Below are 123,381 nucleotides of genomic sequence, written 5' to 3' on the forward strand. Positions count from 1 at the left end.
ACAGGGATTTTATAACCTTTGATATATAGCTTTCATTATTAGCAATAATTTCTGTAACTGCATCCGGATTCACAGGAACACATATTGAATAATAATTCTACTGGGTTTGATTTGCTCCTGGTCCCCCTGGGTCCCTGCCCCTGCAGAGCCTTCACCCGGGCAGCTCCTTCCTCCTCCTCGCCTGCCTCTTAACCAAACCAGGCTCTTTTTTGTCCCCCTGCTTTTGGGGTTTTTTGGCCAACCCCCACTTCTTCCTGCCCTTTTCTTACCATGCGATTAAAACCTAATTACCCAGACAACTCTCTTCACCCAAGCCATCACCAGGCCCAATTACTCCTGCATCGTGCACAGCCCCGTGTGCGTGCACTCACGGGCGCACGCAGCCAGCAAGGAACAATCAAAAGGCGTTCGCTAACCTCCGCCTTTTTTCACAGTCAGGCTTCAAGTTCACATGTGAATTTATGCCAGTTTTGACATTAGCAGGCAAAATTAACAGTTCTCACACACAAAAAGAGAAGAGGAGGGAAAAAAACTTGCACAAAGGAGGTTTTGTGTTTCGAGCAGAATAAATTATAGTGTGATGTTATTAAAACACTTAGTTGTTAAGTTGCCAAGAAAATTCAGTATATTCACACGGACTCGAGGACCTGTCTCCATGCAAAGTAATTAAATTAGATTTATGGGCTGCATTACATCAGTGTTTGATAGTTCATTTTTCCTTTCTTCATATTTTGTCCTGCTTTATTAGAGCATGTGACAGATGGTAAAAATAGTGTGAAGTTTCTTGGCCCTGTGCTAAATCCCCCTTCGGTAGTATATCTCTCTTCTGTCAGTTCTCCCCAGTGATGATAAATTAACCTCTCCTCTTCTATCCCAAGTGAGGCAGTAAAGCACTCTTTGACACAGCGCTATCACTTTATCTTAATCTGTGCTGTTCTAGGGGCGGGTGGGGAAGGAAGCGAAAGGGAGATGATGCAATCCCCACCACTGGTTTCACAACAAAAAGGGAAAGAAAAAGATTTATTGTGTCAAAAGAAGAGGGGGGGGGGAAAGGAAAGCCAGGAATAGTGCTGATTTATGGAATCTGCTTCGTGGGTGTGTGTATAGAGATGTTTGTGTGTGTACATGCACACGTATGCGTTGCCCATTCGCTGCTTCCCCTCTTGCAGCAGGGTGGGGGGATAAGGCTGGGATTTGATTTATGGGCACATGGATCCCTCGGGTTCCGGGTGCCCTTGCCCACTGCTCCCCATCATTTCTCTGGTCGATGGACAGAGGCTCTTCTCCAAAGAGCTGGAGTTATTTATCCCCCAGTTACCTGCTGGCTGCTCTTGTTCTCCGCCCTGGAGCAGGTTGTCCTTCCCATGTTCCTCCCAGCGCTCCAAACAGGGCTCCAATTGGGACTATATTCCTGCTTTCCAGATGGGAGCTTTGCAAAGTGAACCCCAGGAGGCTCCTATGAGCTTTTAGAGCACCAGGGTAGTAAGGAAGTGAAATGATTTCCTTCTAGTGAGACAGAGCAAGAGCCACAAGTATCTGCAGTCAGTCCAGTGGGCAGAGACGATGAGTGGAGGGGAAAACAGGCAATGGGAGGTGTAAGAGGGAGAGAGCCCTTCCCAGGGGAATCCCTAGTGTCCATGGTGCATTAATCATGTCGGATATGGCAATGCTTACATATGGGGATGTAAAGATAGAAATACCCCTAAATTTAAACTACTGGAGCCAGCACCTCTGGGTCCATCCCATCCTGCTGGTGCCCAGCTCATAGGACACAGCCGGGGTCCTGCTGCTATTCCAGGAGTCGGAGACCTCAGCTATCTCCCAAGCTAAGGATGTCCTAATACAGGAAAGATGTGGGGGACTGACCATGTGTGGGTAACTCCTTGCTTGCTGGGGATTAAGGCTGCCTCTCAAAGACACTTGGCATGTTGTGTATGAGCAGACACCTTAGCGATGGCCAATAATAGCTGCATCCCCAGCTATAGGAACTACAGGCTGTTTGGCCTGGGCCATGTGCTTCCCATTCCAGGATGGGATCACCCAGTTTCGTTCCAGGTGTTTTGTTGAATGATTGCTGTGAAGACAAGTCAGTCTGCTTTCCCCTCTGCTGCCACATCCCTCGCTCCCATCATTTAAAAGCCAATTCCTGCCTGTACGGGGACCATTTACTGTGCATCTTCCTTTTGTCCTCAGCCAGATCCCAACTGGAAGGAACTGACTGAGGCATTCAGTCACCTGAATGGTAACTAAAGACCATGTCACATCCCTCATGGTTCTGCCCTGCGCTGCGCAGTCCAGGCTGCTGAGCGGGCCGCTGCCCTGGATCATTATGGTCTGTTAGAGGAAGACCTTAAGGCCCAGCTACAGAACTTTTAATTCTTAGATCAATAACCAGATAATACTAATGATGGTTTCAATGCAGCTTAAACCCCTGAAGAAAAACGGTGGTGTGGGAAATGGGCGAAACTGAACCAGCTTGAGCCTTTGGTTGAAACACACCCCAAGCCCTGAGCCTCTTTTAATACCCTCCATGGCCTGTGGTATCCAGGGTCAGGCTGCCTGTGTCAGTGAGTCTGGAACTTGAGGGCAGAGCTGGAGGCTTTTCTGGTTGAAATAATAATATTAATAGGAATAAATAAGAATAGTAGTTATAGTAATGGTAATAGTAATAGTATTAATAATAATAATAATAATAATATAATAAAATGCTGTAAAAAGTGACCCTTTCCCTTTTGTAAATCAAAGCTGAAGCCCCTGCAGCACTTCTAGACCAATCCCAAACAGGATTGTGCTTAAAAGGAAGACACGGATCAGCACAAATGTATTAATAATAGCAGCTGGCACCCACAGCTTATGTCAAGCTCTGGACTAATAAGGAATGGGGAGACTCTCCCAGAGAGTCTAGGGGGTGAATAGACTATGGGTGGTGATGACAGTGGGATTAACCTCGTCCCCTACTGCAGGCAGGTCAGCACAGCCTGCACCTCCGGCACCAGCACCCAGCCAGGGGGTATTTAGAATGAAAACAGAACCCTGGTCGAAACCAAACCCTCAGCTGTGCCTGCAGCTCTCCCCGGGAGGGACTCGGGGACAGCAAAGGGTGGCATTGACTGCAGCACTGGGGATCACTGCAGTGGGTGGCACTGATTGTGGCATGAGGGGATCACTGCAGTGGGTGGCACTGATTGTGGCATGAGGGGATCACTGCAGTGGGAGGCACTGATTGTGGCATGAGGGGATCACTGCAGTGGGTGGCACTGATTGTGGCATGAGGAGATCACTGCAGTGGGAGGCACTGATTGTGGCATGAGGGGATCACTGTAATGGGTGGCATTGATTGTGGCATGAGGGGATCACTGTAATGGGTGGCATTGATTGTGGCATGAGGAGATCACTGCAGTGGGAGGCAGTGATTGCGGCACAGGGGATCACTGCAATGGGTGGCACTGATTGTGGCATGAGGGGATCACTGTAATGGGTGGCACTGATTGTGGCATGAGGGGATCACTGCAATGGGTGGCACTGATTGTGGCATGAGGGGATCACTGTAATGGGTGGCACTGATTGTGGCATGAGGGGATCACTGTAACGGGTGGCATTGATTGTGGCATGAGGGGATCACTGCAGTGGGAGGCAGTGATTGCGGCACAGGGGATCACTGCAATGGGTGGCACTGATTGTGGCATGAGGGGATCACTGCAGTGGGAGGCAGTGATTGCGGCACAGGGGATCACTGCAATGGGTGGCACTGATTGTGGCATGAGGGGATCACTGCAGTGGGCGGCATTGACTGCAGCTCGGGGGGATCACTGCAGTGGGTGGCGCTGATTGCGGCACAAGGGGATCACTGCAATGGGTGGCCTTGACTGCGGCACAGAGGCGCTCAGGGTGTGACTTCAGGCAAGAATTAACAGTTTGCAGACCTGACCACTGCATCCATCAGCCCCTTGCATGAGCTCACAACCTCATTCTGACAGGCAGAACCATCCCACAAGCTTAGGTGGGGGCTGAGGCAGAGTTTTGGGGTTCAGTGTCCCTCCTGAGCAGAGGCACCCTCTGCCCTCAGCCCCACGCCACTCGGCTCTGCAGGTCTGAGCGCATTAAGTAGCCAGTCACACTGCAGTACGAGCCCAAGTAATGCTTATCATTAAACCTGTAATTTATTTCTTCTGTATTTCATAAAATGTGAAATATTACCACTCATCGGGTGCCCAGAGAGAACGGGGATGCTCCATTAAGTTCGACACTGCTCCTCCATAAGATGCAGTAATTATATGCAGCTTTTTTTACTGCTAAGTTCCTACTTGCAGATGCTAACAAAAGAAATAAGCTTTTAATCCAAACATAATTAATATGAATTACCTCCACAGTACACCCTGGCTCTGCACCATTAAACTTAATTTTTGTTTTGCATGATAATTGTGTTATCATTACCATTTATAGGAGAACTCAGGGACCTTCACTTTGTTTTCAGCTACGACCAAAGGCACTAGAAATGGCTATCGATGGTCTCACTGCCTGCAGCATCCAGGGGCAATTATTCGCCTTGGGTTTGTCTTTATTGGGTCGGTTACATGATGTAAATGCTCCATCCCTGGCAGTGTTGAAGGCCACGTTGGACACAGTCTTGGGTGACAAGGTCTAGTGTGAGATGTCCCTGCCCACGGCAGGGGGTTGGAACTGGATGATCTTAAGGTGCTTCCCAACCCAACCCATTCTATGATTCAGTGATTCCCCACATCCGGAACACATAGTCAGTGACCCCAGAGGGAAAGCAGGGTCTGTTCCCTGCAGTCCCCAAGCCCACCCTGAAGTCCCACCTCTAATGAACATCCCAGTGATGAGTTTGTGCCGTTGCGTTTCAGGAAGGAGGGAGATGAAATGAAGTCCTGTAATTATTTATTGAAATTACAGCCCCTGTCGAGGACTGAATTACTGCAGACTCCATTAGCTGCCTCGCTGTGTATGGGAGAGAGGGAATGAGAAAATGATGGATGAGAAAGACACGGAGAGTTTTTAAAAAGAAAAGGGAAAGAAATGAGAGAAAGAAGGGAAAAGGAGGGGGAGAGAGGACCCTTTCCCAGCCTGCTTTCCATTTGCTCCTACCCCTCATTGCACAGTGGGTACCAGCTTAGTTACTGCAGGGGAGGCTCCAATGGGAAGACACCAGGATAAGGGATGGCTGTCGGGCTGCTGAGGCCTTGGAGGCAATGAGGGTGGTGCTGGAGAATGGTACCAAAGGAGCTGAACAAATGGAGAGCAGTTGCAGTGCTGAGCCCGAGGAAGAGGTGCTGTCACTGTTAGAAGTTTGCTCTGCAGTTGTCTGTAATCAGCACTTGGGATGATAGCATAAATATATTAATTACACTAATTAATTACCCCAGGAAAGACGCTGCAGTAGCTGGAGACAGCAGGTATCTGAAGGAGAGGAGGAGCATCGTTCTGCAGTGCATCCTCGGTAAGTTCCTTAATGAGAGCTGCTCCCAGACGTTGAAGTTTGGGCCAGGGATGAAACCCAGTGCAAAACACTTCAGGAAACACAAAGGGATCTAACAGGAGCTTAACTAATGGGTGCCAGAGCCCACCCAGCATGGGACTGGTGGGGTCCTGCCTGGCCAATGCAACCCTGAAACAATCCCCAGCCTATGGGGATGGTTCAGCCAGGGATGTATATAATACCTGGTGGTCCCCTGATCTCCCCAGGGCTCCTGACCCCAGGGTGGAGGTGCTGGGAGCAGATCCCTATGGATCAGGGAGAGCCCAGCCTCATGCCTTTGGTTCCTGCAGTGTTGCAAAGTCACTGTCACTCTGCTAAACCACCCTGCAGAGTTACTCTGACCCTGACTAAGGGCAAACCCAGATCTCTTATCCCCCCGCCTTGCCCTCCTTTCCTGCCTTGTTTGCTTTCCACTCCCCACCAGCTTTCCAAAGGCCATTTTTAGATGGAGCGAGTGATGCACAAGCCGCTGTGCCCCTCATCCCCTTCCCAACCTGCCTCCTGATAATAATGAGCCCAGACACTTTTATTATCATTATTAATTAGCACTTTCAAGCAATGGAATTAAATCAATATGGTGGACTGAAACTAATTTTAACAAGCCATTGAGATCAATCATCAGGACTTTTATCTACATAAATGCCACTAAACTCAGCTCGTTAGTGTAACATTAGCTGGGAGAGGGTGGGGGGAAGAGAAGGGAGACTGGCGGGGTTTTAATTAGGAAGACATAAACCATGCCACAATTTTTCTTCTTTGATTTGCTTTTAATCTCATCCGTGAGCTCTCCTGGTGCCCCGGCTGATTATCACTCTCTTCACCTCCTCTCAGGAAGCAAAGGCAGCAGGAAGGAGAACAGGGGGAGCGGGAGAGGGCAAACCCAAGGAGAGGTGCTTGGCCGTGGTGTCTGCTGAGATGCTCTTGGTGGGATGCTGCAGGATGCTGTGGGGCTGAGCTGGATGGGGATGCAGGACATTGGGTAAGAGCTTCCCATGGCAATTCACCAGCCTGTTCCTCTCCTATCCCCACATCTCCCCCGGCACCTCTGAAACATGACTTTCACCCTGGACCCAAAGCTGTGTCAACAATGCTCAAAGCTCAGAGTTCAACAGGAATTTTCAGTTCCTTTAGCTCCAAACACACTCCGGGCTTGGTCTAAGGGTAATGTGAACCCTCTGGAATGGCAGGTTTGACTCAGATGCCATATATTTCAGTTTCTTCTACAAAACTGAGAGCTTCAAATGTTTCTTTCTTTCTAGGAAGCCAGATTCCTCCACCACAGGCTGATGGTTGTTTTCCTCTTCCACTTAGCTGTAGGTAGGAAATAAATCCAGGGCCTCTGAGAGGGCCGGTGGTTTTCTGCCTTGTTAAAGCCTCCTTTTGTTCTGTTGTCTGTCTCTCTGGGATGGCCCAACCCTGCCAATCCCTGGTCAAACACACTGCAGCAGGCCTTTAGGTCCCCCTAAGCCCACCTTTGCCTCCCACCTCCCTCTGGCTTTGCTGGAGCCTGGCTGCTTCTGGCACGATCAAAGTCCTCGGCACTCAACAGCCCCTGCTGCAGACATCTGCATGTGTGTGGGCCAGGCTGCAAAACCTCTTCAACTTCTCATTGCCAGAGCTGGAGCCAGCAGCCAGGCTTCAGCGGGGCTGTGCTGCTTTGCACCAAGCGAGGATGGATCCTTCAGCGTCGACTGTCCCCATGTCTCTGCCAAAGCTTCCCATGAAATATGACAGATGCACTAGGAAATATTCCCTTTTTGTTTGCTGGATGGGTAATAACTCGCCTTAGAGACAGCCTTTATAGTCAGCACAAAAGTAATTTACCTACATGCAGCGCATCCACAGTGCAATCAATCCGCCGCTATCCGGCCCTGCCTGTGCTTCCCGGGATCCAGCACAAGCTGCTGCACCCCTCGCCTGTCCCCTCACACCTCCAGCATCCCACCTTTGCAAGCACCGGGAAATAAATAAATGGGATGGAGAGCACCACAATGGCAGCGGGGCGCTAAATCACGGCGCCTTGCCTGTCAGCCCATTTCTCTGCAGAAAGCTCTTAGCAGTTAATTTCTGGCTAATTTATTATCCTTCGGCTTAGCCCTACAGCACCATTAGCAGTACACTGACACAACTGAGTGAAATATTGTCTAATTTATTATCTTATTACTCCTCTGGAACAGGATCAATTAATTACCCATTAAAGTATTTCAGTTGCAGAGATTTATTAGGGGGCTCGGCGTTTTAACAGATGATTAGTTATATATGTTTGTTTGCCTGAGGAGTGCAGACTAGCAAATGACTGGAGGGGAAGGGGAAAGACACCGAGTCGGGAGGTAGCTAATGGATCTTTTCTTGACTCTCTGAAAATGGAGCAGTCAATGACAAGAATTATCGACTCATTCACTTGCGGTTTTGAGATAACCATATGTACAGGGAGAGGGAGAGGGGGCGAAGGGAGAGGGGAGAAAAAAAGCCTCACTCAACTGCTTTTTCCATTCAATAAATTTGCTGCAGAATATATTGGATTGGGGTTTGATGGCTATTTCATGTTTTGCAGAGTGCTGACACTGGTATGATTCAGTAATTATTGTTTCTTTTAAGTTATTGCTGTAATTTTGCTTTCTAAGATCCCAATCAATTCCCGCCTCTCAAGGGCACGCTTGAAAAGCGATATTTGAAAACAGCCCTCTGATAGATTGTGCCGTTAGACAGTGGCTGAGACAAATAGCCTAATCTGGCACAAATTAGCTTGGCTTCCACAGATAGTTTTATACAGCAATGTAAATTATATTGTCAGGGCCAGTCACTTTCCTGCTTAGAGTGCAGCTAACAAGAAGCCATGGAGACATTACTGGTGCTGCCGCTCATTCCCAGGGCTGCTGCAAAGCCGGAGCCTTGCACCGCAGCGGGAGTGATGCCCACGCCATCCCCGTGTGCTTCCAGACCCACCGCCCGGCCTCCCCCCATGGGGATGGGTGCTCCCCACTGCAGCACCGGGGTGCAGGAAGGGAGGTGGGTCTCTGGGGTGCTGGTGGTGGCTGTTGCCTCTCACAGATCAAATCAATACTCTCTCATTTGCTCTCTGCAGTTATTTGGGCTGGGTGGAAACGCTTGTTTACCCCCAAGTGGTAACTGATGGGGTGATAATGTCACCATGATCAGCCCCTTGGGTGTCTGCCCATCCACCTGTGCTGCAGCAGACAACTACAGGGGTGGGACCCCCCCAGACAGCAGCAGAGGAGGCTGGTTCTTGACACACACTGGAAATACCACCTTCACCTTGCTTCCTCCTCACTGGAAGCAGCCCTGGAGCAGATTGCATGGCTCAAGGGCCACATCCAAGCACGTGGAGCATGGAGCACATCCCTGCCCAAGCTGGGACTCTGCACGGTGCTAGAAACCAGCTCAGATGTCTCTTCCCTTTTAAACCCAGTACGAAGGTACCACTTGTAGGTCCTCCACACATGAGCCTGTGAGCAGCAATGGGAGCAGACAAAGCCGAATTTCCCCTCCTGGTATCAGAAACTCATTTTTGATCCTACCGGCTCTTCAGCTTGAGGCTGAATGGAATTAGGATGGGTTTGAGCAAATAGAAATGGAGGGGGAAGGTGAGTAATCTGGAACCGCTGTCACAGCCCAAGAGCCGTGTCAGGTGCAAACAGGCTGAAAAGCATCACAAAAAGATGTATTTTTATGCAACTGTTTGCTAAGCCATGGAATTCATCACTGCGAGGCATCACTGGCGACCTGAGCAGCATGAAAATGGGATGTTTAGACAAGGGAGCGGGTACCTAAGCCACTTAATGAGACAGGTTCCATTTAAATCAAGTTAGAAGGGATGTGAATCTCGGTTTAAGGCACAGGCAGACCGCAAGCAGGTGGAGACAGGAAGGCTCTGCACGCTGCAGGCTCCTCACCTCTCACCCCCAAGGTGGAATCCTGGTGTTTTAGATCCTCACTGGAGAAAAGCAGATGGAAACTCAGCAAGGAAACAGCAGGTGAGGTGGAGGGACCCACTTGGGTGCTTGGTCCTGTCTGAGGAGAGCCTTGGTGTTAGGTCACAGGAGGGTCCGTGGCATGCCTTTAGGATGCCTCATCCCATAATAGAGAGATAGGAGCGAATTGGTGCCTTTAGGGAGAGAAAAAGGCAAGGAATGGCTCTGCAGGAGCAGATGGAGGATGCACTTGGCCGCGTCGAGAGCCCCAGGACCTTCTTAACCTTGCGAATAGCTTCTGTATCAGGAGGGATGGGTTGGTTCAGGCTTGGAGGGCTCCGTCTCCAAAGGAAAAGCTGCTTGATTTTCACTTCACCCTCTTCAGAGCAGCAGCTTAGCCCAGGGAATGGAGGTGGAGCTGACAACTGGAGCAGGGAAGCAGCCACCGTGCCCATCCCGTTAGCAATTATCCAGTGATGCTGGAATGATGCTGATGTGGAAGCACAGCACCGGAGGATGCAGAGGAGTTCGTTAAACGCTAGGAGCAGGGAGGAGAGAGTAGCTTTGGAGACCTTTAGCTCTCTTGAGCTGGGTCCGTATTCACTTGAAACAAGCCATGGGCTCCTTAGTCACCTGCATGACATGAGTTTGTGTGTATTCTCAGCCCACTTCCCACTGGGAGAGGTGCTTGCTGTAGGAGATACCGCAGTATATGTGATGGAATGTTCTGCTTCATGAATCCACAGACTCCTTAAACCTCCTCCCAGTCTCAGAATTGATCCAAGCCCAGCAAAGCAAGAGCAGAAATGGTCTTAGCCTGATGTCTCCTCAAAGCCTGAGGAACCAGTGGTTTAGGAGGACAAATTAACCTGCATGGGAGGGACAGGGGATGTAGGACAGCCCCAACCCACATCACCCTGGAGTCCCCGCTGACTGGAGCACCCCGTTTTTGCTGACTCTGCGTCTCAGCCCGCTCAAATGAGCAGACGAAGCCAGAAATAAGCACAGTTTTAATCTAGCACAGGGTCTGGTTAGTCATAGGCACTCGCTTTCAAGTGCTGCCAGCTTGGTGGTGTGATGGGTGAGCCCCGAGAGCAACCTGGCATTAACTCATGCCCCAAAGGGTGTTCCAGCGGTTTGGGTGCTGCATTCCTCCACCCGTGTTGTCGTGTCGGAGCCTGTCTCAGGAGCAGCACCCCCAGTGAGAACCCTGCTCCACATTGCAGTCAGCTTCACACATCAGCAGTAAACATCTCTGCAGGTAGGGACTTCAGTCAGCAACAGAAGACATCTCCATCTGCGCTGTCACCCCGGGCTCCGTTGAGATGGAGGGAAACAGGCGCTTGCAGGGATTTGTCTGCCCTATTTCAGACACCTCTGATGGGGCTGGGCTGGCTCAGAGCCTACGAGTGTTGCTGTTCTCCATGGGTTACACAGCGGACCTCGAGCACTGAGGGTAGGTCGGCGTTGTAGGTGACCACATCTGATCATGTTCTTGGAGGTGGCTGCAAGGATGTGATGTGAAGCCAGGGCAATGTCCTCTGTGCTTCCAGCTGGGGTGCAGCACAGACGTGGCTGGTTCCCATTCCCTGGCTGGAGGCACAGCTACCCCTGTCCTCTTTAGCTCTGTGTTGCTTGGAGGAGTTCTCTGCAGGTCACCTTCTCCTGTCCTCCTTCCACTCACAAAAATCAATGCTTTAATTTACCAGAGTGCAACAGAACAACTGCGATGACTGGGACAGAAACAGGATCATATTCCTAAAGGCTCTGCGCTAAGAATGGTGCCAGAGCTTCCCTCCAGCAGACCACGATGCTCCCGGGGGGGATCCGGGAGGCACAGACTCCCACTGTGACATGCTCCTGCCCTGGGGTCACCCGCTGCCTGCTCAGAGCAGCTCAGACAAGCAGAAGGGTTCAAACCCACCTCTTAAACCTCAGTCCATGGGCAGCGTGTCCCGTCTGCCCCTTCCCAGCCCATACACTCCATTACTTGACGCTGGTGCAGAGGTTCCTGGCCACACCAGACCTGCAGGAGAGGAGCATCCCCATCTTTAAAACCATCACAAAGGGACGTGCCCAAGGTTGGCCAAGAGAGCCGGGAGCCCACATCCATCCGTGTGCCTTCACCGCTGAGCTGTCCTTCCTTTTTGCTGGTGCAGTTCTCATTCCTCTTCCAGCAGCTGAGTAATGGCTTTGGAAAGATGACTCTGCACTGATTTAGGGGCTTGACCTTGGGGATGCTCCTGAAAAGCTGCGGTTTCCTGAGCACAGCTTCACGTTGCCTTTTATGAACACTTTGCAGGTTACACGTATACTGGGATATCTAGCAAATGGGTAGGGAAAAAAAGAAAGCAACCCATAAGGATGCAAGAAAGAAGAGATGAAAAAACATCCCTTTTATATCTCCAGGCTGCCTTCAGCAGCAGCAGCATTCCTAAATAGGAGAGGTTAAATATATTGCTGCCATTACACTCTACAAGGAACACATTCCATAAAAACGAAGGTGCCGTAAATTATACAAATATGATGCTAACAAGCCAGGAAATGCACTGCTAATGAGGTCAGCTCCAGAACTCCCGCAGTGCTGCAAATCATGTGCCAATCCAGCACAGGAGGTGCAGGAGCAGCCCTGGGTCAGCATTTTCCGAGCACATTTGTAACCCGCTGTTCAGCGAATGGTTCTCCAGGTAGATAAAAATCCTCCTCCTCTCCCTGTTTATGTGTCACAGACGCAGGCACCAGACAACCACGCTCTGCGTTCCTGGTCCTTGCTATTACACCTATTGTTCCGTGGCGCAGAGCGGGCAATTAGTCACTGCGATGTGCAAATATTGGTTACACTTTGGAAGCACGCATGGGTTTGTGTTCCTATCCGACTCGCTCCTAGAGGAATTACACATGCTGGCACCAAGGGGCTTTTTTTCCCCTTCCCCTGTACATACTGTATTTGCTAAAGCTCTTTAAAAAGCCCTCAAATAAACATGTTGGCAGCGGTTGAGTTATTAGCTCATTCAACCTTCTTCCCCTCTTAGGGAGTGGGACAATAAACACGTTGAAATGTAGCATTTAGGAACCGAAACAAGAAACCTGTGAGCTGAAAAACCAAGCTCAACCCCGCCTTGGGGCTGTTTCATCCCAGGATTCGAGGGATTTTGAGCGCTGCCACCTTGCCGAGTGCAGGAATGGGCTGGGATGCTCGTGGTGGCTCTGACCTTGAAGTGGAAGCGATGCTCTCCATCGGAGCAGCACAAGCAGTTGAGATGAACTTGCCTTTTGCTGCTGCTGTGAGCCAGGTAGAGAGCATCTTTGGGGGAGTCTAAAGCCAAGACCTCCCCACTGCCATGGTCCAAGGCCTGTTCTCTGCATCACAGCAAAGTGGAACACCCTAAAGCAGTGGTTGTCCAAGCCTGGGGCTCGGCTGCACACAAGGCATTGCCATAGCAAGCCCTGGCTGTAGGTTTCTCCATTGAAACCCCATTTCTCCTAAGCAGGGGCACCCATTGCAGGAGCAAACTCAGACCAAAGGTGATGTCCCAAAAGTATTTGCTTTTGGTCACGCTTGTGATGGTGCCTGGGCTGGGGAAATCTGGTGCTTCTAATGGTTAAATGCTGATGATCCCCAAGCTGCGGGCCCAGCTTAGGCACAGTATGAAATACGCATCTCTGCCTTTCACGTCCATGTGTTTTGTATGGGTCCTCCATGCAGAAACAAGAGCAAAAGCCTCATTCAGAAGCCTCCCAGCTTGGCAGATTTATTACTAAGTTAAGGAAGGAGGAAGCACATCAACCCTCTGGTCCAGGTAGAGGGGATTATCTCTGCTTGAGAGGAACCAGACCAAGCCTTCAACTCAGAAAGGCTTCCCATCACGTCCAATAAGGACTGTGGAGTTCGGTGTGCCTGTGATGAGCTTTTGGGGGCAAAATGGCCCTTTTTGTGCTGCCACTCGTGAGGTCGCTGTCCTCCCATGCTGTTACCCAGGGCTTCTGGTTGCTCAGCTCATGGTGTTTCTCTCATGCAAATAGCTGTTGGGAGCAGAGATGCATTTCTGTATTTAATAAGCTGGATATTTACGTTAACTAAATAGCAGCTAATTATGAAAACATACTTAAGAGCCTGAGCAATTAAGCAATAATACATTACATAGTTATCAAGCCTCCAATGCACATGTCCTTAATAATCAAAATATTAATATGCAGCTACTCCTCTATTATCCAGCTACTCCGCTGTTACGCAGAGAGCGTCCTATTACTGCCAAATTAAATGCATAGTTAGGCGAATTTAGGACACTTAATTTAATGTGTTCCCAAGAGGTCACTATGGCAGATTCCACAAGGCAGGCCTCTCTCGAGGTAGCAGGAATTCCTGGGATTGCTCTTGACTCCAAAGCTTCATTTGCTCGCTGAGATGCAGTTTAACCCCTTCATGCTGGGGAAACAGCTCGTTGCTCTTGGCTACCTATAGAAGCTGCCATGAGGAAGGCGAGGATGCCCCACAATGTGCTTTTGAGTGGATTGCAGTGGAAATGAGGTGAAGGGATGTCGTAAAGCAGAGCAAGAGCTGAAGGTGAATGGGGAGGAAGCAAGCAGGGACGGCAGTGGGCAGATTGATGCCTACAGTGCTCCAAACACTTGGTTTTCATTTATCCAGTGCCAAGGGGTTGCATTGACAGATTCAACAGTTTTTCCTCCATATAAATAGCATCTGGTTGTATCCAGACACTCACAGCAGGGGAAGAGGGTGGTAAATCCCCACGCTATAGAAACTCATGGTGCATTTTGCCTTGCATACATTGCCCATCCCTGTTTGGGAGCTGCTGCATCCCTGTGCCAGAGCAAAGGTGCTGCCAGGGCAGCTCTGGGTGTGCAGAGCCTAGGGGTACCGCAGCACCCAGGTACTGTAACAGGTCACTGCAAGATGTTGTGCTTTAATTAAAGCCCAACAACAATAGCCCTCATTCTTCATCCCCTTACACGTTTCCTTGAGTGCAGAGCAGGTGTGAAATGCAAACAGGCTGATTTGGTATCAATTTACACCTCGTTCCGCAGTGAAATAAATAAGGATGGGCAGGGCAGGGATGGGAAAAGCCTGGCCCTGGGTGTGTTGTGCTTCCTGTTGTGCTGCAGCAGTGAGGAGAAGAAGGAAACGTGAGTTCCTCTGTTGTGAGGCTCTTTTAATCCAACAATCACTTTGCATTGTGGACTTGGTGCTTCTTCGACCAAAACAGCTGTATTCAGCATGCTTGTAGCTGTTTGGGAGCTACTGGTATGTACTGCCCAACACTTGAATTCCTTAAGGGCTGGGGTGGTAGTAGGGTTGCAATGAGCAGTGGAAGGACAAACTGGGGTCTTCTCTGGTGCTGGGAGCTCTCCTTAGTGCATCTACCTGTTGCCTGGGTGGAAAACTATACATAGTTCATATAACAGTGTATATTGGCCCTGTAGTAAGTAAAGCTGGGTGACCTGAGATGCGCTGGCTTTGGTTTCCCCGTCAGCATGGCTCTTCCTACAGGAGATTTGCTTAAGGAGTGATGGTGTGGGGTCTGCAAGGCTCAAGAGGTGCCACCAAAAAGCACCGGTGCCCCTCTCTCCCTGTGCTGTGTGTTTTTAAGGCCTTTTCTGCCATATGGCTTCCAGTTGGGATGATTTATGGGGTGGGGAAAGCATACTGATAAGTTTTACAGCAGGGCCCCATGCAGATGGGGGGTATCAACAGCCCCATCCAGACAGCCCTAATGGAAAGTGCCGGCTCCGAAGAGCAAAGCCTTATTTATGACTGTCTGTAATGCCATGGCTGGGGATTTATTATCACTTGTGCCGAGCAGAGCTGTGGAGAGGCTGGGAAAGGAAGGGAATGTGGAGGGCAGAGGGCAGAATGGGCTCTTATTGGGGGAAGACCCAGGGAAATGGGAGCAGAGCTTGGCCATGCTTTGCCTTGAGTGCAGGCACCTTCTTGGGTTCCTCTTGTGCTCTGAATGCTTTAGATCCCTGGCCAGCACCAAAACCCTGAGACCCATAGGGAAAAGGAGACTGGAAAACCGAACCCCCGATAGCCATTACCAAGCTGGAAATGCCCGGGATAAATCAGGGAGCAGGGAAGCAGTGCGGAGATGAGATGCTGGTGCCGCATCTTCTCGGCCAGTGCTACATTTACTGGAGGAATGGGGGGAAAAAAAAGTATAAATTTAAAAAAAAATTAAAAGGGAGCAGCTATAAAATCTTGATACTAATAAAATGTTCCAGGAAGATGGATTCTGCCGATATAATGGTGATCCCTGCTACCGAAATGCTCCACAAATACATTTTCATAGCCCCACTCAGTATTATTTGTAGATCTTTTTGCAACCCTTGTCAACAAATTCCTGATAAAAAGGAGACACTTTGCTGTGTGCTAAAGCTATGAATTTAGGAAGTGTCAAGCGGGCCTTATTTATGGCGCAATCTTGGGCTTTCTCATTTTACTGATGTGGTTTGGTGCGGGCTCGCTTCCGCGCTCAGGCGCTCTCCCTCCTCGCTCCCCACTTTGGGATATTAATACTGCAGCTGTCTCGGGCCGAGCACTGACTTTCTCAAGGTGCAGGGAAGTTGTGTGCTGCAGACAAATCTCTCCAAGTAGGGAAATCCATCAAGGAGAAGGGGGGGGAAAACGCTGCCCTGGCAAACATCAGGGTTCTCCCTGTGTTGTTAAGGCAGTGCTGGTGTTTGCTCGTGCTGCTCTGTCTCCCTGGGCAGGGTGATGGTGACCTGGGGACAATGGAGGAGGGAGCGGCTGGATAAATAGAGATGTAATCCCTGGGGAATGGGCTGGAGGGAAGGGGAACGTTGGGAGGGCTCCATTCCTGTCTAAGGCAAGGGGCTGCTTGCACCTTCCCTTCCATGCCTGGGCTGGGAAGGAGTGGAATGGCTCAGAATCCTGCCTGGAGCTATAGGCAGGTGCTCTGGAGTGCCTGGAGGAGGAAGGCACGCTTTAGAGGCCAGCAAAAGGGCAATGGGAGATGTTAAAGCCGTGAATGCCCCCAGAATGAAGTGGAGAGGAACAACGTAACAGGCCTGAAGGAGAAATGGGCATCTCTGACAACACACTGCAGGGGATGGAATGGTCAAACTGGTCTCTTTTGCTGTGTTTGGCCAGAAGTTCGTAGAGTCATAGACTGGTTGGAAGAGACCTTAAAGATCATCTACTTCCAATGTCAAGTTTCCTGCTTTGCCTTGGGAGAGCCTCCTTGCCTGGCTGTAACTCACGCCAGGGGCCTAAACTTCCCTTAGAAGCTCTAGCTGAGGTTGATTTAGGTTCCTCTGATGAGGCCCTGGCATTGAGCAATGGTCCTGTGACTCACTGCTTAGCCCCAGGCTCAGCCTCCTGCAAGCTTCCATCCAGGACTAATAAAGGAGGCTGTGTAAAGCTGGGGGTCTTGGGAAAAATCTCTTTTCCGGTACAAATCCATGTACAAATCAACAACAGATTATTCAGGGGTTGTGCTTGGAGGGGTGGTGACAGTCCTGACCGAAGGCACTGCTCATGGGGAGCTGTGCTTGCTGGGTTTGCTTGCAGAAGGCTGCGGCATGGAGGAGAGGATGAATGGAGCTGGGTGAAGGTCTGGATCTCCCACCTCCTCCGGAGACACTTCCAGGCTCCCAGTTCTGTACTGGAGCCCTCCAGCAGTGCCCATAGCTCCTGTTCCTGCTGGCACAACCAGGAAGTCCAGCCTGGAGCAGTGGCTTGAGGGGGGTGTTCAGCTGGGGCTGGAGGAGGGATGCTGCAGCACTGAAAGGCATCACTTGGGTGCTGGAAGGGAAGCTCAGCTCTAATTGTGGTCTGAGGCCAACTGTGAAGCTCAAATCAGGAGCCAGCTGTGGGGATGAGCAAAGGGCCCCCAAGCAATGAAACTGGCTCGGGGAGGAGTTTTCTACATGGAAACTTGAGCCAGAAAGACACTTTCTAGGTCCCCATGTCCCTTGCTCTCGCAAACAGCTGGTCTTCCATGCACCTCGTACCCTTCCCCAAAAGGGAAGGAGGCTCCAAGCATCCTAGGGCGCATGGAGCCAGGGCATTGCCCTCCCCAGCTGCATTGCAGCAAAGCTCTTTCCACTCCTACAAATGAACTGGGAGCACTGGGATTCCCAGTGAGCATGGCCTGATTTATCCCGTGCTGGCAGAGATGCTTGGGCTCCTCGGGGACAATTAGCTCCCAGTTTGCAGACTCTGTTTTAACTGTGGCACATGTTCATAATTGAAGCTCTTTACAATGGGGCTTGGTTAACACCGGAGCCTGCTCCCTGCTGCCCATACCTTTTGTTTGGGTGATTTACTGTTCCTCTGTGCCCCTCTGCCCACTGAAATTCATAACAGCTCTCACGCAGCAATAGAAAGCTCGTAATTACAGCTACGTCTGGTGGTGCCATTGGAGCTGAAGGGCCTGCTGGCACTTCCCTTTGAACAGGAATCCGGCTCGCAGCTGGAATGAAATTTGCCCTGCTGACGGGGTTCTTTTTATGAGCTTGCTTGAGCCCTTATTAAAAAATACCCCAGTTCTTGGCAGCCACATTCCCGTGTGCTCCAGCTTCCAGTCTCCTGCGCTCACACTCCAAGCTTTCAATGGGATCTTGGGAGTTGGGATCAGCAGCATGAGGGCACTTCAGCCAGCCAGAGCTGTTGCTGCTTGGGATGGTGACACTGTTTGGGGTTTAGAGGAGAGGTTTCTCTTTGGCTATTCGGTGTTGCCCAGGCAAATGTATAAGGAATGAGGTCTGACCCAATGGAAGCAGTGCTGTTGAGGTGCTTGGTGATCTACAGACCTCGCTGTCCATTTGTTCTCAATTCACTCCCTTTGTGCTTCCTCAAAGAAGGCGAGCACCCGTCTTGTGAGCCTGTAGAGTCAACAGTGCTGAGCCATCAAGCGAGGGGATGTGAAGAACCCAGTTCCAGGGAATGACATGGAACCAGGAGACAGCCTCCAGAAATAGAGAGCAAGACCAGAATAGAGGGTCATGAATCACGAAGGCATCACAGCGGGGGGACCCGGGCTGTTGATGTGCCAGCCGTGCTGCAGGCAAGCAGGGGAGCTTCAAATAGAGCCTGCAGATGGGCAGCAGCTCCGCTCATGTTCCACATCGAGTTTCAAGGTGTAAATTCCCATGGGGAAAGTGGCTGAAAGGAGCAGGCTGTCATCTGATCTCTGCACAATGAGTCTGCAAGGAGGGATCACGGTAACGGGGTCCAGGGAATATCCCTGCTAGCAGAGCGCTGCTCTTTGCTGCATGCTCGCACTGCAGAATCCCGCAGGGATCTGAACAGTGTAAGGCAAGTTTTATACAAGTTTCAATGGCAAAAGGGGAAGGTCTCGGGAGTTTACTCCTGAGTGATGCTCCAGATGCATCACTTCCAATGGCTTTGAGACAAGACCCTTTATTTGTGCTACCAGAGGGGCTCTTTAGCCAAAAAGCTTTGTATTTAAAAACTTGATCCTCTGAAATGTTATTGTCTTCCCAGCGTTGTCTGGATGGGATGAGGAAAAGCAGACTAATAGTTCTGTGAATTCCTCTTTTGATTGGAAATGCCAGGTCTTTGTTAGTGCTTGCAGTTGGAGGCAATTGCTATGTGTTAAACAGGGACTACAGCATGTATTTATTTACCTCTAAAGGGTTTTATTACTTCCAAACACACATTCTTTGCTGATTTGAACATCCTGAAAGCAAAGCTATGTGTGTGCCAATGCTCTGCAAACTGAGGGGCCGGTTCCTGCAAGGTTTTCCTGCTCTGCCGAGGGCTCCAGGGTCAGCTCACAAAAAGGAGGTCATTCAAAAGACAAGTGGTGTTTAGAAACTGATAACCACTGGGTTCTGCTGAAAGGGATTTGATTTCCCCATCTAAAAGGGGATCTTTGATTAGTGACTGATGGGGCAACTTCAAAAGCTCATGGGGTCTGGCTGAGATAAGCATTCAAACCTGGGATGCTCCTTCCCAAAGCCCCTTTGATCTGGAATTAAGGCTTAGAAACCTTGCAGGCTTTATTGTGCGATTCCCAGTGTTTTTAATGATGTACCAGGCACAATGGGATCCACCTGGCTTTTCCTCTCCAGCCAGCAGTAAACTGCTGGGCTATGGCTTTAGCTGTGGCTTTCCAGGGTGAGATGGGGCTGTAACTCCCTGCAGCGTCATGGCCCTGAAGCCCCTTTCTGAGAGCTGAGGGCAGGGAAATCAGCCCAACCCCACTGCTCTTGGATGGGTGGCATTGAGTAGGGTCTGACCCTCACCCCAGTGCATGGTTCCTGTCCAAGGTTTGCTCATACTCATGCTGGTGGCACAGAGGGACTTGGATGAGCTGTCGGGTCGGTCTGAGCCGCAGCTTTCACTGGTCCAAGGCACTGGGCGTTACTGGGGGCTCACGGATTAGCAGATGGATGCAGGCTGCTCACTGTGGGTTTTAGGAGCACCCACTCCTGGCTCCCTGCTTGAGCAGAGCATTTGCTCGGGGTCTGTTTGCACTCACTCTGCAGTTATGGCTTCCAAAAGCATCATTGCGGGGCGCGCATCAGGCTGCGAGCTGAAGCTCTGTTCCCATCCGCGCTGGCAGCAGCCGCTGACAGGGTGCTGCTGCTGCCATCCTTGGTTTTAAGCAGAGAATGTGTCACACCTGGAAGTAATTAGAATGAATTTTTACTAATTCCGAGCTAATTGCACAATTACTCTTGTATGAAAGATTCAGCTCTCAAAAGGCTCTTCAACAGGAGAAATAAGTTGCTCCAAATCTGGCTTGGAGAAATAGCCTGAAAGCATTAGGCTGGATCCAGAGCGTGATTTTCTTTTCAAATTAAGTAATTCTTTCCAAATATGCTTGAAAATGCTCCGGGCTGACAGGGACGGTCTCTCTGGTACTTTCCAAAGGGGAAAGCTGGAGAGAAGGATGTGTGAACCATGCTTTTGGGATGCATGAGCCCAGGACCTGCCTTCCCCATCCCATGGCATCCCCGGCTCTGCTGGATGGGCAGCAGGAGCTTGACCTGGCTCTGTGCTCTCTGCTCCTCGTGAGGAATGAGCCGAGCTCCCAGGGCTGGTGCTGATCCCTCATCCCTGTGCCTGGTGCAGGATGGTGCCGCGTTCAAACCCCAGCGACCCACTTTGACGAGCCGCTTGCCGCGGTGCCTGCATCTCCTGCACGCTTGCAAATGATGTTTACTATTTAATAGGATGTGATGAGAGTGTTCTGATACTTCAAAGGCAGCTGACAGGTTTGCTGGAAATAATCAAGGAACTTTTGGACAATTCCGGTGAAGGCTTTGACAGGGAGAAAACGTCTAAACCTTGTAAGTGTAACTAGCACCAAAGTCAAAGATTCTTCCCTGCAAACAACCTGAATATTCATTTTTCTCCATTAAGCGTCACTTTCTCATCTATTTGTCTTTATTCCAAGCTTTCTTATGTCACTTGGCTTCCTTCAAGCGCAAGAGAGCTCTTTTCTTGTTACATGATGTGATTCTCCCCACCTCCTTGAACTTCCTCGGCTCCAAGCAGGGGGATGGCTTTCGGTGCTGTGCTGTCTCCCTGTCTGTCCCCAGCGCATCCGTGCTCCTGTGTAGGGTAGGGAACACGCCGTGATCCCCACTTTGCACATTTCCTCTTAAGAAACTCCAAGACCTCTGCAAACCCTCCCAAAGCCATGGCGGGAAGGCAATGGGCTGGATCTGATCACAGAAAGAAATCCTGAGTGATTCCCTAGGGATGGGGCCGGACCTGGGCAATGGAAAGTATCAGTAATTCAGCCCGGATTGGTGAGACTTAAATATCCATTGAAAGCATCTGACAAAACAGGTGAATTGGAATGAAAACCATCTGAGCTCTTCCTCTGGGTCATCTGATATGCTGATTTGCCCTAATATTGATTGATGTTTAGCTTATAGACGTATTGTCAAGCAGACACACGGGGCTGCTTTTCTTGTTGATGTTCAGGGCAAGTGTTTCATTTAATCACAAACCTTCTATCACTCACGGTAGTGAGAAGGAAATCTGATAATATGGACGTAGAGCTAAAGCCACTGATCTAATAAGACTTTTGCGTGCTGTTAATGGGAACACGCGCTGACAGATGGGTAACGTGCTCGGGTGGCAATTACAGAGGTGATGAGACTCCTGCAGCAGAACCAGTGCCTCTTGTTACCCCATCAGCAAAGCTGTGGGCATCATTAGTTGAGATGAGGATATCCCGTTATCCAGGATGCTAATAGGGGAAAACTTGCAGGTCGCCACAGAGGGATGGGGGAACGGGCATGGCAAGGCAGTGATGCACCCCAAACCCAGTGGGGCTCACTGGGGTGCTGCTTGTGCCCTTGGTTTTGCCTCTTCCCTGTTTCTATCCCCATCCCATCCAGCTGAGCAGGACGGACCATGCCTGACCCCCCTCTTTGGCCTGCTTCAACCCCGTGCCGCGCATCGCATCCTCCGGTAGTCACTCAGAGCAGTAATTGGCCAAAGATTAGTCTGTGTAATTGAATGGCAGGGGCTTTGTGTACCAAACAGGGACTTGTCTTTGTCAGAAAGTCTTGACAAAGTATCCGGCTCCGGGTGTCAGGGAGGACAAGTTTTTTAATCATGTTAAAATGATTTATTTAAACGTCAAGCCGTGTCACCTCCCTTCCTTTCATTTCTCAAACTGTTTGTGTTTTTTCTGGATGATAAATTTATCTTCAGACAGCTTCAATATGACTAATTAACTTTGAAATATAAGAACCAGATGTGTGAGCTGGAGAGCTTTCTGAACTCGTGCCAGGCATTTCTTTCCCCCCCCCTCCTCTTTCCCTCTCCTCTCCTTTTCCCTGTGTTGAAATCGCTTTGCAGATACCCACAGCACATGGGAAAACCCACTTGGACAGAGATCCCCTCCTGCCCGGCTCTGCCCCAGCACAGGGTATGTCTTACCACCTGATGTGGCCGAGACATGGGGTGAGCCCTCCTATCCCTTCCCTACTGTGGAAGCAAGCTGCCACATGAAAGGAAATCAAGGCTGGATGTGACACAAAGTGATTTCTTTCAAAGCAAATCCTCCCGTGTGAAGTGGGTTTTCCCCTTCTCTTTCCATGAGATGATCACTCCGAGCTGCTCGAGGAAGGGAATGTTTGGGTACCAATGCATTAAGCAAAGCCTCTCTGCTTAATTTTACTCTCCAATGTGTGGCCTCATCCCCATCGCAGGCACAAGGGATGGGAGGGTGAAACCCCTGCTTGAGGATGGGAGCTTTGGAACCCAGGGACCTGTTTTCAGTTCTGAATCATTTCTCCTTTCACAGCTCAATCGGGTGTGTGTAATAAGGCGAGGTGTAAAGGCTGGGATTGAAGCAAAGCTCTGGCAACAGCTCTGGACTAGGGAAAGGGATTCCATGAGGATGGTGTTGCTTGAGCTCTTCCTGATACAGGAAGGGAAAATGAGGTTTTCTTGGATCCTGGTGATGAGAAAACCTTTCCCTATCCCAGGCCCTGGGCTCGGGCAGCATCTTTGTGTGAGATGGATGGGATATGATGGAGAGGTGCAGCAGAATCCCGGGATGCGCAGGTACACCTGAGCAGCTCCGCACAGGCTCTGCCAGCCTGCAGCAAGGTTGTCTCCACTGGGAGCTTTCCAGGCTGCGAGATCAGCTCCAGAGGAGCCAGGGGGACAGGACAGGACTTCCTCTGCCCCTTGTTATGGCTTTGGACAGGCACAATGGGGCATTGCCAGGCTCCATTGCCGGCAGTAGCTGGGTCCCCGCGTCACCGGGGCAGCGACATCACCCATCGAACTTCCCCAAGAGCCTTGTCAGCCGAAACAGATTCCTCAAACAGAGTGTAAATATTCATGTAAAGGAAATGTTGATTTTGGTGGAGATTTGCCCGCTCTCCTTGGAACTGGTATCAAAATAATGGTTTTTAAATGGCTTTTTTGGAAAGACTTTAAGTTTTCATTTCACCAACCCCAAATTTATTCCATGGAGTAACTGGGTGGGTTGGGCTGTTCAAGGAGATGGGTGCCATCTTTTAACCTCTTCCAGCACAAGGGCCTTTACAAGCATGCTTCACATTTGCTCCTGCCTTCCTCAGGGAGAGCACAAGTGGTTGGCAAGGTCAGTTCCTTCAGTTCCAGCTTTCCAGGGCTGGTTAAGCCATGTGTATCCATGCACACGCATGTGGGATTGCTGCTGGATGCTGTTATCGAGCACAATGAGCTCCCATGGAGGACATCCAAAGGGAAACTGTAAGGATACTGCCCTGGCCGGGAGTGATGCTGGAGCAGCAGCTTGCACAAGCAAGGTGCTGATGCCATAGGGGAATATAAGTGGGTAACCGGCGTTGCTTGGTGTGAGGCAGCTCATGGACTCTTCTGCTGGGCTTCCATTGCCTGCAGATGGATAAAAGGCTCTATCCAGAGGGTGCCCGCTGTGGAGAGGGGAGGGATGCTTGTGGGGGCCAAGATGTAACCGGTGGCAGGGTCCTTGCTGTTCTCCCTGGCTGGAGCCCATGCAAGGCATCGCCTCGGGGACACGGCTCCTGCCTTGTTAGAGCGCAAATAGAAGACTTCGAACAGCCCAGCGTTACAAACCGAGCTGAACTTTCCTCTCCCCATGCCTCAGCCGTGCCCTAAATACACAGAACGAGCTGCTCGGCACGAGCTCGGAGCCATCAGTGGACGTTGACAGCCTTGATGCCTCGGCGGGCAGGATCCGGCAGCATCTCCCGCTGCACGGCGCTAGATCTTTAAGCAAGTCCAACCCCCCGGATCAGGGAGGCTGCGGTCCCTCCCCGCTCCTTTCTTGTGCTCTGCTCAGGCTCTTTCAAGCCTGCCTGCCGTCTCTCTCCAGAAAAGCCTTTCATGCCTCCCTCGGCAGACTGACGTCTTGACAAGTTGCCACGAGTGACATCTGATTTGTACAAATTTCAAGACTAATAAATCTACCTGTCAAAGCGGAAACTTTAAAAGGAGCGGAGCCCAGCGGGTAGAGTTTAACAGAGCTCGAGTTGATGAAACTGTAGGATGGAGAAATTATATCTGTCACAATCCACCCACATTAGTTCTGTAGAGATGTTGGCAACTGAAACAAACGTCTTTCACAGCCTTGGAAAAAAAAAAGGGGGGGGGGGGGAATATAAAAGGCGACTGTTAATCCTGTGAGTAACAAGTAACAGTTCTATTTGTAAACTAGCACATTTATTTATTTCATTCTTAATTTGCTCGTAGACACGCAAGGGAGGGAGCGACCCTCCTGCTCCCATGGGCCGCATCCGCCCCAGGGATGGGACACGGGCTCTGGTACCTCGCGAGGGTTGTGGCAATGGGCGATGCGCTGCTGTGGATGCTCGTGAGGCCGTGGGTTCTGTGCCAGCCTGCTGGATCCAGCCGTGAAGCCCTCTGGATGAAAGCTGTTTCCCAGCCTGAGCCCAGAGCAGTGTGGCACCAACCTCCTCTTCTTGCTGGTGTTCTCTTCTGTGCACCAAGAGCCGGGGACCCAGGGACACCCCAGCCTTGTCTCCCAGCTACAAACCTGAAACTTCCGAAGGGCTCTGCTCGACTTCCTCCCCAGTTTGGGGTTCGTTTCCATAGGAGGCTGCAAAATCCCACAGCCAGGGAATGGGTTTGAGAGCGGAGCATGGGGTTCCCTGCAGGGAGGGAGGCACAAACCCCATCCCATTCCCCCACCTCGGACCCAGGTGCCCCATAGCTGAGCAGCTCCAAAGGGGGCTGGGTGTTTGCAGAGGAGGTTGCAAAAGCACCCAAGCACACCAAGGGAAGGAGATGCTGGCTTTCCTCTTTATTGGCTCTCCTGTCTGAGGCACACACGGGAGCAGCCAGTTCATTCTGCCTCTTGGATGGAGATTCATTTGAAAGCCACACAGAGCTCCCATAGCCACGTCCGCAGCACTGAGCATGTCTGCAGGTGTATCTAATGGCTGAACAAAACCTCGGAGCTGATGATTTATGGCACCCAGTTTGGTTATGACTTGCCCATCTCCTTTCATTACAGAGGAGACTGGGGTGTTAGCTCTTTCCACTCCAATCCCATCTGCCAAGAGGCTCTCTGCATCCTCCCCAGCCTGTAATATTGCTGCCTCACCAGTGAGGATGTGCTGGCTCTGCACAGACACAGGGAAGGGCTGCCAGGGCCTTGACCTGACGTGGGCCCACTCCTGAGCTCTGCACATAAAGCAGAGCTGCCCTTCATCACAGCACAGCGCTGGGCAGGCCCATGCGTGGGTCTGTAGCCTGCCAAGGCACGTTTAAATCCTGCTTCCAGTGCTGGCCAGGCTTCCTGCAGGTCCTCAGCTTGCGAGGTTTAATCACAACCAGCACTTCTGAGTCCTGGGGGCCCTGATGGGACAGGCAGTGGGATGGATTGGTGCCAGCCCTGAAGTCCAGTCAGCACTGGGGTCCAGGCACAGAGGGATCCACATGGGGACAGGGTGTTTGCGGACCCCCAATTTCTGGCCATCAGTCACATGTGGATGCTATGAAAGCCAGACATTGCCTCTACCAGCGGACTTAAGGCTGTGCAGGGTGCAGTGCCCTGTCCAGTGGCACAAAGGCAGCACACAGCAGAGATGAACACATGGACCAACACCAGCTTCCATGTGCAGGAGCACAGTGGCTTTGTTATCAAGGCAGCAGGGTTGGTGGAGTCATTGCACACAGGTCACATCACCCAGGGCTCGCTCTCATACCCGTGCTTCTCCCCCAGGGCTGCTGCCAACACAGAGACCCCATGGATGATGTTCTGCTGACCTCAGCCCCTGAACACCTCAGCCTCAACCCTGGCCAAGCGCCCGCTGCCCATCAGCACCCGGGGGCCCCTCGGGACCATTCCTGGAGCAGGGAATGTTTGGAGACCAGGAGCAGCTGCAGGGAGGAAAGGGCACGGTGGGGACGGCCGAGCCCCATAACTCCTGGTGGAGCAGGCGAGGACAGCTGCCGCTTCCCAAAGCAGCCGCTCGCTGCTCCCGGATCAAATCCCACAGGAGAGCCGGGAACGTGGGGTGCTCGGGACTTGGAGCTCTCCCAGGCGGCTCCTGCCCATCAGCCCCAAGCCCAAAACCCTGACTGCAGACCCAGGTTGAGGCTTGCAAGCACAGGGATGACTTGGAGGAGCTCCTATTGTGGTCGTGCTCCTCAAGAAGTCACCATTCTGCACAATGGCATTCCCATGGGATAAAGCAATCACTGTGGAACCAGTAAAACCCTCTCCTCATCACCCAATCTCTGGTTGGTCTCTGAAACCTCATCTCTGCCAGCACATTAACATCCACATTGGGATCATGCTGGGCTATTCCTCGCATCCAACAAGTTGTATTTGGAGATGTGCTTCCGCGGAGACCCGGTCAATAATGTGTGTTCCTGTGGCTGTAGAGCTGCGGAAGCAAGGCATGCAGGCAGCTTGGTTAATTGTCTAACAGGCAGGATGGGAGCTGTGCTCAGCTTCAGAGCCACATAAAACCAATCCCGCTGATGGGAAAGCTAAGACAGATTGTACGTGAGATGGGGGTACCTGCCAAGCATCTCGTCTCTGGTCGCATTCCCATGTACTTCACTGGGGTCACAGTCTGAGCCTCCATATTCTGGGATTTTAGTGTAGTCATGCCACAAAAATGGGGGGGTTTTGTTCAACATCTGTATTATTTCTGATGGAATTCCTGCTTAGAGGGCTCTGTTGTGATGAAGATTGAATAGAGGCGATCTGATCCTGTTCACCTCCCATCGCTGGGGCTCAGCCCCGGTTCGAGCGGGTTCTGGAGCAGGGGGACCTGCACCCCTCGGGTCAGCTCCAGCCTCCATCCCTCCGAGGCCTGGAGCTTCCCATTTGCATTGAACGGCATCGGAAAAGCTCTTGCTCAGAAAACCACAACACGCGGGGCTTATCCAAGAGGAATTTAAGTCGCTGCTCTGTGATAAACTCTGGTTAGGGAGATTACGACTGTTTACCCAAGAAGTAAATATTGCTCAGTGCTTAACTGCTGCCAGATCCCAGGGAACAGGGCCGGGCTGCAGGCGATCCCGCAGCTCCGCTGGGAATGGCGCTTTGCCGTAGGGATGATCCTGGTTTTCTGCAGGAGGGAGGGCTGTAGAGCCTGGCAGAGCAGGGCTGCCCGTCCTTGTCGCCTGATGTGATTTGCTGAGCTCAGCGAACCTGATAAGCTGGATGAGGGATGGCAGGCTGAGCCTCCACCTTATTCCTATTACACTCCCATCACTCTGTACCGTGTCCACCTCATGTGGCACCTATGTATCTTGACAGTGGAATTAAGCGTGGTAAGGGGAAGGTTTCCTCTTTCCCAATGACACCTTGCAGCTGACACTGGAGCTGGTATCCAGCTGGGCATTTTATTCTGACGTGTCTGCAGTTTAACACCCTGGGATCATAGCACCGATGCTGCCACTGCCAATGTCCATCCCTGCTGCTCTACCCTGCTCCTTAGGACAAAGCCCATCACGTTAAGCATGGAATCCCAGACTGCTTTAGGTTGAAGGGAGCTTAAAGCTCATCCAGTTCCAACCCGGGGACACCTTCCACTAGAGCAGCTTGCTCCAAGCCCCGTCCAGCCTGGCCTTGAGCACTGCCAGGGATGGGGCAGCCACAGCTTCATTCTTAAGATGAGCTTTAAGGTCCCTTCCAACCCAAACCATGGGTTCTGTGATCTTTGCAAGGAGCAGAGGGGGGTAATCTGTGATCTTTGCACAGGGAGCAGTGAGCAGATCCTTGCAGACAACAGCTCTGCACATCTGCATGGATGGCAGAAGAAGACAGATAGACCCTGTTGTCTTTGCAATTCCCTTTGTGACGTGGGGGCTCCCCTCCTCGCCTGTGTGCTTACCTCCCCTCCAGGTTTCAAAGCCACGCTAATCATATCCATCACACGCCTCGCATTAGCAAGGCAAGCTCCAGGCTGTCACCGCACCTCATGTGCGGGCATATGTTCCAGCGAAGGGCCGGGTGATTTAGAGGGGACCGTTCGCATTCCCAGTCATCGCTTCAAATAAACAGGCTGCGAGTTTAATGATTTCAAGGTAAAGCTCTTTTATTAAGACAACAGAGGGAACTTTTTTCAACCACAGCTGACATCACTGTAATAAATCACCATCATGTCTTGTGGGATTGAAAAAGCCAAAATCCTGTCAGAACTGATTTGCCTGGCTACTCGTGCCTCCAGAACAAACCATGTGTTTTTAATCAACAAATCTTTGTTTTGCATTTCTAAGACCCTCGCACTCTTTAAATAGTTAGCATTTACCAGAGGGAGATTTTAAATTCAACACACTGCTTCCTTACTGAGGAGATTAGGAAACAGGACACCGCATTACAGACTTACTGCGCTTGTCCGGGGGCTGTTGGAGATTGGTTTGTGTTAGATCCGTGCGGTAAAGGGAAAGGCTTTCCCATGCTTGGCTTTAGCACATTAGACCCTTTCTCTCCCCAGAATCAGGACATCTCCTGCTTCTAGGCATCAAATAGAAACCCCCGTATTTCTAGCCAAGGAAATACCATCTAGAGAGGTGCCCAAAGCAAGGATACATCCCCCTTTACCCAGCATCCCATGGGCAGCCCTGCAGCTGGTACCCTGTGCCCAGCATCCTCCTGGCTGTCCCTGCTCTCACCGCAGATCCCAGCACTGCTTGTTCCTGCCTGGGATGTGCCAGGCTTTCCGGCTGCATTCCCCCCACAGCAGCAGTGTGATCCAGGGCCGGGGGGGGGGGGGGGGGGTGTCACCTCCCTGCTCCAGTTTCAAGGTCAGGCTGAAAGTGGAGATGTCGGGATCCTCTTTCCCATCGCGCAGGGACCCCTCCTGCTCTGCCTGCTTGGCACAAATGTCAGGGCTGAGAATAAACCCGGGATGGGGCCCTGTGCCAGTCAACGTGCCAGGGAATAGCCAGAACCTGTGGTGTCCATGGGCTGCTGCCCCAGGGTCCCCACAGGGGCAAATTGGGGCCTGATTCCCTGTTACAGGGTGGCTTTAGGTCGGAAGGGCTGGTGACCAGGGTCTTTGTGCTCATGGAGGATGCTTTGCAATGCTGCTGCACCCTGGGTGGCTGCCTGCTGTCCTCCTGGTGCCTCTGGTTGTGCCACCAGTCCAGGCTCATGGTGGGACACAGAGAGCAGGGAAAGATGGGGACACCCCCCCAGGGCTCCCCCTTGTCTCATCCCACAGTGCAACCCCACCAACAGCCCTTTGGGCTGCGCTGGAGCAGGTCAAGGGGGACAAAGTGACCTCCTTTGGAGCCAGCTCCACTCCTCCACCGCAGTGGCAATGCCGAGCATCCCCACCGCTCTCATGGACACTTCTCCCCCCAGGACCACAGCAACCCCCTGGTGCCCCCCTAACCCCTGCATCAGGGATGAACTTTCCCCTTCGGACGAACTCCTGTCAGCCCCTTCCTGCATGACCCCCTGTGGGCAGCATAAAAGTGACCTGTGCGCACAGATTGCCCCAGCACCCTCCCACAGAGCCCGGCCGGATCAAAGCCCGCGCCGGGAATCAAAGCATGTGACAGGCAGGTGTCCATCCCCCTCGACAGGGCCACGATTAATCACAGGGTCTATCCCACAAGGAGATCAAACCGGGCCTCCCGCGGCTGTTGGTTAAAGCCTGCCTTCAAGTTACCCTAATTACAGCTTTCCCCTCGCCTCCCCCGGCTGACTGCTGTCCCATGACCGCCCCTTTCACTCCTTAAAACAAAGGCTGCAGTGAGCAGCTCGGGGCAGCCGGAGCTGCTTGGCCCCAGCCATGCTTTGCCGTCCCTTTCTTCTCGAGCTGCCGCAAAGCCACAACCTGGCAGGGGAGCCTTTCCCGTGGGATTTGCCTTCCGTGAAGTTTTGGGTGCGTTTGTCCCACTTCTGCAGCTTCCCATTCATTTTTCCTGCTCCTAAACAAGGAGAATGGGCTAAAAAGCGTCACGAGGATTTGCACAAGTGTTGGGCTCACAGCAGTGGTGGGACCCGGAGGAACCCCGTCGTACTAAAGGCTCTTCTCAATCCCCCTTCCTGGGGTTCTCCTCTTGCAGTGACATCAATAGTGGCATTTTGATGAGAAGGCAAAGGAAGTGCTTCTCTCCAGCAACACTTGGCTTTGATGTGTTTCAGGGCTGCATAAAAGCAAGCCGGGGGAGAATCAAACTGTTTCTGTAACCAAAAACTGGGGGGGGGGGGGGGGTTAAATGCACATTTTAGACACGTCACGCGAAGAAGAAGTTTTAAGGTTTTCCCCTTGAATGTGTGCATTATTTCACTCACACAGGGGGGAGCATAAAAGAAAGGCGAAAAAAATCACAGCGTTTCACTGAGCAGCCGCTCGCAGTTGGGACATCAATCATTCCCATGGCAGATCCTGCTGCAGCCGGTGCTCATCCCTGCCTCACCCCATGGCTTGTCCCAGTGGAGGGACCCTCGCTGGCTGGAGGGATGGGTGTCCCCTTGCCGGTGCACCCCAGGGTGCTCAGCTGTGGGTCACTGTCCCAGGGAGATGCCCTTTGCTTTTGAACTGGGTTTGAAGCAGCGCCGGTTGACACGCGGGCTGTCAGTGAGGGCTGTGATTGATGGCAGCACGGCAGGGCAGGACACGGGCTTCAGTCACCAGTAAAGGTTGACTCTGGCAGCGGGACAAAACCACCTTCCTTGTGCCCCCTCTCTCTGCTCACAGGCGATCACTCAAACCCCTGCCCCAAACCTGACCTTTTTCTCTCCAGAGGAGCCTTGCTAAAAGCAGCGTTTCTTCCCCAAAGCAGAGGAATCTCAGCGGCATCCAGAAGTCCAGGCTCTTCCCAGTTCCCACCATGAGCATCCTCCCGCCCTGCCTGCTGGGGCTCCACCACCAAATCCCTGCAGAGCTCCTTGGAAAGTGGGCCTCCTCTCTTAAAGAAAAGCTGGAAAACCCAGCCAGGAGCACGGTGCGGGTTCCTCCTGCTCGCACACAGCCTAATGCAATGTTGTTCTGGTCTTGGCCTTACATTATTAATAATAATAACTGTAAAATCCTGTTACCCACCATGCACAGATTGAAGCAGCCAGATAAAGGTCTGCGAGCTGCACAACCTGCTGCTGAGGAGAGATGCTTATCTAAATAAGGTGAGTTTTCTTTTAAAACCCAAGATAATAATGATAATGCTAATAATAATCATAGTAAGAATACCTCTTTTTAGCCTGCTTCAAGAGCCAGATCTTATCCTAAACAAGAAAATAATTCTAAGCCCTGGAGAACGCTTTGAAAATTAATATTGATTATTAGGAATAATAGTCCTACTAGGAACGCTTCGCACTGTCTAGGGAAAGGATTCCTCCAGGGCCAGGTAATAATCACAATCATATTTAGTGTCTGCACTGCACTTTCTATCCTCAAAGCAGATTAACCTCTTCTCTACTAGCTCCATTACTCAGCACTGGGCTCACATGGATGGAGGTGAGAGCTGGAAACCTCTCCCACCCCTCATGCCCCATAGGTGGTCTCCAGACCCCTTGCAATGATGCCCGAGAGCTGGTAGCACCTTGTGTCCCTCCATCCAGCCCTCTGAACCCCTCTCCCACTGCAGCTCCGGCTGTGCCAGGTTCTCCGGGACCACACAATGTGCGTGATGTGCCATTTAACACAACACAATGAAATATTGAAAAGGCTTTCAAAACCTCAACATGTTGAGGCAGAAATCTATGGAAGATGTTTAATACTAATTCTATTAGGCATCTGAGTTAATGAATCACAACTGTAAGAAATCATGATAATCCAGAAGGCATTAGTGACAGATTAGCTTCAAAGCTACCATAAAAGTGCCATAATGCTTACCTAGTGGCATGATTAATACCAGCAATACATAATGGCATTAAGAGGGATGGAGCTGCGCCGCAGCAGTCTGACAGCCCCTTTGCTCTGGCCATCACCCCACGGCACTCACCCGGACCCATGCACCATCTCCATCATAGGGCACCAGAGCCGTGCTGGTCCTGGCACTACCGTGGCCCAAATCACAGCATTATTTGCCCAAAGGAATAAGCCCCAGGTGTTGTCCACAGACTTTTTGTCTTCTCCATCACAGTAGCAGGGTGGGAGGCGGGTGCTGCAGGTGATGGTGCTCAGGTGGTGATGGGGAGGCAGAGGCCATAAATGGGAGCTCAGCATCACCATCACCAGCTGCTCCAGGGCAGGGCTAGAGGGTGCTTGTAGATTCTGTGCTGTAGGGGCTTGAGCTGTTTCTTCCTCTACAGTGCTTAAGCATCCTCTCCTGCTGTCTCCTACCCAGAGCTTGGCCTACAACAGCAAAGCTGATCTCCACTGAGGACCACATCAGGAGAGCTTGGAGCATTGCTTGCACTTGCTGGCTGATGGAGGTCCAGCCAAGCATGCCCTCGCTGGCCGGGTACTGGCAGCCACCGCGGTCCTGAGTGTCAGCAGAAACGTAAGTGGAAGGAGTTGCTGTTGAATGAAACTAGACATCTCATTATGGCTTTTCAGGATTGTTTTCCTACATCTTTATTGCTCAGGTTTGCTTAATTCTAGAGTGGATGCCTGCCAAATTGTCTATCAAATTACCTACTGGCAAGTAAACTGAGATTAGTTCACTTGAGTGCGGCCTTCTTCTATTTGACTTATAGCCAAGCAAAATATGGGTTTAATCAAGGGAGAAATTGGACATGATGTTTCAATGAAAGATAGCAGGGTAGTATCTGTTCAGCGGAAACAGGGCAAGACACAACCCGGAGGCATGGAGCAGAGGAGGGTTGGCCAGGGCAGCTCCACAAGAACCAACTGAGGGTGATTGCTCTGGGGCTGTGTGAGTGGTTTGGGGATGCTGATAAACTCATCCCTTGCCCAGAAAACTGCTTGGCTGTGTCCTCTTGGGCCCTTGGTGGGGTTGTGATCGTGCAGAGGCCTTGGTTGGGCTCCCCAAGCGCTCACTGCCCACTGTTGTGTGCCCTTTGGAGCTTCTGATGAGGTTGTGCCGTCTCAGAGGTGTCCTGTGCACATCTGGCTCCAAGCAAAAGCCCTCCTGCCTCAGGAAGAGGTGGAGCAGGGAGCAGATGCTGCTGTTAGTGCAGTGCTTGTTGATGCTGTGAGGTGGGGCTCACCCCTGCAGGTAGGGCAGGTTCTCAGTTCAGTTGAACTTGCACTGACTCCATCCCAGCTCTTGTGATTGATGGTGTTTGAGGAGGTGGAGGAAACCATTTCACCCACTACCCATAGACCTGGAGCCCCATTCAGCGTGGGAAGCCAGCAGGAAGATGAACCTGCAGAGGTCTGTGGGGAGCAAGCACAGGCAAGCGTTGGATGCTTGCTCAGGACGTCTGCAGCTCGTGTGTAAAATCTCTTTTGTGCTTCCCTTTGTGCCTCCTCTTGGGAAAGCGAAGCATTTCAATAGATGGGCTGGGGGTGAGATGTGGGGATGCTTCTGTACCCCAAAAGTTGTGGGGTTTTCCATCCTTCGCATCTCACTGTGCCTTGTTCTGGGGGCCCTGGGCAGGCAATACCCACAGCCCCCAGCTCAGGGATGGTTATCACAACCCCTGTGCTGTGCGGTGTCGTTTTAAATCCCTGCCTCCTGGCATCACAGGAATGTGGGTGCATTCCTCTTCTCTTTGGGTTTTTTCCCTTCCTCCCCTCTTTCATTTTAAGCTGTTCCCAGCCCTCACTGAGGCAAGCTCAAGAATTTGACTCCTGAAGGCTGAAAACTGGAAGGTAAATAAAAATCACCCCCGAGTTAATTATACACTTAACAAGTCATGATTCCTCTAAGCCCGTCTCGTTCCTTGTGGGGGTCTGACTCATGATTCTGAGCACTTGCAGTTGGCGATAATATCTTGCTGTAATTTGAATTAAACCACTTGTAGCAGCGCTCTGTTCTCTAATTTCATTTAGGCCCAGTGGGTGTCCTGTCTTCCTGGAATTTGTTGGCTATCTAATGAGAAGCAGCCCGGCAAACCCAGTTAATGAATAAAGTCAGGGGGTGAGAAAGGGCTGGGTGGAAGTGGGCTGTGAGAGGGGACCGTGGGGACCAAGGGAGGGCTTTGTGTAGGGCCATTGTTATGGGCTCCTTGTGCATCAGGTGCTGTGTGAGCTGCATCCCTGCAGCCACCCCATCTGTGTCCCCCTGGTCCCTCCACAACCTCTTGACCCAGCGCTGAACTCGGGGCTCAGCCTGGAGCTCATCCCTCCCACCCCTTGGGCTCTGGGGTTTGATCCTTGCCATCTGCCTCTATTTTCCCTATGAAAGGAGGATGTTTGCCCTTTTGGGCAGCCCCATGGCCAGGCAGAGCTGCTGCATGTCCTGGGGGGACCCAGGTATGTGCCAGTGCTTGAGGCCACCACCAAACCCAAGTGAGCATCACAGTGCCTGGTCCCTTGCTGCCCCGCACCAAGCTGTGTGATGCTGTGGGATGCGGGGGGGGGGGGGGGTGTCAGATGTGCTCCATGTGCTGCTTGCTCACAGGTTATGAGCATCACTGGAAGCTGGGCACGCAGCCTAGCAATGAAATGGTTCCTCCTCTGCCAAAATAAAAAGCCAGGGGTGTTTTCCATGGCCTCTGTTCTGTCTCCAGGACAGCCACTTCCACCAAACCTTTGCCAATGGTTCCTGGGCAGCGAATGTGTCCCCAGAGCCTTAGGTCCGTCCTAACAAACACTGCTCTCATCAATCCCGTTTTGCAAGTGGGGCAGGAGCATCAAACCCACTGAGGAGGAAGCAGCCTGGTGCAGTGCTGCAGACCTGGAGCGGCTTGTGGGTACCTTGGGAGAAAGAAAAGGGAGGTCATGATGGCACAAGGAAACGATGTTATCCCTTTGTGTGTGTCGGGGGGGATTAACAAGAAAAAGGAGGAAAACTGCTTGGGGTTTTGTATATTAAAAAGCACAAGGAGGAAAAAGAGGTTTGCGAGTCGCTGAGTTGAATTACAGAGGCTGGGGTCGAATGATTAACAACCTCCCCGTGCTTCTGCATGGCCATCATTACTCACTCCAAACCTGAGGCTTCTCAGTTACATAGCCCGGCCATTCTTTCCATTGACTGAGAACACATTCTGACTGAAAACAAACTCTGGATCCCCAAGGCTTGGCACGCCGCGGGTCCTGCACCGTGTTTAATCAACGGGAAGCTAAACACTTTCAATCTGTGATGGCTCATTTGGAGAGGGAGCTTTGGGCCCTCGCTAGGTGCCAGATATAATAACTCTCCCCTTTTCTTTTGCTGAGGCCTACTCTTATAATTTTGCTATTTTTCAATGTCAGAGCCATCTTTTGAAGAAGTTTTATTGGATTTCCTGCTCGACTTCAGCACGGATTTTTCTTGCTTTGGCAGGAATATCAAGCAGAACAGGGGGAAAAACTCAATCATAATCTTGGAACGAGGGTTATTATTAGTTAGGATTTCTTTGTCTGTTTGCACAAACACGTTAAGAGCCCTGCGGGGCAGTGGGCCCCTGGCTCTTGTGAACCAGCCCCTGGTGCTGGGCCCTGCTGTCTCTCTGTCCATCTTAAAGCAGGGCTGGTGGTGCTGGTGCAGGCAGGGCATGGTAAGGGTAGGCTGGGGGGGCTCTTCTCCCATTAGCCAGGGCATTTCTAAAACCTTTCCAAGGTTTCTTCTAGCTTTAGCTAATTCATCCCCTCAGGAAGCAGAAGAGAAGCGAGTCCAGAGGGCAGATCTCTGATGCTGGCTCTGCTCTGCCTTGGTTCCTCATGGAGGTGGGTGTTCAAGGACCAAACACATGTGCTGGCTGCTGGCTGATGCCTCTATGTGCACACAAGGGATGCCGGGGGGCTTCTCTCTGCCCACCAAGCTCCTGGGTGTCTGGGAGCGGGTCTGTGCTGCCCAACACTGGCTGGCTCCAGCAGCAGGCTGGGGAAGCTCGGGGGATCTGCAGGGATGTGCTTGCTTCCTCCTGCATCCCTTATTATATTATATTTTATACATATTATATTTTATACATATTATATTTTATACATATTATATTTTATACATATTATATTTTATACATATTATATTTTATACATATTATATTTTATACATATTATATTCTATACATATTATATTCTATACATATTATATTCTATACATATTGTCTTTTATACATATTGTCTTTTATACATATTGTCTTTTATACATATTGTCTTTTATACATATTGTCTTTTATACATATTATCTTTTATACATATTATCTTTTATACATATTATCTTTTATACATATTATCTTTTATACATATTATCTTTTATACATATTATCTTTTTATATATTATATTTATTATATTTTTATATATTGTATATATTATATTTTATATATTATATTATATATATTATATTATATATATTATATTTTATATATTTTAAAGGCTTCTGGTGCCTGTGTTTCTCTGCATCCATCCCTGCGCTTGGGATTCAAAGCTGGCCTGGCTTCCAACCTCTATCCTTGCGCTGCCAATCCCTGCGCTTCAGATGCGGGTTTCAACAACCAATTCCTGCTCCCACCTCTTCCCAAAGAAAGCAAGGAGCGGAGCTCCTGCCCTCTTAGCAGAGCAGCTTTTGCAGTCTCAAGGTTTTCCAGGGGCTCTCAAGGCTTTTCCTCCTTTTGCTCTGTCGGTGTTTGAGGTTAAGAAGCCTGCTCCAGTATTCAATAAATCGCTTGGCATGGCGTGCGCCAAAACAAGAAAATGGAATTCAGATTAAAGTCAGCCTCTGGCTAAAATGATAGTTTATTAAATAAACTGCAGCGCTGCCAATCAACTCTGCTGGCAAGCAACCCTCTGACATTAATCTTTGTTTGATGTGATTTAGGGTACACCTGGGCCTTTGTAGAGTATCTCCCATAATTTCTTTCCCATCTCTCTGGATCAAGCTGCTGTGCTTGGCTCCGTTGACAAATTCCCCAAGTAATCCCTCAAAAGATTGGAGAAATGCTCCAAACGCTCCATTAAATTTATTTTCCGTGCTTTAAGAGCCCCAAAACTATGTCCAATAAATAAGTGTTCACTGTGATTTATTGAAATGCTGCTCTGATTTAGAGTTATAGGCAGGGAGAAATATGTCACCCCTGGGAACGGGAAGAGCAGGCTCACAAGCAAGACCAGATGTGCTGGTGGAGGATGGAGGGGAGCACAGCCAGGATGGAGGGGGGTGCTCCCAAACTCCATGCACTTTATGCTCCCTGCTCCCAAACCCCAGCACAAAAGGTCCCTGGTCAAGTTGTCTTGCCTGAGGAATTTATTGTGGTTGTAGTTACTGGGGGAACCATCAAAAGAGTAATTCTGGCCCTTGTTTTTGCACGGGCCTTTTGATAAATCTGATACTTAGAAATATGCCTCCCACAAGACAGGAAAGCCATTGAGTTAAAATTAAGTAATCTGTCAGTAAACTTGCTGGAATCAAGGCCAAAATGAAACCTATGAGAGCAAAAGGGGGAGAAAGGGAGCCTGTGCTTTGTGTCAGCCCAACCAGCGCTGGGGGCTGCCCGTTCTGCAGGTAGCTCTGTCATCCCTGGCGGTGTTCAAGGCCAGGTTGGACAGAGCCTTGGGTGACGTGGTCTAGTGTGAGGTGTCCCTGCCCATGGCAAGGGGTTGGAACTGGATGATCTTAAGCTCCTTTCCAACCCAAACCATTGTATGATCCTGGTTATAAGTGAGGACTTGTTTTCAAAGGGGCTCTGTTTGGGTGATGGGCTGCTCTGCTTGCTGCAAGGCCTCTCTGCTCTGTGCTTATGGAGCACCACGCTGCTAGCATCCATCCATCACGGATGCATCTGCAGTATTGGGTACCTCTGCCCCTCGGTACAGCAACATCTGCCTGTGCCTGCCCACCTCAGGGTTCACCCTTTGGAACATCCCAACCATGTTCTTGCCTCAAGTCCCCCCCCCAAACCATCCCGAATTGTGGGGTGCTGGGCCCTGCATGGCTCCCGCTGGCCTGGCCGCAGTTCAAAGCGAGGTGTGCTGCACCACCTGTGTTTACACTGCACGAGCTGTGCTTTGCTCTAATAAAATCATTTAATACACTCATAACTCTCTTGGCAAGGGCCGTGCTGGTGGGGAGCGGAGCAGGCTGACGGCAGCCCGATGGACACGATAACGCCGGAGCAGGGCTGCTCCGAGCAGGAGGCAACATGAAAATCCAGTCTGGAGCTCCAGTGATGCGGGAAGGCAGGCGGCTCCTCTGATGTGCAGCCAAGCTCCCCAGGCAGGGAGGGCACAGGGAAGCAGCAGCAGTGCTCACCGGTAAGGATTCCCAGCCGGAGAGCCTGTGGCTCCGCTATGGAGAAGCAGGATCAGGGAAGCGGGAGCCAGCTCTCCCAGGTTTGATCCTGACACTGCCTGGGTGCCCATCTGCAGCCCCCGGTGCTCAGCTGGATGGGGAGAGTGTTTGGGTACCCCTGCCCCAAAGTCAGCATCGTGCCTGGCATGAGGGATGCAGCTGCTAGGCGAAGCCCTGCTGCGGGTGCACGCTTCAATTGGCCAAGCCAAAGGTGGTACCCAAGACTGAGGAGAGAGTGATGTGATTCCAGCCTGGCACCCAAAATACCTCTCCTACACCCCCCAGTTTGAATGGGAAGAGCCATTCAAACTCAGGTCTTCCACTTCTAACCCAGTCTGATAAGCAGAGCATAGGAGGATGCTCTCGGGCAGCTCAACCCCATAGCAAACAGAGGAAGGATTTTATACAAGTCTGACATTATCGGTGCTGCGGCGAGGGATGAAGGGGTTTATGGGGGTGATGGGACCATATCTAGGGTCTGGATCAGGCCGTGGTGTGGGCAGAGGGGAAGGTGAACCAAGGGGGTGAGCGGGGGGAAGGAACAGAGCGAGGAGGGATGTGTGTGACTGGTGAGAGAAACAGGATTCATGGTAATTTCCTGCCAGATGCCTGCGCTCCTCCAGCACGCAGACGTTTCACATGCGAAATATCAAAGCGTTCCCAGGAACAAATGTACTTCCTGCAGCTCCTCAGATCTGCCTCCGTGCCAGGGACCCCGGGCAGAGCAGCATTCCCGTACCGGGATGCTGTAGGGGTTATATGGGCAGCACCCCATGTTACGCTGCTGCAGGCGTTCCCTGTGAAACGTCAGGCTGGGGTTTTGGGCAGCGCTGCCTGCGCCTCCCCGAGCGCTTGTACACAGATTGGTCCTGACAGCTTGAATTAATACGTCAGGGCGTCTGATCCGTGCTGGCGACGGGCCTTTGACCCTATCAGCACAGTGCTGCTCCGGCTGAACGTCTCCCAGCCTCAAATTGAGTTGGAGTTCTATAAACATCCTGACGTCGGGGCTGGGAGGAGAGGGAAGGGGAATAGGGAAGCTCCTCGCCACCAAGAAGCGGCTGAACTGCACACGGCGGGATGGGGCGATGGGATAGACACAGGCTCTATCCCACCACCTTAAAGGCAGTGCCTCTCACCTGGTTTCATGCTTCTTTGTAGTCCCTTTTAATGCCTTACAGAGTTGGTTCAAAATCTCAGTCTATATAAACCCCCTCTGCACATGAACTTGATTTGATGCTGGGTTCCAAGCTCTTTTTAATGCTCATAGGGAGGTGGTGAGGTTCATTTGGTTTAATGTTTTTAGCATGGTTTAAGAGCTCCAAGGTGATCCCAGTGTTCTCCTGCCAAGGACCACCATAACTTGCTCCTCACACCCTTTCTGAGGCATTTTGAACCTTGCAGCATCCCTCACTCCTGTTCATGTATCTCAGTGCTAATGAGCACGTGAGCCTTGTGGGTAGGAGAGAAACTCATGCAAAGGAGCCAAATAATCATAAATCAATGTTTAGCTGTGCATTGTTTATTATTCTCTATTTATTGTCTGTCGGCCTGAGAAGTTAATACTGACTGAGAACAAAATCTCCATAACTGCAGACCTTGAAAGTTGAGGAGGATGGATCCTGATTAAACCCACTTTGGCTGCTGGTATATGGGTTGGGGCAGAACTGGCAGCTCCCTAATGGGAGAAGGTGCAGGTAGAGAAGTGCTGGTTGGGGATCCTCTTTGGCCATGGGAAAGCGTTGCTTTTGGCCTTCTTTGCCTGTTTTGGGGATGCAGAAGACCTTACCCCCGTGCCCCTCTTCTTCTCCAGCCTTGTGTGGATCCGTGCAGGACAACGACATCACCCATCACCCCCAACACTGGGAGCGTGGTCCCCAAGCTTGTAGCCATCCCACCTTAGTGTGCATCGGATTGGTGGGATAGAGGGTGAAAGCATCACTTCATCCCTGCAGCACATCAGTCTGCTCCTTCCCCACTCACCCCTCCTCGCCTCCCTGCTCTTGGTGCATGTGTGCCCGCGCCGCCCCGGCACCGGTTATCCCTGTGCCAGATTTCCTCCGGCTCTTGGAGCAATGGGATCACAACAAAGCAACGCGACTTCAAACGCGTCCCAACCTGTTTCCTATTCAGCCCATCAAGTCCCGCTCCAGCCAGGAGCTGGCAGGGGAGGCATCGCAATGGGGGGCAAAGCAACCCCAGGAGGAGCAAACCCTCCCCATGGGGAAGGCATTTGAGCTGAATGTGGCTGCTTTGGTGCTGTTTCCCCGCTGTGCCTTTATTGCAGCTCTCCAGGCCAAGCCTTTCAGAGGGCTCAGCGGGGTGGAGGAGGATGGGGTTTGGGGAGGGATCCTTGGCATTCCCCACCCGTTTCGTGCCCCGTTGAGGTTTCTTAGGCAGGAGTTCCCGGTTGTTGGCCACCATGGGAAGCCTTGGCTTGGCCACGGGTGGATTTCCTGAGCTCTGATGGGAAAAGCAGCAGCTCCCCATGGGCTCAGATCCACCATGGCTGTGGAGCCCCAATCCCCAGGCTGACCCTGGCACAGAGCAGAGCAGTGCCCCCACAAAGCCTCCTGCGTTCGGCTGGCCATAGGACCGAGCTGGTGCCGAGCAGCCCTGGGATGGGGGGACCCATCCTTTGGGACCGCGGTGTCAGGGCTGGAGCCTGCCCGCTCCCTGTCACGTCTGTCACTTCTCATTAGCACCCGTCAGCCGAGTAACACGACTTGACTGATGTAATCAGGGCCGACACCAGCAGAGAGGCTCTCCATAAACCTCACACCACGCAGCTTCCCGGCCCACGGCTGCACCAGCTCTTTAATGGAAGCTGTGCTTGGAAGTGCCTGGCACATGGGGAAAGGGGTGTCAAGACACCCTGGATCCCCCTCTGAAAACAAGGGTCTTGATCCAACCAAGAGCTCCTCAGTGGGGCTGGACTCAGCCTGCTGAAGGGGAATCAAGATGCAGGCACAGCCCTGGGGATGCTGGGCAATGCCAGCGTGGCGGGTACCAGCGGAGCCCTGTGTGTGCTTTGAAGCACCCAGCCTACAGGTACCCGCCGGCTGTAGCTTGCACCACGCTCCTGCTTCCGCCTGTTTGGCCTCGGCAGCGCCTGACGCACTGTCTGCTGGCACCGTGGCAGGGCACCTCCACAGACCTGGATGCGAAGGGATTTGGGGTGTTTCTAGCAGCGCCCATCCCTTGCAGCCCTTATGCAACCCCGTGCCATGGCGCTGGTTGCAGCCGTGGTTGCATGGTCTTGGGCAGCTCCTAAGTGGCTTCAGCAGGGGTTTCTTGGGATGAGGAGTAAAGGCGACAGGGTCTGGGTTGGGTCTCATGCATGTAAAGGGCACCCCTCCAGTTGTGCTGGGCACCGTGGCCAGGGGCTTCCCAATGCCCCTGACATTGGAGAACAGGCTGTGGGAATGGACCTGGGGGTAGGAGAAGAAGGAAAAACAGGGATTTTGGGTCACCTGGGAGTTTCTATGGTGTGGGGAACAGCAGCACTTGAGGTCTCGCCTCTCCCCTGCTCCCTGCCATCCAAACTGGCAATCGCGCTCCCCTCCAGCCGCAACAACCCCCAGCACATTCAATCCCACATAAAGCAACATTATCTTGGTTATTCCAAGGAAATTCCAGTCCCCCCTACATGGGGAATCACAAGTTAAGGTCTCCTTCCCCATCCCTCTATGGCAGAGGATTGGGGATGCTGCTGGGGGGATACAGGGTGTCCAGCACCCCAATAAGTGTACACAGAGAGGCAGTGGTACCCGCCTGCCTCTCATCAGCAGGCACTAGGAGCAAAGATGGGGTGGTGGGGACAGTGCTGCCATTGACCCCCTGTTCCTTGTGGATCAATGGATGTGGCAGGTTTTGGTGGGTTGTTTGCCGAAAGTACTTCCTCACTGCAAGTGTCGTATGTAACGAGCAAGAGCATCCGGCACTTCGGGGAGATCAATACCTCTGCAGTTGTAAATAGCCCTGGAAATCGATGGGGGATGTAAAATGTATTTCATCCATTTTCACTTTTAACATCTCTTTGTAATAAAAATGCTATTTTAATAAATGGAAATGGGGAGATTCGCTGCTGGGCCACGGCGGGGCTGGGGTTTTGGACCCACCACCGCCATTCCTTGAGTCCACACCACCGCGATGGGGCTGAACCGCTTCACCTCCTCCTTTGTCCCTCCTGCTCTGAGCCAAAGCCATCCCATCACCCCATCGCCTGGCCTTGGCTCACGCTGCCGGCTCCAGAGCAGCTCCCAATGCAAACTCATGGGTGCAGTTCTCCCTGTGCAAAGCCTCTGAGTTACCAAACTGCCTCCTTAATCCCTTGAAGCAGGTATTTAACGCCGTGCACAGACGCGTAGGTGTCGGGCCCTTGGAGCAGGGTGGGGTTATGCTCTCATCAGCTTTTCCCTTCCTTTCCATGTGGTTTTTACCCTGCAGACAAGGTGCACCATGGGGGGGAATGGCCCTAAGCTAAATTCTCACCTCCAAAGAACAGAAAAGAGCCCCTCGCTGTGCCTTGGGCAGCTCTGGAGGTTGAATCTTAACCTATTTGTAGTGACTGTGCGGTAGCCACTTGTTAATTACAACATAAAACCTTTCCCTGTGCGAGAGATGGATTTATGGATGGAATTCCCTGATCAACACTCACGGAAGCACCAGGACGGAACGTGGGGGGTAGCAGGGAATAGCTCTTAATTTTCCTTTTTGGTAATTATTTCTCTCTGGTTTAATATGGGCTGACCTTGGAGAACGTGAAAGGAAAACGGGAGTACGGAGCATTTGCTTTCCTAGGAGTCTCTCCTGTTGGTGCCAACCATGGGGACCTGCTGGTGGAGCCACTGGTCGCCCGCCCAGCACCCAGCCACCAAAACTCCTTTGGAGCACCATAAAATCTTCCCTTATTTCCCAGGCAGCCAAAGCTTTGGGAGAGCAGCGTGTGCAGGGCAGCATCCGGCTGCATGGGGCAGGAGAGCAAGGGCTGCACTGCAGAAGTGAGGCTGGATTTAGGAGAAGAGGTTGGGAAGAACTAATCCCTGTGGGGCAGCCAACCCGCTGGCATTCGCCACCATGGATTTTGCATCTTCCCATTGGCATTTCAGCGCAGGGCTTGGAGGAGACGCTGCCTGGTCTGAGCTGACACGGCTGTTCCTGCGGTCCAGCGCCTGTTTGCCCAGATGAGAGATGGTTATGGGGTGGTTCCAAGTGTTTAACCTCTTATAACTGGGTTTCTGTGCTCACAGAACACCAGCAAACGCCGCTTCGGATGGGAGGAGAGGAGGGAGCGAGGGCAGAGCTCGCTTTGCCTGGGAACGCCGTGGTGCCCGCCGAGCCTCACCCTACCCGGGAGAGGGCATGGACGTGTCCGGACAGGGTCCCAGACATTCCTGGGAGACACACACCTGAGCTCTGGGAGTTCCCAAGGCAATTAGCATCGCTGTGCTAACCCTGGGCTTCTCCTCTGTCTAGGCAACTCCTTCATCAAGGTGTGGACCTGCTTTTGTCTCCGCGCAAGCAGCGCATCTCACGGTGTTTAATGAGAAGCTTGGCACAACAGGAACGCTTTGTACAGCGATCACCCCCAGCCAGGTCAGTAATCCCCTCCTGCCCCGGGGGCTTCCTCCCGTTGGGGTACCTCCAGTATGTGCTGCTTTCCCACTCTGTGCTGTCACGGTGAGGTTTTGCTGGTGGTGCGGCCACGGTCAGGGCGCTCAGTGCCAGGATGCAGCCCCAGGACATGACACTTCTCTGAGCCTCATCCCAGCCCCTTCACTGGGCACTGGCCAAGTGATGCAGCGGCTCATCCCTGTCGCCATCAAGCAGCAGGCAGAGGCACTTTTAATGTCTGTAAGAGCAGAGTGGAAGTCAGCAGAGAAATAATTACAAGGCAGCGCATCTCTGTGCCCTGTGACTAAGGCACCATGTAGAGCAAAGGTAGGAACAAACCACCAGAAGAGCAAATAAATAAAGAAGGCAGCTTTAATAATGGGGTAATTACCTAGCTTAAGTACACAATCACCTAGCATTTTGCTAAACTTTATGACACATGATGACAAGTTAATAAATGAGATGTCTTACCAGCAGTAAAACAGCTGTTACCAGCCACCTTCTATGTCTGGGTAGCCCAGAGCAAGAAAACCCACCAAGCCAAATGAAAAGAAACTGGTTATTTCTGTTTGTCGAAATAGCCCTTGTAATAAATCACCATTAATGATGCTGTCATTTATCAAAGGGAAAGCTCTTGTTGCAAAAGCCTTTGAAGTCATGGCACCTATAATTTCCTACCTATAAAAAGGTACCTTTGTGTGTGTGTCATACCTGGAGCCGGCGGCAGCCGGGAGCTACCGGGAGTTCATCGCCGCCCCATGCCCTGTCTCATGAGCATGGTGGAGGGGGAGCTGCCCCAGGCAGGCCACCACGGAGCCCCACATCTGGCAGGGGTCGATTTGTGATGGTTTCAAGGTGGTTTTCCTCCCCTCCCTATAGCTAATAGCTTGTTTACCCAGCAATATTTAGGTGGTTAATTCATGTTAATTAACAGGGATCTCATGTGGTTAAAATAATCAACTTGACATTCGCAATGGCAGGAGCAAGCCAGGAGCAGCACTCGGAATTACCGGTGTAGCGAAGCCCCTCGCTGCTGAGGCTGAGCAGGCAGAGGTCAGCCCTTGCTGAGCCTCAGTGGAGGAGCCTGGGTCTCCCTGCTCCCCCGGCCATCATTATGGTGATGTGATTATTCAGCATCTTCATCTAGCGCTGTGTGCTGCATCCACCTCATCCCTGCCCCGGCCCTTCACTACACAACCACAGTGCGATGGGAACAAGTCAGGGTGACAGTTACAAACACGAGCAGTCGGGCTGTCATCAGAGATTTAAATCCTCTGTCACCAGGGAGCAGGAGGTACCAGGCACTCGAGCTAAAGGAACATCTCCCTTTAGATGTGAGGAAGCAGCAGGTCCGTGTAGCCGCTGGGAAGAGCGGTAGCAAGAGATGGCATCGCATGGGTCAGACACACAGGATCACGGTGGACCTGGTGGCTGTGGGGACCCGATGGGCCCTGAGCATGCAGAGAGGTCGTGTAGAGCAGAGCAGCCCCACTCCATCCCTTTGCAGAGGGGATGTTGTGTTTAATGGGAGAGATCTCACAGCACGGCCATAGCACCCCCAGCACATCCCTTAAGCGAAGGGCTCCGCGTGTGACAGGGAGGCATCTGCTCCCTGAAGCATCCCTCTATTCAGGAGGAATGTGTTTCTTTTCTGGAGGCTTCAGGAGGGATTTTTTCTTCCTTCTTGACTATTAAATGAGGCAGCTCCTACGTGGCTTTGTCATTTTCCTCCTGCTGAAGACACTTTCTCTTTTCTTCTCATCTGAGCGGCAGGCACCTCACCCGCCTCATAAGCATCCGCTGCAAGAAGTCTTCACCTGTCACCTCTTCCCAACTGACTTAAGAAAACAGGATAGGAGAGGTATAAATAATTAAGAGCCATCCAACACAGGTGCAGCGACTAAATATCAAACCTGCCTGAGCATCACCAACACTCCCTTGATAGCCAAGGGGAAACTAACCTACTTTGGAAGGAGGAGGAGAAGAGACACAGGAGCCACGTGCTAAAACTGTGGCCAAACTGGTTCCAGTTCCTATTGAGGCCTCCTGACCATGGACTAACCCACTCACACTGCTGAGTGCAGCTCCCAAAAGTCACCATCACCCAAATAGACCTGGAAAAAGCATCCAAAGGGAGTACAAAAGCAGCTCCAGTGCCCAGTGCACGCAGCCTACAAATCCCCTTGTATTTATGGGGAGAGAGGAACCTCTTGCTTTCCTATTGCTTCTCCCTATTAACATGCATGATTTACTGATCAAATCCTACAGCCGTCTCGGAGCTTGTAAGAAGTTAACATCAAAGCTGTGGAAGGGAGGGAATGGCAAGTGCTGGAAAGAGATGTCACATTAATGTCTGGCTCTCTGAGAGCTTCTGCATTTTAAACCTTGTTCGTCAAGACTTCGACTTCATCACCCTGCTTTGTGGGGAGGGAAAAGATGCCACATACAAAGGACTTAACTCCTGCACAGGAGAGGTTTTGTGGCCTGGGACAGTGGGGATGGTCCTGCCTGGAGAGAGCAGGATCTGCCACACTGAAGGATGTAAATCCTGGTGTCATCAGGGCATAACAAGGCTGATGAGGGTGAGATAGAAAGTTCCCCTTTGGGCACGTGGGTAATTGTTGGTTAGGGCGTCAGTGCAGCAGAGCGTGATTAAATCCCCAAGTGAGCAACCAGGGAGATAATTAACTTTGGGAACAACTTACCTGGGAGACCGAGTATCCATCACTCAAGGTCTTTACGGAGCAACCGATACCCTGCTGAAGGCTGCTGGAGGTGACCCTGCAGCCCAACTGGTGGGAAATATCCTCCTGGGATTGGAAAACGCTGATTTACCTGAATCTAAACGATCTGCAGGAATCCTCCTGGCCCCAGCCCACAACAAAAGATAGGAAAGCTGCATAATGGGCTGTCAGCCTGCCCTGGGGATGGCAGGGTCACCCCGAGCCATGCCCTGAGCACGCTCTGGCTTCCCAGGGCTGGTGGATGCTCAAGCATTGGGATACCAGGGAAGAGGCATTTCAGCTCTCCCACTGCTCAAACTCCCTGCGCTCAGGCCTGATTATTATTGCTTTACTGCAGTTTGATTTGGCCCCATTTGGGGATGAAATAACGACCATTTTTGCGAGCTCTGTCACTGGGAGTTGCTGCGTTGTCTCCTGCCACCTCCAAATGGTGGAGCCCGGAGGCAGCATGGATAGGTGGGATCTATCTCCTTGTATATGCCAAGCAAAGAACCAACAAATTCCCTGGGGGAACCATTCGTGTTCACTTGTGTCTCGATGCAGGAGGGAAGCAGAGGGACAGGAAAGAGTTTCAGGGGCTTTCCCTGCATGGAACAGAGCAAAAGATCCCAGCCATCCCGTGCTGCATGTGCTGGGATCCCCCTGATCCCCCCCCTGCCCTTCCCGTGGGGGCTGCAGGAATCTCTCTGGACACCCATTAGCCAAAGGAGCTGCTTTTATTTGGGCTCCATGGCACAGTCCCAGGGAGATTTATGGCCTGAGAGCCTTTGATGTGGGCCCCTGATAAGCATCAGGAATATTTTCGTTTCATGACAATGTCAGGCAGGGAGCTAGGGCTGGAGGGGGTTTATGGGCAGCGATGTTTCCTGCAGCCACATTCCTAGGGAAGGGCAGCCATTAACAGGGAATCATAAACCCCCCTCTGGAAGGCTTTATAAACAGAGGGAAGCTTCTCCTTTAAGGGAGAGGATCAGGGAGTATTTCCATTTCAATCAGGGGCATCTCTGGAACAAGACCACGGCAGAGTTTGTCAGGGGATTAGCTCAGGAAAAGAGGGAGTGCAGGATTTTTCCCCTTCACACTCACTCGCCTGTTATTCCAAATTAGGCTGTTGGTGTTCGGCTTGGAGGAGGATAATGAAAACCAGAAGGGAGCTGCAGAGAGAGCCTGCCTGCGGGCAGGGGACGGGAATGGGGTGCTGGAGGAGGTCAGGCGCACACAGAGCATCCCGATCCTCGAGCAGAGGATGCTGGGATGGTCCAGGATGCAAAGAGTACAGGGCATTGCATGGCACTGATGGCACCTTGGGTTGATGCCGCACTTCTTCCCATCGCGGTCCCGGCTGTATCCTGCCACAGCCGCCTCTGCTCACTGTCAGCTGCTGCCCTGTGATTTATGAGAGGTTTATGCTGTGTAACACAAACCCACCGAGTGCTTTTCTCTTCCTTCTGGTCATCAAAGCCCCAGCAGTGAGCACACACCTGGTATAAACAGCTATAAAAAAGACATGGGTTAGGCGTTGGGAATGCAGCCCCGCACTGGGTGCCCATCCAAGAGGAGGCAAAAGCAGCCTCCCTGGTGTGAGGGGGGGAATGTGGCTGGATCAGGGCTTGTACAGGCTCCAAAGGTACATTGCAGTATTCCCAGGGTGGTTTTTTGTGGGATGCCTTTTAGGGCAGGAATAGGGATCTCTTCCGCACCCGGACATCCCAGGGAACTTTTCTTCTCTAAGGGCCTAATTCCAGGGCTGAGCTCCTGGCTTTAAAGACAAATGGTTAATGCCCAACAAGTTTGAACTGCCCAGGGGTTGGGAGATTCATATAGCAATGGTTTTCCTGACCTTTACTGAGATACCAGGGAATGGAGGTAGCAGGAATACTTAAAGCATGTGTTATTGGGAGGCAGCAGGAGCCCTGAGGAGCCTTGGTAGGGATGGAGAGGAAGCAGTGGGGCTGACCAAAGCCCTTCAGTCAGGTAGTGGGAGAGGAGGAGAGCAGCATCCAGGGATGGAGGTTGCCCTCATTTTAGGTCCCAACTCTTCCCCGTCCTGGCTGGGAAAAGGGAAGGAGTTCCCATCAAACAGTGTTTATTGCTGCTGGTGAAGGCACAGGAAGGGAGATCCAAAGGCTGCTTCTGGCTTGGAGCAGCATTCCCAGAAACAGAGCATCTAACGAAGGCTAAAGGCTGCAGGAAGAGCTCTGCTGCTTTTCTTTATGGGAGATGTCTCAGCCCCAGGCACAGCCCCAGCATGGGGCTCCCCGCTAAGGGGATGCACCACCGCATCCCATGCAGAACGGGACCGGGCTCCATCCCTTCATCCCCTCTTCAGGAGGCTCTTGCTGAACCTCGCTCCCCTGATGATTTTAAGCTTTCTTCTCATTTCCAGCCTGAATCTTTTTCATGGCTAATTTCTCCCCTTTGTCCTTGTGCCAACATTGTTCTTTAAGTTAAACAGCTCATGCCCCCGCCTGGTGTTTACCCCCTGTGTGTTTACAAAGACCATCATTTCCCTGCTCAGCCGCAGCGCTCAGGGATAAACATGCTCAACTCAGCTGGGTTTTGGTTGCTTTTCTCCTGGTGCTGCATCCCACTGGCCAGCCTGGTCCTGGACCCCATCCCTGCATCCCCCAGGGCACCCAGTCCCCATCCCTCCAGCAAGGAGGGAGAGGTTTGGGATGGGAAGGACACCCACAGAGGGATGTATGGAGATTCCTACCAGCACCGGTGTGAGCACCAGCGCAAAGCCCAGCGTGAGATGGAGATGGGACAAGGGGACACTCCATGCTGGGAGCATGGGAAGTTTCTCTGCCTCCCCAGCAAGCAGCATGGCAGGACAAACAGGTTTGGTGGGTGGCGTGGAAGGCAAAAAGGGAAGGTTTGCCCCGCATACCAGTGCTGGCATAAGGAAGCCCCAGCCCAGGGCTGCGAAGAAGCAGGCATGGGACATGGGACGATCCCTTTGCTGTTTCCCCACAGGAGATATCCCCATTGACACGGCTTCATGCAAGGAGGCTTCGCAGGGCTTCCCATGACTCCCAGCCACAGGAGCAGGAAGAGGAGGGAACAGAGCTCCCGGCCCAGCCTCCTCTACCTCGGTCTGTGTTTCACAGCAGAGCGGGTACCCATCCGCCGTGTCACGGTGGAGAACCAAGAACTCAAAGCAATTTTAAATGAACTTTCAAAATGATGAACAAAGAGCCCTTGCCCATGTTATACAGCAAATAAATCACACCAAAATGATAGTTGTAATTCCCAAAAGTACACAGAGAATTGATTTCCCGATGACATTTATCATGATAAACCGGTGCAGCAGCATACAGGCACATCTTAAGTTGCAGCTGGTTGACTCCCTCCCATTTATCACCCGTCCCATCTTCACTGGCCACATTTGCACTGTTGCACAAGTGATTATTGCTCCTAAGGACAACAGCTCTGGGGCCGGTTTCAGCTCAGCCAGTGCCAAAGCTGGGGCTGGGTTTGCCTCTTGCCCCACTCTGACTCAAGCCGCAGGAGCAGGTATAGGGAGAAGAGGTGGTTTAATGGCTCACCCAGCACTGTGCCCGCACAGGCAGGCTCCTGAGCCATGGAAATAGTTTCCATGGGTGGACACAAAGCACCTCTGGATTGCAGATGGAGTCTGGGATGGTTTAAGCCATTCTCCATCCTATAGGGAAATGTCCCAGGATGAAGAGCGTGGAGCAGCCAAGCTGAACACAGGGTGAGGGGCCAGGGGGAAGGAGCAGGGATGCGCCATGGAACAGCTTTGGGTCTCACCCAAGAAACCCCGCAATTCCTTTAATGCTGGAGCAGGACAGGCAAGGAGCATCGGCCCCAAGCATCCCCAAACCCTTCCCAAAACCTAAGGACGTTGTCCCAGACGGCGAATCCAGCTCCATGAGGATAACCTTGCTTTCAGTCCCCAGCCAGATTTGTAGCTGAGCTGTGGCTGTGTATGTGTCTGCCTTTGTCAAGAGCCTCGCCAGCCTCCTCCGCTCGCCTTTATTTGTCTTGCTGCTGTTGCAGCGAAAATGTATTGGCTTTGCAGTTAGTGATTACACGTCATCACATACCCAATTTATAACACCATACCCCAAAGAACAGCTGTAATAAAGCCAGGCCAGGAAACAGCAATGTTATAAACCAGAGCAGTCAGCACAGAGGTCCCTGCATGTGTGCAGGGAGGAAAACACTCGAGATGGGGAGAAGGGGAACGTGTGTGCCGGGGATGGGGGCTGCATCCCATAGGGATGCGGATGGGGGGAGCGGGGGTGTTGCAGAACCAGGTCTGGTTGGGCTTCTGGATGGGGGGGACCCAGCTTTGCATCCAAGCAGACCCAATGCCAGGCACAGAGCCAGGGTTTCCATGGTCTTAGTCCTGCTCAGCCCCAAGGAGAGGAAAGGCAAAGGGGGGGCTGTTATCTCCACAAACTTTGATTCTCCCTCCCCGCCTTCCCATGAAGGCCCCCAGGCCCGGAGCTATTGTGCCAGGAGATGCTCTCCAAGAAGATTTACCCAAACCAACCCTTTATCTTCTCTTATTCATGGGCCTAGGAGACACAAACCCTCACAGCAGGATGGGCTAATCACCAGCAGCGATAGAGGAACCCATCCCGATAGCAGCGGGGCTGATAAACCAGCAGCAGGAGCAAAGGTAGAGATCACCTCGCTTCATTATCAGAAAGGTTTTGTTTAATAACCCAGGGTAATAAAATGCACCTCTGGAGGGCTTTGCCCAGATAAAGGAATGTGAATCGGTGATAAAGTGGGTTTGAATTTAGCTACCACAAAGAGCATGTGAAAGCCCATTGTTCCACCAGCCTCTGCCCATGACCTTGGCCGTGCCTGCTGCTACTCCTGCACCCCAGCGTGCCTAGAGGGAGGGATTGGCCTCCCAAATGGAATCGGGGGTTCCCAAGGAGCTGCGATGGGCCACGCGTTGATGGTGGCAGCAGGACCATCATCTTCCAGGGTGATGGGGTTTTCCAGAGACAGCAGAGCTTTGGGAAAGGGCTGAGGAAAAGTGCATGTGCCCTAAAACTTGGAGCACCCACATCCCTGAAGCACTGGAGATGTGCCCATGCAGCTCAGCAGGGCAGAGCCTCATCCTGTGCCCAAAATCCAGAGCCCAACAGCTCGCTGTATGATGCTGTTAACGAAGAAACGGAGTGAACAGCACCACAAACAAGTCTGGTCCTGGGTTGCGTATGTGGTTTAGAAACTGATGTTATGCAAATGCATTAGCTTCATAAGCTAATCGCTCCGAAAGGTCAAAACTCACATTCATAAGCGGACTAAACAAAAAGCTAATTAGAGGCCTTTTGTGTGCCTAAATGAGGCCAGAGAATTCCCCCTGCTCCCAGGGGCGAGGGATGCTCAGGAGGGCTCTTGGCAGGATTATTCCTTCCACGAGGTATTTACTGGTAAAACCTTCTTGCGGAATGAATGGAAATAATGATACAGAAATGGCACCAGACCCGGAGCCTGTATTAGTGGAACATTAAACTGCCATTACGGGCTCAAGCATGAATTCAAGAGGGAGGCCAGAGCTGGAGCGGGATGCTCGGAGCCAGGCGGCTCTTGGGATGCAGCTGACACCACGTCCACCCCAGGCCGCGGGATGGATGCTGCCCGTGGGACATTCCAGGGCACATCTCAGCACCAAGCTCAGCATCACCCGCTGCAGGTTCATCCCCTTGGCTCTATCGATGCGGAGCAGCACAACCAGCCCAGCTCCATGACCACTTTGGACCCTCGGTTTGATGCTTCCCTAGGAGCAGCCCTTGGGCTCACCCCGGCTGTCAGCGGCACCATCGCTCCAGCTGGTCCGGCGCGCTGGATTCCTGTTGCCAAGATATGGATTTGGTTTTAATAACAGTTAGTGCAAACATCGTAAATTCAGTGCTGCTAGAGAGAGTTTTTGAGACCGTCCAACTCTGGCTATAATTTTTCACTCGCCCCAGCTGTTTGTGCTCTGCTCGTACCTGACAGGCTGCTTTGAAATAGCAATCACTGTATTTATAAGAAGGGAAGGACTCATAAATATGTCAGGAGTGGAATATACAACGCCATATTTCACCATTTTCTATTTTAAAATGGTGAGTTATGGCTACAGAAATGTGGTCCCATTAAAGGTGATATGATGTATTTGGTGTCTTGTTCAGGAGCCCATCCATCACCGAGACAATAAAGAAAACCGCACTTACTTTTTTTCCCTGTCGTCTGTAATTTATGATGCCCAAAAAGCTGTAACCTTTTGGCAGGCTTTGCAGAAACTGCTGCACTGTTAGCAACTAAATAACCTTTTATAAGGTTTTAAATGTGTTGCTACAGTCTCAATGCACTTGCTGTATCGATCCAGAAGATCCTGCAAAAAAGGGGAAAGGAACATGATCTATAACAGGATCGATAACGGTATATGGATTGTTGAAAGATGCTCCTAATGATTTTTGCCAGCCATCATCTTTCAATGTGCTGCTCCCCATCTTTTAGGCTTCAGTGTGTGCTCAAATTAATTAACCTTGCTCAGCCCCTCGGTGTTCCAGTGCTCCAGACGTGGACTTGGAAGGACTGCAATGCATTTGCAGCCTGCGGCTTGGTTGGAAAGGGTGGGAATGATGACACCACCCCAGTGATGCAGCACCCCCAAACCCAACGTGCAACCGGGAAGGATGGGAAGTGGAAGAAGCCCTCCCTCTGCCAGCTCCCACTGGCTTCCTCGCTTTGCCATTTATGCTTTCCTCCCCAAAGCAGCCACCAAATCATTATTAACGTTATAAATAAAAGGAGAGGGCAAGTTATTAAATGTAAAATATGTGGAGTCCTCCTCGAACTCGCTGCGTAGTTCATAAATATGATGGCTTAATTTCATCTGTAATCCAACCGGCTGATGAAGCATTACACAGCTCTCTGTTAATTGAAGTTGTTAACAAAGCTGAAGAGAGAGATTATTATGTATAGACTTTTATCCTTCAGGGGTATCATCATAACAGATCATAAATGGAAATGAATTCATCGCTCCCACATGCCATCGCGGGATCCCGGCATGCAGTTTTATGCCAGGCGGGTGGCCAGCGCAGCCATAAAGATGGGATTCGGGATGGATCCCATCTATGAAGGTCCCCATCCAATACTGCAGCCCCAGCACACGGTCTCATGCCCTGGCCAGCGCGGCCTCATCCCATGGCTCTCCTCATGGCACCTTTGGGATGAGCTTCCTGGAGTGCAGCTCTGGGTTTGCAAAGCCCTTTGGAAGCCTTTACCTGTGCTGAGTGATCATCGCCATCATCCGGGGCATGCGATATATCAGGGATGATGGAAAATCCATTCCCTTGGCCAATACATCCCAGCCGGAGCGCTCATGTTCAGGGCTGGTTCATTTACTGCAGGACGAGGTGAGTCTCTATGTGGAATTTGATGAGCTTTAAGGTCCCTTCCAACCCAAACCAGGCTGTGATTCCATGATTCTAGTTGCTGATGGGTAGTTTGTTTTATGGAGTGGTGACTGCCTGGTGTTTTATAGGAGAATATCCCTTCCCATGGCTTTCTGTGGTCACTTCTGAGCCCTGGGAGATGCCAATACCCACCCCAGCCCCCCAAATTCCCCCTCCAGCCAGCCTGCTCTATGGTGCTGCAGCCCGTTTGTGGGCTGCGCTGCTTCCAGGTGGAGCTCTGGAAACCCACAATGCTGCTTCCCTCGCCTGGATCCCATCGGCTTTTTCCATGCAGCGCATTATCCAGGAAATTCCCGTCTCTACCTTTGAGGAGTGCCCGGGATTGTCTGGAACGCGTTAACTTGCACCCCAGCAAAGGCAGCTGAACGTCGCCTTCCCGTTCCGCCGCGGCAATAAAGGGCGACGTTGACATCAGCCTTGAAAGTGGAATTAACTTTTGCATTATGTGGTGTGAGAGCGAGGTGTTGAAACCGGCGGCCGAGCCTTTCCAAGGCGCAGTAAAGAACGGTGCTGGCAGCGCTGCAAGAACACGGCGCTGGTTCCAGCAAGGCAGGGGGGGAAGCTGAGTGCTCGCCCTGTTCCAGGCTGGATTATTGCTTGCGCTGGGCTTTCAAACCCCTGCCGTTTTGTCTCCTTACCTCTAATGCGCTCCTTGCTTTATTGCAAGCTCATCTCCTTAGGAAGAGAGAGTTACAGCGCTGTCAGGCTCTGATAAAGAGCCCCAGCAGCACCGGCCTCCCCACTGTAATCCCTCCAACAACCCCCCCTTTCATCACAGCCCCAGGAACCCTTTGAAGCAAGGGCAGGAGGGACCAATCCTGCCTGCAACCATAACCCTGGAGGCTCCATGTTAACACCTTGTCCACCTTACGGAGCCCCTTAAATCATGCGCCGAGGGGAAGGGACAAGGCTAAGAGCTGTATTGATCCCTTCTGCAGCACATGGGCATCCACCATGCTCCCAAACCCCACAGGGAGCACAAAACCTGGCGTGGAGCATCAGTGAGGGCATCCCCGGGGCTTCACCCGTCCCACCATGGATGCTGCAGGTCCTGGTGTGTGCAGGATGGGGAGTTTGGGCACGGATATGAGGCTGTTTCTTTGGGAAAGCTTTGACTTTCTGCCACCAGAGGCTGGGTGAAGGGGAGCAGGAGCTGGGGTGAGGCTGGAGGACAGCACTGGGAGCAGAGGGTGAGGATGAGACACATGGGGATGGGCTCATTGGGTCAAGTGGGCTTTGACCATATCCTGTCCTCTGAGATCTGAGCAGGACGGTGAACTGAATTAACCCCTTGTCTGCCTCCTTGTCAGCACCTACACTGTTTGCTCAGCAGCATCCCACCCCGGGGTGGGAGCCCCCACCTCCATCCAGCACCATCCTGGATGGTGGCACAGGTCCATTGCATGGTCTGTTCCATCGCCTTCAGAGCAGCGCTGCCTTGCAGCAAGGTGGCTTCATCCCTGCACGTGGGGGCTTTGCCTGCATGGAGCAGGGGGACACAGGGAATGGGAGCAGGAAGCGTTTGGAAGAGGATCCCTGGACGTGCCTGTGTGCACGGGGCCGGGAGCTGGCTGCAGGCTCGGCTTGGAAACTGCTTCTTAATAAAGAGTGAGTTTAATTCCATAGCCCTGAAGGAATCTGCGTCGTTGTTCAGCATGGGGCATATGGAACAGGTCGTTCTGCAGACACCCTCGGGAAGGAGCAGGATGCAACCACAGGCTCAGCATGGGACTGGGACCACCGGCACTGGGGTTTGATGGAGGTGCCACAGCGAGCACAGGGTGAGAACTGCATCTGCAGCAAGCAGAGGTGAGGGGACCCCCAGAGCAGCCCATGGGATGGGAGGTGTGGGGCTGCCCTGGGGGGCTCATCATGGCCTGTCAGGGGGGACCCACTCCCTGGCCGGGCTCCAGGACAATTCAGGTTGAGCTGTAGATGAGGAAGAAGGGAAAACAAATGATGCCAGCAGCAAGTGAAGGAAGTGTAGGAGCATTATGTAAAATATTAAATTTAATGCTATTCCATTTTCCATCTCAGTTATTAAATTAACTGAGAACTATGCTTGCACTTAAAAGATTCCTGTCATATTTTATGCACGCGATGATCTCAGAGTAATTCGTGTTAGAAATATGTCATGTTAAATTACAGATACCAATAAACCTTACTTAAACTCGGCATTGATCATGTGTGGGAGATAAACTCCGCAGGGCCAGATCCCCTCCGTCGTGCTTCTCCCCATACAAAACCCACCTGGGTAGGAGCAGTGTGCGACAGGAGGGATTTTCCCAACCCATTCCCCCCCAGCACCAGCATCTCCCATCCCAGCCGGGCTCGATGGGGACATGGGCACGGTGCTGGCTATCGGCTGAGTGTTGCTTGACATGAGCCGAGGGCGCCGGGCAGGGCGAGGGGTGATGCTGATACCGCTTATCCCTGGTGTCGCAGCATCAAACGTGGCACAGCGAGAGCCTGTCTCCTGTTTGGTGTCACCTCTGCTCGCACCGGCGCTGTCTCTCCAGCTTCCCCCTCCTTTCCCGGTCGGATGCATCAAGGCAGGGATGGGAGCACCAGCGCTTCGGGCCATGGAAAACCAAAGCTCCTCCTCCGAACCTGAACGTGCTGCTTTTAGGAGGGTCAAGGTTGCGCTGTCACATCCCTACTGCAGATGGGGAAACTGAGGCAGGGCAGATGGATGCTGCCTCTGGGGCGCTGCGTGTTATCAGGGCAATGCTGCCCGCCGAGGAGTGCTCCAAACCCAGCCCAAGAGGGAAGCAGGAGCGCGGTGGCCGCAGGGCTCGCTGAGCCTCGGAGCCGGCTCCATCCTCTGCAGGGCAGCCCCGGCTGCCGGCTCCGCGCCGTGCCAGCGAGCCAGAGCTGCATTAGGAGGCGCCAGGCTCCGCGGGAGGGGGAAAAGGCTGATAATAGGCCTAGGGAGAGAGGGGAGCAGCTCCCTTCCAGCACAGCATCCTTAGGCCGGTGCGGGATGGGACCTCTCGTCACCACGGGAGATGCTGTCCTGGTCCAGGATCCCATGTGTGGAGCATCCCCGTAACCTGCTCGGGGTGGTTACATGAGCTGGGTCGTGGTGCTGCCCTAGACGTGGATGGACCCTAATGGGGCTCTCAGCAGTGGGAGAGGGGCACCGAGTCCCTTCCCCAAATCCACCCTGCAGCCTCCCTGGGGCTCGCCCCACTCCCTGCCTTTGCTCCTCAGCGCTGCTCTCATGTGATGCGAGACTCAGCTTTAGCTCTATTAGAACAGCCCCTACCTCTGTGCGCGGCAATCACAAGCTCCGGCTGCCCCGAGGCTGCTCCTGCTGCAGCACAGAGGCTTTTCAGGAAACTTTGGCTTCTGCCTTCCCTTGAATGGAGCCGCTTGTTCTCCACGGCCCCGGCTGCCTTCCCGCTGCTGCCCGGCTCCAGCACCCTCCTCTCTGCCCGCAGCCCCCAGTGCATCCAGGTGGGATGCGCGGTTGCTGCCCATCACCTTCATCTTGAGCACCCTGATGGGAAAACCCTGTGTCCCCGGGGACCGCTGCTGCTAACCCGGACCCAAAGAGCCCCAAGAACTCAACCTGTTGGTTCCTTTCGCTGTGTGAGTTACCGAGAGGCTCCCCGGGGTCAATCCCTGCCAGAGGGCACAGGCTCAAACGCGACCTGCAGGGACTGAACCAGCGCACCATGGACCCTGGGGCTCTCCATCCTCAATGTGTGAACATCCCTATCCACAATAACTTCCCAGAGCTGCCAAGAGCCATCTTTAGAGCTGCTCTCACGTTATCTCGCTGCCTAGGTTGGATGGGGCTTGGAGCAACCTGCTCTAGTGGAAGGTGTCCCTGTCCATGGCAGGGGATTGGAACTGGATGAGCTTTAAGGTCCCTTCTAACTCAAACCATTCCATGATTCTGTGATACAACACTGATCCGATGCTGAGTGCTGAGCACCCAAAGCAGGGTGCTGAGCTCTGAACCATGCAGCCAAGCACCCTGCTGCCCACACAGCATCACCAAACCACCCGCATCAGCAGCAAAGCCCTTGCCAAGCTCAGCTCCCATGGGTACCCCTCAGCAGAGCCGCATTGCTCCAAGGAATAATTGGGTGCAGCAGCACATGCTGCAGGGCTGCTTTAATCCTGCTCCAGGTGGCTGCAATCCAGTGCAGGATTTACAGTGCCCTGACCCTGAGCTGTCAAGAAGGAACAGCCAGATTAATGGGGTGGGCGGGTTCCTGCAATAATCGTTTGTTTGATGTGACAAGCCTGATAGGCGTTGATTTACTTACAGACTGATAGGCTTTTAATTGAGCACCTCCGTCCCAGTCACATCAAAGGCAGAGGTTGACAAGGGGCCCCTTTTACCAAAAGCTCCCAGTGACTGACAGATCCTGGATGCTAATTCTCCCAGGGAGGGGGTTCCCTCTTTTCCCTCTCCTTGGTTTTCCTTCTACTTCTTTTCCCTCAGGATCGGCCAGGCTGGGCACAGAGAACAGTGTGCTCCCTCCCCATCACGCTTACCCAAAGCCTCCCTGCACAACACAGCCAGGCTCTTATCCCACCGCACTGTCCCCATCATGGGGATGCTGCCGCCTTCCAGCCCATCTCATCCCTGGGGATGCCATTCCTTTGTGGATGGGGCTGGTGAGCGCTCTCCTTGCTGCCCCCAACCTCAGGTCTTGGCGTTGCTCTGGTTCATAGCCCTCCTAAAGAAGGAGAGGGATGGACCCTCTGGTTGCTGTAGGCTCCTTGCCATGGGTGGCAGGGCTTCGGCTGGGACCACTGGGACCACTGGGACATCGTCAAGAGCATCCCAGGATGGTCCTAGTGGATAGTATTTGCCCTGCAGGGCATGCGGCACATGCCCATCACCATACCCGCCTCCTATGCCAGAAGATGGACAAGAGGTGGTTTAAACAAGCTGGAAAGGGAGGCAGAACCCCATCCAGGTTGGTTCATCCATGGTTTTCCAGGTGGGAAACCTGCTTTACCCAGTTGGTTTCCTTGCAGAGATTCAGTTACCAGCGAGATATGGGTGAATCAGCTGTGGATGGGCAAAGAGAGTGCAGGGGCACACGCGTGTGTCAGTGCACACAGTGCACGTCTGCACCCACCAGCCCACCAAATAGGTGTGGAAAAGGAAAAGCCCCAAGTGGGATATTATACCCTTAATGGGAAATTTAAGGAAGCGGGTGTAAATCACAGCTCCTTTCTCTAACCTGCGGTGCGGCGCTCGCCGGAGCCTTTGGGCTGGATTAGCTCCGCGTGTTTATGTTTTAAAGGCTGATGTGTTCCTCGGTATCAAACTATGAATTATTTTTATTGTATCAATGATTAAATATTTTTCTTTGAGATCACAGAGTCCAACAAAATAAATGTTTCTGCGAAGGCATTCAAGAAAACCTAAAAGAAGGGGAAAAAAAATCCCTCTGAGAACCCCTTTTGTCATTTGCAACCAATAAAAATGCCTATTGTTACGAAGGGCTCATAAATAATCTGGGTTTTGGCAGCCTTTCATACCATACAGAAAATGAATAAATTAAACTTGATTTACAGCCTTTTTCATTCTTATTAGAGTTGCTCCAAACATTTTATGTAACGTACGTGCCAGATGAGCTACACCAAATGGTTCGAGGCTCCGGTCCTGGGCTTATAGAAATGAAGTTGTTTGGATTTGCATAGTTTAATTAACTAATCCTGGCAAAGCAAAAAGAGAATGGAGGTAAAAGTGATTGCTTTTGCTAGGGGGTGTCTGAGGACTAAATGAACCCCCAAAAAGGGCTTGAGCTGGTGCCAGCATAAAGGAACACCCAGGTCCCTGAAGTGCTTTAGGGTAACCCCTTCCCATTGAGATGGGTACTGGGGGTCAGCATCACACTTTAGAGATGGGGAAACTGAGGCACCTAAAGCAGACTGCTCTCTGCAGCACTACTGGGATGTTAAAACTGGATCTTATTGCATGCTGCCTCCCCATCACGCTTACCCAAAGCCTCCCTGCACAACACAGCCAGGCTCTTATCCCACCGCACTGTCCCCATCATGGGGATGCTGCCGCCTTCCAGCCCATCTCATCCCTGGGGATGCCATTCCTTTGTGGATGGGGCTGGTGAGCACTGTCCTTGCTGCCCCCAACCTCAGGTCTTGGCGTTGCTCTGGTTCATAGCCCTCCTAAAGAAGGGGAGGGATGGACCCTCTGGTTGCTGTAGGCTCCTTGCCAGGGTTAGGGTGCAATACCCCAACCAGCAGCCCATTGCTGTGAAGAGCATTGCAGCAGCAGGCAATTCAGAGATAAACAGGCCAAAACCCACCCAAAATGAACCTAAACTGAAGTCTCTGTGACCCAGCATCGGCCCCACTGCCTGTTTTGATCCCAGCCCTCGCTCCCCTCCGGAGCACTTTGATAAGTGTGGGATGTTCTCCTCCCCCTCCTGCGATTCATCCCGTCGAATTTCACACCAGGAAACAGCTTCATTACATCAACAACAGGAAGACCCCACTGATTTGTCACACAGAAAACCAGCTGTTAGTCACACATCAAGGGAACAGGGGAAGGGAATAAAACCCCCCTCACCTTTCTTTGCTTTTATGTGCCTTAATGTTAATGGCTGCGCAGAGGAAAGCCAGCTACCCGGCTACTCAATAAGTAACCATCACCCAGCGAGCATCAGTTAATATCAAAGTGTCTTCCTGCTTTTCCTGCTACATGATTGCCTTGGAAAGAAAGATTAATTCCAACTTTAAACCAGAAAACACTATTTTTATCATTGCCAGAAGTCTATATGGGTTTAAAAAAGAAAAAGCACTTGCTTGTCGTTTTACATCTTGCAATTTTGTCAGTTGTTTTAAAACATGTCTCCTGTAATAAATAAGATCATTTTTATGCACTTGTTCTGCAGCTAAAAGCGAGGCCTGAGCTCGCTGCGGAGAGGTAGGGCCTGGAGGATAGGAGCAGGGCAGGGAGATGCCAGCTCCGATGCTTTTGCTTCCCTGGAGGCTGGTAGAAGATGATTCACCTATAGACTAAGAGGTGGACAGCTAGCACCTGAAAAGCTCGGCTTTGAGGAACATCTTGGATGCCCGTCGTGCAGCGATGGATTGAGGGAGACGTTCCCTGTCTCCCGACCACTGGCTGGGACCTTCATGGGACCAGGGCTGCCCCCCTGCCCCATTTCCCCTAGCAAACGCCCCGGCACTTCCTGCTTCTCCCAGACCAGGAGCATTTCCCAGTTTCCCTTAAACTGCATCCAGCTGCAATAAAGGCATTTATCCCAGCGTGCAGCAAAGAGAGACGCCGGAAGAGTTGCAGTGATTTAAATTCATGTCTTATCCTATCCCACCACCATTTTCCACACAGGCTGCAGCACTCAGATCCCTCTCTCCTTCTCTATCCTGGATGTTGCTCTCTGCCCATTCCTCACCTCCAGCACCACCAGGACTTGGGACGCCCATGCCCGTGTCCATGCCATGCCATAGCTCACAACACTAAGAGCAACCTATCAGCAACACGAGAAGATGCTGTGAAACTGGGGGGTTTTCCAGCAATCCCTGCCCATCACTCATTTCCTAGCTGCCTTTAAACATACATGGTGCATCATGTGTGCCTTCCTCTGGATAGCACCTCTCTGCACTATGCAGATGTGGTGGGATGATGCTGGGAAGAGAGCTGGGGAGCAAAGTGTCACCCTGAAGCCCTTCCCGAGAGCATTGCGAGTTGCTGAAAGATCCTGAACTTAAAGAAAACCACAATTCCACGTGGATTTTAGGATGAAGACTATGACCAGAGACGCTAAGGGCATGCACACCAAGCAGGATGCATCATTATCCATGATGACCCTTTGGTGATGTTTCAATCCAGCAAACACAAGAGGAATCCAGATGTTCCCTGGTGTGCTGGTGCCAGGGCAGGATCAGGCCTTTGGAACATCCCAAGCATTGAAGGAAGCAATAACTGCAGCCCTGGAGGTACCACTGCTTAGTGCCCTCCTTCCGATTCAGCATCACCACTGCACGTGTCCCACCTCACTTCACGCTCTTTTGTCAGGGCCCTGTTGTTGTTGGCATCCAACTCGAGTGACTTTGAGGCACCTTGGGGTGTTTGCATTTCCCCCTGACTTGAATGGCTCCTTTGAAAGGCAGCGCCTCTCCCTTCACATCCCCGCGCTCCGGATTGAATCAATCTTGTGGTCAGCTCTGGGAAGGGGAAAGGAAAAGAGGGAAAAGCCTCACAATGAGGGGAAAGGGACAGGTCCAACCATCAGGGTGATTGATAGCAATGGGAGAAGGAGGACTCGGTGTCGGGGCGATGCTGGTGCTTGTTGGGGAGATGCAGAACCCGGAGCAGCCGGGCTTGGTGAGAGGTGACTGCATGGACTTAATAATAGCACCACAGCTGGAACATAAAGCATCTGTCAGGAGTTAATCTGATCAATTGGAGGTGTCTTTCTCCCTCTTTCCCCTCTCCCTGTTTTGGGAGGCAGGAGGGACCTGAAACCCAAACGCAGGGAGGACAGAGGTGGGTCCATGCCACAGTGCACCCAGAGAGCTGGTTCCTCCCCATCACAAGCAGTCACCATAAACCTGCTAGTGGTGAATGAAACACCTTCAGCCAGGGGTATATGAAGGAAAACATGAAACATCAAGCACCCAGAGCCAAAAGACCATGCCACCCCTGCAGGACAGGGTTACTGGGCTCTCAATAGGGAATTTATTCCAGATGAGCCTTCATTTTAACACCCCAAGATGTATCCATGTGCCTTGACTCCTCATGGAAAGAGGAGCTCATCCCCTCGGAGGGATGATGGATTTCAGCCTCCCCCCGACCATGGAGCCCCAGGGCTTTTGAATTTTATTCAAGGATGCCTGGAAAAGGTAACCAGAAATCAGAAGTTAATCGCTGGGAAGGTTAATGGGTTATAGGGCGGGCTGCACTGTCACTGGCTGCAGACAGGACATGCAGATTGGGTGCAGGAGCCATTGAGCAGGAGTGTGAGCTGTGCCAGGCTGATCATACCTAAGCCATACCATAGCACCAGTGCCGTGCCATGGTGTGCCAGCTGAGCCATGCCACACCATGATAAGTCATCCTGGGCATGCCATCCCGTGCCATTCTAAGCTGTGCCAGCAGTGCCATGCCAGCCGAGTTGTGCCACGCCACGCCAAGGTGCGCTAGCAGTGCGATGCTCTGCCGGCTGAGCTGTGCCGTGCCATGCTAAACTATGCCAGCCATGCCATGCTCTGCCAGGTGAGCCATGCCATGGTCCACCAGCCGTGCCAAGCTGTGCCAGATGAGCTGTGCCATGCTAAGCTATGCCAGCAGTGCCGTGCTCTGCCAGCTGAGCCATGCCATGGTCCACCAGCCGTGCCAAGCTGTGCCAGATGAGTTGTGCCATGCTAGGCTATGCCAGCAGTGCCACGCTCTGCCAGCTGAGCCATGCCACGCCATGCCACGCTTTGCCGGCCGTGCCGTGCCATCCTCGGCTGCGCCATCCGCGCCATGCGCTGCAGCCGATCCGCGCCGCTCTACCCCGTTCCGTTCCGTTCCGTTCCGTGACCGCCTCTCCCCCACGCGGCGGCGCGGCGCGGGGCGGCGGCAGCAGCGGTTCGCCCCCCCCACCGGCGGCTCTCCCCGCCCCGGGGGCCCGGCCGGGCGCGGATTGGTGCGCGGCGCCGGCCCCCTCGGAGCGCGGCCGCCATCGGGGCTATTTGACGTGTCGGTGGGGCCGGGGAAGGGTTTCGTCTCGCCGGGGCCGCCGCCGCCGCCGCTCCGCCGCCCGCCCGGCCCGGCCCGGCCCCGCGGAGCCCGGGGCTCCCCCCCCCCCCTTTCCCCCCCCCTGCTGCCCGCCCCCAAATGAGCGGTGCCCCCGGCGGGCCCCGGCCGAGCCCCCCGCCGAGCCGCGGAGCTGCGGGCACCCCGTCGCCCCGGCCGCCCCCCGCCGACCCGCTGCGCCAGGCCAGCCGGCTGCCCATCCGCGTCCTGAAGATGCTCAGCGCCCACGGCGGCCACCTCCTGCACCCCGAGTACCTCCAGCCGCTCTCCTCCACGCCCGTCAGCCCCATCGAGGTCAGTGCTCGCTGCTCCCCCGGTCTCCTTCCCTCCGCCGCTGCTGCAGCCCCGGTTCCCTACACCCCCCCCCCCCCCCCCATTACACCGCATCCCGGTTCTTCTCCCCGGCCGGGCGCGCTCCCCCTTTCCCCCGGCTCTGGCTCGGTGCCGGGCCCGTCCCCGCCGCACCCGGGATATTGGGAGTGGGATGGGATCGGGTGGGGGCCGGGCCGGGGGCGCCGCCGGGGTCCCCCCCTGACCGGCTCCGCTCCGCCCGCAGCTGGACGCCAAGAAGAGCCCGCTGGCGCTGCTGGCCCAGACCTGCTCGCAGATCGGCAAACCCGACCCGCCGCCCTCCTCCAAGCTGAACGCCGTGGCCTCCGCCGGGCAGCCCGCAGCCGAGAAGGAGCCCAGCGCCCGCCCCGCCGCCCTGAAGCCGCCGGGCAGCGGGGACGCGCCTCCCGAGGACAAGTCCAGCTTCAAGCCTTACTCGAAGGGCGGCGGGGAGCAGCGCAAAGAGGGCGGCGCGGACAAGGCCGGCTTTCGGGTGCCCAGCGCCGCTTGCCCGCCGTTCCCCCCGCACGCCGCCGCCTCGCCCGGCGGCTCCCGCGGGGCCTCGCCGCAGCACGCAGACCCCAAGGGCACCGAGGAGAAGAAGGAGCCCGAAGCGGGCAAACCCAGCCCCGAGGGGACGGGCGGGGGGCTGGGGCGAGGGGCGGCGGAGCCCGGGCCGCACGGCGAGCCCCCTTCGGGCCGAAAGTCGGAGCCCCCCGCCCTGCCGCCCGCCGGCCATGTGGCCCCCGTGTCTCCCTACAAGCCGGGGCACTCGGTCTTCCCTTTGCCGCCCTCCAGCATCGGCTACCACGGCTCCATCGTCGGTGCCTACGCCGGTTACCCGTCCCAGTTCGTGCCGGGGCTGGACCCCACCAAGCCGGGCCTGGTGGGCAGCCAGCTCCCGGGGGCACTGGGGCTGCCGGGCAAGCCGCCGAGCTCCAGCCCGCTCACCGGGGCCTCGCCGCCCTCCTTCATGCAGGGATTATGCCGGGACCCGTATTGCCTGAGCTACCACAGCGCCTCGCACCTGAGCTCCAGCAACTGCTCCAGCTGCGTGCACGACCCCGGCAGCCTCAAGAGCGGATACCCCTTGGTGTACCCCACGCACCCTCTGCATTCGGTGCACACCACGCTCTCCTCCGGCGGCACCCCCAGCCTGCCCGGCCACCCCCTCTACACCTATGGCTTCATGCTGCAGAACGACCCCCTGCCCCACATATGCAACTGGGTGTCTGCCAGCGGACCCTGCGACAAGAGGTTTGCCACCTCGGAGGAGCTGCTCACCCACCTACGGACCCACACGGCCCTGCCAGGGGCGGAAAAGCTCTTGGCGGGTTACCCTACCTCCGGGCTGGGCTCCGCGGCCTCCTGCCACCTCCACCTCCCGCCCGCTGCCCCCGGGAGCCCCAACACGTTACCGGCCTCCCTCTCCTTGAGGAGCCCACACACTTTGGGACTCAACAGGTACCATCCCTACGGCAAGAGCCACTTGCCCACAGCCGGCGCCCTGCCCGTGCCCTCCTTGCCGGCCGCCGGACCTTACTACTCGCCATACGCGCTCTACGGCCAAAGACTAACTTCAGCTTCTGCACTGGGATATCAGTAACTGCGGCGGCTCCTTCCCCTCTGCGCCAGCCTCCTCCTCCTCGCTCCCTCCTTGGACTGTGTATTTATTTACTGTATGTTAGCTTAAAGCTGGGAATATAAGTGCATTAATACACCAATGAATCGATGGTATGCAAAAAGTCTGTGTCCAAAAAAAAAAAACTGCAAAAAAAAAAAAAACCTAAAAAAAAAAAGACAAAAAAAAAAGACAAAAAATACTATTCTTTCCTTCGCAGGTGTGGGGCTTTGGGGGTTTTTCTCTCGTTTCTTTTGATTTCCCCCCCTTCCCTTTTAATTTCTCCTCCCTGAGAAATTCTTGCATGACTCCTGACACACAAGGCAAAAAAAAAGGCATCTTCCTCCTTCCCCCTCCATGTTTCTCATTCTGGATCCTCGTTTGTAACGTTACAAATGGCATTTTCGTCCCTTTTTTTTTTTTTTTTAATTTTTAATATTTTTCCCCTTTTTTCCCCCCTTAATTTCCATGATTTTTTCGGGCTGCGGCGGACGGGCAAAGCCCCGCCTGCACCGCCCCCCCCCCCCCCCATCCATCCCCTCCCCGTCCCACCGTGGGGAAGAGGGGGGCAGGACCCCGGTTGTAAGCCCCGGGGCAGCGGCGAAGAGCGGCGGCGGCGGCGGTGGGCAGGAGCGGGGCACCCCGCGGCCGGAGCAGCGGGAGGGCGGCGAGCGTGGCGGGTGGATGAGCTCCGGCTCGGTAAGTCCTATTTTGTTAATAAATGACTCTTGGTTATATCCACCCTCTGGTGTCGTCTCTCGTCCCGCCCCGCTCCCGAACGGGCTCCGCACCGGGGCCGCGGGCTCCCAGCACCATCTAGCGGCGGAGCCCTCGGTCCCGCGGGGTGCCCGGTGCAGCCCCTACCTCCCCCCCGTTCTCACCGCGATGGGGTTGAAGGGGGGGAAAGATGCGTCCGGTTTCCCCGCTTCCCCTCCCTCCCCACTCCGGTTCCTCTTCCTCGGTGCGGGCGTCGGGAGGAAGGCACCGGGGTTCTCGTGCGGAGGGAAGGTTCGAGAAGGAGGTTGAGTGGAAAACGAGGCGAGAAGCAAGGAGGGGGGGACCCACCCGAGGTTGCGGCCGCTGCTGGAATTCAGCTTTGGGGCAGGAATAGCGGGATGAAGGGGGTCGTGGATCGCGCTGGTGTTAGGGATGCTCCAGCAGCCGCGGGTAGCGGGGGCCTCGTCCCCCTCAGCCCGGTCCCTTTGGTGGCTGGGGTGATAAATGGCTTTGAAGCGGGGATCGCTCCCATCTCTGCACCCCGTGTCCCTCTGGAATGGGCTGTTATTCCAGCCCAGTGTTTGTAGCAGGACCCCCGTCCGTGTCCCTGCTTCCTGTTGAAGCCCCCATGTGCTCCCCTGTTTTTTTCCTTGCTGTTGAGTGCTTTCCTCCTGTTGCATTTTGGGTGAGTCATGCAATTAATCCCAGTTAATTGCCTTCTCTATATTGCCTTATGCCCTGTGTTTAAATTCCTTTGTGTCCTCTGAGCTGAAAAATAACGTGCTTAAAACAGGGGCTTGCTTTGCCAATGGGATTGCTGGTTTTCCACCCGTTCTTGTGAGCGGGGCTGGAGGCGTGTGGCTGCTGGGGAGGGCCCTGGCCGGGGTCTCTGCTGGAAATGGGAGGTGATGGTGGTGCTGGAAGCTGATGGAGGGGTTGGAGGCACCATCCGCGAGCTCCTCAAGGCTGGAGGACGTAGGTTTCGCTGGTCCATGGCTACCCCTTGCCCTGCTGCGGCTGTGGCTCGGGTCTGCCTTTGCTTATGGTGGTCCCGCTCCTTCCCATTGGGATGTTTGCAGGGTGAGGGCCTGGGATTTGCAGAACTGGGTTCGGAGCAGAGGGGGCTTTGCTCTGCTCGGTGCGTGCCAGGCCCAGGCTGCTGTGACTGTGACGGTGTCTCCGGTCCCTGTGTCCCTTTGGCTTTCGTGGGGCAGGTCCTGTGTTTCCATGCCCTCTGCCATGGAGCTGCATGGTGGTGTTTGAAGCTGTGCCGGGACCCCGTTCCCCTCGGGAGCATCGCTGCTCCCTGGATGTGGTCCCCGCTCCCACCGCTGATGCTGCTCGGTGTTGGCTTTGCTTGGGTGCCACCGGTCCCCGGCATCAATCACAGCTCCTCACTGCAGTTCCTGCCATGGCTTCTGTTCCACCGTGCACAGCCTCATGCTGCGGGGCAAGAGGGTGATGCCACGATGCCCATGGATGTGCTTAAGGCGTGATACCCCTCGTGCATGGTCTGCAGGGGCTGTACTGTGTGCCAGCTAGTGAGCAGCTGCCGTGGAGCAGCCCGGGCAGGTATAAGGGACTTCCCAAACCCATTATCCTGCCGGAGCCCTTCTCTCAGGGCATCCTGATGCATCCTCCCCCTATGGCAAAGCTCCATCTCCCCTCTTCCCCCAAACCTTTCCTCACGCCAGGATGCTCCCAGCTCCAAACCCGAGCCCAGCGCGCTTTCCCTGGGAGCTGGATGCTGCTCGGATACATCCTGCCGAGCAGAAGGCTCCCTGAGGAATCGTTTTTCCCCTCCCTAAAGACTGCAGCACTGGGGCCAGGCTGTGTAAACACTGCGAAGTCTCATCTGATAGCAGCTGACACTCGAGGGCTTTATCTGCTGGGGAATGATTGTGTTGCCAATGTATTAAATAACTCCCCATGTAATGTATGCCCAGGTTATTGCGGAATTCGTTTTATAATAAGAGCACTGGGATGCACTTTATTAATCATTCTGTCTAACAACCTGCACTCCACAGTTTCGGTTTGATTTGATTCAATCCTGTCTTTCTACAAAATATATGGCTGAGTGAGCCGGATAATGTATGGCTTAATTTAGAGTTGTATGGGTTTGAATTACCATTTTCATAATGCGCTGTGCATTAATGCATTGCATCATTTATACAGAGAAATGTGCGAGGTTTCAAACCTCTCCAGGAGGCGAAAGTCACCTAAAAGGGAGCGCGGGGCGACAAGAAAGGGCCCTTTCAAACGCGGCCGGTGGGAGGGGATTGAAGGTGGGTGTCGGGCACGGGGATGGGGTGTCCAGGATCCCTTTTCCCCTTGCACAATGGCAACTTCTCCAGCTCTCCGGGACCTCCAGTGCTTGACTCGCCGGTGACCCCGGTGCCGGCGCTCGCCGCAGTCGCGCCCGCCGTCAGTCACCCCGCGCCGCGAGGAAAAAGCTCTGATTATCCAAATACAGTCATTAAAGGGGAAATGTGTTTTTAGGGCTGTCAGAGTGATTAATGAGGGTTAGCAAGCCTTGCAAACGCACTTGTTTAGTCTAACTGGCAGCCTCTATTTTCCCATTGATTTATTGCGGCAGTTGCCGGGGCCGCGGCGTTGGATGTGTGTGGATGGAAAGCACCGGGACCACGCCGGGGCTGCGGGTGCACGGCTTTGCCGTGCCGGCCCGTCACAGGCAGCCGAACAAAGGCAACATTATACCTTGTGCTGGGGAAGGACTGACTTGGACGCGCCTGCAGAACAGCTCCGCCGTGCTGCGTGCCTCATAACTGTCCCTGTTCATAAAGCCTCGAGCCCATCCGGCCGCAAAGGATCTGTCCACCCAATAAATACGTGACCGAAAGAGCGAGGCCACAGTTTGTTGTTGTTTTCCTTCCTCTCCTGCACATAAACCTCCCCCTCGATGTGTTTTAGGTGATGCAGAGGTGTTTGCCCACAGGCATCCAAGGCGTTTCAGACCGGAGCACCAAGTCTTCACCGGGCTGGTGCCCGCCAAGAGGAGGTCAGGTCAGGATGCAGCAGCTACGGTGGGTGGATGCGAAGTTTCTCAGCTGCATAAAGCAGCTTTTCTTTCCACGTGAGCTCTGGTGGAAGCCCTGGAGAACATGGGCTCTGTGTTTGTCCTCCCAAACTGGTGTGGCATCTCCTGTCCCCTGCACTCAGGGCTTTGCTTTGGGGGGAATGCTTTGTGCTCTGTAGAGCAAACCTGTACTTGGAGGTGGTCCTGGCAGCCGGAGCTTCCAGCAGCAGAGTTCCTGCTGCCCGGGGCTGCGTGCTGGAACCGGGAATGGAGCACATGGGGCAACGTGGGGCACTGGGGCACAAAGCTGCACCCCTGGTCTGCAGCGTGAGCGGGGCCCTGTGCCGGAGCCTGGCGCTGCCCCATCCTATGGTTTGCCTCCAGTGTGAGCAGCACAAGCAACGAGAGGCCTTGGAGGAGGCGAGTGGAGAAGAAAGACCTCAAGGTGCTCAGGGAGCCCCCAAGCCAGGAGATGTGGGCAAGCACCCGGGGTGCTGCTGCGACCGGGAATGCTGCAGGTGGGAGACAGCTTCCATATGGCTTTGAATGGCTGCTGAAGAGCTGCTGCTGTTGCTTCCCTGGCCATAAACCGGCGTGTAGTGGGAATCCTCCCAGCGGCACCGATTGCAACAGCGACGGCATCATCTTCCCCGCGGCACCAGGACACCCCGTTTTGACTGATCACCATAGGAAGCACCAAGCGGGATCCATGGCTGCGCCTTCCCTCTGCAGCATCTGACCCCGGAGCTGACTGACTCATGGCGATCGATCCAGCATGGACACAGCGTCACCGGTGGGTGCAGAGCGCAGCCTGTGCTGCACCATTCCCTGCAGCCCCGCTGGTGCTGGTTTACACTGGCGGGCGTGTAAGCGATCCTGTTCATTATGTGCTGCGTGGTTCATAGTTATCTCTGTTTATTATGGTGATGAATAACCGAGGAGTCATAATTCCACACACACACATGTTTCGGAGGACGCTGGGGGAGACGCTCGCTGACAGCTCAGTTGACTGACTCTATTCCTGCAGCTCAATGCACAAGAACAAACAGATTGCCACGCACTCTGATGCTTTCTAACACGGGCTTTATGGAAACCTCCTGGAGCAGCTTGATGCTGGCTTCATCCCACCTCCCAGCCCAGTGCAAGAGGGGGGATGTGGCCTCTGCGAGGATGGAGCCATGCAGGAGCTATGAAGAGGCGGTGGGATGCCAGCAGAGCTGATCCCAATGGGTTGAGCAGAGCTGGGATGCACATCAGTGACCTCTGCCAATGCCTCGTGGTCCCAAAGAGTGGGGATCATCCCTCCCAGCCCAGCACAAGCCGGAGGCAGCCAAAGGACACGCAGCATAATGGGCATCTGGAAGCTTTATATCCCCCTGTAAACCCACCCTGCAGACACCCACTGGAGCAGAGAACTGAAATGGACTTTATCGACCCCCACATCTTCAAGAGAGCAGATTTGCTGCGTCTTTCTCTCCTGGCTCATTCGCTTGCTCCCACCAAGACCTGGCTGATGCCATGCTCCTGTCTTGCTTCTCTCCTATTCAGGATGGGTTCTGCAGCCTCCTCGCAGCGTCAGGAGCCTCTTTCCATCACTAGCAATTGGGGCAGGACCATCCAGGTTCTTCTTCCATGGCAAATGTCTCTGACATGAGGCAAAGCACGAGTTGGGTTGGTTTGTCACAGGCATGGAGCAACCTTAGGCTTGCAAGAAAACTATTGCTCAACCTGCTCCAGATAACATCCAACCCCTTGAGTGGATGGGAAGAGGAATTTGCCATCCTGGTTGCTGGAAAATGGAGCTGAAAAGCCTTTTGTTCCTTCTGGGACGTCTCTTGGGCTCCGGTTGAATTCTGTATTGGAACTGCTGCTCAGAAACGGCTCTCTGGATGCACACCTCCATTGCCATGTTGGTAATTCCCAAATTCATCTGACTTGGATGCACCAGCGCGGCACCGGCAGGGAATTCCTTAGGGGAGCATCCCGCTGTGTCCATTGTGTCCCTTGTGTCAGGCTCATCCTGGTGCCACCCATGGAGGAAGCTCTCCTGGCACCGGGTCCGTTGAGCTGCTTTGGGGTCTGGCTCACACTGCTCAAGCACTTTGGGGTGTGCACAGCACCCAGCACGCTCCCAGGTGAGTTTGGGGGGAGAAGGAGGCCTGGGCAGGGCTGGCAGCTCCAAGGGCTTTGCAGGGGATGCTCTGTGCACGGGGAGAGCTTGGTACCATTGTACAGCACAGCCAGGGGGTGGGCAATGGGCACAGGAGCTCCAGGTTGGACCCCACATTGCCCCCTGACACCCTCTTCTTGCACCCTTCGGGCTTTGGGGGATGGAGGCTGCTTTTCTCCATGGTGCGCACACAGGGTACCAGGGATGCTGCCTGCATCCCGCATCCCGCGGTACCCCCCGCTCATCCCTCTCCCCCGTGCCCTTCTCCCCGCTGCCATGAACGGCGCTTTTATCTCTTGGGTAGGTACAAATGGAGCTGTCAGATGCGATCAGCCCCGCGATATGACAGGTTGCGGGAGCCGGGGCCCCTCGAACAGAGCAGCCTTGTCTGTCAGAGCCGCCTGACACTCCCCATAATGGCCAGATGGATGAGACTCTGAAAGTAGGGCCCGGCGCGTTTTCAACTCTATTTTGGGTGAAAACACTTCTTGAAAGAGCTTGAAAGGAGCTGGCAGTTGAGGAGTTCAAATGATTAATGAGCACTGGCTCTGCCGGGTGGATTTCTCGCTCCATGCCAGCAGCTGGGCTGCTCCAGCCGGCCAAGACACGCTGCATCCCCCCCTTTCCCGGCTCCCCCCCTCCCTCCCCAGCCCCAAATTCCCCCCCTTTCCCTGCTTTTCCCGGAAATGACACCAACGCGACAGGCCCCGCATATGGAAAAAGTTAAATATAAATGACTGCTGAAAGAGGCCTCGCTGAGCGGAGCGAGTTAAAGATGTTTATGGATTCAGAAACACGGGCCTGCATATGTATTTAGGGATGACAAATGTGATTCAATAAGTAAGGAATTTCTCCGTGGGCTGAGGCGGGACCCGCGGCGCAGGCTCTGCTCTGGGCTCAGCCACACCAGCGCCATAAATCCTGCAGACAGGCTCCGTTTCGCTTCCCGGGCTGTTTTAGGGTGGTTTTCTCCCCTCCACATTAGACCAAGTTGCTGCATCTCCTGCGCTTGGGATGTGACAGCGCTGCTGCGTGCGTGGGCCCGTGGGAAAACCCAATGGATGCTCCATATGGGATTGTGCTGTCACCAGTGCCAGGCACGTCCCATTGGAGCTATGGACCCTTCAAGGCTGTCAGTGGGTGATTAATGACCAAGAGCTCCCCAAATGCCAGTTTGGGGGTGGGTTGACCTGGTGCTCAATGAGTTCAGAGGTACCTCTGCAAGCCTCTTCATGCAGGTAGCTGAGGGGTCTCCTAGAGCCCCATGGGGTAGGGGCACACAAGTGTCCCCCATCCAAACTGCCCCGCGTTCCCACCTGCTTGGGGTGCACAATGGTGGGGACCACAATGAACTAATGCAAGAAAGCCCTAAATGGAATTCCAGCTGCTGTGTTGCAGGCCAGGTCCCAGGGAGGGATGCTGGATCCATAGCAAGGATGCTGAGTCCATGGCAGGGATGCCGGATCCATAGTAGGGATGCTGGATCCATGGCAGGGATGCCAGGTCCCATGGAAGGATGATGGCTCCATGGTGGGGATGCCAGATCCATGTAGGGGTGATGGCTCCAGGCAGTGATGCCTGGTCCATGGCAGGGATGCCGGATCCATAGTGGGGATGCTGGGTCCCAGGCAGGGATGCTGGATTTGGGGTGACAAACCCCAGTGGACCTGCAGCCCCTCAGCTCCCCCCATCCTGCCCCTCTATGGGGCTCATAGGGAAATGCCTTTGAGGGGGGTCAGCGCCTGGCCAAGCTTTGGATCGAGGGCCACATTCCTTTGTCCTGATTGGATTCGTTAGCAGCGTTTGGCCTGGACACAGGCAGCTAATGAGGGAGGGAGTTTATTGCAGTTTGATTCTTCTGTTAAAACAATACAAGAAAAGCAATGCCCTTGGAAATGTGGTATGTGTTTGTACATAGTGGATTTATGGCTCCGGAGGCTTCCAGAGAGACGCAGCCTTTCATTCCCTTCCTTATTGGAACAGATCAGATTGCAGAGTTTAAAGGGCTCTGGAGCTGTGATTTATTTGAAGGGAGAAACGAGGGAAATCCAACTGTCTGTTCCCTGGCTCAGATCATCCCATAGCATCCCGGCCAAGGGGATGGATCTGCACCTCCTCCATGGATATTCCCCCTCCCTTCCCATTGCTTACATTATCCAGCTCTAAATATATCACTGAGACAGGGCTGACTCCTGACCTGGGCTTCAGCACCTCGCCAAGGCTTCCCCAGCCCTTCCCGGAATCCCACACATAAATCACCCTCCTGGAGCCCTTTCCAAGTTCCTCGGGATGGGACCTGCTGCTTTGATCCCAAGCAGAGATCAGGGCAGAGATGTTGTTTCGATCCCTGGGATCGGGTGATAAATCCATGCCATATGTCCCTGTTTCCTTTCCAGGGAACCCTTTCTCCTCCCTCCCAACTGGAGCATCACCACAATGGCTCAATATTCAGTGCTGCCATGGGGCATCCCAGCACAACGCCAGTTCCCACCAGCAGGAACAGGGTGAGACTGTTCCTTGGGCTTTCTGTAATGCATTTAGTGCAAAACCCCTGCTCCCGGGTACCTCGGAGGCATTGGGGAATGACCAGTTTGGGTCCCACCAGGAGCATCCATCCTTCCCTGTGCTGCTGGGAGGAGATTTCCCTTCTCCTCGGTGACCACTCCTCTATGGGGCAGATGGAGAATGGGAAGGAACAACCGAGCTTTCCAGACCAGGGGTACCCAGCTCCATCTCAGCCCTTGTTTTCCATGGGGTGTTCTCTCCCCCTGGACACAGCCAGGCTCCGTTTGCCATTGGCTTCCCCTCCTCTGCCCTAGGAGCTGATGTGAGTGTTAATTCTCAGTCATGTTTCGGGTAAATCCGCTCTCTTTCCCGGGATGAACTGTCGTTTCCAAGTGCTTTTAATCATTTCCCTTTAGAAACCAGCGTCAGGGGCTGGAAACAACCCTCCTTTAGTTACTGGATGACCTGGCACGCTGGCACCCGGCCATGGGGCTGACGTCTGCAGGGCGATGAGGAGCACATAGAGAAGCCTTGGGGTGAGCAGGATGGCACCACTGGCTCCCATTGGGATCATTCCCTGAGGACAAACCCCATTATTCCTGAGGTTAGTGGTGAGCAAGAGGATGGAGAGGAGAACGCCGCTGGAATGCCCTGTGTTGTAACCCGCTCCCAAAAGCCTCTTCCCAAGGGGTTGTTCCACCATGAGATGTGTCACAGGAATTCCTAAGGTGTGGAATCAGGACCCTCCACTGCTGCGGTGGGCAGGGAGCAAAGGAAAGGTCCCTTTACAGCGAGCACATGTGAGCAGTTTCCTCCTTCCCAGCTCGGGACTGTCAGGGGATGATTAATGGCCAACGCTGCAGAAGTGCCGTGATTGCCAAGTGCTGCATTGTTAGCGCTGACATGGAATGAGCCCGGACATACTTGAGCACAATTCTGAACCATAATGTGCAAATAACGTTGGATGGACTTCATTTGTTGAGTATTTCCCCCCGCACAAGCCCTCTCCCCACTTTCTTTCCTTTTCAAAGCCATGTCAGTGACCAGAGCATCCTGCAGCCCCCCCGGTCCTGCAGAGCACCGGCTCTTCCCATGGATTCCCCTCACTGGGCTTAGATGCTCTCTTTGGTCTCAGCTAAGGAGCTGTTTTCTCTCTTCTCCCCACCAAAACATCAACTTTTAATGCACTTTCATTGCATTCATGCACTGGAATCCAGTCCCCCGCTGCCGCTGCTGTGCTCCAGGAGGAGCTGCAGTGGTTACTGGGAATTCTGGGGCTCCAGCAGATGATTTTAGGGCTCCCTGTGCCAATACATGGAGCTGGCACCGTGGCACCCAGAGCAGAAATGGGAATGGGATGGAAATGGGGATGGGGATGGAAATGAGGACAGGGAGAGGGATGAGGATGGGATAGAACTGGGGATGGAACAAAGACAGGGATAGGGGTGGGATGGAGATGGGAATGGGGACAGGGATAGGGATGGGATGGAAATGGGGATGGAGATGGGGATGGGAATGGGGATAGGGATGGGATGGAAATGGGAATGGAGATTGGGATGGAAATGGGATTGGAGATGGGGATGGGAATGGGGAGAAGGATGGGGATAAGAATGGGGATGGGGATGGGAATGGGGACAGGGATAGGAATGGGGATAGGGAGGGGAATGGGGACAGGGAGGGGAATGGGGACAGGGATAGGGATGGGATGGAAATGGGGATGGAGATAGAAGTGGGGATGGGGTAGAAGTGAGGATGGAGACGGGACAGGGCAGGACTGGTGAGCAAGAGCTTTCCACTCCACCACTCCGGCTGCACACGGAGGTAACCTTAAACGCCAAAGTGGGAAGCGCGGGGACGGAGTTTTTCCACCCCTATTCACAACTGTCAGGCAGTGATTAATGGCCAACAGGCTCGGAATTGCCTTTATTGCCAGCCCGGCATTGTTCCTCCTGACAGCTAATGAGGTTAGACAGACTTTACACAGCCTTTACTCCATCCCTGCGGGCTCCGGAGCCTGGGGCGGGGGGACCCTCTCTGCTCCCCAGCAGCGGCCAAGCCCCAGCACATCCCAAGGGGCCACCACATCCTACCCTGGATCCATGCCATTGGGACCATGGAGCAGCAGCGGGCAGGCTGGGAGGCTTCAAACTCTCAATCATAGTAAAAGCCAGGAGGTGTTTTTCTACTGCAGCGGGATTGGGGGGGGAATGGGGCAGGGATGAAGTGCAATAAAGCATTTGTTCATATAGCAAAGCTCACTCTGTTAAACCAGAGCTGCCACACAGACACCAATGAACTTTCCTGGCCCTGGCTCCAGGAATAATGATTTTTTGGGGCTTTTTTCTTCTTTTTTTCAGGATTATTACCAATAATATTTACCTTTGTGCGCATTCACATCTTGATGCTGTTAAACACGTGGCCGCAGCTGGTTTCCCGCTCGGGGTAATGATGTTCTGAGGCAAAAGCTCTCCTGCGAGCCAGAACACCTCCCGTTTAAAAATCTATTACTTTTCAATTTGAGATGAACGCATTCTGCTGCAGCTCAGAGCAATTTCCTAGTTTACCCTTATTAAAGTGAGCGGGGGCTGAGTGGAGGCCCGTGATTTATGAAACACATACCCGATCCATTAAAACCTTTACAGATTGAATACATTTTATCCAGGCCTTAAATCTGGGCAAGTGTTTTGATACAAAAAAAGCCCCAAACTAACCCGGGTGTGTTTCATCTCTGGTGCCTTTTCACACTTATTTAAGAGCTGTAAAACTCAGATTGACAAATATCACAGATATTTCATGCTTTCTTTCTAAGCGGCGCTGGATCCCCCTGACGGGTTCTGTTAGAGAGAACCCTCGGAGATCTATCAAAGAGCAAATTACTCTCTTTTACTGGCGTTTTATACGTCTCGCCTGTGGTTTTTAAGCCGCCTTCAACATATAGAGGTGGGGATTCAATGAGTTTTCGCCTCAGCTGTCACTTTTCTCCTTGTTACCCCTTTGTCTGACCAAACAACGTCCCATAAGGGGTTGGGGGGGGTCAGGGTGATGGGGTGCGGGATGCCCCCCCCAAAGCCATGCGGGAAGAGGCGTAACCGGGTCTCGAACCCGCAGCCTCACGACTTCCGCTCCTCCACCGCCCCCTGGCGGGGTAGAAGGCGCGGTCGCGCTGTGATGACGTCAGGGCGGCGCCGGGCCGGTGCCGCTGAGGGGGCCGGCGCCGTTACCGAGCGGGCATGGCCCAGCTGGGCGCCATCGCGGCGCTGTCCCTCAGCTTCCTCGCCGCCGCCTTCCTCTCGGCCATCCACAAGATCGAGGAGGGGCACATCGGTGTCTATTACCGGTGAGGCGAGCCCCGCGCCTTCCCCCTCTTCCCGCTCCCTGTCCCCGCCGCCCGGTGAGGCGAGGCGGGCCCCTCCCGGGCCTCCCCTCACGGCCCCTCTGTTCCCTTCCACAGCGGCGGGGCGCTGCTGACCTCCACCAGCGGGCCCGGTTTCCACCTCATGCTGCCCTTCATCACGTCCTACAAGTCAGTGCAGGTGCTGCTGGGGCCGGGACCGGGCCGTGGGGTCGGGCCGGTGGAGGTGCGGGGGTTATGGCGGTGCCTGTTCGCGGCCCAGGGCTCTCGGGACCGGCCCCGTGCGCTGTGAATGAGAGGCTGGGCCCGGTTCTTCTACTTGGGGGATTGAAGGGGGGGATATGGGCAAAACGCTGTTGCATGTGCGGATAAAGTGGGAGATCCTTAAGCCTTTTTCCCTAAACCTCTCTTCAGACCACGCTGCAGACGGATGAGGTGAAAAACGTTCCTTGTGGCACCAGGTGAGACTTTGAGCTGTTGTTGGGAGAAACCTTTGGATCCTCTCCCTGTTTTCCTCCCTGATAGCTCCAGCATGCTTTAAAACGTGTAGATTTGTTTGCAGGGGCTGGGTTTCCCACTACGCCCCTATCACTGGAACCAGTGGTGAGCTCAGGGGGCTGGGGCGGGTGATGTAGCCCCATCCTCAGGCTCTGCGCTGCCTTTTCCATGGGTTCACACGCAATAATCCGGTTTCTGGGTTGAAACCTGGTGTCTGGAGCCGCTGTGGCTGCCGGGCTCAGCCCGCTAGAGGGGGGTGTCCCTCTCTGCTCCAGCCCAGCTTCGTGCTTCGCTCATGGCTTTGCCTTCTCTTCGCAGTGGAGGGGTGATGATTTACTTCGACAGAATCGAGGTGGTGAACTTCCTCATCCAGAGCGCAGGTGAGCTCGTCCCCCGTGACCCTGCCAAGTGCTGCCATCCGGAGCTGTTTGTGCTCCTGGGGTGAGGTGAGGTGAAGAGGTTGTGCAATGTCCTTAACATAAAAAGGACACGGAACTGTTGGAACAAGTCCAGAGGAGGCCACGAGGATGATCAGGGGCTGGAGCACCTCCTGTATGGAGACAGGCTGAGAAAGTTGGGGCTGTTCAGCCTGGAGAAGAGAAGCTGCGTGGAGACCTCATAGCAGTCTTCCAGTGTCTGAAGGGGGCCTTCAAGGATGCTGGAGAAGGGTTCTTCATCAGGGACTGTAGTGATAGGACAAGGGGTAACGGGTTAAAACTTAAACAGGGGAAGTTCAGATTGGATCTAAGGAAGAAATTCTTTACTGTGAGGGTGGTGAGGCACTGGAATGGGTTGCCCAGGGAGGTTGTGAATGCTCCATCCTTGGCGGTGTTCAAGGCCAGGTTGGGCAGAGCCTTGGGTAACATGGTTTAGTGGGAGGTGTGCCTGCCCATGGCAAGGGGGTTGGAACTTGATGAGCTTAAGGTCCTTTCCAACGCTAACTATTCTATGATTCGGAACTGGTACTCCCCTTGTGTACCTTTAACCCCCCAGACTTCCTGGGTGTAAGCCTAAAACGAGCTCTCCCACATGTTTTGTTGTTTATTGTTTCTTGCACGTACTTGTTCTGTGCTGCCACTTGCTTCACTAGAACCCAAATGCCATCCAGCTACCAGTGGTTGCATTGTTACATCCCCGCTGGGCTTTATGCTTCAGTGAAGAACTGATTCGGACAAGGTGTGCAAGAGGCAGGGGAGAGAAAGGTGTTTGGGAGCAAAAACCTGCCTCTGCAGCCCAAGAAGAATGACTTGAGCAGCCTTTTTCCCCAAATTCGTTGGGTTTTAGCACCCTGTTGGTTACAGGAGTGGTATAACTGCCTGGCTTACTGGAGGCCTGCTTCAAGATCTCTGTTTTATGCTGGGTGTGGGATGTTCTTCCTCCATTATGCATTGACCTCTGTGTTCTGCAGCTCAGGCACAACCTATGTGTATATGCAGATAGCATAGAGAGGGTTGTTGGTAGTGAGATGTCCTGTTTGCAGAGCAGGTGACAGAACACTGGTCAGGGTGTTATGAAATAGATGAGCAATAAGGAAAACTCCCCTTTGTTCACAAAGTGTGTGTTTGTGGTTCCAGCTTCTCTTGGGGGTGGATTCTTCACTTCAGGTAGGCACTATGACTCCTGAAGCAAGTGCTCAGCCCAACCTGAGGCATCCCTCCAGCCCAGCTCTGAACAGGGTGTCTTCTTTTGCAGTGTACGACATAGTGAAGAACTACACCGCTGACTATGACAAAGCTCTCATCTTCAACAAGATTCACCATGAGCTGAACCAGTTCTGCAGTGTCCACACGCTGCAGGAGGTCTACATTGAGCTGTTTGGTGAGCTACCCCTTCTCTATTGATGCAGAGCTCCTTACCTCAAACTGATGGGCTTTTAACCTATGAATCCAGTATCTGCCCTGTCTGGAATCAGGATAGTTAACTACCTACTGTCATTTCCTGCTTGTCACTCCTGCTTCAGTGTGTTGTAACAAGAACCACCATCCAAACCTAAACCTGCCAGTAGCAGCGGAGGGCTTTAGGAAAGGGAGCACTAATTCCGTGGTGTTATTTGTGTGTTCAGCAAACATGACTTGCTGAATCAGTCACTGGTTTTGCTTATCCAGATGGAAAAGCTGTTTTGAGCAAGCACTCCTTGGCCTTTGGGTTTGATTAGCTTTGTGTCATGCCTGTGGCTGCAGAGCCTGGTGCTGGGAAACAGGATGGCTTGGCAAGAGCCTGCTGACCTTCCTCCCTGGCTTCAGGCAGCACAGACACCAGGAGAGCACACTGGGAAAGAGCCTGCAGCTGTGGGGTTTTAGCAGAAATAGACCAGTTGGTGCCAGTGCTGAGTGTTTTGTTTATGGCTTTGGACTGGCAAGAAACCCCTTCCAGTGTTTCAGCACTACAGCAGTGCTGACCACAGGCAGAAATGTAACTGTGGATGGTTTTGGACCCCAAATGGACAGAATTTGTGCCTGGAAGGACACAGGCTGTTCACAGACTCCTGTTCTGTTCAGACTGGGCTTTCCAAGAAGCCTGGCTTTCTGCTTCCTCATGTGCTGCTGCACAAGATGCAGAACCAGGGCTAAGTTCCCCTCCAGGTCCTTTATGGGGCTGCTTTGCCAATGGAATCTCCAGATGTTGGCAGCTGCTGACGACAGCTGCTTGAAACAGCCTCAAAGCAACTGCTTTGCACAGAAGGAACTTGTATAAACTCCTGTGTAACTCTTTGTGTGAGCTCAATGTGTTCTGGCTCGGCTCTGAAGTGGGGCACAGCCCATTCATGTCATTCTCTGCCCCCACATCTGCAAGCAGGTGCAGGAAACTGATAACAGCTGCTTCCTAAACTGGCTGAGCCCCATTGTGAGGGCGAGTTCCAGATAAAGCTAAACTGGGACCAAAGCAAATAATCAAGGAGTGAGATGTGATCACTTTCTCAAGGCTATTACATTTTGATTTTTCCCTTTGCACTTCTCAGCAGGCCCCAACTGGAAACACTGTTGTCCTTAGAGCTTTCCACTGAAGCAGGGCTTTGGTTTGTGTTTCCTTTTGAAGTTTCTCAGCTATGCTCGAGTTAACTGGTGTCCATTGAGCCAAACAGATGTTATGGAGATTTCTTTGCAGCCTATTGAAATAACCATATGTCAAAAGCTATGAGTGTGAAAGCCTTGCATGATTATGCGAGGGATGAAGACACCATTTTTTTTGGCCTCTCTTCTGCAGAAAACAAAAGTGATTTTGAACTTGGGCTGTGCAGTGGCAACTCACAAAAGCTAGCAAGGCCCTTGAGTCACAGTATGGTCACAACACATCCAGTTTTCTTCAAATGGTGGGCTGAGGGATAAACCAGCTGTAGCTCCATCAGGAGACATGGACAGCAAAATTACAGAAGATACTGATGAAGCTTTGGGCATAGCTATTTGTAATCTCGACCACTTACATGATGCAAATGAGATGCTGAAATATTTGGAATTGAAAGTGCAGCAGGACGGAGGCAAAGTTGCAGAAACTGCAGATAGAAAATTTGATGAACTTATTGCTTCTCTGCTCTCAAGGAAAAAGAAATTATGAGCATCAACAACTACAGCAGCCAGTGCAGCCAGTTCATGTTTCTGCCTTTGCATGTGCTTTGCCTCCTGCTGGCACAGATGCAGTTCCTCATCAGTCACCATTTAGCTGGGAAGATACCAATGGGGAAGTGGGTTAGAGCACAGATTCTCTATCATAATGGTGCTACTTCTAGCTCAGAAGGATTCCAGCTGTGGTTTATGGGGAACTGGGAAGAGTTTCACTTTGTCTCCTGTAGTATGTCCCAAGTGTTTGGTGCTGGTCAGTGCTGCCTGACACACTGAGAGAGATGGGAACCTGTCTCTGCGACAGGGATGCCTTTCCTCTACCCATCACTTCTACATCAAAGTTCCATGGTACTTACCTTCCAGGAATAAGAAATCTGAGCCCTTCCAGCCAGCTGTATGTGTTGACAACAAGCTGCCTTGTGGGACTTGTAGTTACCTGGTTTTTTTTCCCCAATCAGATCAGATTGATGAAAACCTTAAACTGGCCTTGCAGCAAGACCTAACTACAATGGCCCCTGGATTAATTATACAGGTAATTCATTATACAGTTCTACTTTGAGATGTCTAAGGTGCATATTGTAAGGAGGGGTGAAAGGAAAGGAAAAGGGCTAAAAGGAAATAGAAAACTGTGAAGGAATGAGAACCATATCCTTTCCATCTCCTCTAAGCTTTGATGTGTTGGGTTTCTGTTGGTGGTACTCTGGGTACTGCTTTACACAGGTTACTGTCTCCTGTCACAGCAGAAGATCATTGAGTCCTGCTTTTGCTCTGTGGGCTTTGGACCTGGTCATAGTTTCTGCAGCGTTGTGTGGCAGAGCATGCCCCAAGCATCAGCTCCCCCATGCTCTGCAGCCTCAGGGGCCATTTGGCTTTTGATTGTTGGCTGCTTGCCTATGTTTTCTTTGGTCTCCCTTTCCAGGCAGTTCGAGTTACAAAGCCAAACATCCCTGAAACAATCCGGAGGAATTATGAGCTCATGTAAGTGCCTGAGACTTGCACCTTTGTGTTAGCAAAAAGAATCGCTCATCCAGATTAATGTGTTTTCACAGCAAGCAGTGATCAGTGTGCCCTCTGCCAGGCCTGCTCCCAGCCTTGTGCTGCCTGCAGAAAGGGCCTGGGGAGGCTGCAGCAGACAAGCACGTGTCTGTCACTGCTGAGTTAGAAACTATTTCTCCCTTTGGAGCACTTGAGCACAGAAATTCGTTGCCCACAATCTCCTTCCTCTTGACACTGGCCCTGTTTTAAAGAGGCCTCCCAGAGCATGGGAGTGAGTGGCAGGTGGAGAGAGTCCACCACTAATCCTGTTGTTTGTCTGGGATGGAGAAAGTGTTGATTCAACAGGTTGAAGCTTTGAAATAACTTTCTTTAATAGCACTTGACACACTGATCCCTTCTCAATGCTCGGAGCCAGCTGCCTTCTCTTGCACTTGATCAGTCAGAAATGCTTATGTTCTCTGAGCACCCTGCCAGCAGTCTGGGTAGGCCAGAATAAGGCCCCTCTTGTCCATTTTGCTTCCCTAGCATTCCATACAACCTTTTGGTATCATGGGAAGTCATGGTAGTCAAAATCTCAAATCAGCCTGTTAATCTGTGACCATAAATACAGTAGGATATGTGTTGGGAGAGGCTTGTTCTGGACTCTAATCTGTCTTCCCTGTTTGGGAGCACGAACGGAGTATTTTCTTTACATACACAGAGCCATGTGATGGAATGAAGGGTGGTTTCAAAGCTCCCAAATAAGGAAGATCAGCTGTCAGTGAGGACAAGGCTTTCACAGGATTTTAATGTCTTACTTTGCTTAAATTCCTCATAACAATAGCCCAAAAAACTTAGCGTGAACAGTCTATGCCTCTTGTAGAAGGCATTATGGCAGCCTCCAGAGAGTAGCAGGGAGGGCTTCATTCTGGCTTGGCTAGAAAGTCTTCCTGCTATGGAGGGAAGGAAAAGACACTTTGGTTTAGAAGAAAAGCTCTTTGTGTGCAGGTACATGTGCTCACTTCCTGAGTGCTGCCTGCCCTAGCACATGTTTGTGCTTGAAAGAGGACTGAGCCAGCAGCCGCACCACTTCAGCGAGGTCACACTTTGTAACTGGCTTCTTCTGGCTCATTAGGGAGAGTGAGAAGACAAAACTGTTGATTGCAGCCCAGAAGCAGAAGGTGGTGGAGAAGGAAGCAGAGACAGAAAGGAAGAAAGCCCTCATCGGTCTGTATATCTGTGTTTGAAGGGGTAGAAGAACTGAAGAGGAGGAGTGGGGGGAAGGCAGCAAAAAGAACCCAGGCATGGGGGAGGGATGAACTTGGTTCACTTTTGGGTGATCTCTGCTGTGTTTATTGGCTGCTGATGTGAAACTCTTCCAGGGAAACTCAAAGGGTTTTTAGGTGGGTTCCAGCTTTGCCCAGATGCAGACTGCTGCCTTCTGAGGGCTGAAAAGTCTTCCCACAATTTACTTTCACCAGAAGGGGGTGGTGAGGACTTTGGTGGGTGAAGCTGCTCCTAGCATTAGGAGGACTGTGTGACCACAACGTGGATGTGTTCTTTTTCATTCCAGAGGCAGAAAAGATTGCGCAAGTTGCTGAAATAACTTATGGACAGAAAGTGATGGAAAAGGAAACAGAGAAGCGGATTTCAGAGATTGAAGGTGAGTCTGTAGGAAGTCAATGTTCTTTGGTGAATTTTGTCTAAAGATCCTGAAGCAATTCATGGAGCTGAGTAGTTCTTGACATGTGTGTATTGACCGTGTCCTTCAGTCCAAGCTGACATTCACTGTTTAGTTTGCATTGTTGCTTCTTCACCCTCCTTTAGTTCTGCAGCTGACTACGTTTAGGAACTAGGATTGACCAGAGGCAGGAATAGGAATGCTTCTTTGTAGACTGTGCTTCTTGGAACTTTCTGTTTCAAGGTGCTCTTCCTGGGAGGTTGTACTGTTAAATTAAGATGATGTCTCCCTACCCCTCTGATAAACTGCTTTGTTAAGGAAATTCCAGGACATGAAAAGGGGTCAGCATTTCCAGCTCCAAGTGACAGGGCCTTATTTTCAATTACCTTCATTAGAGGCCCTGTCAAGCTTTGCAGAAGGCCACAGAGGAGCCAATTAAGACTTTTACAGATCAGCAGCTTCTCATTAAGAAGTTCTTCACGGAAATACAATGGGGTTTAGTTCTTATAAATGTGTGTCACTGGGTGTCAGGCCTTCAGTTCAACTCTGCTGGCAGAGGATTCCTGTCTCCCTCATTCTTTCTGGTGTCTCCGACTGGGACCACTCTTTTTAGCCAAAAGAGAGGAAGTTGCAGGCCAGCCCATCCCAATTGCTGACATGATTTTGAAGTGTAGCAGCTCACAGGACTCCCTGCTAGTATAGGAAAACAAATGGTTTATCCAGCTGTGCAACTCCGAAATCCAGACTGTATTCCAGTCGTGTGGCTCCCTGTCCTAGAAGGGATGTCAAGAAATCACAGCAAACCAGGTAGATTACACTCATCTTAATGTGGTGGCCTCATACTGCATCATTAGTATTGGATAGATAAAAAGTCAGAAGGAGGAAAAGGAGTCCAGTACAGAAAGGGGAAGTGTTTCTTTCCTTAAATGTCTCTGCTAGGAGTAAGGGAATTTCCACATCCCACAGGATTGGACCCTTTACGCATCGTTGCTATTACAAAGAAACAGCTCTCTGACATCTATCCAAGGAGCAGAGCTGGTGAAGGTTAAAATCACCCTCCTCTGCGTGCCTGAATCTTAATCTCAGCATCCCAGAGAAGCTCCCATCTGGGGAATTGCATTCACAATCCCAAACTCCATCTCCAGAGCACTCTGCTGGGCTGTGAGTCCCGTGCAAATATTATGGGCAAATCCCACTTGTGCACAGGAACAGTTGCTGCCTTTTCAGCACGAGAGCTAGGGGCTGGCTGGAGAAGAAAGAGTGTTCTCAGCCCTCGTGACAGGGGTGGTAATAAAAACCTTATGTTTATAAAATGCTTTGAGGTCTTCAGTTGCAGAAGCAATTTACTTACTCTGTGCTATCATCCTGCAGTGTTGTAGATGTAAATTGAGATCCCATTGCTGTGTTTCCCATTTGGTTCCCTCTTCCCTAAACTGTATCCCGTACAGTTTAGATGTGGTGCTGACCACTTTAAAAAGTTTTCCAGCTGCAAATGGTGCTAACATGGCTGGAAATAAAACTCTGAATATGAAAACGTGTTTGCTTCCAGATGCTGCATTTCTTGCAAGAGAGAAGGCGAGAGCTGACGCTGAATGCTACACTGCTATGAAAGTAGCTGAGGCTAATAAGGTACTGTTACGTCCTTATGCTGGGCCTTGAAGCAGAGCTCCCTACGTTAGGCTGTATAGAAATACTCATAGGATCATAGAATGGTTTGGGTTGGAAAGGACCTTAAGATCATCCAGTTCCAACCCCCTGCCATGGGCAGGGACACCTCACACTAGACCACGTCACCCAAGGCTCTGTCCAGCCTGGCCTTGAACACCGCCGGGAATGGAACATTTACCACTTCTTTGGGCAACCTGTGCCAGCACCTCACAGTAAAGAATTTCTTCCTTGTATCTAACCTGAACTCAGGAAAAGAGCTGCCTGTGCTCATTGCTTGCTTGTTGTGTCTCATTGTTTAAGTCAAAAGGCAAACCAAAGCCATCACTCAGAATTATTGAGCCTGAAACAATTAGATCCCTATTTGCAAATTCATTTTCTTTGGGCAGATAAATTTATATCAGGATACATGAAATAACCTGGTCCTCTCTGGATAGATGCTGATGGGGTCATGGCTCCCTCTGTAGATAGAATACCAGTTTCAGTGTTGCCCTTTCATGCCTTTGCAATCAGAAATGTCGATTAATTCCAATGTGCTAGCTGGCAAGCAAGCAAAGCAGGAGCAGGGATCTCTGGAGTGACAGGGAGGCTTAAGAGTAAATAAGTGTTTAGGTAAAGAGCAGATAGAGCTGATCTTGCACATCTAAGTAACTAGCCTGGCAAAGCCTTGGTACTGCCAAAGAAAGAAGTTGAAAGAAAGAATGGAAAAAGAGAAATCCTATGGATAAATGCCAGGCTGTAAGTGCCCAGGCCATCCCAGCAGGAAAACTCTGTTTTATAAGGGTCAGTGAGAATGGACAGAGGTGTGGGATGCTTGTGCACAAATTCTGTCCCAGTTACTCTATCCTCTCAGTTCTAATGTCATTATCCTGAACGAATGAGCTCTGCTCTCCGGAACAGACTCTTCAATCTACTCTCTGGCTAGAAGCCAGTTGTGTTTTCTTTCCAGCAGCTTGCATTGCGAGGGCTTTTAGTGAGTTATGTGCTTTCGAGCATCTCTGGTACATTTGGATTGAACATTTCCCCAGCTGCTTCCATCACTTTCTCATTTTGCCATTTAGTCACTGGGATTTAGAGCTTCACTTTAGACCTACTGAAAGAGAGCTTTCTTCTGGGCACTGTGCCTCTTCAGCTGAAGAGAGGATGAGCATGCCTGCTAGTGTGATGGAAAAGTAGGATTCTCATGACACAACCTTGCTTTTGAGTGGATCCGATCTGTTGGTGATCTCTTTTCTTTCTGTGCAGCTGAAGTTAACTCCTGAGTACTTGCAGCTGATGAAATACAAGGCGATTGCAGCAAACAGCAAGATATATTTTGGCAAGGATATTCCCAACATGTTCATGGACTATGCGGGAAGCCAGGCCAAATTTGCAGAGGGACTGGCAGAAGGAATCCAAGAAGAAGATGGGGTAGGAACCAATGAGGACTCAAAGCTACTTCATAACGTCAACTGAAAGATTTCTATTCCTTTTATATCAAAAGAAACATGAACTGGGAAGTTCCTTTTTGTTTTTCCCCCTTTCCAGTTCTGAAAGAGACGAATCAGACTTAATCCCTTCAATCTTTTGTATGACAATTAGACTTTGGTATTTATGGGGTGGTTTTCCAGGTAACTTCTAAGCAGCCAACTCCAGGTATGTCCTTTAGATGCACCTCTCTCTGCTCTTGGACATGCAGACCAAATTCCTCTGGAGAGGCCAGCTTAGATGGGTACTTCCTTTTAGATTGAGGTGTCTCATAGCAGTAGGAAGTCAAGAAATGATGAGGTTTTGGAGGGAGGGGAATTGCTGCTACAACTTGTTTTGGTTGGAAATTTCAAGTACTTTATGTTAGACCCCTTTAACAAAAAGGTGCTAGACTTTTGTACACTAGACACATCTGCTTGAAGACCTGGTCTAAAAAGCAGGTTGCCCCCATTGCATGGGGTGCTGGGATGATCTAACAGCCTGTGTCCATGCTCCAGTTCTGCCCAGAGTGCAGGGTGTAGCAAATGCATAAACCCACCTATTAGTGAGGTCTGAGCTGACCTGGTTTGCCTTGCTAGGGCAGCTGAGACCACAGTGAGTTAACGAAATCCAGCTGAAATCCTGCAGGTTCCCTGGTTTCCATGGGGAGATCTAAGCCTTACACCACTGCTACTACAGGTAGTGACCCAAACTGTTCCTTTTGTGCATCTTAACACTGCTTTGGTTTCCATTTGTCATAGTTGGGGAGGACGAAAGGGAGGAGTCAGTAGTTTGAGGCTTTCCCCAGCTGCTTGGTGAGGGGCACAGGCATGCTGCTGGAGAATTGAAGTTGATTGTCAGTGCCACCAGGCTGCAAGCACGGTACTTGTCCCATTGTCCTGATTAGGAAAACAGGGAGAAAAGCATTTTTGTCTCAGGGACCCTGACTTTGTCAAAAGCCTTGTTGCTGGCAAGTAACTGCTTGAATGACCCACAGGCATCACAGTACGTTACCTGCCTCTGCAAGAGCACCTGGATTTCCGTGTTTACAGTGTCTTACTAGAGAGAAGGCATTCAGCTAAACTGAAAGGAATGGAACTGAGTTTCAGTTGTGTTTGGGGGGTTGTTTTCTGAATAGACCTTGTGAAAGGAAGATTTATGGTAGCAAAGGACACAGATCATCAAAGTGAGAAGTGACAGGGCAAAGAACAGAACCTCTTGTCTCTGAACTGTCCAAAGATACATTGAATTTTCCTTTTTTACCCAGAACAATGCCATGTAACGTACCTTTCGCTTCCAAAAACCAATGAATTCTTCACATAGCAGATGCACAGAGGTAATAGGGTTGTGTTTGACACACATGCAAAGCTTGAGAGGGTGTTGAAGACAAAAGTTCAGACCTAGAGAGAACATTCCTGTTTTTTTTCTGTCCCTAATCCATCTGCCACTTGGCAGCAGAGTCTGTTTATTAGTTGCCATTATCATTTGTGGCCAACATACTAATATGAGCTGATACGAGTGTAAGCGCTAACTTAGTTGTCAGAGAACCAGCCTGTTGCATTTGCAATCTTGTGCCCCCAGCACTTGCTACCCACTACACTTGGTTTCATTCTTCAGTGTTTGAAACATGCATTAGTCCTTTGAATAAGGTGATCACACTAAGATAGAACTCTGAGGGATTTCAGCTGCTGGTACCAGTATTCTTACTTCAGTTTTCTTTCCCCTGGTAGGAAGGAGAGTGACAATGCACAGTAAAGGATAAGCATCAGTTTCTGCTCTAGGAAAGTCCCATCTATTGTGTCAGCTTTATTTGTTGGGAAATGCAAGCAAAGGGAAGTTCCATCTCCACACCTACGACATTAGACAGCACAGCAGTCAAAATGGCATCAGTAGGTAGGTTGTAATACTGCCTTTTATAGGGTTATGAACAGGGAATAGCAGATGAGCTAACAGTATCTAAACCTTTGAGGATGATCTCATTTGGGATCGTTCTCCATTCAAGTTAGAGATTTCCATTAGTAACTAAAAACTATGTTTTACTTGAGTGGTTTTTGCTAATGAAAAGACCCAAATAAGCCAAAGTGGTATTAAAAAGGGTGGTTTTTTTGTATGACTTCACAGCAAGACAATAGTTTGGAGTAAATAGGTCTTAATGCCTTTTTTTTTTCTTGTTTTAATTGAAAACATTACTGCTGAATTATTCTTGTAACTTCAACTGTCACAAGAGTCAAAAGGCAAAAAGCAAGGTTGAAACCAGGCTTCACAAGCCAGAATCCATTGTTGCGTTTGCATCCGGGTTTCCTCCTTGTATGTCTGATCTCCTTTACTTCCCAGACCTGTCACTACATCGTGATTCCATCTCTCTCTTTAACTGACATTTTGGCCTCTTTCCATCATCTGAAATCTTGGGAGATCCGAGTTTTAAAACCACTCTAACAAAGCAAACCCAGGTTTGTGGCACTGCTGTGATACCTGAGCATTGCTGGCGGGAGCGTGGGAATGCTTTCCCAGTACAGTCTTTGATCTTCTTATGTATTAAAAGCCTTTTTATTTTGGTATTTGCTATGACAATAAAATGGCCTTCAATTTTAATAGTGCTCCTGCTTTTATCCCTAGAGATAACACGATGTGTAGATCTATCTGCAGGGGAAGATTGACCAGGGGTAACATTGAGCCTGCTGCTGCTCCAGGGGGAAGAGTGCTGTGGATGGGTGCTGAGCTGCCATTGACCCATGTGCTGCTGCCCGCTGCCATCCTCCCCTTCCAAGGAGCAGGAGAGAGTGGATGTATCCCTATCAGCTCAGGGAATGCCACAAGCATTAGCAGAACAGGGTGACAAACACAGTAACAAGCCTTTAGTGTCAAACAGCAAGGATTTGGTCAGGTTTGCACCAAATCGCTGTCATGTTTTAGCACACAGAGAGCCTGGTGGGTGTTTTTAACCAGCTGTGTCATTGCTGGGAATATGGGAGAGCCAAGTTCTGCACATTAAGACAAGGATTTAGCTAATGGGTTCCAGCTGGCAGGTCCCATTCCTTCCATCTGACTCCCTGGGATAAAACCATTGTCCTGCTGCTCCCCACAACCCAGCGTGCACAAGTGCTGCCTTGCTTTATAAGGGGGTGTTTTACCTCTAGTCATTGGAATTTGCACCCTAGAAGATGGCTCTTCATGCAGAATGTCCTGGTTGTGGACTCTCTGGTGGTTTTTATTGCAGTATTCAAGGTATATGGTCAAAAATGGTCAAAATGAGCGCTGCAGTGTTGTGGTGGGCAGAACATGCCCTCTGAACACAGGGCTGCGGCCTGCCATGTCTGCTTTCCAGTCGTGAGAGCCACAGGGATCTGTCGATGCTCTCCTCACCAGGGTGAAGGCTCCTGCTTGGATCCTTCCCCTCAGAACCTGCTGGCCCGAGGGGAGGCTGCGGTGTTGACGGGGTGCCAGGGCAGTTTATGAGGTGCTGACACCGCTCTTGTTCCTCACAGCAGGACACCCAGCGCTCCTCACTGTCCCTCGGCGCGGCATCAAGCCCCATCCCAGCCACTTCAAGGGCAGGAAAGTGGGCTCGGCCAGCACCGGAGCCTGGATGTGTCCTCCATGGATCCGCCACCCTCCTCCCCTCAGCCGCCCCAACATGGCGCCGCCGCCCTACGCCCCGCCCCACCGCTCCCATTGGTGGGCGGTGCGCGACGGAGCGATGCTATTGGCTGGCAGGGAGCGGGAGGGGCGGGGCCAGCCGGGGATGTGGAGGGCGGCGGGCATGGCCGCTGGGGACGGGCTGGGCCCCGCGCTGCGGGCCGTCATCGAGCGGGTGCAGCAGGCAGCGGCGCGCCGGCCGCAGGTGAGCACCGGGGCCGCGGGGAGAGCCTCGGCCCGCCGGGGTGGGCACGTTCGGTGGGGCGGCAGGCTTTCCGTCACCGTGGAGACAGCGCCTTGTGGGCCTGTCATGGAGGCAGGCGGCTGTTCCCCTCAGCAAGGGTGACAGGACCCCAGTGTCGTCCTTAGAGGTGTCCCCAGCGCCGTGGAGGCCAAGCTGACCTCCCATAGCTGGGGCCGGGGCCGTGGTTGGGTGCTGAAGGATGCTGGGGGGAGCGTGGGGCAGGTTGGAGCCTTCCCAGCTCACCTCGGCTGCCTGTGCAGGGGCTCCCGGCCGTGCAGCCGCGGCTGGTGGCCGTCAGCAAGACCAAGCCGGCGGAGATGGTGATCGAGGCCTACAGCCACGGGCAGCGCAGCTTCGGGGAGAACTACGTGAGTGGAGTGGGCCCCATGGGTCTGCGATGGGCCCCGTGGGTCTGTCATGGGCCCCATAGGACTGCAGTGGGCCCCATGGGTTGGTGATGGGCCTCTTAGGTCTGTGACAGGCCCCATGGGTTGGTGATGGGCCTCTTAGGTCTGTGACAGGCCCCATGGGTTGGTGATGGGCCTCATAGGTCTGTGATGGGCCCCATGGGTTGGTGATGGGCCCCATAGGTCTGGGATGGGCCCCATGGGTTGGTAGTGGGCCTCATGGGTTAGCGATGGCCCCATGCTGCAGAAAGGCACTGTGGCAGCCCTGTGTGGGGCTCTGAGCATGGGGAACTGGGCTTGGCCATATCATCAGGTCCCTGGCCTTGTGTTTATGAGGGGCGTATTTTTCCCAGGGACATACATTCTAGAGAGACCTTCTTATGGTGCAGGCACCTCTGGCTTTAACAAGAGATTGTCTTGATTCTCCTAGGTTCAAGAGTTGCTAGAAAAGGCATCAGACTCCAGGGTAAGTACACAGTTCTGTGTGTGTATTCTCTCTCTCTGTAGCTGTGTTCTGAGAGCTGCTTAGCACAAATCCTGGTTTTTAGGGATTTGGCAATGGGGGCTGTTTGATCCTTGTCTCTTCAGATAAATGGTGTGGTTATTTTTAGCTCTTTGCCTGCCCCATTCCCTCTCCTTGTCTTGCTGGCTCTGTGAATACATGTGCTTTAGTCATAAAGTATTTGCCTGAACGGTGCTTTACCTTTTGTGCTTTCTGCTGTAGGAGGTTCGCAGTCATTTAAAAACGTGGTAACACTCAATCTGGGGGAAATACCACGTTGTGACTATTCAGTCGCAAAAGAGCTTTGCTTTCCCCATGTAGTGCTCTGCAATCAGAGCCCTGCTCCTCTGCAGAGGGTGAAGCAATCTCAGTACACAAGCACCGGCTGAGCTGTGCCTTTTAGGGTAAATAGAAGAAGACTGGGTGTTTTGTTTGTGGGCAAACTGAGACTCAAGTGCTGTGGGGGGAAGGAGGGAGTTGTCATTCAAACCTCACTGTTCCTCTCTGCTTTCAGATTCTGTCCTCCTGCCCGGACATTAAATGGCATTTCATTGGCCACCTGCAGAAAACCAACGTCAACAAGTTGATGGGTAAAACCTGTTTCATGTGCAGTGATCCAGTGTTCATATAGTAACAACCTCATGTGCATGAACTCAGCAATGCTCTTTGGGCGAGCTGAGGTGTAGGTACAAAACCTGCGCCAGCAGCATTGCCCTCAGCCTGTGTTTTCTCCCCAGCTGTCCCAAACCTCTTCATGTTGGAAACAGTGGATTCAGTGAAGCTGGCAGATAGGGTCAACAGCTCCTGGCAGAAGAAAGGCTCCCCTCAGAGGCTGAAGGTCATGGTGCAAGTTAATACAAGTGGAGAAGACAGTAAGTGGCTTTTTCTGCTCATAAGCAGGCTTGTCCTGCTGACGGGACAGAAACAACCTCACTGGGATGGGTTGCTTTGTGCTCTTAAAGTGTTTCTCTGAACTAGGATGAAGCTTGCTTGTCTGTTAGCTTCAGCCTGGCCTCTGGCAGAGCTTGGCACAGATCTCCTTGCTTTTTGCCAGGTAAGCATGGCCTTCCTCCTGGAGACACCACTGCTGCTGTGGAGCACATCATCAACAAGTGTCCCAGCCTGGAATTTGTGGGGATGATGACCATTGGCAGCGTTGGGCATGACCTTAGTAAGGGTCCAAATCCTGACTTTCAGGTAGGATTCTCTAGAAGAAAATGTTACCTGTTGGCTTGTCTCCCATCAGGCTGGAAGTCTGTGCGGCATCCATAGAAACCCTTAGAGCTCAGAGGGTGTTACTGCAGGTGCTAGGCTCAGTTCTGTACATGTCCATCTGTATTTGGGCCAGCTTCTCTGAAGCTGTTGCCAGGATATGGCAGGGACACCTCGTGCAGCAGTTCCTGCCCTGCCTCCTCTGGTCCTGTGTCCAGATGGGGTTGCAGTTGGCTTTCCTTTGCCTGCTGTGTGTGCAGGGTGCATCAGGCAGAGGACCCAGGCCTGTGTCACACTGCTGTGATAATGGAATGTCTTCAGAAGATGTATAGACTTGGAAGTATGGGTGGTGTTGGTAACGTAGCCTGGAATAGGGAATCTGCAGGTGCTTCAGTGGGAAGTGTGAAGGAGACTTCCAAGGCAGAAATTGTGATCTGTGAAACCCTGAAACAGAGCTGCTGTGCCTGTCAAGTGTGTGATCCTCTTTTCTCTCCCCTTCCCTTCTAGATGCTGCTGTCTTTGCGGAAGGAAGTGTGTGAAAAGCTCGGTCTCCCCATTGAGAAGGTGGAGCTGAGCATGGGCATGTCCACAGACTTCCAGCATGCAGTAAGTCTGGTTTCCTTCTGCCACCCCTTCCCTTGGGAAACAGATGTACCAGCACCAGCTGTAGGCACCAAAAAGCCCAGCCCAGGCATCATCCAAGCGGGTGTATTGGTATCTTCGTCCGAGGGGAAGCCTGATGGTGCTGGTCCATGAAAAAGTGCTCTCCTGATTCTGGGATGGACCAAACAGACCTTTGCTGTAGGGTGACAAGTACACGGGGAACCGTCCTGTGATGTGATGAGCATGGAGTTTGGCTACAGACTCTGCTGGCAGGTTTGGGTGGCAGCTCTGCCCTTAACTCCTCCTTTGTCTCTCTCCCTAGATAGAGGTTGGATCCACAAACGTCAGGATTGGAAGCACTATATTTGGAGAGCGAGATTATTCCAACAAAGCAGGCAGTGAAGGCAAAACTGAGACCTTGACAGTGCAGGGTCAATAGGTGGGAAAACAAACGGCCTCACCAGAGGACAGCTGATGGGAGACCTCACTATGCATTCTTCCCTCCCTCCGTGTCGGCACCCCATCGTGATGGTGAGAGGGAATTCCTCCTAACAGAGCAGAGGCCAGGAATGCCTCCTAATTTATTGTGATTGTAGAGTACCCATAGGAACTGGAAATCTGTAGAACCAACAAATGATAAGACAGTGTATGCTTGGAAGTGACTGTGGTATCTTGGCTCCTTCAGGGTCCTTGGGTTGACAAGATTGACCAAAGTGTTTGTCAGGACGGAGCTGCTAATGAATCAAGCTATATCCTCACCAGTGGCAGTGAGTTTGGTTTCACTGAGGACTAAATTCTTCATTAAACAAGTTCTGATCTTGCCACAGACCCTATAAATGTTTCTCCAAACAAAAGCTCTGCACATGGTGGCTCCTGAGGGAAGCTGTGAACAGGACCTGTGGTAGAGACACACTGTGACACTGCAGAGGGCAAAGAGCCGGCACATGAGGATGGGTAAGGAGCACAGTTGCCAGCTTGAGCTCATGTTTTGAGTGCAGATGGCAAGTGTGGGAGTGTCTTTTTGCCTGGAGTTTGTATTTGTCCTTTCCAGGCTGACACTGCTGGCTTTTCCCATTGGTTTCAAGTCTGCTCAGGTCTTCTGGAATGCTTTCACCCTTCCTCTCTTGTGGTGTTGGGAGTTATTTGCATCCTGTGTAGTGGTTCTTTGACAGTCTAAGTTCTTTTGGGTCAAAATGGGGCTTTTCTGTTGCTTTCCAAGGCAAGTCACTTGGCTGTTTGGTACCTCCACCATCCTGTCTGCATGTCTGAGGATGAGAATACTCCTTTGTCTCGCAGGGCAGCACTGAGGTTTGCTTTTCCTTTGGAAAAAGAACTCCAGAAAGGAAACTCTTGCTGTTCTGCCGTGTTCTGGGTTCCTGGAAAGAATCCTATCCCCCTGCCAGAGCTCCTAGGCTGTGTCTTAATACCTTAAGTACTGGTCTAACCTCCACTTCTCCTGGAAGAGGGAAATGGGGTTCTTCCACTGCAGTAGCTGTTTCATTTAGAGCAGAAGCTCCCATGTTATGTCACATGCTGTTTGGCCAACACTAGCTATGGCAAGTCTCTCTTTTAACCCATGTTAAAACTGAGGTTGGGGGCTTTTGTGTGCTGCTAAGAGGAGGAGACATGAGTTGCCAGCAGAAACCTCCTTCCCAGGCTTTTCTCTGTGTGCACACAGTTAAACCCAGCTGTTGGTTTTCCTTTCTGATTATAAATGCTGAATGTAAATGAGAAGAGTCAACTCTTAACCTGTCGTAGCTCCGTGGTTTAGAAGCAACATGCAGTCTGAGCCACCCTCCTCAGCGCTGCACCATGGGTTGTTTCCTAGTCCATTAACAAGTGGTGAATTCTGATACCATCTGTGCCAACTCTAAAGCTATTAAAGATGTTATTTTTATGTTCCAGCCTTGTGAATAAATGCCCTGAGTTGTCGTTGAAGCCGTTTCCCCAACGGGTGGTTTGAAAGGTGGCTGGAACAGAGCAAAGGGAGTGGAACAGGGAGGTTTGGATCAGAAAGGGAGAAATAGCTGCGGCTGAGCTGGGGGAGAGGTTGAGGTGGTGTGAGCTGTTCCTGGAGCAGCCCTCTGGGTGGCAGTGCTCCCCTGCGCAGCGAAGGGGAAACAGCAGCTCCTGGGACAGGTACGGGTCAGGAATGACCCTTGGGAAATAACAGCACTTCCCAGCTGATGGTTGGAGTGAATCCCTTCCTGTTCCACCTCTCTCTTCCCAGAAAATCTGACCGCAGATCCTCGTGTGTGTGAATTTCACAACGTGGGAAGCCTTTGGCTTGTTTTGCAGAACAAAGTCAGGGCTCTGGCTCTATCTAAACTCAGTTCCAACGCGCAGTCTGCTGCTGTCCCGTGTGTTTGCTCCTTCTCTTATGCAGAAGCAGCACAGGAGGAGTGGAAGTGCTCTGCACCCTGAGCTTGCAGACCCAGCCCAGCACAGGACACCCCAAAGTCCTTCCTAGGGCTGCTCCATCCATTCTCCACCCAGCCTGTAGTTGTGTTTGGGATTGCCCTGACCCACTTGGATGAGGTTTGCACGGTCCCACCCCTCCAGTGCGTCCAGATCCCTATGGATCTCATCCCTTCCCTCCTGTGCTTCTTGCCCCAGAGTTTCAGCATGCTTCTCCCATGACCAAGCCTCCCTGAAGCCCTGACCAGCACCTTCTGCTCCTCCTTTGGGCACCCGTGGAGCTGGGATGATCGGAGCCGGACACGTATCCACAGACCACCTGTCCTTCCACAACATCACCAGCAAATGGGAACTGCTGCTCACCAGAATGCAGCCAACAAGCTGGAGATGAAAGACTCCACAGCCTCATAATGAGCCCTTCTCCCTGCTCCAGCACCTTGGCCTCCACATCACAAGTTTATTCCCCATTGGAAGCACTTGGCAGGTTCACTGCAGCAGCAGCAGCGCTCGCTCCTCGGGCACTGACACTGTCAATGTTTGCCTTGGAGGAATGCGTCCAGCAGATGAAGGACCAGAGGGGCTCCTCCTCCTCTTCCCTCGTGACTTGGCTTGGCTGTCACCTCCTGGGGTAAAGGCACTGCCCCGTGTTCCTCAGCAGTCCCCTGCAGTGACTCTTGTGTTGCAATGTCCCTTGGAGGGCTCTGCCCAAGCTGATCCCCCCCAAAGCCGTGTTGGCAAGTGGATGGAGAGGAGAAAAACCCTTCCTGAGAGCATCCGGAAGGAATAAAACCAGGATGGGGAGATGTGCTGCTGCTCCTCTTGTCCTGGGGAGATGGGGTGGCTGCCTGTGCCATCAGCATCCTCAAGGAAGCAGCCTCTCCTGTTAGAGACACTCTGAAGCTGCCGAGCTCTGCAGGCTCTGGTTCCCATTAGATGAGGGTGCAGGCGTTGCTTACAAAGCCAGGCTTGATTTAGTTCTTTATCACATCATATCCTTCGTATTCCAAAGTGGCCGGAGCTGAGCCCCCTGCTTGGCATGGGAAAATCCATGGATTTAGGCCATTCCCTGCTCTGCCTGGGGTGGATGAGAGCATGGGGATGGCCAGAGCAGCTCACCCGAGGCAGAGCCCGCTGCTGCAGCTCTTCAAAGTTGGGAAGCGTGTTTATTTCTGGGATATCAGGTTTCCGGCAGGAAGGCCGACAACTGCCAAGGTTTTTATTGGATCCTAGTGAAAGGAATTTAGAGAGTCCTGGGCTTGTTGTCTTTCCCCCCCCCTCCTATGCCTGCAGCGGTTAAGGAGCGTTTTTACCTTTGAATGGGAGCGAGGGGCACAGGGATTTGGCATCCGGCACCGGCACGTCCATGGTGATGGAGTTTCAAGCAGGTTGCCTTGTTGTCTCCCGGGCCGGAGGCATCAGGAGGGGTCAAGGCTGGAAAAGCACAGGGGGAGAGGGGCTTGGAAGTACTTGAAAGAGCCTGAACTCTGTTGGGCTCAAAGCATGTGGGAAGTGTTGCTTGAGCTCCTCTCCTCGTGGCGGGGCTGGGGCCGGGTATTTCACATTTGTTCCTCGTTTTGGCCAAGGTTTTGGCTGTTCTTGGAGGTAATTTTAGGGGAGGTTCAAATCCTGACGGCCACGGACAGGGGCTTGATTGCTCCAACATGTCCTGGAGGCTGCTCTGCTTGCCCTTGGATGCTGCCAGCACTGACCAGCATCCCCCAGGCCCCCCCGAGATCCATGCCAAGCCCCTTTCCTATCCACACACAGGGAGTTCTTGGCCTAATGCTGAGGTTTCCTTCCAGCCCTGGGGTAGGGGAAGCAGAGGGGCAGCAACTGGGGTCTGGGACAGGGTCACAGCTGCCCTTGGTAGGAAGAGGAGCGTGTGCTATTAACAGTCCATTAAGGCAATGCAGAGTAACCCAGGGCGAGCAGCAGGGCTGCCCATGGCAAGGTAGGAGCCCAAATGCACTTGAGTTCCCTCCAGGCACTCAGCATCACAACATTGGGCCATTCCCCTGCTGAAATCCTGTGTCCTGCTCCCAGCTCTTGCACTCAACACAGGCTCTTCAGGTCCCTGCAGGCACTGGCGTCCTTGGAGACAAGGATTCCTTAACTCAGGGCTTGATCCAACGAAAGGAGCCCTTTGCACTGCGGCGTTTGGGGATGCTCCTGCTTGCTGCTGCGCTGGATGTGTTGGGAATGCCGAAATCCAGCATCAGTCAAGGGGTCTCTTCTCCCCCTTGGTGAGGAGCCTGCAGAGGAGGAGGGATGGGTTTGGGGAGGGGTTTTGTATGGAGCAGATGCTCGCAGGATCTCGGAGCGGATGCTGGACACAAGCAGTTTCCTGTTGCTCTTCCAGCTTCAGCTGCAGGATCTGAGACCAGCATCCTGCAGCACAGGGCACAGGAGGGTAATTGCTGCAGTGGAAAAACAGAGCCGGGGGAGAAGATGTGGGTTCACTGTTGATTGTTGGTTCTTTACTGAGATGATGGGCTCTGGAGTCCAACGGATCCATATAAGCAGATGTGGAAATGGAGCTTGCGCTGATGGATATCTCTGCCGTCTCCTCTTCCCAATGGCCACTGCGCTGTGTTTGTTTGGAGAAAGGAGTAAATTTCTTTTCCCCTCCAGGAACGATTGGTCCTGGAGAGAAACCGCATTCCCAGAGTGGCCTCTCGTCGTCCTTCCATGACCCTCTTCCTCTGCGTCCTGGCACGGGGTCCTGGAGACTTCATTGCCTGCTTTTGATCCCTTTTGATTTGAAGCTGCAGTGAGCCGTGGCCTCCGAGAAGCTGAGCCCAGAGAGGGGAGAGAGGACAAGGAGACGTGGGAGGGGGAATGGGAAGCTAAATATTGAACTTAGTGTGGAAACCTCTGAGGCAAACAGGGAAGCAAGAAGGGAACAGCATTCACTGCGGGGCGGAGGCCAGGAGGGGATGGAGCAGCGTGACCATGCAGTGAACTGTGTGAGTTTGGGTAGGGGCTTCCTCCATGGTGTGGGGGTCCTGGAAGGCAGTGGAACCCCCCCAAATCCCCCACATACCGGGTGCTGATAGGACCCTGTGTGTGCCACCACCCTGGGCACAGCACCCTCTGCCACAGTGAGGCATTGCATTGGACCCCATGCACAGAGGGGCATCACATCGGGACCCTATGGACCACATGCAGGGGGGGGCATCACATCGGGACCCTATGGACCACATGCAGAGGGGGGCATCACATCGGGACCCTATGGACCACATGCAGAGGGGGGCATCACATCGGGACCCTATGGACCACATGCAGAGGGGGGCATCACATCGGGACCCTATGGACCATATGCAGAGGGGGGGCATCACATCGGGACCCTATGGACCATATGCAGAGGGGGGGCATCACATCGGGACCCTATGGACCACATGCAGAGGGGGGCATCACATCGGGACCCTATGGACCACACGCGCTCTGGACCACGCAGGGCTCCAGCGTCCCCGCTGACATCCAGGGCTCCAGCTTGGAACCGGGATGGCACCGGCAGCTTCTCGCCCTCCGGGACGGCGCGGACCCGCGGCTCCGAGCCTGCAGCGCTTGGTCCTGCGGGACCCCGCGGGGCTCCATGCGCATCCCTCGGGGGCTCCAGCCCCGCGTCCGGGCGCAGAGCGGAGCCGATGCCCTCGGCGGGGCCGGGGCGGGGCGGGCCGGGGCGGGCCGGGGGAGGCGCCAGGGCCGGCGGCGGAGCGCGGCGAGCGGCGGGGAGGCGGCGCCGCCGGAGCCGCCCCGGGGAGCGGGGCGGCGGCGGTGGCGGAGCCGGAGCCCGTGGCCCGCGGCCGGGGCCATGCGGCGGGCGGCGGCGCTGGTGCTGCTGGCGGCGGCGCTGAGCGGGGGGGCCGCGGCGCGGGGCTGCCCCGCACAGAGCCTGGGCTGCAAGTGCGGGGCCGAACGGCCCAAAGCGCCCGGTGGCTCCGCCGCGCCCCGCCGGAGGGTGGTCTGCAGCGGCGGGGGGCTCCCGGCGCCGCCCGAGCCGCGCCTCCTGCCCGACGGCACCGCCACGCTGTGAGTACCGCGCACCGGGCACCGCGCTCCGGCACCGGCATCCCCCGGCGCCGGGCATCGGCTCCGGGCATCACCCCCCGGTCCCGGACGTCGGCCCCGAAAGGGTCACTCTGAGCCCGCTCCGCGCTGCTCGGCGGCCCCGAAGCGGGGATGGAGCAGCGGGATCCCCCCAGCATCGCCCCACGCTGGCGGGTACCGGGGCCGCGCTCCCACTGCTGGTGGGGACACGGGGACCGGGGGGCGATGCCCCGGGCGGGGGTTGTTCTCGCTCCATCAAGTGACCCCGCACCGAGGGCAGCGCTGCTGGGTTTTGCGTTAACACCCTGTAAAGCCCCGCAAAGCCGGGGGGATCGCGCTCTCCCCGCGGCGCACGGGTTTAACGTGGGGACGGGAGCTGGAAATCCAGGAAACGGGCTCCTTCTCCACGCTTCCCCCCGCAGCGGCTGCGGCTGAGCGCTGGGGGAGGATGTTTTTGTTTGAAAGAGGCTGGGAATACCCGCTGGGAAGGGCTGAGGAGCAGCAAGAGGGGTTCGGGGGTGTGCAAAGGGTCTAAAGCTGCTTCCCGAAAGCCTCCTGATGCCCTCGGTGCCGAAGGTCGTGGTTTCGGCCGGCGCCTGCAGCCGGTTTATTTATAACCCCGGCGATGTTTGAATTAAAACCCGGTTGGGAGGGCAGGGCCGCAGCGCCGGGGCTGGAGGAAATCACTGCTTTCACCCTCAATGTCATCCCCTGAGGGTGCCCGTGGCCTCAGCTCCGTAGTAGGGGTTGATGGGTGCTGCGGAGGATTGGGGCTCCTGGTCCCATCTGCTCTCATGTGCTTGGACCCGCTTGCTCGCATCTCTTGGTTCCCTATGTTCGTGCTGCTCACTGTGAGTGGCTTCGTTTTGGGGTGAGGATGTCTGCTTGGTGACAATGGGGTGCCTGCGACATTGCCAACAGCCTTCATGTGCAGTGTGGCCATGAAAGGTGCCATGAACAGGGTCTGAAGCGTGATGTGGTTGTATTAAAGGTGTAAATCACTGCAGCAACATCACCCGTGTGCGTCCTGGGTGTCCCTTGGCGGGTGGTGGAGGCTGCAGGGCAGGTGAAGCTGGTCCCACTCTCCTTTGGGTGTCTTTGCTCTTCATTTCTTCCCTCTTACAGCCCTGTCTATGCATCAGCCCCTGCCAAACACCCGGGGAGGACTTTGGAGTCCTTTGTCAGGTTGTATTTGGGGAAAGCATCCCTGTTGTGATGCTTTCTGCAGTGGGAGCGGTGCAACCACAGCACGGAGCAGGAGTGGAGCCCCGTGCTGGCGGGATATGGGGTTTGGAGCTCCCTCGGAAGGGCCGGGATGACTGTGCAGGAGCATTTAGGGCATTACACGATCCCACTAAAACGTGACATGAAACCTACAGGCGTAGGCAGAAACCTACAAATCTGTGGTGACCCTGAGCTCTGCTCTCGCGCAGTAAACATGATTTATTCCAAACCCTTTCCAGATGGGACAATCAAAACCAGAGGCTCTGGCTTCGGGAACGTCTCCTGGAGCCGCTTGGGGTGCAGAGGGGGTCTGGGCACGTGGCAAAGGCTGCAGGGACATCCCGCTGGGGACAGGCAGGTTTTGAGCCCCACGGGCTCCTATACGTGCCCTGGGGGATGCTCAGGTCCTCTCCGTGCCCCCAGGGATGCTCAGCATCCCTGTGGCGTGTCCTGTGCTGAGTAGCTCTTACAAGCAGAGCCCTGTTCCAGTCTCCATCCGGTCTGGCCTGGAAGCAGGCGTGTGTTAGTACTGATGGTGCTGTGCATGGAGGGGAGGGCTCCTGTCCCGGGACACGGGGATGGCTGGAGCCGGTCTGCGCCCTGCGGGTCCCTCAGCCCGGCTCTTTCTTGGCTTTTCCCACACTCCGGCTTTACTCCTTTATTTATCTTTCATTATTAGGCCTGTGCTGAGGAATCCAAAGCTGCCTCCACAGCAGCTGCCGATGATTTACCCTCTGCGCCTAAAGAAGCGCTCGCTGGCACAGCAGCGATGAGCAGAGCAGCGGATGAGGGATGCTCATGTCCCAGCATGTCCCAGGGGATGCAGCAGTTCCTCATGGGGAGCCATGTCCTGAATGGAGCTGCAGCTCCTTTCCTCTTCCTTCAGCTCCTTTCCTCTTCCCTCGGCCCCTCGCAGGGATCGTTGCTTGGGGAAAGAGCAAACCAGAGCCAAAGCAGCGCCCGCAGATGTGGAGCAGCAGAAATTAGCTCCATGTGGGGAAGCCACGGCACAAGGAACAGTCCCGGTGTGGATGGGGGTGCTGGGAGTCAGTGGTCCTGCTCCATCGTGCTGCGGGGTGCTGGAGCTCTTCAGGCTGTGTGATGGAGGTGGGAAAGGGAGATGGGGATCGTTCAGGTCTTGTCGTACTATCCACAACCATCCCAGTCTTTGGTCCTATTCATGCCATGGGGAGACCTTCCAGGACCAGTGCAGGCAGAATCTCTGCCTTCCTCATGGAGCAGGCACAGGAACACAGGCACGGTGATGCTCACAGGGATGCGATACCCATTACAAGCTGTGTGCTCTCTGACACCCCATTTTATACCTAGAGCTTGATTCTGGCCCCAAGCTCATTGCCAGGAGGTGCCAGGAGGTTGTCACCCTGCAGAGCTCACCCGGCTGCGACTGGCTCAGAGGAACTGGTTCCAATGCAACGCTCATAGAACCATGGAATGATTCGGGTTGAAGGGACCTTAAAGCTCATCCAGCTCCAACCCTTGCCATGGGGACACCTTCCACTGGAGCAGGGTGCTCAGCACTGCCAGGGATGGGGTTAGGTCCAGCCTCCGAGCACTGAGCTCTCCCCTATGGGATGTGGCACCCCATGGGGACACCCCTCGAGGTGCCGGGGCTCTGCAGGCGCCTCTGAACACGGCGTCACCTCCCTCCCCCTGCGCTGACCCCTGTGCTAATCGCCCGATGGAAAAAGCACCGCAGCCCTAAGGAGAGGCAGAGCGCGCGCGGCCGGGAGCCCAAACCTCTTCCAGATGTGGAATCCCAGCGCAGGCCTCATTTCTGCGCACAGCTTGATTGCACTGAAATTACAGACTGTCCGCAGGGAATAGAGGGCTCTGACTTACGACCAATTTCCAGTTCTACTTGAACTCCCCTCGCCCAGCCCGGGTTATCCTGGGCCCCGCAGATGGTTTCCTTCTCGATCCTTCCTATCCTATGCATTGGGCTGCAGCTTGGTTTGCCTTTCCCGGGGGCTGCCCGGTGCGTCGGAGCATCCCGGCCCCTCCGACGTTTCACCCTGCCCTCCCTCCAGGCCTTGTTTTTCCTGTGCTAACAAAAGCCGAGGCTTGGAACAATCATTTTCACCATCCGAAATAGCCCGGCGTGACGCGAGCCTGGCGGCAACGCCCCGAGATCCCAAACAAAGCAGGGACGCGGGGGGGTCCCCGCCGGCTCCATGAGGCTCCAGCCGTGATGCTGAGCCCTTCCCGGTGCCCTCAGCACCTCTCGCCATTCCCAAGGCTCCTCTTTCCTCCTCCTTACCCCCTCCCTGTGCTAAGCAGCGAGCTCTGCTCGGGGCACAGCCCTATCTGCTGCGAGCAGATGCTTTGAATTAATGCACTTGGAGAGCAGAGCAGCGCCGTCCCCTCCGCGGCCCCCCCATTAACCTCCACTCGCTGCCTGCCCGGGCCGGGGGAGCCACCGTCTCCCCTCATCCTTTTTTGGTTGGGTCCAGAGGAAGTTTATTGTTTCAGCAGCCCCGTTTCTGGAGCCGTTATTTATCCAAGTGGATTCCAGCGCGCTTGGAAAAACAATCCCGGGTTTTGGTGCTTTTGGCTCCTCTTTTTGAGACCAAAAAACAAAGGAGAAGAAGGGATCTCTCCATCTCCCTCTCTTTATCTCCCTGCCTGCAGCCTCGTGGGGTTTCAGCCCTAAGAGCCCTGATGGGGGTGGGTTGGAGTGAGGATGCTGCACCCCTTCCTCAGCTGAATCCCCCCAGCATGGAGGATGCTCCTTGGGGGCTTCCTCCTGCCCTTCCCACCACGTATCCCCCCATCATTCCCATTTGACTCGATGCTCTGGTCCTTAATCCCTGCGTTGTCCAGAGAGACTTGATTGTCCCGGCGTTGGGGAGCACCAGGACGTCTGCATGGGCTGGAGATGGGATGGGGTTTGGATGGGATGATGCTGGAGCAGCTCGAAGGCAGTTGGATATGAAGGGTTTACCAAGGTAAGGAATCCCAGCCTGGGCTGGAGCTAAGGCTCTGGAGGAGCAGAGCTGTGCTTTCCTGGCTTGCCAAGCCCATAGGTGGCTGGGACATGGGGACATCACATCCTCTCTGCACCCCTGGCACCACATGGACCTCAATGAGCATCCATAGAGTTGCTGTAATCCCTGCCCATTGGTGGCAACCACCTTGGCCATGGCAAGCCAAAGGGATTGGGGTGCAGTGGATTTGCTTCCAGCCCTCCATCCCTTAACCCCCCCCCCCCCTTTCCTTCCTCCTGGCCAGGAGTTAGAGCAGAAGCAGCTCTTGGGGCTTGAAATCCAACTGAGGGGTTTGGATCCAGCCACATCCCAATGTGGGGTCCTGCTGTCCCAGTGCAGCTCAGGGACTGCTCGCCCATGACCCTATCAGGGTGGCCTCATGGGCACACTTATTGTGGTGTATTTTGGGGTGTTTCAGTTCATCTCCTGCAAGGGGATAGTGCTGCGGACCCTCAATGGCTCTGCTGCTGTGCGGGCATGGAAAGTCCCGTGGAGCCCGATGAGAACTTCCTGACACAAAAACAACCCAGAAAACGGTTTTTGGAACCGAATATCCGTAAAAGCAGAGGAAACCAAACCAATCCCTGTGTGAGGATGTGGGTTGTAACGGAGGAGCGTGACCCAGCCGGTTTGTGCAGGATGGGGAGCAGCGGAGCCAGGATCGCTCCCCACAAAACCCTTTATCAGGGAAGAGAACTTCCAAGTGGAGCCGTTGCTGTCAGGGCCAAGCTGTGGTCGAGGACCTCTCCTTAAGGCAGAGCAGAGCAGGCGCCGCGCAGCCGGGGTCCAAGGGGTGGTTTCACCCCCGGTCCATGTCCCCCCCCCCCAGGCCGTGAGACCCGCGGCTGCTTTCCCGGCTGCCGGCGGGCGGTCGCTGGCTGCGGATCACAGGCAAGGCCGATCCCATCGGGAGCGTTGCCTTTTAAGGCTGGGAGCTGCGATTTCGTGGCAGAGGCGCAGCTGGTCCCAGGGGTCCGGGAACAAAGCGAGCATCCGTGGCGCCGGGGGCTGCTGCTGCTCCCTGCCCGTCCATCCCTGGATGGAACCCCCGGCACAGCCCATGCCCTGCGAGGCTTCGACATTCCCATAGCTCCTCCCTGCCCAGCGCGGACCCCGCAGGAGGTCTGGGCGCGGTGTCTGGGGCACTCCTGCTTCCTATGCTTGCAGCTCAGGGGCTGCTCCATCGGGATCCATCGCGCATCCCCGAGCCGGGGGGTTCTGCTTGCCCTAACTATAGCTTCAGCAGGGAGCCCCCGAGGTCCCCCCATGCGTGCGCAGCCTTTGCTGGGTTGTGAAATCTGCTGCCGCTGGAATTGAAACCTTCTGGAGCTGCTGGAGCCTTGAGCAACAGCCCCTGCGGATACCGGGATGGGAATCGGGGCTGTGTGCCCCAGAGCTGGGATTGCACCGGGAATGATGCTGCTCCGGACCCATCCCTGCTGCGGGTCCGGGGGCTGAGCTTGCTGCCGGGGTTCACTGCTCCTGTGCTGGATGCTCTGAGCCCTGCCCCAGCCGTGTCCCTGCGGGGAGGAAAGGGCAAAGACGTGGCCCTGGCCATGGCAGCTCCGTGTGGAAGCAATTTGCGTGCTGCCGGGGCTGCCGGCCCCTTCCGCTCCCCGCAGGCCGGGTCGCAGATCCCTGCGGACACAGCAGCGCCCGGTGGCAGCTCCTCATTAGCGCAGGATGCGGCTGCAAGCGGGGGGGATGCGCTGCTGGACCCCAGCCCTTTCTCTTGCGCCAGCCCTCGGCGCGTTGGCAGCTCCCAGCCCTGGGTGCTCGCAGGGGATGGAGCTCTGCAGCACACAGCCACCATTCAGCCCTGCTGCAGAGCCTGCCCCTGTGTAAACAGCCCCGGCTCCGGCCCTCAATGGGCCCTTTTCATCCCGAGCCTCCCCCCTGGCCGGGGCTCCCGGTGCCCTCCCTGCCCCTGGATCGGTTTTGGATCCAAAGCGTTGCTGGTGCCGATGGAGCCACCCGGGAAGCACCTCGGGAGCCGGCTCCTGTCCCCAGGCCGTGGTCTGGAGCCGCTAATTGCCACTGACACGCTCTAATGAGGCTGAATGGTCGGGTGCTGTGCCCTCCTTCCCTCCCCATCACCCGCAAGGGCCCCTTTGGCCAGGAAAACAGCTTATTTGGGGATAAAATCTCAGCGCTGGGATGGCCGCGATGGCAGGGGCAGGGGATGGGGGGTCCTCTCCTGGCTGTGGGTCCTCAAGGTGCCCTCTTGGTGTGGATGCTGGGGTGGGGAGCTCATCATCCACATATGCAGCTCCTTGCACCCATGCCCAGGTACTGGAGTGATGCCTTGGCCACTTGCAGACGGTGTTGCCATGCGTGTGGACCACAGCATTGCATCCAGCATGGCCATTGCATCCCTGGCCGTGCAGAACTGTCCTTGACTCTTCCTATCTCCATCCCTGTCCTCTTCCCATCCCCATCTCGATCTCTGTCCCTATCCCAAGGGAATAACGGGGCTGCCGCTCTCTGCTCTTCCCACAGGCTGCTGAGTAACAACAAGATCACGGTGCTGGAAAACGGCTCCTTCTTCGGGCTGCGGGCTCTGGAGAAGCTGTGAGTGCCCAGTGGGAGCCTGGGGGTCAGGATGGGCAGCGGGATGCAGGCAGGAATTCCGGGTCCTGCTCCCAGCATCGCTCCCGGGTGCTGCACCGGGGCACTGGGTTTGCCATTGGCACCCAAAGGACCCTGAGGGCGGGAGGCATGGGGAGGGGGGGGCATGCTCCATGAGGGTCGGTATGAAAAGAGACATTGTCCCCCCGAACAAAGTCAACTTTCTTATCTCTCCATGAAAGGCATCTCTATGGAGGGAGCTGCAATAAGGGGAGATTTATGGCCCCCATATGGGTTTGATCTGTAGGTATGCAGGAGTGGGGACCGGCGCACTGAAGGCGTTTTGTTCCCTGCCGCGGCCCCACAAGGGTCTCGCACATTCCTGCCCCACAGTGGGGCTGGATGGGCTCCCACCATGGCGCACTCACCCTCTGCACCAAACCCCACCTCTGGGGACGGTTACAGCCCTGGTGAGGGTTTGGCACAGCCGCAGGGGTAGCAGGACCCATAGTGATTCATTAGCCTGAACAAGGGAGCATTTTGGGTCCAGAGAAGGGCAATGGAGCTGATGCAGGGCCTGGAGCACAGGGGTGATGGGGAACGGCTGAGGGACCTGGGGGGTTCAGTCTGGAGAAGAGAGGGCTCAGGGGGGACCTGATGGCTCCCTACAACTGCCTGAGAGGAGGATGGAACCAGGAGGGGCTGGGCTCTGCTCCCAAGGAACAAGGGATGGGACAAGAGGAACCAGCCTCAAGCTGCACCAGGGCAGGTTTAGATGGAGCTGAGGAACAATTCCTGCCCCAAAGGGTGCTCAGGCATTGGAACAGGCTGCCCAGGGCAGGGCTGCAGTCACCGTCCCTGCAAGGGTTCACACACGGTGGAGATGAAGCCCTCAATGCCATGGCTTAGTGGTGGCCTTGGCGGTCCTCCTACGGGCACTGGACCATGGGCAGCACTCGGTGCACGGTGCAGGATGAGGTGCACAGTGCCTGGTACATGGCATTGCGGTTGGGATGCACAGCACCGGGATGCGGAGCAGGGCTCCCCATGCAATGGAGGCGCAGCTCTGGGGCTGGTTTGGCTTTTAAAGCCATGGAAACCCCCCGGGGACTGGTTTTGGGCTGAGCATGGGGCAGTCACCGCCGGGACCCTGCGGCCCTGCAGTCCCCCATGGCCGAGTCCTCCCCAGCTCCTGGCACCAAGCTCTCATTACCAGGAGGATTAACGGGTGCTGCGCTCACTGGCAAGGGCCATTGCGGAGCTGGGAGCTGCATCCCTTGGGGACCGTGCCCATGGATCCTCTGGGAGAGTCTCCAGTGTGTCCGGGGGGGGGGGGCCATGGGCTGCGCTCCCCATCCCGGCCGGCATCTCTCTGACAGGAGCTCTAATTGCTTTCATCGGGTTGGTTTGGGGCCATGGCACAGATGAGCCCCATAGAGGGACTGTGGTGGGGACAAAGTGGGGGTACTTCTGATCCTGGGGCTTGTGCATCCCCTGCCCACCCTTTGGTGTCCCAGCATGATGTGGGGATGCGGTTTCAGGGGGGCACAGGGTCCCCCCCGGGGATCACCCCCTCTCCGGGCTCTTGGTTTGGCATCTCCAGTGATTTGCAGCTGCGTAATGAGATTAATGAGTGTGAGCAGGGCCGGAATGCGGCCGGGGCAGCCTTGGGCTCATTAGCACAGCTCCGCTTGGGAATGTCCTGGTCCTGCCCTCGGCGAGGCCAGCGCTTCCCCCCTTTGGCTTCAGGCTGCGAGGGGGGCTCAGGCGGGTGACAGCAGTGATGGGATGGAGTCAGGCATCCCATGCTGTGTCCATCAGCAGCGATGGGATGCAGCGTGTCCATCAGCAGCGATGGGATGCAGCGTGTCCATCAGCAGCGATGGGATGCAGCGTGTCCATCAGCAGCGATGGGATGCAGCGTGTCCATCAGCAGCGATGGGATGCAGCGTGTCCATCAGCAGCGATGGGATGCAGCGTGTCCATCAGCAGTGATGGGATGCAGCGTGTCCATCAGCAGCGATGGGATGCAGCGTATCCATCAGCAGCGATGGGATGCAGCGTGTCCATCAGCAGCGATGGGATGCAGCGTGTCCATCAGCAGTGATGGGATGCAGCGTGTCCATCAGCAGCGATGGGATGCAGCGTGTCCATCAGCAGCGATGGGATGCAGCGTATCCATCAGCAGCGATGGGATGCAGCGTGTCCATCAGCAGCGATGGGATGCAGCGTGTCCATCAGCAGCGATGGGATGCAGCGTGTCCATCAGCAGTGATGGGATGCAGTGTGTCCATCAGCAGCGATGGGATGCAGCGTGTCCATCAGCAGTGATGGGATGCAGTGTGTCCATCAGCAGCGATGGGATGCAGCGTGTCCATCAGCAGTGATGGGATGCAGCGTGTCCATCAGCAGCGATGGGATGCAGCGTGTCCATCAGCAGTGATGGGATGCAGTGTGTCCATCAGCAGCGATGGGATGCAGTGTGTCCATCAGCAGTGATGGGATGCAGCGTGTCCATCAGCAGCGATGGGATGCAGCGTGTCCATCAGCAGCGATGGGATGCAGCGTGTCCATCAGCAGCGATGGGATGCAGTGTGTCCATCAGCAGTGATGGGATGCAGTGTGTCCATCTGTTTGTCCACACTGGGCTGTGCTCAGAGAGCTGCTTGTGTGGCTGCAGGCTCAGCCCTGGGGTGCTTGTGGCTGCACTGGGCTGGATGAGGCCCTTTGTGCTAGGGTTTGCTGGGAGCATCGAGGCAGCTGCTTTGCAGGGTCCCTGGGCATGCGTGGTAGCAGGGGGATCCCCATGCACATGTGGTGATGGGGGTCCCCATGTAGATATGGCAATGGGGGGCCCATGCACCTGTGGCACCGTGCTCTCGCTCCTGCAGCACATCACTGTGCTGGGGCAGGGGGAAGAGAAGGGGGCTCAGGACCAGCGGAAGCACAAAGGCAACAAGCACAGCGCAGGCAGAGGAGCCTTATCATGAATCAGCAGCAGCCCTGGGCCCCCGGCCAGTGGGGAGGAAGTGGCTGTGCAAGGAAAGCTCCCTCCGGGCCGGCCTCAAGCCCCAGGGGCCCAGGAGGGGCCCAGCGTGTCCCATCCCTGCAGCCCCCAGCCCAGCGGAGCTGGGGTTTGGCACTGGGCACGGTTGGGGTGCTGCATCCCCGGCTGCTGCGGGATGTGCTGGTGGTGGGTGCTGCCTGGAGGTCTGCCACAGGGGGGACCTATAGCAGGGGCTGGGGCTGGTGTGGATGGTCCCCCTTGGTGTGCATGGGTGGGTGCTGGCAGGATGGGTGTTGTGGCTGTTGGCGCAGCGGGTGCTGGTGCTGGTGGCGGTGCAGGTGAGCGGAGCACTCACCTGCTCCCTGCCTGCACATCTGCCTGCACGCCCGGCCATCGGAGCCACCAGGACATGCTTTCGCCCATTGGAGAAGGCTGGTGCAGGCAGGGTTGCATCAGCCCAGCAGGAGCAGGATGATGCCGGCCAGGAAGGTGTCACAGCTCATTTCCCTTCCCTATGGGGGTCACCATGGGGCCATTTCCCCCCCTCAACAGCAAACCCTGCTTGTTTGAGGGACCTGCAGGACCCCCTTGGGTAAGTTTGAGCCTGGAAGCCAAGTGCATCCATGTGCTGATGGATGCAGGCAGCATCGCCTGTGTTCCCTCTCCCTGTGGGGCCACTCATGTCTCTCTGGTGGGACCCCCCCACCTTCCTGCACCATTCCCCCATCCCAAGCACCAGGTTGTGGCCTTGAGATGGGGGCTGTGGTTCAGGGGGTGTCCCCAGAGCCGTGGGTGACCCAACAATGAGCCCTATTGCTATAAATAAGGAGATGCTTCCATATGGATCCCATTTCCCCTCCTGGCCAGCGCCGGTGCTTGGCAGGAGCCACCTTCCTGGTCCTGGGGACATCCAATGGGTGATGCCACCGGTGGTCCCTGGCTCCCCACACCAGCAACACGCCTGGCGAGCCCCTGATGAGATACGAGCCCGCAATCAGGCCGATAACCCCAGTGAGCTTCCTGAGGGCCGCAGAGCCCTTTTGGGGCTGTGCTGGCAACTGTGGTGTGCTCTTATCCCACATGCAGGAGATAACCCTGCTGCTCCGGAAACAATGTGTGAGCCTGGAGCGTGCCACGGGGCTGGCACCCCCCTCCCCTTCCACCAGCAGTGGGGAGCCTCAGGCCTTCCCTGCGCCCTTCGGAGAGATACCGAGAGGGAAATGGGATGGGAAGCTCCTAAGGAGGCTCTTGCGGGGGGGGGTTGCAGTGCTGAGTGTGGGAGATGGGGCTGGGGATGTGCTTATGATGGATCCCTGCTGCACACCCTGAGGTCTGTGCCCATCTCCCCGCAGGGACCTCAAGAACAACCTGATCAGCACGGTCCAGCCGGGCGCCTTCCTTGGCCTCCCCGAGCTGAAGCGCCTGTAAGTGCCTCTGCAGCCCCCCAGGGACCCCTGGTGCTGGCCATGGGGACATCGCGGCATCCCCATCCCAACACCTCCTTCACTTTGCCTTGCAGGGACCTCTCCAACAACCGCATCGGCTGCTTGAGCGCCAGCGTCTTCCAGGGGCTCCCCAACCTCCTCCGGCTGTAAGTAGCTCCCTGGGGATGCTCTGGTCAGCGCTGGGGCTGTCCTGTGCCATTGCTGGCAGTTTGGCATCCCAGGCTGTGCTGTATCCCAGGGCATGGTTCCTACCAGCCGCTATCATGCTCATTGAGTGCTGTGGTGGGATATGTGGGCACAATGAGGGGCCTGGGAGGTTTTCCTTCTGCAAGTCAGGTTGGAGATAAGAGGGTGGATGTATGTGAGGGTGCTGAGGCGCTGGCCGTGGTGATGCTCCATCCCTGGTAGTGTTCAAGGCCAGGCTGGGTGACATGGTCTGGTGTGAGGCATCCCCCATGGCAGGGGTTGGAGCTGGATGCTCTTAAGGCCCTTTCCAACCCAAACCCTTCCATGATCCTAAGTCCCAGCTCCCCCCCCCCCCCGCCCCCTTTCCCCCTTGTCCTGCAGGAACATGTCCGGCAACATCTTCTCCAGCCTCCCTCCGGGTGTCTTCGATGAGCTCCCCTCCTTGAAAGTCGTGTGAGTTTGTGCCTGGGCCTTCAGCCCCCAGCGGGGTCCCTATCGGGAGCGGTGTCACCCCCCAGCAACACGGGTACCCCCTAACTCTGTGTGTCCCCCCCTCTCGCAGTGACTTTGCCACCGAGTACCTGACGTGCGACTGCAACCTGCGCTGGGTGCTGGCCTGGGCGCGGGGCCGCGCCGCGCACATCTCGGAGCGCACCGTGTGCGCGTACCCGCGGCAACTCCTGGCGCTGCCGCTGCGCGGCGCACACGAGGCGCAGCTCCGCTGCGGTGAGCGGGGACCGGGGCCCGGGGGATGGCAGCGGGCGGGGGCCGCGGGCTCAACCCCGCTCTGTGTCCCCCCCCATCGCAGCGGGAGCCCCGGAGCTGCACACGCACCACCTCATCCCGTCGCTGCGCCAGGTGGTTTTCCAGGGAGACCGGTTGCCTTTCCAATGCACCGCGACCTACCTGGATAACAGCACCCAGATCCGGTGGTACCACAACAGGGAGCCCGTGGAGGAGGATGAGCGGACGGGTGTGATCGTGGAGGAGAGTCTCATCCATGACTGCACCTTCATCACCAGGTCAGGGATGGGGATGGGGTGGGGATGGGGAGAGGATGGGGTAGGGGAGGGAATGGGGATAGGGATGGAGATCGGGATGGGGATGGGAAGAGAACAGGGATGGAGATGTGACAGGGATGGAGATGGAGGTAGGAAGGGGAAAGGAGACAGAGAAGGAGATGGGGATGTGAAGAGGACAGGGATGGAGATAGGAAGAGGAAAGGAGACAGGGATGGAGATGGTGGTAGGAAGAGGAAAGGAGACAGAGACAGAGATGGGGATGGGAAGAGGACAGGGATGGAGATGTGACAGGGAAAGGAGATAGGGATGGGGATGGGAAGGGGACAGGGATGGAGATGGGAATGGGAAGAGGACAAGGATAGGGATAGGGAGGGGAGAAGAGACAAGAATGGAGATGAGAACAGGACAGGGATGGAGATGGGGATGGAGATGGGAAGGGGATTGGGGTGGAGATGGGAAGGCGGTTGGGGTTCGGAGTGATTATGGGTTAGGGATGGGATGGAGATGGAGATAGGAACAGGAATGGGGATGGAGAAGAGGATGGAGATGAGATGGGGATGGAGCTGGAGACAACAATAGAGATAACACAGGGATAGGGATGGAGATGGGATAGGGATGGCAGCGGAGACAACATGGGGATGGGGACAGACACAAACACTTGTGGCCGCAGGGCTTGCTGGTTTGCGTGTACCAAGTGCCATGGGTAGGATGTCAAGTGTGGGCACCTCCTTTCCCCGTGGTGTGTGTGTCCCCATGCCCCCAAGGTCGGGGGCCCACTGCTGCGGGTTCACTGTGGGGCAGACCCAACCGTGCCACCCATCCCTGTGCCCGCAGCGAGCTCATCCTCTCCAACATCCATGTCTCTGCCAATGGCGAGTGGGAATGCTCGGTCTCCACCTCCCAGGGCAACGTCAGCAAGAAGGTGGAGATCGTGGTGCTGGAAACCTCTGCATCCTACTGCCCTGCTGAGCGGGTCACCAACAACCGCGGGGACTTCAGGTAGGGACCCGTGGGATGCAGGATGGATACAGGATGAAGGATGTGGGATGAATGCAGGATGGATGAGGGATGGATGCAGGATGGAAGCAGGATGGATGCAGGATGCAGGATGTGGGATGGATGCGGGATGTGGGATGCGGGATGGGTGTGGGATGGATGCGGGATGGATGAAGGATGGATGTGGGATGGATGTGGGATGGATGAAGGATGGATGTGGGATGGATGCGGGAATGATGTGGGATGGATGTGGGATGGATGAAGGATGGAGGTGGGATGGATGAAGGATGGATGCAGGATGGATGCGGGATGGATGGATGCGGTATGGATGTGGGATGAATGTAGGATGGATGCGGGATGGATGTGGGAGCAATGCAGGATGGATGTGGGATGGATGCGGGATGCATGCTGGATGGATGCAGGATGGATGCGGGATGGATGCAGGATGGATGCGGGATGGATGCAGGATGGATGCGGGATGGATGCAGGATGGATGCGGGATGAATGCGGGATGGATGCGGGATGGATGCAGGATGGATGCGGGATGGATGCGGGATGGATGTGGGATAGATGCAGAATGGATGCGGGATGGATGCGGTGTATGCAGTGTGCTGGCGGCTCGCTGCAGGTGACCATGTGTCTGGTAGCTATTAGCGGCTGCAGGGAGCGCGGGTGCTATTGAAGGGCTTCCCGTGCTGGCGGCACAACCCAGCTCCTGCAGCAGAGGTGTTGGAATTCCTTTGGCATGAGACAAAAGGCTCTGAGCGCCCACTGTAACCCCGGCAGGGCCATTATGGGATGTAAATTACTGGTACAGTCAAATATGGCTTAAATTAACAGTGCCCCCCCCATCCCCATCCCCATCCCCTTCCCCATCACTCCCCTCTGTGCTGAGGGTCCTGCAATTGGAAGGGGGCAAACGTGATGCTGGGGAGGGTCTGAAGAGGGAAGCAGCTTGAGGATGCGGATGCCCACGTGCAGTGGGAAGGGGCTGGTGGTGGCGGCGGATGGATCCATGGTCACCGTGTGCCCATGCCTGCAGGTGGCCCCGCACCCTGGCAGGGATCACTGCCTACCAGCCCTGCCTGCAGCACCCATTCGGCGCGGGGCCAGCGGGCGCAGGCTCCCCGGTGGAGAAGCAGGCCTGGAGGCGCTGCGACCGCGCCGGGCGCTGGGACCACGGCGATTACTCCCATTGCCTCTACACCAACGACATCACCCGCGTCCTCTACACCTTCGTGCTGGTGAGCCCGGGGCCTCGGGGGCTCTGTGTCCTTGGTACGGATGCTGAGCATCACCCCCCCCGCGCTGCTCTTGCAGATGCCCATCAACGCCTCCAACGCTCTGACCCTGGCTCACCAGCTCCGCGTCTACACGGCCGAAGCAGCCAACTTCTCAGACATGGTTGATGTCCTCTACGTGGCGCAGATGATAGAGAAGTTTATTGGCTACGTGGACCAGATCAAGCAGGTACCGGGCGCTGCTCCCATCCCTTCCACGGTCCAGCCCTGCTGCTGGGTGGGTTTGGGGTGGAAAAGCAGGAATCGGGGTGGTTTGCTGCTGGGGTCAGCGGTAGCTCTTTGCTGGGCCCGCAGCTGACGGACGTGATCGTGGAGATGGCCAGCAACATCATGCTGGTGGACGACCACATCCTGTGGATGTCGCAGAAGGAGGAGAAGGCCTGCACCAGCATCGTCCGCTCCCTGGAGAGGATCGCGGCGCACACGCTCAGCACCAACTCCCAGCACATGGCGGTGGTGAGCCCGGGGGGGGCTCTGCCTATGCTGGGGTCTCTCTGTCCAATGTTGGGGGCCTCTGCCTTTGTCAGAGGGTTTCTGCCTGTGCTGGGGGGTCTCTGGCCATACTGGGGGGGTCTCTGCCTATGCTGGGTGTTCACTGCTCATGCTGGAGGTCTCTCAATCCAATCCTGGGTCTCTCTACCCATGCTGGGGGCTCTCTATCCAACGTTGGGTGTCTGTGCTTATGCTGGGGGGTCTCTGCCTATGCTGGAGGGCTCTCTGCCCATACTGGGGGTTCAGTGCCCATGCTGGGGTCTCTTCACCCATTGCTGGGTGTCTTTGCCCATGCTGGGGTCTCCCTATCCAATGTCGGGTGTCAGTGCCCATGCTGGGGTCTCTCTATCCAATGTTAGGTCTCTCTATCCAATGTTGGGTCTCTCTATCCAATGCCGGGTCTCTCTATCCAATGCCGGGTCTCTCTATCCAATCTTGGGTCTCTCTATCCAATGCTGGGGTCTCTCTATCCAGTGCTGGGTCTCTCTATCGAATGCTGGGTCTCTCTATCCAATGTTGGGGGTCTCTCCATCCAATCTTGGGTCTCTCTCTCCAGTGTTGGGGTCTCTCTCCAATGTTGGGGTCTCTCTATCCAATGCTGGGTCTCTCTATTCAATGTTGGGTCTCTCTATGCAATGTTGGAGTCTCTATCCAGTGTTGGGGTCTCTCTCCAATGTTGGGTCTCTGTCCAATGCTGGGTCTCTCCATCCAATCTTGGGTCTCTCTCTCCAGTGTTGGGGTCTCTCTCCAATGTTGGGGTCTCTCTATCCAATGCTGGGTCTCTCTATGCAATGTTGGGGTCTCTATCCAATGTTGGGGTCTCTCTATGCAATGTTGGGGTCTCTATCCAATGTTGGGGTCTCTCTATTCAATGCTGGGTCTCTCTATGCAGTGTTGGGGTCTCTATCCAATGTTGGGTCTCTCTATACAGTCTTGGGTCTCTCTATCCAATGTTGGGGTCTCTCTCCAATGTTGGGTCTCTCTATCCATTGCCGGGTCTCTCTATCCAATGCTGGGGTCTCTCTATCCAATGTTAGGTCTCTCTATCCAATGCTGGGTCTCTCCAATGCCGGGTCTCTCTATCCATTGCCGGGTCTCTCTATCCATTGCCGGGTCTCTCTATCCAACGTTGGGTCTCTCTATCCAATGCTGGGTCTCTCTATCCAATGTTGGGTCTCTCTATCCAATGTTGGGTCTCTCTATCCAATGCCGGGTCTCTCTATCCAATGCTGGGTCTCTCTATCCATTGCCGGGTCTCTCTATCCATTGCCGGGTCTCTCTATCCAACGTTGGGTCTCTCTATCCAATGCTGGGTCTCTCTATCCAATGCTGGGTCTCTCTATCCAATGTTGGGTCTCTCTATCCAATGCTGGGTCTCTCTATCCAATGCTGGTGCCTCTGCCCCTACCCCACTGCTGACCCCATCACCGCCCGCGGCAGAACTCGCGCAACATCGCCTTCGAGGCGTACGTGGTGAAGCCCGAGCGCTACGTGGGGCTGAGCTGCGTGGCCTTCCAGCGGCGCGACGGGGCTGCGGGCGAGCGGGGCCCCGAGGCGCTGCCGGACCAGCAGCTGCGGCTGCGCTGCACCACCGGCCGCCCCAACGTGTCCCTCACCAGCTTCCACATCAAGGTAAACCCAGGGCACAAAGAGGGATGCCAATGGTGGTGGTAGTGGTTGGGGGGGGGGGGGCATCGCTGCCTGCTCACCGTGGACCGTGCGCCCGCAGAACAGCATCGCCCTGGCCTCCATCCAGTTGCCCCCCAGCCTCTTCGCCAGCCCCACGGCGGCTGCCCCCTTGGATGACTGCAAGCTCCAACTGCTGGTGTTCCGCAATGGAAAACTCTTCTGCAGCACCGGCAACTCCTCCCGCCTGGCCGATGATGGCAAGCGCCGCAGCGTGGCCACGCCGGTCATCTACGCCGGGACCTGTAAGGGCTGATGGTGAAAGGGGGGCTTGGAGGGCCCTGTTTCATGGGGTTTGGATGCCCAGAGAGCTCCTTGGGGTGTTGCTGCAGCACGAAGCCATCCCTAGGGGTCTTTGTGGGGATGTGGTAGGGGTGTCCCCCACCCGTGTGCATTTGGGGGTGGAAGGGTGGTACTTATAGAAGCATAGAATGGTTTGGGTTGGAAAGGACCTTAAGAGCATCCAGTTCCAACCCCTGCTATGGGCAGGGACACCTCACACCAGACCATGTCACCTTGAACACTGCCAGGGATGGGGCATTCACTTCTCTGGGCACCCAGTGCCAGCGCCTCAGCACCTTCACAGTGAAGAACTTCTTTATCTCCCACCTGAACGTGCCCTGTTCCAGTCTGAACCCATCACCCCTTGTCCCATCGCTGCAACCCTGTCCTGCTGACCTGCTCCTCTTGCTGCAGACGGCTGCGGAGTGGGAAACCTATCAGAGCCGGTGGCCGTGTCCCTGCGGCACCCAGGGGAGGGCGCAGACCCGGTGGCCGCATACTGGAACTTCGAGGTGCTGGGGGGCATGGGGGGCTGGAGCGCCGAGGGATGCCAATTGGCATCCCAGGAGCCCAACGTCACCTCCCTGCACTGTCGGCACCTCAGCAACGTGGCCGTGCTCATGGTAGGTGTGGGGCGTGCAATGGGGGGGCTGTGGGTGGAAAGGGATGGGGATGGGGATGGATGTGATGGGCTCTGCTGCGCTGTGCAGGAGCTGAGCGGCTTCCCCAGCGAGGCACAGGGTGCTGTGGAGGTGCTGCACCCGGCCATGTACACCTGCACGGCCGTGCTGCTGCTCTGCCTCTTCACCACCATCATCACCTACATCGTGAACCACGGGTGGGTGAGCGCCCGCGCCGCGGTTGGAGGGGTTGGGCTTGGGTTGGTGGCTCTGGGCAGCGGGAGGGGACACCCAAGTGCTGGCAATGGGAGGGGGGTTGCACGGAGATGGGCTTTTAGGAGGTGGCCCTATAGGATACGGCTCTTTAGGACATGGGTTTGCAGGAGAACCCTTCAGAAATGTGGCGTTGGACTAGACATGGTCTAGTGTAAGGCATCCCTGCCCATGGCAAGCGTTGGAAGTAGATGATCTTCAGGTCCTTGCCAACCCAACCCATTCTATGATGCTACGGCTGGATGTGTCCTGCCTTCATGGCAGTGGGTGCTTGGTCTGGTTGCCTGTGTCTTGTCCTGCAGCAAGAGGCATGGAGGGGGTGAGGTGGGACGTTGAGGGTGTTGTGAATTCCCCCTGCTGAGTCAGCATTAGTGAGGAGCTGGTGCTGAGGGACGGGGTCCATCTCAGGATGGAAACACGGCTGCTGCCCTGCCAGGCCAGGATCCAAGCGCATCCCGTACCTCCAGCTCTGTGTGCGCAGCTGCTTTATCCCTATGTTCCATCGCCAGAGCATCTCTCCAGAGCAGGCTTTGTGCTGTGCCTCTCGTGCTGCAAATACCTGTCTATACAAACTATGTCTATCTTCCAGCACCATCCTCATCCCACGGAAAGGCTGGCACATGCTGCTTAACCTCTGCTTCCACATCGCCATGACAGCCGCTGTCTTTGCGGGCGGCATCACCCTCACCGGGTACCTGATTGTCTGCCAAGCGGTAGGTGCAGAGCACAGCGAGGTCCTGCCCTGCCCATGGATGCAGCATCCCCATTCCCAACCTCTCTCCCGCAGGTCGGCATCATCTTGCACTATTCCTCCCTCTCCACCCTGCTGTGGATGGCGGTGAAAGCCAGGGTGCTCTACAAGGAGGTGACCTGGAAGGTGCCGCGGCAGCCGGATGGGGACGTGTCCCAGCCAGCCCCCAGACCCATGCTGCGGTACGAACCCCCCTTCCCCTCGCCCTGGCCCCATGGGGAGGTTCCTGGCTCTGCCGCAGCACCCATCCTGCAGCGCTGTGCTCTCCCAATGGGTGCGTGGTGACGCCGTCCCCATCACGCAGGTTCTATCTGATCGCTGGTGGGATCCCCCTCATCATCTGCGGCATCACGGCAGCCGTCAACATCCACAACTACCATGACAACAACCCCTAGTAAGTGTCCCTGCTCCACCGTTGCCTTCTTCCCGCTTGGGAAAGCTTGGGAAAGACCAGGGAGATTTTTCCCATGAATTATCCATATATTGGGGAAAAAACCCACACAGAGCCCATGCCATCGGGATGCTGAGCATCACAGCACCACAGGTCTACTCAATAAAGCCTCTTTCCTCCTGTATAGCTGCTGGCTGGTGTGGCGGCCCAGCCTGGGGGCTTTCTATGTCCCCGTGGCCTTCATCCTGCTCATCACCTGGATTTACTTCCTCTGCGCCGGGCTCAGCCTCCAGTGCCGACCCTCCCATCGCAAGGACATCCCGGAGCCACTGGAGCCACCGCCACGACTGGGGGGTGCCAGCGACCTCCTGACCGACTCCGGCTCCATCTCGGTCACCCTGAACTCGGGGCCGCCCTGCCCTGAAGGGGACGGTGTCTACTCCCTGGAGGTGCAGTTCTGGGCGCTGGTGATCACCCACGCCTTGTACGTTGCCCTATGGACGTTCGGCGCCATGGCCGTGTCGCAGCGCTGGTACCTGAACATCGTCTTCAGCTGCCTCTATGGAGTCACCGCCGTGGCGCTGGGACTCTTCATCTTCATCCATCACTGCGTCCGGCGCCGGGATGTCCTCAACTCCTGGTTCTCCTGCTGCCCTTCCTATAGGAACGCGCTGCCCATGCAGGCGTACGTGCACCCCGGGCTGGTGCCGGAGGACGGCTCGCAGGTCTTCATCGGCTGCGACCCCGAGGCTGCTCGCTCCAGGGCATCCTCCTCCTCCTCACCCAGCAGCGCCGGCTCGGCCGGGGGCCGCTGCAAGCTCACCAACCTGCAGGTAGCCCAGAGCCAGGCCGATGCTCGCCCGGCCACCGGCCCGGAGCAGGATCCCAATGATGGGAAACCCACCATGAGACACCCCAGCAACCTCCACGGGCGCAGGAGCCACCGAGGCAGAACTAAGCAGTGCCGGGATGGGAAGCACCATCGCTTGAAAGCGCTGCGGGGTCCCTCGGAGCATCCCTCGAGCGAGAGCGGGAGCATCCACAACAGCCACTCCGAGAGCTACCCCAGCGGCAGGACCAGCCCCGTGAGCAGCGCCCGCACGGCCCCGCGGGTACCGCAGGATGGGGACGTGGGTCCCAGCCACTCGGAAGGCAGTGATGGTGGAAGGAGGGTGCCTGAGTTCGCCGAGGCTCACCGGAGGAGCGCCAGCAGGGATAACCTGCGCCAAGCCGGTGCTGCCGAGAAGGAGGCGAAGCGCCGGTCCTACCCGCTCAACGTGGCCAGCCACAACGGGGGCCTCAAGGGCAGCAAGTACGACATCAACCTGGCCAGTGCTGACGGCGGTGCTGGGATGAAGACCGGCCTCTGGAAGAGCGAAACCACCGTGTAAAGGTGGGGAAGGACAGGATGGATGTGGCGTTTTCCTCTGGGAGCAACGCTGCCGGAATTGCCCTGTGCACTATGGGGATGGCCGGGGGCTCCGGCTCACCCTGGCTGCGGGGTGATGCTGGGACCCCTGTATCCCCCCCCTAAGGATGCTCAAAGCTTCCCATGGGGTACAGGGGCACAAGGCGCAAGGCAAGCCCTGCTCTGCAGCCGTGCTTCAATCACTCCTGCGTGTCACTTCAGACTGATCCTAAAGGCTATTTTATTATACAGAGGAAGAAAGAAGAAAGGTCTATTTTTCAAAGCTATATTATTGAATGTATATATGTACAGACAGGTCAGGGAGTGACGGGAGTGCCTCAATACCAACCAGTGTTATCCGGGAACAGGCATGGCCACAGCCTGCTCCTGCCACGACTGCAATATTCCCACTGATGGGACCACACCAAGTGCCCTTTATATGTACAGAGACGATGCTTGAGCGACCCCAGCCTGAGGAAGCTACTTGGGAGCGGGTCAAAGAGCAGCTTCTCTGTCTGAAATGGTTCTCCATGCAAAGGGGTTTGGGCCAGAGCTGAGCCCTATGGGTTAGCCCAAAGTTAAAGCCATATTGCAAAGCACAAGGTAAGAGGAGCCTCAGCTCCAAGGTGAGGCGATTGTCTGCACTGTGTTAATGCCAGACACTAAAACCACAGCCAGAAAAGGCTCTCAAGCCCTCGGAGGGGAGGCATAAGCTATGCAATGGGGTGGGCTGGCGGAGCCAACGCTGACCCTCTCCACCAAAGCACCAAATTGCTGAGCCCCAAAGCAGGTCCTGGTCCTTAACCCAGGGGTGCACGCTCAGAAAACACTTGGGTTTGCTCTTAGGAAGGCAGAGAAACCCCCCTGGCTACTGGTGTAAGATGAGAGGAAGGCGCCAGGGAGAAGGGGCTGTTGCTGGGAAAATGATGCCAGTTATTCCTTGGACACGATGCATTCAAAGGGCTGGAACTTGGAGGAGCACTTACCTTCCATTTTTCCCATCTAAAAACAAATCCCCCCCCTTTTTTTCCCCTACCTTCCTAAAAGCCAGGCTGCCAGGTCTGGGTTTCCTAAAACAAGAGGAGGTTGGGATGGCAAAGCACATCCTCATCTCATCCCAGCACAACACAGCGCTTCCTGCCCCTGCCCGTGCTGGACTGGGGCTGTTTCTCCTGCCTCTGCCCCTTCCCTGCCTCCGTTTCTCCCATGTACAAATGAGTTTCAGCATTCAGCTACCTCCCAAAGGGTCGTGGGAAGGGGGGAGCACAAAAAGCACTTAGTGATGGATTTCTCTCACCTTCAGCAGCCCTGGGGGACCCCTCACTTGGTCCTGCCTCATCTCTGCCCAAGCGATGGCTTAAACCGCAGCCGGGCGGTGAACACGTTGCTGCCGCAGCCTCCCCGGTCGTGCTGATGCTGAGTTGTTGTATCCGCTTGCTGCACTGTGACAGTATTATAGGGAAAGCTTTGTATTATTCAGTACACTATGTTCGTGTTGGTCTGTTTACATTTACAAGCAAATGACATATCAACAGAGAGCTTCCTGCAATATACCTGGGGGAGGGAGGGAGGGAAGGAGGGGAAAAGTATGCCAAAGAGATGACTTTAAAGGGGTCCGGTTTGCCTTTTTCTATGAATAGAATGTTTCCAGCAGATATGGTCTGGTTAATATATTAAAGATGTGCCCATCTGCCACGATGTACTGGTGTTCTTCACGAGGACAACAGGCTGCCAGGCATGGCGAGGGCAGCACTGCACACAGAGCCCAAAGCTGCGCCTGGGCCGTCACTCACCTAAGCTCTCAGCAAGTGAAGTTGTCTCCTTGATCCTCACAAACCCATCCAACCCCTCTCACAAGAAGGTGAGATGGTCCCAGGAAAGC

The 123,381-nt window shown here is 54.1% G+C and overlaps 4 protein-coding genes across 11 annotated transcripts; all 4 read left to right on the top strand.

The window, feature by feature from the left end:
- Window positions 1-64,297: 64,297 nt before the first annotated feature.
- ZNF703 (zinc finger protein 703) lies at window positions 64,298-66,687 on the top strand (the record flags this gene model as incomplete). Its single annotated transcript, XM_080634606.1, has 2 exons — window positions 64,298-64,510; window positions 64,773-66,687. 2 exons carry the CDS (start codon window positions 64,298-64,300, stop codon window positions 66,150-66,152), a joined length of 1,593 nt encoding a protein of 530 aa, XP_080490732.1. The 3' UTR covers window positions 66,153-66,687.
- Window positions 66,688-77,785: 11,098 nt separating this feature from the next.
- On the top strand, window positions 77,786-90,362 carry ERLIN2 (ER lipid raft associated 2). 2 transcript variants are annotated; one of them, XM_080634545.1, is made up of 11 exons: window positions 77,786-77,933; window positions 78,048-78,129; window positions 78,363-78,409; window positions 78,765-78,826; window positions 80,139-80,264; window positions 82,462-82,535; window positions 82,923-82,981; window positions 84,114-84,205; window positions 84,552-84,641; window positions 86,209-86,288; window positions 87,570-90,362. In XM_080634545.1, the coding sequence occupies exons 1-11, from the start codon at window positions 77,827-77,829 to the stop codon at window positions 87,777-87,779; spliced, it is 1,029 nt and encodes a 342-aa protein (XP_080490671.1). In that variant the 5' UTR covers window positions 77,786-77,826; the 3' UTR covers window positions 87,780-90,362. The 2 variants fall into 2 exon arrangements, with proteins under 2 accessions (XP_080490671.1, XP_080490672.1); XM_080634546.1 differs by having other exon boundaries at window positions 78,048-78,119.
- Window positions 90,363-91,511: 1,149 nt separating this feature from the next.
- Window positions 91,512-97,506, top strand: PLPBP (pyridoxal phosphate binding protein). 7 transcript variants are annotated; one of them, XR_013958517.1, is made up of 9 exons: window positions 91,512-91,611; window positions 91,911-92,018; window positions 92,488-92,523; window positions 93,074-93,149; window positions 93,297-93,431; window positions 93,614-93,756; window positions 94,279-94,377; window positions 94,697-95,328; window positions 96,991-97,506. XR_013958517.1 is itself a non-coding variant. In XM_080634639.1 (8 exons), the coding sequence occupies exons 1-8, from the start codon at window positions 91,513-91,515 to the stop codon at window positions 97,012-97,014; spliced, it is 720 nt and encodes a 239-aa protein (XP_080490765.1). In that variant the 5' UTR covers window position 91,512; the 3' UTR covers window positions 97,015-97,506. The 7 variants fall into 7 exon arrangements, 3 of the variants coding, with proteins under 3 accessions (XP_080490765.1, XP_080490766.1, XP_080490764.1); XR_013958518.1 differs by lacking the exon at window positions 96,991-97,506 and adding an exon at window positions 95,671-96,278; XR_013958519.1 differs by lacking the exon at window positions 96,991-97,506 and having other exon boundaries at window positions 94,697-95,141; window positions 95,230-96,278.
- Window positions 97,507-100,606: 3,100 nt separating this feature from the next.
- ADGRA2 (adhesion G protein-coupled receptor A2) lies at window positions 100,607-121,482 on the top strand (the record flags this gene model as incomplete). Its single annotated transcript, XM_080634430.1, has 19 exons — window positions 100,607-100,824; window positions 107,571-107,642; window positions 111,999-112,070; window positions 112,166-112,237; window positions 112,659-112,730; window positions 112,840-113,003; window positions 113,086-113,299; window positions 114,134-114,298; window positions 115,338-115,539; window positions 115,616-115,765; window positions 115,891-116,052; window positions 117,529-117,720; window positions 117,818-118,019; window positions 118,471-118,679; window positions 118,767-118,894; window positions 119,539-119,662; window positions 119,737-119,882; window positions 120,005-120,094; window positions 120,279-121,482. 19 exons carry the CDS (start codon window positions 100,607-100,609, stop codon window positions 121,480-121,482), a joined length of 3,858 nt encoding a protein of 1,285 aa, XP_080490556.1.
- Window positions 121,483-123,381: the final 1,899 nt, after the last annotated feature.

Source organism: Psittacula echo (genome assembly GCF_963264785.1).
Source record: "Psittacula echo genome assembly, chromosome: 25".
Taxonomy (NCBI): Eukaryota; Metazoa; Chordata; class Aves; order Psittaciformes; family Psittacidae; genus Psittacula; species Psittacula echo.

Bases quoted from the DNA above. Each gene is read 5' to 3' on its own strand.
- ERLIN2 (XM_080634545.1), top strand. From the start codon at position 77,827: ATGGCCCAGCTGGGCGCCATCGCGGCGCTGTCCCTCAGCTTCCTCGCC. The intron at 77,934-78,047 runs GTGAGGCGAGCC...TCCCTTCCACAG, and splicing joins CACATCGGTGTCTATTACCG to CGGCGGGGCGCTGCTGACCT. The intron at 82,982-84,113 runs GTAAGTGCCTGA...CTGGCTCATTAG, and splicing joins CGGAGGAATTATGAGCTCAT to GGAGAGTGAGAAGACAAAAC.
- PLPBP (XM_080634638.1), top strand. From the start codon at position 91,513: ATGTGGAGGGCGGCGGGCATGGCCGCTGGGGACGGGCTGGGCCCCGCG. The intron at 92,524-93,073 runs GTAAGTACACAG...CTCTGCTTTCAG, and splicing joins AAAAGGCATCAGACTCCAGG to ATTCTGTCCTCCTGCCCGGA. The intron at 93,150-93,296 runs GTAAAACCTGTT...TTTTCTCCCCAG, and splicing joins CAACGTCAACAAGTTGATGG to CTGTCCCAAACCTCTTCATG.